Raw genomic sequence first — 117,393 nt, forward strand, 5'->3', positions numbered from 1 at the left:
AAGTTTGAATTACTAGCATGAATTACTAGCATAATTCATGAGGCATGCATCTGAAGCAGTGACAAGCCATGGTTCCTGCAACAGGTAGATGGACCTCGAGAGCAAAGGGGGAAACACTTGTCAGGTGAGTAAACAGGAAAATGTAATTTGTACTTGTCAAGGAATAATCCCAGGAGAGTCAACCACTGATGTATGCAAACTAAAAACAAGAGTATTTAATCTTATTAGGCAGTTTGATTGAACATCTTGTGTCTTTTTCCCTAGCCTAACATAGTAGTCATAAACAGTCTTTACAACATCTGCCTGGTAAGGGTCTTAAGCAAGATCTTGAGTAGCCTCTTCAAATGAACAAGTTATAAGAGATCCTCTTACAACCCAATTTCTAACACTTGACCCCCTAACATGCTGTTATGAGTACTAGAAGAAACTAAAATTGATTAGGTTGGCGGCTCCTGGAAGGAATATCTATCCCTGTACATTTCATTGAAAACTGATGATGTGTGCACATTACTGGCTTAAAACACAGTGAGGTCATTCTTTTTCTCAATTCAGATCAAAACTGGTTTGGGGAAAACTGCATCAAAACACCGTGTTTCCGAAGAAACAGCAGAATTGATATGGATTGCAGCCAACGTTGTGTGCATCACTTCCCAAACCATACCACATGGAAGTACTGTACAGTATCCTACTATGAATCTTCAGTACATTGTTGCAAAGCAGGAGTAGTTGCATGGGTGTAGGCAGGGGGGCAGGAGGGGGCAACTGCCCCCCCTAGAAGCAAAAGGCTGAGGGGCGCAGGCGTGGCAGCCCCAGGCTTCCGCTCCCAGCGCGAAGCTCCAGAGGCGTGCGGGGAGCGTAAGCGGAGGAGCGCTAAGCAGGAGCGGGGAACGTAAGCAGAGGAGGCAGCCACAGGCTCGCGTTCCCCGCGCACCTCTGGAGCTTCGCGCCGGGAGCAGGAGCCTGGGGCCGCCTCCTCGGAGGACCTGGGAGGCACGGAGGAGGCAGCCACAGGCTCACATTCCCCGCGCGCCTCTAGAGCTTTGCGCCGGGAGCGGGAGCCTGGGGCCACCTCCTCGGGGGACCTGGGAGGCGGAGGAGGCAGCCACAAGCTCGCGCTCCCCGCGCGCCTCTGGAGCTTCGCGCCGGGAGCGGGAGCCTGGGGCCTCCTTGGAAGAGCTGGGCGGCGCAGACAATGTAGCGCCGCCCACATTCACATTCCTGTTTCTCTCATTGCAATCTAACGGACATTAATGCCTAGCTAGTAGGATGAAGTTTTCTCCATGAAGGGGTGGGGTGGTACGTGCTGAATTTCTGCCTACATCCAGCCGTTAAAGATAACTCGCTCTGCTTTGCAAACAACATTTTAACCTTACTATTGACTATGAATTGAATCACTACAACAGAGCTGACATATATTGGGATAAATATTATGAGCCATGGCCATTTCTAAAACATTTGTTGGAAGGAAGAGGAGCGTGTGGTGCTCAGGGGCACTGTGATGTGCTGGGTGAGGCTGCAGCCACTTGAAGCAAAGCCCATACCACCCTGAGAAAATGAAGACAGTGGGTGTCTGTAGTCTTACCCAGCACTTTACTGATCAGGGCTGGACTGCGTACTGACAGTTAGTCTAGTAAAATAGCACTCGTTTCCACTTTGCTCAAGGAGTGTCCGATTCCTTATATTCTACCTTGATCACCAAGACCCCCTTATGGGGGATTTCTGGCAGTTCTCCAAGTCCCTGAGATTTGGCGGGCCATCACTAGGGACCAAGGCTTTAGTGTGGCAGACCCTACCTTATGGAACTCCTTATTTGCATTCAGTGGGAACCATTCCTCCTTTTATTCACATGCCTCTTGATGACTTTCTTGCTCAGACAGGCCCTTGTAACATGAATTTCTTTTTAATCCAATCACTATTTGATATTTCAAATAATGTTTTAATGTTGTTTTATGTATCTTTGTTTTTGTTTTAAAATATTGTATAACAGCTTACGTTTTTTAATGAAAGTGCTCTTTATAAATTTGTAAATAAAAATCTTTTTTAAAAAGGCAGGTAGGGATGTTCATTTCTGCTGTTACCACTGCCACTATTTGATAAGCTTATGTGAGCATGAAGTGGCATTAGGACTTGCACTGAGGGTGGGGACTGGAGGTCATCTTGTGCAGGGTGATGGCATTGATCTACACAGTCTGTTGAGAATTGAATTTTCAACTTGCTTCTATTCTTTCTTTTATTTGAAAACTCTACTAAATATATATTCTTTTGTAATATGAACTGAAATAACTGCATTGCAAACTTTTGTTTCATAGATACTTCTAGCAAAAGCGTACTTTGGCAATTCTCCCCTGCTGACCTTCCATAACTTAACTGAGGATATTGATTAGGAGGAGGATCTTGTATCCTTGATTGTAGCTGGCTGGAACTGATAACTACTCCACAGCATGTCAGGTGTTTGTTGTGATCAACTGTCCAATACTGGTAAAATAATGTAGAAAACTGCAGTCACAAGTGACGTACCTTATTTTTGTCACTGTCAGTTGTTTAATTGTTGTAACCTTAGGGTAAAAGGTGGGTAATAATTTACTACCATGTTTTCCCGAAAATAAGACACTTTCTTATATTTATTTTTCCTCAAGAAGACACACTATGGCTTATTTTCAGGGGGATGTCTTATTTTTATTAGGCGTCCAGCCTCGCCTCTTCCTTGGCGCCCTCCAGACATATCATTATGTCTTATTTTCGGGGTATGGCTTATATTGCACAAATGCTTAGAAATCCTGCTACGGCTTATTTGATGGGTATGTCTTATTTTCGGGGAAAGAGGGTATTATTAGTGGTAGTAGAATGTGTTGGTTTAAGAAATGGATTAGTAAACATCCTTCTTAGAGAGGAATGAGTATGTGTGGACAGAATGTTGTATTAGCCTCCAAACTACACTTTCCCACCACAGTGTCTGTTAATGAACAGCTGCTACACATCAGAAAATATTCTGGGACATGTTCTTAGGTGTGGACTCACTTCACATTTCACACGTATCACCATGAAAATACACCCCACCCCCAGAAGTCTGAATGTTCCCCTTCTGTCAGTACACTGCAAGGAAAATTAGTAGTGCATGCATAAGTTATGTTTCATGGAGCTCACTGAGAAGATTCTAAGGACCCCCTTCTGCCTTCAAGTGTCCCTTGGAATGCTGTTTGAAAACTATTGGCAACTCCTACAGCTGTGGGGGAAAAAGATTAACGGTTCTGGTCACTGGGGGACGAGTAAAATACTAGCACTTTGGGTACAAAATTGTGGGCAGCTGAATGTCTGTAATTTGCGTTGATCAACTGATTTGTTTTATTTCTACACCACTAAATGTTATGGTGATATCGTGGTAGATTGGTGTGCGCGTGTGCAAAATCCTACCCAGACCCTGCGATCATCATCTGAGCCCCTTCTTTGTGTGCCTCCTCCACAAGAGGACTGGAGTGTGGCAACGCATGAATTGGCCTTTTCTGCAATGGTTCTCCATTTTTGGAATCCTCTCCCCAGGAAGGCTCACCTACATATACTTTAGGTGCCAGGCGAAAACCTTTTTCTTCCCCCAGGCGTTTGGCTATTCAAACATTCTATGGCCTTTTAAAAATTGTTTGTGGGAGGGATGGGGGTCGTTGTTTTGTGTTTTATTCTGGCTTTTATTATGTAATTTGCGTTTTTATCTTGTATTTTTATGCTGTGAGCCTTCTTTTTATAGATGCTGGAAGCCGCCCAGAGTGGCTGGAGAAACCCAGTCAGATGGGCAGTGTATAATTATTATTATTATTAATCTCTGAGATCCACAGATGAAGGGCGGTATACAAACGTAATAATTAGAAGAGCAGCAAACAGCAACCCGATTTATGTGGTTCGCGAAGCTGACAAGGATCGCGAACTTCTAGGTCCGCCCATCTCGTAAGTGCTACAGGAAGGAGGCCCGCCCTTTGGCGCAAGGGCTTCTGGGGTTTGTAGTCCGCAGGGAGGAGACCCGCCCTTCTGTTTAACGGCTTTCCACACAGTGCATTACCAGCCCGACTCCCGCTCGCCCGCCGCTTGCAGTACCAAACGGCTGTACCTCCTTGCCTCTTTCCTATACTATCCGCTCAGGGGTTACCGGCGCTTTGCTTCTCCCCTCCTCCTCTTCGTTCTCGCGGGTTCGGAAACCTGAGCGAGGAAAAAACAGCCGCGAGCTAAGGAACCTGAAGAGAAGAATCTGAGGGGCGAGAGTAGGCGTGGCCAGCGCGCGCTCCCTCCCCCCTCTCTCTCTCCCGTATGCAAATGAGCGGGCGTGCCGCGTCGGGCGCCCTCCCGCTCGCGCGGGCTCCCTCCCTCCCGTATGCAAATGAGCGGGCGTGAGGTCAGAGGCAGACGGGAAAGGGAAGAGGCAGAATGGCCGCCGCGGCTCCCGCTCCTGGCGCCTCGCAGTGCCGGAGCCCCCGCTGCACGGCGGAGCGCAGGGGAGTCCGCCGCGAACTCGACTCCTGGCGGCACCGGCTCATGCACTGTGTGGGTAAGAAAGGCGGAGGGGAAGGGGCTGAGGGGTGTGTGTGTGGCGTGTGCGGGGCGGGGGGTCGGCCGGCGGAGAGCCACCGCCGCCGCCTCCACCGTGAGGGAAGCGCCGCGAGGGAAGCACGGCCAGCGCCGAGTGCCGGCCACCAACTCCCCCTCAGGGAAGGGCCTGGAGGGGCGGGGTGGGGCGACGAACGCGGGCGACACTTGCCCGCCGATTTAGGCTCCGCCGCCGCCACAGCCGCGCTGAGGAGGGTGGATGAGCGGCGTCTCCTTTTGTCCCGGGTTCCCTCCTCGAGAGGGTCCGTCCCTGTGCGCGCCCGCCCCTTTAAGAGGGGAAGCCGCTCGTGCGTTGACGGTTGGGATTTGAAGTTTCCCCCTCCCTCCCTCGCTCGCTCGCGCTGGCCTGCGCCTGCCTCCCTCCCTCCCTCCCGGGGTTGTCATAACAACGGCAGTTCTCGCTCCTTTCTCCTCCTCCTCCTCCTCTCCCCCATCCCCGGCTATCCTGTGTCCAGGGCGGCTTATAGGGTCGGGTCGGACACCGTTCTTTTCTCTCTCTCCCCGCTCTTCTTCCTTTGGAAAACTTTTCGACAGCTCCGTTGGCTGCAAAGACCACGTATTAGCTGTGGATTTGGTCGTTGAGTGTGTGCATGCGTGCACACGTGTGGGGAGTAAGAGAGATTTTCGTGTAGCATGGGTTGGTGGCGCGACTCTTGATTTCTCGCTCCTTAGGTTTGCTTTTTCCTGCAGACCTTTATCCAGCGGTGTACTCCTGGTGTTGGCCTTATCCCATTTGGGTGGAACTGTTAACCGTAGTAGAACATAAGATGAGCAGATCGTACCCAAGGGGAAGTTGTACAAGCACTATCAAAATATGCAGCTCCCGTTTCTTGCAGGGACATTTCCAAGTAGGTCGTGCCCCATGTTGGAGATGGGGATGGAGGAAGGAAATGGCATTAGATTTTTATACAGTAGTTCCAATAGCAAAGTGACTTGGGTTGTTCCTTCCTCTGCCTAGTGCTCCTACTTGAAGATCTTTAGATATGATTGTTGAACTATCTCTAGATAGCATTTGTGTTCAGAACTGTGTCTTCCAGTCATAGGCTTTCAAGAAGGCATTTTCTCTCTGACAGTGTGGGGCATCTAGGGGGGCATCATTTAAATTTACATGAAGCACATTGTCTTGCAATTATCAGTTGAATCTCTTGAAGTCAGTAGTATGCTGGCTTCTGTTCATTATGTGCCTAAGAATAAAATGAAAGTGGTTTGGAGCAGTGTTAGAAACCCAAGATAAATAAGCTAGGTGCAAAATGGCTCCTTAAACCAAAGTTACAGTCGCCAAAACAATGTCTGGTTGCCATTTTCGTGCAAGATGCTCTAAAGACTTTATTTGTCAAATGATGAACTGACTGATTGATTCTCAGTTAAACATCTGGCTAGTTCAGATGATAACCTTGAGCTAGGTTAAGAGCTTTGAGAGCTTAAGAAAAATCACAGTCCACATATTTGTTGTTGTTTAGTCGTGTCCGACTCTTCGTGACCCCATGGACCATAGCACGCCAGTCCACATATACCGTATATTGGCCTATTTCAACCTCTTATTCTTAATGTCGACTGCTCCTGCTCAGGCTGCCCAGGAAAAGCATTTTGGTTCCAGAAATTCATTCCAATTGTGCAGCTAAAATATAACAGAATTCTATAGGATGTGGTTTTAGTGTGTGAAAACAGTCAAGATCCAATGATCCCCAGGCATCCACCTCCAGATGGCGGAGTTGTCAGGTGCCCTCCTGGCACTCAGGCATCTTCACTTGGTCTCAAGTGGCCGAGAGCCTGGCCCCTGGCTAATTTCAAACACTGGTTTGGAGAGATACTGATGTATGAATTACAGGTGAAACTCGGAAAATTAGAATATCGTCGAAAAGTGCATTTATTTCAGTAACACAACTTAAAAGGTGAAACCAATACAGTATATGAGATAGGTGCATGACATGCAAAGCCAGATATGTCAAGCCTTTATTTGTTGTAATGGTAATTATTTGTCGTTAGGTTGTAATGGTAATTATTTGTCGTTAGGCGGGTTAATTATAAATGGAATGTAATTAATGAAATGTAATAGCGATGTTTCTTTTTGTATTATTGTAACTATTTGTTTTATTACAGTGGAATTTCCAAAAGAAAGCATTTGTTAAAATTAAAATTAAAAATAATAAGTTGCATTACTGAAATAAATGCACTTTTTGACAATATTCTAATTTTCCGAGTTTCACCTGTATGTTTGGAAAGCATTAAGCATTATTTGGGGCCTCTGTCAAATGCTAGCTTTATGCGGTGTTTGAGTTTGGTGTTTTAATTTGTTGGAAGCTGAAGTATCCCAATTAGATGGACGGTGTATAAAATAATAATAATAATAATAATAATAATTAGTGTGGAGTTGCATAAGCAGCTGAGAACTTGCAAATTCTGGCACCTCATTCTCTATACTGCAATGCTGCTTGCAGATCGAAAGCTCTTTCACTAAGATAAGAAAAATGATGGGGAAGCAAAAATAAAGTATGGACATTCATATAATCTAGTTCAGGTGGTGGTTTCATATTCCAGTGTACTATTGAAAGTGGGGGGCTTTAATTGTCTACAGAGCCTACTTAAAAATGGTAGAAGCGCAGTCTTCAAGTTGTGCCCCCCTTCTGTCTAATGTATTGGCAATACAACTTTTATAGTTGGGCATCCACCCGCCCCCTTTATCCCTAGAAATGGCATAGTATTTCTAGTTTAAAAAAATGTGGAGAATTCAGAAGCAGTGCTTATTGTTTGTAGAGAAATTGCTATGTCTTGATTAAGAACAGAAGAGCCTGGTGGATAAGGCCAGTGGCATTCTGTTCTCACAGTAGCTGAATAAATGACTGCGGGAAATCTGAAAGCAGGACCTGAGCACAAAAGTTCTGCCCCCTCCTATGGTTTCCAGCAATGGTATTCAGAAGGATTATTGCCTCTGAGTCCATGGAGAACGATCATAGCCATCATGGCTAGTACCGGTAGCCCTCTCCTCCATGGCTCATGACTCACATGCTGGCTATTTCCCCCTGACAAACGTTTCTCCCTCCTCCATACTTTCATTCAATATTTTTGTAAGTGCAGAATCAATATTTTAGTATTCAGCTACTGTGTTGCTCAACTGCCATATGTATTTGAAAGATAACATGGACAAGATCCTGGTGAATCAATAAAACCATAACATCATCTTTCATGTAGTATTGGGTACCTCGGTTGTAAACTTAATGGAACGAGTAATTATGCACAAAAAACCAAACCCTTGGAGTTGGTCTGCAGAATTTCTGTGACAGCAGGTTATGAGAGCAGAAAACTTGAATTCAGAAAGAAGTAAAGTTCACTGTGTGTCAAATAAATTTGAACAGTTAATGATGTGCACCTGGGGATGTTGTTCTGAAATTTTCTTACTGTTAGAAAACTGGTTCCAGGTAGGGCTGGATGATATCTAGTTTTCAACTTCACGATATATCTCACTAGCTAAATATCACAATATATATCTGCTGTGGTGGAGGGCCTTGCTGGGCTTCCCTGCAGGGGCAGAGCCCCTCCCCCCGTACCTCCCCGCAGTGGTGGAGGGTTTGGCACTCTTCCTTGTGGCGGAAGAGGGTACCGCGGGGCCCTCCTCCACCGTGGTCTGGCGAGGCCCTCTGCCACCACAGATATATATCGTGATATATCAAGATATTGTGATGTTTAGCTGGTGATACATCATGATATTAAAATCCAGTTATCTCCCAGGCCTAGTCTAGTGTGTTTTCTGTATTAAATGTTTTGTTGTGGCTGGTTGCCACCCTCCAAATACCACAAATTGTAAAAAGAACCAAATAAATTCTCTGTGTAAAGTTGTTCACAAGTTTATAAAGATACAGGTTATGGCAAACTACCCCCTCTAATTGCTACCGGTAGAATGAAATTGCAGTCACATCTCTTCTAGACGGCTTTTCTACTTGATTGCTTCTCTGTGTGTGGTTTTTTTTTATAAAAAAAGTTGTCATTTGTGCACATCATTTATCCATCTTTAGCTTGTCCCCCATCTTGTCTTCATGTGCTTTGTAATCATGTAAAAAAGTCCCTAGGCATATCATTGTGGCGACTGAAATCTAGGTTTAGGGTGCCATTTGGCTCCCAGCTTTTATATTTCAATTTCTAACACTGCTCCTCTCAGTCTCCTCTTTTTCACGCTAAACATGCCCAACTCACTCAACTGTTTCTTATCAGCTTGGTTTCCAGACCATTGATCACCTTGGTCTCTCTCCTGTTCACATGTTCCAGCTTCTTTGTATTCTTCTTAAATTGTGGCCCCCAGAACTGAACACAGTACTTCAAGTGTGGTCTGATAAAGGCAGAATAGTGTGGTACTATTACTTACCTTGACTGGGACAGTTGATGAAGCCTAGAATCAGGGTGGATTTAATTTAAATCAATTCAATTTAAACCCCTTGTCAGTAAGACTTGATTTAAATCATTTTTTTTTACAGAAAGACTCATTCTTGCTGGTATAATATTAATATTTACAACCAGATGGTTTTGGAATAATAAATTTTCAGAGTAGTTTTTACAGATAGCAAAAAATACTGATTTGGTTATACTATTAGAAATACATAGAGACATAATTATGAAATTATTGTGAGGTTTAATAAGTTAACTTTATATTTGGATAACTTTTCTGCTGTACTTTATTGGAAGGAGAAAAACAAACATTTCCTTAATAACAATTGAACCAATTTATTTAACTAAAACAATAACTTTATAGCATATGTATCCATGTTTGTTAACTGATGTGGTTAAACAAAAATAAACAAACTTAGACTTAGTTTTAGCACACATGAAAAACTTTGGACTGTAATGTAACCTAAATAGAAAACTATCTTTAGAAAGATTTTTTTCTCTGAAACCTTTTTAAAAATCCAGTTTAAATTTAAAAAATGTTTTTTAAATTTATTTTTAAAAATCATTGATTTTTATCCACTCTGCCTAGAATAACATTAGCTTTTGTTGTTGTTGATTTGTGTTAAGCTTATGGTCTACTAAGGCCCCCTAGATTCTTTTCACATTTAGGTCTGGCAGGCCACATGTCCTTTATCTTACATTTGTGCAGCTGATCATTCCTGCTTAAATGTAGAACCTTAAATTTGTCCCTATTGACATTCCTTTTCTTAGTTCTGGCCCAGTTCTCCAATCTGTTAAGGTTGTCTTGAATCCTGTTTCTGTATTTTGTGGCATTGACTACCCCTCCCAGTTTGGTGTCATTGGAGATTTGATGAGTATCCCCTCAGTTCCTTCATCCAAGTCATTATGGGCCTGGAAGGGAACCCTGTGGCACCCCACTGGTCACTTATTTTTAGGATGATGAGAAACCAGAACAGTGGTACCTCAGGTAAAGAACTTAATTCGTTCTGGAGGTCCATTCTTTACCTGACACTGTTCTTAACCTGAAGCACCGCTTTAGCTAATGGGGCCTCCTGCTGCTGCCGCACGATTTCTATTCTCATCCTGAAGCAAAGTTCTTAACCTGAGGTACTGTTTCTGGGTTAGCAGTGTCTGAAGCGTCTGTAACCCGAGGTACCACTGTAGTGAGAACTCTGGGTTTGGTCAGTCAACCAGCTATGAATCCACAGTTATCTCATCCAGTCCACATCTTGGTTATCTCCCACTTAGACTACTGCAATGCGCTCTACGTGGGGCTACCTTTGAAGGTTACCCGGAACTACACCTAATCCAGAATGTGGCAGCTAGACTGGTGACTGGGAGTGGCTGCCAAGACCACATAACACTGGTCCTGAAAGACCTACATTGATTCCCAGTACGTTTCCGAACACAATTCAGAGTGTTGGTGCTGACTTTTAAAGCCCTAAACAGCCTCGGCCCAGTATGCCTGAAGGAGTGTTTCCTCCCCCATTGTTCAACCCCGACACTGAGATCCAGTTCTGAGGGCCTTCTGGCAGTTCCCTAACTGCGAGAAGTGAAGTTACAGGGAACCAGACAGAGGGCCTTCACAGTAGTGGCGCCCACCCTGTGGAACGCCCTCCCATCAGATGTCAAGGAAATAAGAAACTTCCTGACTTTTAGGAGACATCAGAAGGCAGCCCTTTTTAGGGAAGTTTTTAATGGTTGATTTTTTAAATTGTATTTTAAATATTTTGTTTGAAGCCGCCCAGAGTGGCTGGGGAAACCTATCCAAATGGGCGGGGTATAAGTAAATAAATCATTATTATTATTATCATCATCATACCAGCTTTTCAGCAAGAAAAGCTCTTAGTAATCATAACATCCTTTTCTAAGTGCTCACAGTCCGACTGCTTAATTATAACTTGAAATTGTTAGCCTGGAAGTAAATATTCCACAAATAAAGAATTACGCTCTCTCTTCTTTGCATCACTGCAGGGTTTTTTATTTTTTTAAAAAACTCTAAATTAAATCCTCTCTCCCTCTGATCCGGAGTGTTTTCTCTGTACCCTGTAGTACCCCCCCTTTTTTTTTACTGCATCCCCATCACACACCTCCAGCCTTTAGGCTGAGTGAGACAGCTTCCTCGGGTGGCAGATGCTTGGGGCATGGAACAGACAGAGCTATGTGTGCCAAGCAATCTGCCCTGCATCTCCTAAGCTAGTTTACTGTCCCAGAGTGGTAGAGGATGCTGTCCTATGGCCAGTGTTAAAGAAAATGCCATTATAATTGGCCTCTATACTTAGAGTCTGTAGTAAGAATTGTAGCATTGAAAGGGACCCCGAGGATCAACTAACCCAACTCCCTGCAATGCAGGAATCTCAACAAAAGCATACATACAGAATAATGGGGGGGGTGGTGGTCTTGTCCTTTGCCTTATGCAGCAAAATGTCTTGGGGCCAGCCCTGCTTACTCCTCCTCCTTGTTTCCCAAACTTGGTCTCCAGCCATTTTTGGGTCTCCAACTCTCATCATGCCTAGCTAGCAGAACTAGGGATCAGGGATGATGAGAACTGCAGTCCAAAAACAGCTGGAGACCCAAGTTTGGGAAACACTGACCTGCCAACCTGTGCTTCTGAGATCTGCAAAAGAAGCCTTGATGGTGGTGCCCCCAACAAGATCTGTGTGTAGAGCAGAGGTCAGCAACCTCTGGCCCATGGGCCAGATCCTGCCCACGGGAGGCTGTTTATCCGGCCCATGAGCCGCCCGCTCTGCAAGTCTCCCATGTGCTGTGCTAAACCGGCGTGGTGCAGGGACTCGCCGAGTGGTGCCGGAAATGGCATCTGCGCACGTGCAGATGCCAGAAACCGCGTCTGCGCATGCCCAGATGCCAAGAATTGCTTCTGCACAGGTGCAATTTTTGGCAGAAGCAATTTTTGGCTTCCAGGCATGCGCAGAAGCGATTTTCAGCACCCCGGATATGGGCAGCGCGGTGCTGGATATCGCTTCAGTGCATGTCCGGCCCACAGATGATCGTCCATGGGAATGATCCGGCCCATGGCCGGAAAACGTTGCCAACACCTGGTGTAGAGAGATGACTCAAGAGATTATCTTCTTTGCAGTGGTGTCCCATTTGTAGAACTTTCCCCAGACAGGTAATTCTGTCCTCAACATTATCGGCAATAGAGTAAATATATTTTTGTTTACCCAAGCCACCTGGTCTTCAAGTGACAGTTTGGAATTAAGAAATACCCACAAGCTCCTTTGGGGCAGTGCAACTACTCCCAGAACTTCCTGATTCCCAGACATGCATATATATGCTTTAAAGTTCTCGAAAGTTGCCTGTTTCTTAATGTAAGTAGCTTGTGGAGGTTTTTTGGTCTGGTGGGTGGGGGGGATAGATAGAAGCTGTGTTGTTGAGTTCCACTTATCTTGAGGAAAGTGGATAAAACTTGCTACATTCAGAGGAATGCTCAATTATTCTGATGATTAATACTTCACTTTAACTCTGGCCTTTTAATTTATTTTTCAAGCCATGCAATTTTATCAGAAAGCTGAAAGTGTAATATTAAAAGAAAAGACAAAAATAAAGTAAAAAATAAAATTTGTCAAATTTGGTGTCTTGTAATAATACTCCACTCTTACCAAAATCTGTATTCTGTCTGCTTTTATTGAGCTGTTGTACTCTGCTATAGTATTCTATTTCAAGTAACAGTAATTTTGTTAAAGACTATTCTGTTCTGTTTTGTTTTAAGTGGGAGATAACTGCCAGGTATATCAAACTATTCCTGTAAGGAAAAGAAGTCTTGAGCTATGTTTTGGAATTCATTCACTGGTGTGGTTTGCTGGTAAAGCGCTTGAGGAATGTGAAGATCTAGGAGATTTGGAGTGTTTCGTTCTTTATTTTCCCTTGAAATTGGATATGGAAAATGAGCTTCACATTGCAAAGCCAACATTTTCAGGTATCTGATCTAGGAATGTGCTAGGCTTGCCTTTCATAGGTTTTCTTTTTGGAGGTGGATGGGGATAACCATGAACATTGGTTTGCACATAATGCAAACGAAGTCTCGTCTTGTTTCCTCCCCAACATGTCAACAGCAGGCGCAGGACAAGAGTGAAGCAGAGATTTTTGAGCAGCATACAACAGCACACTGCTAATTCATTTTAAATCATAGTTTATTTTTAACTAATTTAACCAAATACAGTACCTCAGCTTCCATACCCCCCCCCCAATTATATTTGCAGCAAGGCAACATTTTATACCCTTAATATTATCTTTGCTATCTTTCACAGTTTACCTGGCATAAATATCCTTTGTCTATTTGGGGCCTAAATTGATTAATAATACTTAAAAATTGAAATTAATTCTGCAGAAACTGAAGGATCTTTGCAAAACAGTAATTAAACCATTGAGAATGTATTAAAAGTGTGTAGGTAGAAGCTCTTCACTTCTTGATCTTCTCTCCTTTCCAGCTTGCCTGCTCTAAGGTTTTTCTACCTACTTACTCCTCTGCTCCCCTCTCCTTTTCTTACCATTTTTGTTGTGCCTGGATCCTAGGGAAAAGGAAGGCACTTCAACAGACTCCATACCGATCCTGGGTGATATATCGCCCAGGCCTACTCTATGGTCGTTTTTGTTATGTGAATGGTGCCACACACCCCCTGGGTGAGTTACAGAGATCCCCTGACGTTTGGGGACTGCTAGCTTAGAGAATGTGTAGGTCAGAGTGTGCATACACCTTCTCCAAAAGTTGACCTTTAATCTGTTTTCATTATTTCCGGACTATGTATAGGTACCATAATAAACTAGATGAGCTCTGAGTTTTGCTCAAAAATTTTGGGCTGCTGTATGTCTTCTATAAACAAACAAAGACTCTTGCTCTTTTGGTGTTCCTTGGTAATCTAAGCCTCAACCCTTCTGTGTTCTGTCACTCTTCTGAGTGACCATGTCCAGCATCTTCGCTACAGACACACCAGGACCTGTAGACCTACGGTATAAAAGATTAACTAGGTGTTGGCAAAATGAATACTAGCATGTCTGTCAATAAAATACTATATGGAATTGGACAACCAGTCAGATAGAGAAGACAGCATGATGATGTCAAAGATATTCCATGAACTTGGATTTACATATGTTATGTATTGGTGGTTGAGTAGGGAGTCCAGCCCATGAAACCATTAGTGAGAAGATCCTACCAATGCATCTAATGAGTCTAATGTCTTGAGCAGGATTTCAGCTGCTGTTTTTACTTAGGAAACATATTTATGATTCAGTGTTCTCTGAAATACAGTGGTACCTTCGGTTGCGCACGGGATCCATTCCGGAGCTCCGGTCGGATCCCAAGGAATTCGCAACCGGAGCTGCTGCTTCTGCGCATGTGTGCATGGCGAAACCCAGAAAAATACTTCTGGGTTTGCCGCGTTCGCATCCTGAAGGATACGCAACCAGATGTGTGTGTATCCAGAGGTACCACTGTATATTGAATCCAGGCTATATGTGTGAGAGGGGGAGACTACATTCTGCAGCCTAGACACTAAGTTACATTAACTTAAAATCATGTACAGACATCCCCCCGTTTATGGAGTCCAGAGAAAGAGCTATAGAAAAGGGAAATTTTAATAATACTTTAAACTGTTCATGTCATGTTTGACATGCATCCACAAATTTGGCTTGGCTTATTCCAGTTACTCAACCTTTCTGATTTTGGGGCCACACTTCTGTACTTACTGTAGCTCTTTCACCCCTTTCCGTTCCTCCATACCCTGCTTTCTTCTACAGGTGAATGTGTAAATATTTTCATATTTGGAGATGCACATAGGCGCTTGTCTTTGCTGCTGCTGCCCGTTTCATGTATTCCATATCCTGCAATAGCTTCTTACTTTAATGGCTATGCCAGGGCAATCCAACTTTTCGTGCCCAGTAGGTTGCAAGAATATTTTGACACTGAACCTGTGAGTCACACACTGAATTAAATTTCCATATCATGAATTAAAGTGTTCACAATATAATAAAATTATTTAATATACACAATAAGTGTATTTAATTATATAAATATACAATTAATAGATTTAATTATTAAACAGATTTAATACACAAACAGATTTATCCACTTTCGTTAACAGTGCTTGACACTTTTTAAAGGCTACAAGTTGTTTTTCTTGAATGTTGCTAAGGGCCGCCAAAAAAGACTTTGTGAGCCACATGTGGCCCATGGGCTGCAGGTTGGACCACCCTGGGCTATACTCTGCCTCCACTGTCAGAGACAGTGTGCTTCTAAATACAAGTTGCTGGGAACAGCAGGAGGGTAGAGTGTTCTTGTTCTCGGGTCCTGCTTGTGGGACTCCTATCAGTCTGCGTGGCCATTGTGGGAAACAGGATGCTGAACTAGATGGACCACTGGCCTGATCCAGCAGGCTGTTATTATAGTCTTAATAGTAATATGTTTCATAGCTTGAGAATCATTGGCTTGCTATTCCTAAATTGACTTGCTACTGATAGCTCTGCCTCAAGTTTTCTGCACATAAAACTTAAATATTTCCCTGAGCATTGGAGCAAGTAGCTCTTCCTAAGCAGTGGAGGGTTAGGGTTTTGCCACCCTTACCATTCAGATCCGTTTTGAGTGTTGGTTGTGCTTCATCCCTCTTCTGGTCTGATTGCCATTTGCTGTGCTGTCCTGCTGGTAGACATCTTGTGTCATTAGAGTTGATCATACAGAAGAAGAAGAGGAGGAGGAGTTTGGATTTGATATCCCACTTTATCACTACCCGAAGGAGTCTCAAAGTGGCTAACGTTCTCCTTTCCCTTCCTCCCCCACAACACACACTCTGTGAGGTGAGTGAGGCTGAGAGACTTCAGAGAAGTGTGACTAGCCCAAGGTCACCCAGCAGCTGCATGTTGAGGAGCGGGGACGCGAACCTGGTTCCCCAGATTACGAGTCTACCGCTCTTAACCACTACACCACACTGGCTCTGGAAAGCCACTACATCACCACTCTGGCTCTCTACAAAGGCCTGCAGCATTAAAAAAAAGTATTTGAGACACCTGAAAGTAAAAAAATGAGGATGCCTGCCAAATCTCTGCTGGAATAGTGCTCCACAGCATAGGACACTGCAAACAGTACTCCTATGGATGATTTTCATCAATGGAATATTTTCCCCCCATTATCAAATGTGATGGAGTAGGTAGGGGTTTCTTGCTGCAAGAATAGGAGGAGAAAATATTGTTTACCCCCAGCACCACCTTCCAAGTTATTCAAGGGGTTCTGCTATCCAGAACAGACTTTTCATGGTGCATAAAGAGCAGAAAGAATGGATTAAAATCACATCCCACCTGTAGGAACATGCAGTTTGCAGAGGTTCACTCTGAATACAACCCTACAGGTGCAGATTTTAACATGTTTATTATATAAAATTAAGATTGCATTTTAAGATGGAATATCTTAGAGATGCTTCAGATATCAGAAGATTAAAAAAATTCACTATTATTAATCCATGCTACTTATTTTCCAAGTCAAACAGATTAGAACAGGCATCCCCAAACTTTGGCTCTCCAGATGTTTTGACCACTGGTCCTGTTAGCTAGGGATCATGGGAGTTGTAGGCCAAAACATCTGGAGGGCCGGAGTTTGGGGATGCCTGGATTAGAAAATTAATGCCCCTATAATTAACATGTCACAGAACTGACATATAATACTTTTTAGGTTATTTATTGGTTATTCTGCCATACATTATAAGAGTTTTATTATAGTATCGTAATGACCCTGTTCATACATCATGGGTACCCAAGTTTCTATACCATAGTTAGCAGACTGGAATATGCTTATCTGCTTCCTGCTTACCTTTTCTATCTCCTGCCATGGGCCATAGCCAATACTGTAATCTGTGCAAAAATGTACTGATTCAGATTAACGCTACATGTTGAAACAGTAACCATAGCTCAACATTTTTCCATGTGTGTATGAGTCACAGCTTCAGATTTAGATCTTCATGAAATTTATGTCTTGGAAATACATGTGTGGTGTATTTCCAATACATTGGCAAGTTTCTTTCATAATATGCAGAAGATGGAGAAATCTGTAGCAGAGGAGGAGAAATCTGAGGCCGTGTGTGACCTTGCCATTGTTTTACAGCCATAAGAAATCTATGTGGCAGATTCCCAGATTACATTCTTAGACCTGAAGATGGTCTATATTCTTTTAATATTTGAAAGTACTTTTATGACTTGAAGTTTGGGGGAACCAGAAAAGAAAACTCTGTATTTAAACTTTTCTTGAATTTGGTGGTGAGGGCATTTGAGCATCTTAAAACAAGCCTTTACATCTTCTAGTGTTACTCTAGTGCCACCATGAACTCAAAACAAAATCAAAACAAGATAGTGTGCTGAACATTAGGCATAACTAAGTTGATGTACAATGTTACCTTAATTTTCTTCTCCATACTATATAGCATTATTATTTCTGTGATGAGGTATTCTCAGAAATTAAAAGATGTGATGGAGCCACGTTGCTGTTTAGATCACTGAGGCCACAGAATATGACTTTATGGCACAATAAGCTTTAAAAGTTCTTTGGCACTTCCTCTATTAGTATAACTCTTTTTTAAAAAGTCCAAATATCTCTTCCACACCATCTCAAAAATAAAACTGCATTTGAAATCGCCACTCTGTATTCTTTCTTTCTTTCCTTTATATGTCTTCTACATCTTTCATTGGGGAGTAGAAGTTGGCAAATTAAGGTGGAGTGCATGTAAACACTTCATGAACTTATAAAGAATTATTAGAAGTGAGTTGACACAATTGTCAAATATGACCAATTGATTGCTTAGTATTTAATCTTAGTCAAATATTGGTTAAATATTCAAAGAACGAAATAGCAGCATTCCTTTTTTGAAAATTCATTAATGGTAAAATTTGTTAGTAAGAGTGGGAGTGAGGGCAGCAAAGGCATGAGAACTGCTAATCCTGCAACAGTCCAGGGCAGATCTGCTACTGTCTCACTGATAAAGCTGGGGCCATCTTCACACAGGAACATAAGCATTCATCAGTGGCAAAGTTGAGTGCACAGTGTGTTTAACTAGGATCACAGAGACTGGTTTAGAGTTTGACTTGGCCAAGAAGATCATTATGTGATATTATAGGCCCCTGCTTTCCTCCACCAGCCCCTTCTGCCCTCTGGTTTGTTAAAAATCCAGTTCAGCACTGAATGATACGTTTGAAAAATGTGAGAAGGAACAAAAATCAATATTCATTTTGAGACCTGCTGCTTTATTTCAGTGATGAGAAGTCTGTGTCCTTCCAGACATTTTTGGGCTCCTCCCATCATCTGCAGTTAGTGTTAGAAACAGAGATGGAAAAGCTAGGAGCCAAAGGATCCCAGAACCTGGGTTACAGGCGCAAATCCAAAATGACTCGTCGCCATCCCCCCCCCCCCCCATGCAGCAACACTTTCTGTTTTTTATTATTTTTTAAATGCATGAACTAATGCACAATTTACATCAGTGACACTTTGCTACTATCATATTTTTAAGAGCAGCTCTTAATTGGATACCACAAACATAAATGGGGCTCAGCCTCGGCAATCGTTGCCAGCCATAAGTATTTATAAATACTGGTGGGTTTGGGTGTGTATGTGTATGTGTATGGCTGTCTTAGCTAGTGATGTAAAATTCCGGAAATTTTGAAGCTCAGAAAAAAACCGTTTTTTCGGGGGGGGGGGGGCAGGGACGGAAATTTTCGGAAAAGAAAAAAATGCTACATTAGCACTTCTTTTTTCTTTTCCAGATTGAAAGTCATTCTGTTACTTTAGAAACATAAAATATAACTATGGATAATTTTAATGGGCATAAAATTATCACAACTAGCATATTAATAATATAGTGTATCCAAGCAGGAACTGAAATTTAACTTGTCATTCATCATTATTTGCTATGCTACATGCTTACTCCACCTCCCATGTTTTGCTCATGAGACCTTATGTATTTCCTCACACTGATGTGTGTGGTCTGTTAACCATTTTATACTATATGCTTAAATTAGTTTATTTCACTTTTAAAAGACTGTTTTACAGCATTTGATGTTTAAAATATTTTCCTTTCCTTTTTCTTTCATAACACGTCTCTGATTGCCACAACAACACATATACTTTAAGGCCCTTTTTGTTGCTCTATATTTTCTTCCAGTGCTTTGAGGCTTAGTGAAGAGGAACAGAACACGTATGCAAAAACAAAATTGAAACCTTTTCTTTTCTGGTGACAATAGCACCTCCTAAAGGAAGAAATGTATCTTGTTCTTGCATTGGAGAGTTCAGTTTGTAATCTAGGACTTGCTTGTCCTCAAAGAAATTAGAATAATCTGATACCATACATATTTTTAAAAAATGACTTATAAAATATTTCAAGCCCTTATCTTAAAATATTTTATTCATCATGTTAAAATAAAACATTCCATAATCTATTTTTTATTTTTCCATTTTGGGGGGGGGATTTTTCCGGGGGGTTTTCCGGGCCTTCACATCTCTAGTCTTAACTCAATATGTTATGTTGCAGCTTCAGCAAGTACTGCAGTCACAGTTAAATATGTCTATTATATTCTAATAAGTTTATTGGAAGAACAGGCCTAACAGAAAACCCTAACCATTTCTACACAGAAATAGATCCTACCGTACTGAAATAGATCAAGGCAAATAGGATTGGGGTTGCAACCTAATTTATTATTTTTAAGCAGTAACTCTCTGTTCGCAATAAAACATTTTTTTGCAGGACTGCCTGTACAGCTGAGTTTTCAGAATCCTGTTACATGAAAGGTTCTGGGTACCTGAGATGCCACATTTACAATGGCAAACCAAATATGTAAATGTTAATGCATCTTCCAGGCCTACCTTTTAATATCCAGAATTTGAGAATCTCTTAAAACATTAAAAGATTAGTGTTAGCACCATCCCTTCCTCCTCCCTTGAAGACTGTCATGTCCTCTCTCAAGAGTGTTTTGTCCCAGCCAATGTGAGTTCAGTATTATGAGATTCATTACATTAAAAAAAAACAAGGAGGTGTCAGACTTACAAAGTGGGTTTAAATGTGTTAAGTCTTAAAAATGTCATAATATTCATCTTAAATATTATTCCATAGTATTCCTCCTAAACATTGGGGGTTGGGGGAAGAGAGGAGGCCCCAAACTTCTCCAAAGCAGCCTTCCAGCGCCTCATTATGTAAACCAGAAAGGAATGCCCACAAATGGAGGAAATAAACTTGTTGCTAAAATAACAATAAAGCAACCTCCCATTCTTCCTTGATTCCTTTCCCACCCTTGCAAAGCTCATTTTGCTTAAAAGACCATCCATACAAACCCCTTCTCTTTTAAAATAAGGGGGTGGGGGAAGATGATCACCTGGAGGAGAAGGGGAGACAGACCAATTCATGCCTTTCCTATCTGGGAGCAAAGAACAGAGAGCAAACCAAAAAATGTGCGCTTCAATAACAACAAACAGCCTTTGGAATCCTCAGGAGGCTGGGAGCAGCCCACCACAGAATAAAAGTTTGCTTTGTCTCCTGTAAAGTTGGATTCAAAGCTTCCCTCCTACCCACAAGAGATAAGTAATCCATTTAAGCACATGAAATAGCTTCACAGGTTGTTTGTTTACTTATGAAAACAGTTCCACAATGGAGTCTCTTTAGCATAGCAACAAAAGTTGTTAACAGCTGCCCTTGCTCTCCTGCAGTGGAGATTACTGTCATGGGCAAATGAGGTGACTGCAATGCTTAAATTGGTCTCTAGATGGCGATCTTAAGTCGCAAAAAAATGAAAAGTGACCAGTAATTTCGGACTGTGTGCAATTGGCATGGCCAGTGGTCAGGAATGATGGGAGTTGTAGTCTAGCAACATCTGAAGATCCACAAGTTCCCCTGCCTCAAATTCCTTCCATAAACTGGTAACTAAAAATTATCCTGGCCATTGCTGCCACCTGCTACTCAGGTGGAACAGCATCCAGTAATGTCCCCAACTTAAGCTGCATCCACTAATGTCCCCAACTTAAGCAGCAAACCTTCAGAGGATGTGTGACACCATCAAAGACCAGATTTACTGAAACTGGTCATGAATTTATCAATTAAGTTTCTATTAGTTTACCATCATGTAACCCAAAATGCCTCTTTTCTATAGGTAGGTAGCTAGAAGGAAAGGTGAGTAAAACTATGAAAATGTTAAAGATGCTTTCTGTTTTAAAACATTTACTGTATGTACCGTGTTTCTCATATTATAAGATACGTCTTATATTTATTTTTTCCTCAAAAAAACACACTATGGCTTATTTTCAAGGGATGTCTTATTGTTTTCCTCCTCCTCCTGCCGCGGCTGGCATTGCTGCTGCGCCTATCACTATGTCTTATTTTCGGGGTATGGCTTATATTCATTGAATGCTTAAAAATCCTGCTATGGCTTATTTTATGGGTATGTCTTAAAATATGAGAAACGGTATATAATAAAACTGTAAGCAGTTGTGTGCTAAAATACTTGCCCTTTAAATTGTTTTCAGTCTAGGTCTAGTTTCAAACAAAGTTATAGATGTGTTCTCTGTGTGAAGAAACCCTGTATTCTGCAACAAGCAGCATATGAATGGAAATTAGAGCTTTTGAAATTTTGCCTATTTCTTCAATGTTTACTATCTCACATATATCATTCTAGTATGGGAAGGGGAAGTATCTCTGGTGTGGGACGTGTGTTCCTTCTGGGTAGTTTGTGCGCTCAGCTCTTGGCTCCAAGAAGCAAAATAGAGGAATGGTTTTTGACTACTGAATGACATTTATGTTTTCCTTTCCTGGTGTGGTTAATGCTGCCTTCTAGATTGCCTCCATGTTGGGCAAGCTGTACACTTCTTTGATTTGGCTTCCTGTTGTCTTCATAAACCATGCAAATAATGATGGCTGTCCCAAGATGCTAGGTTATCATAAGGGTAGTTTGTAAAGAAAACTACCTTTACAATGTATTATAACCATACATAGTAGCAAAGGTATGTCTAAAGGGGGCCTCTGGATTCCTCCATTCATTAGGCTTTAACATATGCAATATGGGTAATGTTTGGTGATCCAGAACTTATCTGCAGTGTAAATATAATGCTATACACCAGGGTTTCACAAACTTGGATCTCCAGCTGTTTTTGGACTATTTTGGACCCATTATCCCTAGCTAGCAGGAGCAGTTTTCAGGGATAATAATTGTAGTCAAAAAACAGCTGGAGACCCAAACCCAAGTTTGGGGAAACCCTGCTTTGCACATTCTGCACATATAAAATAGGAAGGTAGCTACTGGCCTTACACTTATATTACCAAGCCAGTGACAGTTGGGTTTTAAACTTATATGGCAACAATCACAGAGCTCCTGAGCTGGAGAAGAAGCTATTTTTGTAACAGAGGAACTACCTTATCCAGGGGAAAGTAAAGGGACCCCTGACAGTTAGGTTCAGTCGCGGACGACTCCTGGGTTGCGGCGCTAATCTCGCTTTACTGGCTGAGGGAGCCGGTGTACAGCTTCTGGGTCATGTGGCGAGCATGACTAAACCACTTTTTGGTGAACCTGAGCAGCACATGGAAACGCCGTTTACCTTCCTGCCAGAGCGGTATCTATTTATCTACTTGCACTTTGACATGCTTTCGAACTGCTAGGTTGGCCAGGAGCAGGGACCGAGCAACAGGAGCTCACCCCGTCATGGGGATTCGAACTGCTGACCTTCTGATTGGCAAGCCCTAGGCTCTGTGGTTTAACCCACAGTGCCACCCGCGTCCCTTCCTCATCCAGTTACGTAGCTTCAAATTTCAAGTGTGTGCAATAGAAAGCTTATTGGTATATGATCACATTCTGCTCCTCTAGGGAGCAGCAGTCTCTACTAATCAGTTAATAATCTTCAACGGCCATATTGTGAATGTACCTAACACTAGAGGCCCACAGTTGTTTGTTATACAAAGTAATTAGTATACGCTGTGGAACAAACAAGATGATGTGATCTGATGTTCTCAATGGACAGACATGTCTATACAGGAGCTGGTGTATTTTGGAGTGTTTTATATAAGTAGTGCAGTTCATTTAGCAGTGGCATCATGTTTGCACTAGGTAGCTGCACTTAGCAACTGCTGTATTCAGCACCAGCTTCAGCTTCTGGACCAACAAACTGCTTAATTATTGGACCCAGGACCACCACCACTCTGGCTTCTATCTTGTCTGGATTCAGCTTTTTGGCCCTCATCCAGCCTACCTGCATGCCCACATTTGATTCAGATGCAGCAGAGAAATGGGTGTGATGGGTCAGCTAGATTGGTGGGGTATAATAAATAAAATTATTGATATTATTACTTATGCCACAGTACTCCTAATCCCTGACAGTTTCTTATAGTTGTTTAAATATTTAATAGCATTGGGGACATGTTAATACACTGCAGCTTAACAGGTTAGCACACACCCCCACTGTCCCTTTTGCAATGAAGATCATCTGGGTGACCAAGGCTGATCTAGCCCCAAAGCTAGTCCTGAATTTATATAGGAATGAGTCCAGATAATCTGCTTCCTCCAAGAGTGCTTGGAGGTCAGGTGCCACTATCCTTGCAAGGAACTTCCCCATAAAGGGGTCGTTTGTGACTGGATGGAAATTGTCATAAACCTCTCGGTCCAGGGTATGTTTCTTCAGGAGGAGAAACAACTGCTTCTTCACAAAAGCACTGCTTCTTCGCACAAACATATTGATCTCACATTAGACCCACCTGATGAACCTCCACCCACTCATATGTTCTCTTGAATCATCCATCATGGGCAAGGATCAGGAGGGCATGTCTTCAGCCAGGTTGTGACAAGTACCATGGCCACATCCTTAGGCATCAAAAGCTAAAACTAATACCCCAAAACGAGACCAGCTGGTGCATTGAGCACATCAGCTGGATCTGTCACAGGCATCCAAAGGTTCTGGCATCCCATCACAAGGGTAGATGTTAACAAACCTAAACTGCTTACTCAAAGATGCAGTGGAAAAAGCAGAGTGTGCTTTGACCTTCACTGCCATTTTATGGGCATGTTAATATGGACATATAATTCTGGCATTCCAGTGCTATTTTGTTTTAGAGGTCCTTGTGTGTAGGAGTATAGGGAACTAGATTTGTAGGTCCTATGTTCTTTGATTGTTCTGATTGAATTTGTTACTCATTCATTTATCGAATTTTTATCCTACCATTACACCAAATGGTGCTCATATGTTAGTGTAGTTCCGTGACTGGATCCCCCAACATAATTTTTCAAATATATCCAAAAGAAGATATGGTTCAAGTGGACAAGTTAGGGGATGGGGTAGAAAAAAATAACATTGTTTTGCCTTTGCAATCTCCAGAAACCTTCCTGTCCTGGGTATTTAGTGAGAGGTACTGTATGTCACCGCATAATGTTTGCATTATTGGTGCCGATTTTTTCTTTCAAAAAAGGGGTGTGTGACTTATGCACTGAATTACCGGTATGCGCCGGAGGCAGAGGAAGGGGTCACAGACAAGTGGCAGAGGTTGTTGATCATCTGCTGCTTTCCCTACTTGGCTGGGTCCTGGAGCGTGAGACCAAGGCAAGTGGCAGCAGCATTGCCTTGCCTCCCAGCAAGATTGCCTTAAGCAATCTTGCCTTGTCTCACAGCATTGGAGTCTCACCTCGCCTCTTCCAGCTACCTCTGCTCAAAGCAGGACCCTGCAGCTAAGCTGCTTCCTTGCCTCTCTACTCCGTGTGGCCCGAGCAGTGACAATGGCAGCAGCACAATGGGCCTGGCTTCGCCTTGCCTTGCCTTCTCCAGCTTTATGAACAGCCAGTGAGGACCCGAACTCCCGCCCTCACTGCCTTAAGAGCCACCAGGAGCCCCCATGCCGATCCCCAGCTCGCCTTGGAATTATCTCTGTGACTATTATGCAGGGAATGCTCTGGGGCCAGTTTTAGGGTTGAAAAAGGTGTGTGTGAATTTTACGCTGTGGTGACCAGTATACGGTGAAATTTGCGTTTGGGGTTGACAGTCTCATTTTTAGTTTAATAGAAGATAGGGTGTGGGGTGGATGTATAAAATAAGGACTCCCTCCCTCCCAAAAATTGCCCCTACCATGCATCTGGTAACAGTATTCTAAAACCTCTCTGTTGGATGCAAACTGAGTCCTAAACCGGAGCACTACTGCTAGAGACTGGGAGTATGCCACAATATTAGACGTTTGCTCTATTAATGTTCAGTTCTTTTCAATCTGTGGAAGTTGAGCATCAACTGAGGAAGCAAAAAAGACACAAGTGTGGTGGAAGAAATTGGCCCAATAGCTTAAAGCTGGAGTGGGAGCCTTCAGCAACCCAGATGTTGCAGAATTACAACTCCAGTCAGCCCTAGCAAGCATAGCCAATGACTAAGGATGATGGGAGTTGTAGGTCAACAACATCTGGAGGTCCAAAGGTTCCCCACACCTTAAAGTATCCAAGACAAGGTGGTATGATTGGAGGGTGGGTATGTGCTGTGAGCTTAGAATACCTTTCCTCCCCACACTATATGGAAAGGTTCTAGGATGGGTGAAAGGAAAAAAGAAGAGCATCTTTCCCTTTCAAGGCCACCTGTCAGTCTCCAGTGTATAGCAATAAGGAACTGAGCTGGTTAGTACATGGAAGTATCTAGAAAATGAAGAAGTAAAAGTTTATGGATTCCTGCAAGTTTCTTTTTTCAGTTTGACCAAAGCTGGAGTTAAAGGGCTTGATCAAAATTCATAAGATTTTGTTCTAAGTCTGTGTGTGTATTTTTCTAACTGGTTTTACATTCTTTTACACCAAAACTTGTTCAACAAATGGAACACAGGCAATCAAGGGGTGGGGTTGTACAAGTCGGAATAGGTATGAGTTTCAATGGATGGAATCACAGGGTGCAGGTTTTCCACCTCATTTGCTTCCTGAATGCCCTCCATTACTTTCTCCCAAATAAAATGCATGCTTTCTATTTACCGTAACCCATGGAGGAAAACATTTTATGATTTTAATAAGTAAATGTTTATCACTTTTCTATGTTTTGTCAAATATAATGTAAATAGATTAAATCTAAGATTCATCAGTTGCCACCTTGCCCAAATCAGCTATTAAACTGTGTTCCAAAATACTTAAATCTTAGAGGTGGAATGAGTAACAGCATAGCCTTGGTGTGTCCACAAGTTAACTATCATTTGAGGGAAGAACAAGAAAGGAGGAGGCGGAATTCATTCCACTCTGTATATAAATCGTAGCTGTCATACTAACTTTGATCTTGCAAACTTTGCCAAACATTATCAAATAAATAATAATACAGATGTCCAGTTAACACATAATATTAAACCAAACTGGTTATGAATTCTTAAGAGTATTAAAATGTAAAATATAAATTACACAAAAGAGATATAGTACTGTAGTACAGGGTTGGGTTGTAATTTTACTTCAGAGAAATATAGACAGTTACTCTTTTAATTTTTAAATAAACTTTGAAAATATTGAGGAACTGAACAATAAAGAGATCCTCTTATTAACCAACAATCCATATAATATTTTAATCCTAGCAGTACTATCTATTAGGAAGTGCCCAGTGCTGCCTGGATATTTTTAGAAACCAACAAATATTGTGAATTTTAAATGGATAGTGCAATTTGTGAGTTTGGACCCATCATGCCAAATTTATGTCTAGTTACTCCAAAAGCATGTTTCAGTCCACCATTTTGTTTAAAAATGAATCAAACATCCCAATGGCATCTTGGTGGTGATGAAGGTGCAAGCAAAAGTATGTCAAATAATGGGCAAAGTTTCAGTGACATCCAGACTTCAACAAACAGCACTGTCCCCACCTTAGAAACCCTCTGCCAAGTATGGCAATGTTACCTTCACAGATATCTAAACGTATAGTGAACAAACAAATGGACAGACAAACCTTTCTCCAAAATATATAGTAGATACCCTGGGAACAAAGCTCTGGAAATTTTATTTCTTGATCCTACAAGCCACAACATTGTGTGAAGGGATTTCAGAGATTTGGTGGGATGAGACACACAATTTTAAGGCAGTACAATTCACTGGAGTTCTCACACAAGCCATGATCTCTCACCTGCACACCCTAAATGCCCTATTCTGAGATGAATTAGTGGGTCAGGGAGATTATGTACAAGGTTACCAACAAGGTGGATGGTGCCATTCTACTATCAATAACTCCACTCCCCAAAAAAATACCACTTGGAAGAAGACATTGGAAGGGAAAAAGAAGATACCCACTAGCCAATGAGCACTGAGAATAAACTCCATTTAGTGTCTTGTCCCCAAATGTAATGATTTACTTTTCCCACTGCTACATTTGTGTAAATAACTTTTTGATGTAATTGTAAAATGTTTTAATTTTTCTTTTTGGTAGGTTTTGAAAGTATTTTAGAAGGGCTTTATGGACCAAGGCTACGAAGAGACCTCAGTTTATTTGAAGGTAAAAAAAAAGTTTGAAATGCTTAAAGGCTACTTTTAAATAATGTGACCATTTGAAGCATGTTTTTGAAAAATAAGGAATTTGTGCTGGGGAATTTTAGTGTTTGCTGTCTTTGTTCTCTTCTGTACAAGTGCTTTTCTAGAATACAAGCATTTCTTTTAACCCTGATTTAAGATTAGTTTAACGTCCTTGATTTTAAGGTATGTGTTCCTGATATTTTGTTCACTTTAGAATATTGACACTTGTTAGTTTATTTTTGGGGTGTTACCTTATGAAAGGAATAACAGGAATCAGTGTACTGCTAAGATTATTTTTGAACTAATTAAATATGATAACAGTAATGATTTTGCACCATTATTATCATAACTGAATAACTGAATGAAGTCTCACTTTTCTGAATCCTGTGCAAATATATATTTGTAAAAATATATTTCTTTTAACAAATTGTTGTTTAATAAAAAAAACTTTTTAAAAGAGAGTTGGTGCAGTGGCTAAGGACTAGATTCCAGAGTCAACAAAATCAAGCAGTAAAGCTTTTCCCATGTTTATGGCTTCAACTCTATCAGTAGGGAGTCAACATGTTCTAAATGCTTCTGCCATGAAAAAATATGTTAGCAGGGAAAATAACAAGAGACTTCAAGAAGTCAGGAAGACTACTTTTTGGGTGCCTTGTACATCAGTCTGCTTGTTCTCTGTGTTGGGATTTGTTGGTTTTTCTCTACTGTGATTGGGAACTGCTTGGAAATGAGTTGTCTGGACAGGGCAGAGAGGAATAGAAGTGGCAGGAGCAGGTAGGGCAGGAGCAGGTAGGGCTGGGGCAGAGAGATAGACTTATAGGCATAATGCTGGTAGACATTTGAGGGTTATTTCCCCTTCCCCATCTCATTGTCCTAGCAGCACCCCTTTTGTTTTTAAGCTTCTGCTTCTCGATTCAGGTCCATTAATAGATTTCATTCTTGATTAACATACTAAGCTAGCGTTTATCACAGAAGCCTGGTCAGATGATGCCGAGTTAAAATCCAGCTTTATCCACTGGATTTTTCTGTGTTGCAGTATCTTAAACCTAGAAGATGTGTAGTGGAGTTTCTGTTGTCTGTTGCAATTTCACCATTTAAAAATTCTCTGGCAGTCATTTTGAATGTTCTTAAGGGTCAGTGTTAAGAGACAAAACTGGGCTTCTGGTGGGTGTACCACCCAAGTTGCAGCCCAACAGTCTTCCTGCCTAAGTTAGCTGGATGGTCTCAGTTTCCCATGGTTGTTTTCTGAGGGATGTCATCCATGCTGAGATCTACTTGACATGATAGTGTTTCATGATCTCCATGACAGCTACCAGTAATAAGTCTGTCTGTTAATATCTGTCATCACTCAAGTGTCTGGACACAGTCTTGCTTTCATGTTTTGTGTTGATTGGGATGACAGTGATCTGAGGTAGAGGTAGCAGAGGTACCCTGTTTCTCATATTTTAAGACATACCCATAAAATAAGCCATAGCAGGATTTTTAAGCATTCAAGGAATATAAGCCATACCCCGAAAATAAGACATAGTGATAGGCGCAGCAGCTATGCCGGCCGCGGCAGGAGGAGGAGGAAAAAAATAAGACACCCCTTGAAAATAAGTCATAGTGTGTTTTTTTGAGGAAAAAATAAATATAAGACATGTCTTATAATATGAGAAACACGGTAGCCAACATGAGGGCATCCTGGGGTTTGAGATTGCAACCTTCACCATTCTCAGTTCCCACTGAAATCTGGAATTTAAGTTGTGTCATAGTTACTTGCACTTGGGCTCCATTGAAATAAATAGAAAAAGTCACTAATCTGCTTGGGCTCCAAACTAATACATCTTTTTTGTGCTGTATACATATGCAATCTTCTCATGGTGACAGCTCAGTGTAACAGTATCTCTTCCTAAGAACAGTTATACATGCCTTTGGTAGTAGTCAATTATAAGTTTCTTTAACACTTTATTTTTATAATTTGCTTTTAATTTCCCCCTCTAGACTGTGAACCAGAAGAAGTGGCTGACTGGTCTATGGATGAAAAATGTTCCTTTTGTAATTTACATAAAGACACAGTCAGTGTGAGTATGTGTGCTATAAATTGTTGAAAGAGATGGTTTCTAATATATTTATTAAAACCTTATTTGAATTCAAATTATTTTACAGTATAAAAGATCTGATGAATGCATATTTTTTAAATGGAAAGCCATCTTAATTTTAGTCACTATTTGCAAACTTTTAGAGCCATAATTTATCCATATTTAGAAGTGTTCTTTATACCTTTTAGGATCATACAACAATTATTGGTTCTTTGCAGTCAACAACTACAGAGGAACTATCATCTCAGGGCCAGTCCAACACTGATAAAATTGAGTGCCAAGCAGAGAATTACCTAAATGCACTCTTTCGCAAGAAAGGTAATATTACTTCAATTAATGTCATAATTGATTCTATTTGTCTAGTCATTCTTTTGAATCACTTTCAACACGCAAACCTGCAATTGGATATTGCCATCCCTTTGCAGTTTTCATGTGTTCTGTTTGCCATTGCCAGTCTGTCCCAGTGTAGCTTTATATTCTTGTTTATTTCTTTAAAAAATATTTTAAAAGCTTATCTAATGGTAAGCATTTCTGATGCACATACCTTTTGCTAAAGCTACTTTAAGGGGGAACTGGTTATGGGGTGAGCCTCCCTTTTGGTCGGCATAGTATGCAGGATGGTCCTGTATGCTGGAGCTACTTGTGGAGAGCAAAGGGAGAGTAGTTAGCAGTATTCAGCAGCTGAAACACATACACTTCATAGAATGCATGGATGTAACTGTTTCCATAATTTCTTGCCTTTCTGAGCAAATAAACACTAGGCTTTTCAGTCAAGGACATGGATGACGGTGTACACCTCTGCTTTCCAGGCATTGTTTATTTAGCACATAATATATAACTGCAGTATTTCCATGCACATGATTTCTGCCTGAGAATCCAAGAGTAATGGCAGCTTCTGGAGCATACCAAAATTATGCATCAGATCCTGTAGGGCTAAACAAAAGCCAATCAAGTGTGGGTACCTCATTTACTTTGCAGGAATTTCTAGATCTAATAATCTTCATGTTGTCTTCAATTTTAGTTTGTCAGCCTTCATGTAAGATATACATGACTATATACTCTTGTGCCAATTAGAGCTGGGCAATGTATTGATACATTGTCAAAAATCGGTCTGAAGTTCACATTGTGGTAACACTTTCATAATATTCATCGTGGTGATATATCGCGAATCACAGTGTGTGTGTGTGTGTGTGTGTGTGCGCTATGTAAAAAATTGTGATGTGGGGGAAACGGAGAAGCCAGTTATCATGGTGCCTTCTGCCCCTGTTGCTCTGTACCATAAAATAACAGTTGTAAAAATATATTAAAGGTAAGTAAACATGTATCCATTTTAAACCCCTAAGTCAATGATGGCCAAACCTGGCCCTCCAGCTGTTTTGGGACTACATTTCCCATCATTCCTGACCACTGGACCTGTTAGGTAGGTATGATGGGAGTTGTAGTCCCAAAACAGCTGGAGGGCCAAGTTTGGCCATCACTGCCCTAAGTAGTAGCAGTTTCCAGGACATTACCCTGTTAATCTCCACATAGTTACATCCTTACTTCAGACATTGTGTTATATTGGTATATCACAATGTTGAAAGCCAGACATCATTCAGCCCTAGTGCCAATTAAGTGTTTCCTACTATTACATGTTTCTGCCTATTTTTGTAGTAGCAAACATTGATCCTCAAAATCAGTTTGCAAGTGCGGTAGGGATATTGCTTTATTAATACATTATTTTTGTAAGCTACCTTGAATGGAAAAAATGGTGGGATATAAATACTTTAAAAAAAGTAAATTAGTGTCCTGCTCAGATGATAGCAGTAATTCAGAATGCATGGGCAAAGTACTTTTCTGCTGGGTACTAGGGTAAGGGGTGAAGGGTGTCTATTCGTGGAAACTTCTCGTGCAAGATTCCTGCAATGCAAGGGGTTGAGCTAGCTGACTCTTGGGGTTCATTCCAATTCTATGCAGTTGAGGACTTTCTAGCCCACTTTTCTGTATTTTGAGAGTTGAAGAAGCAGCTGCCTCTTCGGCATCTTAGAGCAAAAACTAGATAAATATTTGACTACAAGTGTGATTCTTTTGTGTATATTTGTATTCTTTCTTTTGGATTTTAGCCCTTGAATTTGTTGAGTAGACAGGACTTATGGAAAATGTTGCATTAACTGCTTTTATTTTAATAAGTGAAATCTGTAGAGCATAGACTGACAACTTTATAAATATTCCATTGGAGTATTAATTCTTGATGCAGAGGGATAAAGCAAATGCAGTAAATGTGTTTATTCTAATTCATATGTTTATTTGCTATTATTTTCCAACAGATCTTCCTCAGAACTGTGATCCTAACATTCCCTTAGTTGCTCAGGAATTAATGAAAAAGATGATCCGTCAATTTGCAATTGAATACATTTCAAAAAGTAGTAAAATGCAAGAAAATAGAAACGGTTCGTCATATGAAACAAGTCTGTTATGTAAAGGTATCCAAATGAACCAAACAGAAAATTCATTTCAGGAAGAACAGGATAGCCCTCTAGACCTCACTGTGAATCGAATACAAGAGCAGAATACTCAGCAAGGTAAATTTCTTTTTTGTTGTTTGTTTGATGTGATTAGAAATGGCATTCATTGAGTTTTATGATAAATATGAAATCTATCTTGAATACAGTTTCACTTATTATTATCTATACAAAATAATTTGTAAAGATAGGTGCCACAACCCACAGATCATACATGATTCTCTTCCACATATGGCTGCACCATATTTAAATGAGCAGATTTTAAACACACCTGTTCACATTGAGTTTTTTAAAATGAATTTAGAATCTCTTGGAATATATCTCTTAAGTAGTTGCTGGCGTAGGGCATTTAAAATGTAACCAGTTTGTACCCAGTTCCTGTGAGAGTCATCCACTTCCTTTGTTTGTCACCAGCACTTCCCTTAGACTCTGAATCCAAGTGGAAGCAAGGAAGAGGGAAGCTAGATTACTGTGCTTATTGTCCCACACACAGCATAAGAAAAGCACTGATTTTCTTCCTTGCTGCAGCTCCTAGATAGAAAGACCCAGTGAGAAAGTCCAGTGAGAGAATCGCAGCCACAGAATCAGGTCCTGTGGCTTCTGCCTTTAAATACCAGTAAAAAGAGAAAACAGATTGATGGGATGGTAGCCAGCCCTAGCTTACTGCCCCTGAAATTGCATGTGCTGGCTACACCTGCAGTGAAAATTGTTGAGGACAATATAATTTGTCACTTGGGTGCTTTCTCATGGATAGCTGCCAGCTACTTAGTGCAGGCAAGTGGCAAATTACAAGACTGAATTGCGTATTTCTGCTAAATGTGCTGTCAGCCACAAATGAAGATTGAAAGTATAGTTAGTTGGGCATAATGATTAACCTTGATGTTCTTTCAGAGTTGTAAGCATTGTTCTCTGTTGTTGTTTTTTTAAATCCCTCTTAAATTGACCATATATCCAAATCAAACCAGGAAGGGACAGCTCACATGAAGTTCATTTGTAATTTAGTTCTAACCAGGACTTCGTAAAAGAAATAAGGAGATAGTTCTTCCAAAGTTAAGTCACTGATTAAAATGAAAGGGAGTTAAGTATTGCTGCTTCTCCATGTAAATTAGTGCAACTTTAAAGTTATTTACTTAAAAATGCAGAACAAAGAGTTAGTAGTAACTGTTTTACTTTTCAAAATGCCATTAAAGAGAATTAATACTGAACAAGTTAGCATCCTTAGGTCTTAATTATCCTTTCGTTGAATGGATTAACATATGGACCTTTGCAGACACAAAATATATTGTTGGTAGTATATAAACGTCTTCTCTTTATTCCATAACCTCTTTAAATAGAAGGAATAAGACTGTTCACAGACATATACTTATTTAGTGAAAATTAATTTATTTTGTTGTATAAATTTGCTATATAGGTATGTGTTTTTTTACTTTCAACTTTGGGGGTGGGGGTTTGTAGCAGGAGTCGTACTTACCTATGTTAATGCATCTTCTCTACAGCTGCTGTTTTCATTTTCAGAAAATGCCCTTTTCTGAAAATGTGGTGTAGTTTTATTCCAAGCAGCATGATGGATGCATCATGGGGTTGGGGGTTGCAGCAGCTGAACGAATGGGCCATGAAGCAGGGGATTTCTCTTTAGCCTAAATTTCAGATATCTTAAATGAGTAGAAGAGGAGTAGGACTGCATTTAGCAATGAAGATGGAGGGAGCAAATCTTAATACCCCCCAGGTGTGTACTGTGGCAAAGAGCTGGCCCTTTTGAGCAGTGAAATGCGTTGTAAGGATGTTATTGACACTTGCATTGTACAATAGAACAAAGTTGTCAAATGGGTGAAAATGCTGACAGGTATAAAATTCATGTATCATATTAGCAATGGCTGTTATAAAAAGTAGTCATTAAAGACACTTATTGAAATAATAGCTTGCAGCTCAACCAGGCAGATGAAGATGATGTCCTATAGGCCTCAGGAGTGGGGATTTGGTCCAGCTAGCAGACTGAATCCTTAATATCCTACCTGGCTCTGGGTCAACTTTGACAGGTGCCCAGAATTTCAAATAGACCTGTTCACCACTTGCTTTGGTCAGACCTTTATATTCCCCCACATTTCCTATCAAATATCCTAAGAGTGCTTATGACTCAAGATGAGTTACAGATACATACTCATTTCTGATATCTGAAATCCCCCATTCCCAACCCATTTGTTCAATCTATACTTTGAAATGGCTGAGTATGTGCAACTATATGCCAATATATTCTCTTTAAAGCTATGTAATTAAGGATATGCCTCCCAGTGCTTCTGTGCTAAACTGCAGCATTTCTCCTAAGTTAAACACAGCATGCACCAGTAGGAAATTATCAGTGTCAGATTTATGTATAAGCTAAACAAGCTATAACTTAGGGCCCCACTCTCTTGGGGCCCCCCCAAAAAATGTAAGTTAAAAAAACTGGATGTACATTTCCAAAATAAAAAACTAATAAAATGGCTTTAGATGCCTCTTAGGTCCATAAATTACCATATACAGTAGCATATATTCAACACAAAACAGCAACAATTTGTTGTTGACAAAGGACAGCTGGACATATAAAGGGTCCCATTACCTTCAGTAGCTTAGGGCCTCATCAAACCTAAATCCGGCCCTGGAAATGATAAGAAAGAGCTTTATACATCATAATTTACTGGTATGTCCAAATACATGAGCCATGTGTAAAGCATGTCTCTCCTTATATAGCATGCAAAATATTCTACCCACTATTGTGCCACTGCCATGTAATTATGAATATGACAATATGAGAAGTAGCTTTCTGTCATCTCATTGTTTAGCTCATTTACTCATCTTAATGGTATATATTCTAATTGCATAATTTATATATATCTGCCATCAGTTGAATGTAAAACATATATGTAGTAGAATGAGATGATAGAATGGGCAGTATCATTTCAGGTTGCTGGTGGGGAATCACATTTTTAAATGTTCCCATGTGTAAAATCTTCCTATAAGTAGACGATAAGCACATTGTGAAACAGACTAGATTAGTACCTTTCTCTCTGGTATGCTAGGTTTTAACTTGCTGGAAATCTTTAAACATGGATAGGTAAAGGTAAAGGGACCTCTGACAGTTAAGTCCATTCGGGAACGACACTGAGGTTGTGGCACTCATCTCACTTTACTGGCCGAGGGAGCTGGCGATTGTCCGCAGACAGCTTCCAGGTCATGTGGTATGGATAGGGGAGCATTAAAAAGGCATTCTTCATCTCCAGTCAGAAGTTGTTGTTGTTTAGTCATGTCTGACTCTTCGTGACCCCATGGACCAGAGCACGCCAGGCACTCCTGTCTTGCACTGCCTCCTGCAGTTTGGTCAGACTCATGTGGGTAGCCTCGAGAACACTGTCCAACCATCTCGTCCTCTGTCGTCCCCTTCTCCTTGTGCCCTCCATCTTTCCCAGCATCAGGGTCTTTTCCAGGGAGTCTTCTCTTAGTACAGTACATTTTACCACTTGTCTCATTCTGCTGCATGTATAGATCAGGCTTATATGTGGAACTTGGAACCCTATTTGGTCACAGTTCTGGGGGCATACATGACCTGCACCATAGGGCACCAACCTTTCTAGATCTGTGCGCACATTTTGAAAACCCGAGAAACTGTCATGGGCACTCATCACACACCACTACAGCACATGCATGCTCCAAGGGCACTCATATTTCTCTCCACTGCCAGTAATTCGGCTTGAAAGAAATGTTTTAGCTTTTTCAAGCTTAATGGGGAGTAATCTTCCTAGAGAGTGCAGTTGGGGATCTACAGGAAGATCATATGCACTGCACCTCAACAAAAACTAGGCTTGAAAACAGCATTCTCTTGGAGCCAAGCCTAATTGTAGCAGGGTAAGGGTGAATCTGAGGAACTGGTGAATCATGTTCACAACCTACAAATTCAGACCTACAAATTGGTAGATCTTATCTACAGCGGCCCGACAATTGTACTTTGATGTTTTGTAGAGTTAGAAATAGCAACAACAAGAAATCTTTATTACAGTCATAGACCAGCATAAGGAGGGACGGGTACAATCATTTAGAGATAGCTTTTTGATGATAAGGAACATTAAAATGAATTTTCTTACTGTAAAGGAAACCTATTACCTACGTAATCCTTATACTGTTTGCTACTACAATAGGGGATGGAGTGCTAGATCTTTCTACAAAGAAAACAAGCTTGGAACAGTCAGCATATGATGGATCTTGTTCTGAAAATTCTGTGTCTGGGTAAGCAAACAAGCATTATTTTTGTTTTGTTAAACATAATAAAGGGATATAAAATTTTAGCTTGAAAACAGATTTCTTTTGTAACTGATTTGTGTAAAATGTTTAGTGACACATGTTTTGCTTTTGCCAAAGAGTTTCACTCATAATTGTGTGTTCATATATAACTCATATGTTTCATTTTGTGTTTTTCACATTTTTCTGTTAAAGAAAAGTTATCAGAACAATCACCAAACTTTACTGAATGCTTACATACATAAAGAAACTAGGCTATGGAAGAAAATTTATTCTTCATGATTTAGAGACAAAGAAAAACATTTACATTTTAATAGTAGAAAGTTTTTTTAAAAAAACAGCTATAATCCTTATTGTTTCCTAATGAAAGAGAGAGCTCTTGATGGCCATTCTTGAAATTTGATACTACACTCATGTCATGCTGCTGAGAGACCCATTTATTATTAGATGTTTAATGTGCTGAAATGTACTATTTACTGAAATAATAGTTAAATAACAGATATTATTATTTTAGCATCCTTCCATCAATAGCAGGCTCTTTTTGCCAATTGTGCTTTTTGCAAACTTTTTTTTTTTAAAAAAAAGACTAACAGTTCAATAGAATTATTCCATGTTGTTTTAAAATTGCTTGTTTTTTCAGATAGTCGTGGAAAAAAAATAGATCATTTTATTAGCAATTAGGATGTAAGATTAGGACTTAATTGCAAAACTGAAAAATTAGTTGGATGTCTTAATATGTTTTCTGTTAGTAGTTGCAACGAAGTTTCTATGAGGGGGTTGACTCTTTTATTACTTGTTTAGCGGTAACGTCACGTTTCTACTAACAAAACTCCTTTTGGATGGGGGCATTCAATGGATGTTAAATTGTGTAAAGTTTTTAAGTGTTACTCTGCAAGCATCTGTCAAAAGGGAATTGCAAGCAGATACGAAAGTTATCAAATACTGAGCTAGGATTTAAAGTTCTTGGAAGGGCTGCTGTAGAGGCTGGGGTATCATTTTTGACACATGGTCCTACCAAAACTGTAGCTTTTGCTATGGTAATCAATAGCTACCACATCTCAAAGACTTAAAAGTATCAGAAGCAGTGATGTTACCTAAGCAAGGAGTATAATAAAGGAGTGGACCCTTCCCTTCCATAGCTGTGTGAGAGTCTCTCATGCATCAGTTCACCATCGTTTCATTCCATCCATCCAGGAGACTCCACAGACACAGAGAGGACTATGTGGAAAGAAGTGCTGAGTTGGCAGATGGTTTGCTCTCAAAAGCGTTGAAAGACATTCAGTCCGGAGCACTGGACATTAATAAAGCAGGCATACTTTATGGCATACCTCAAAAAACTTTACTTCTCCACTTAGAAGCCTTACCAGCAGGAAAGCCTGCACCCTTTAGAAACAAAACTCGAGATTTCAATGACAGTTATTCATACAAAGACAGTAGAGAAACTTGTGCAGTGCTGCAAAAAGTAGCCTTGTGGGCAAAAGCTCAAGCAGAGCGCACAGAAAAAAGTAAACTCAGTCTACTTGAAACCTCAGAATTAAGATTCCCAACAGCTTCCAGTTACCTCCATCAGTTAACTCTACAAAGAATGGTCACTCAGTTTAAAGAAAAAAATGAAAATGTACAATATGAAACTTCAGCTCCAACAGTACAGTTAAAAATTCCTCAGCTAAGAATCAATGCTGTGCCCAAACAACAGCCTGATAGTGCTGGACTTCTGGATGTTATGTACCATGTTTCCAAAACCCCATCAGTCTTAGAAGGATCAGCTCTTCAAAAATTGAAAAATATACTCCCAAAACAGAACAAAATTGAATGTTCTGCATCTGTAACTCAGTCAAGTGTTGATTCATACTTTCTGCACGGGGACCTCTCTCCTTTGTGTCTTAATGCTAAGAATGGAATTGTTGATGGCACCTCTGAATCCACAGAAGATGGTCTAGATCGCAAGGATAACAAACAGCCAAGGAAAAAACGTGGTCGCTACCGACAATATGATCATGAAATAATGGAGGAAGCTATCACAATGGTAATGAGTGGAAAAATGAGTGTTTCCAAAGCACAAGGAATATATGGGGTACCTCACAGCACTTTAGAATACAAAGTTAAAGAAAGATCTGGAACGCTGAAGACTCCGCCGAAAAAGAAACTCCGATTGCAAGACACTGGGTTATTTAACATAACGGATTCAGGGACTGGCACCTGCAAAAATAGCAGCAAGCCTATATAGTTTCATTTGTTAGAAACCTCTGTGTGTGTGTGTGTGTGTGTGTGTGTGTGTGTGTGTGTGTGTGCGGCTGTGTTAAACATACACACATGAGAAACAGAAAAATTCACTTAGACAGAAGACAAATTTTACAGTTCAGAAACCACATACATGCCTTTTTGAAGAATAATTTTATTCAGGGTTTTCACTGTGGACAAAATGATAGAATCGATCACAATTGTGATAGTTTGTATTTAATATAATCCTTGTACAAATAAGTGGAAAAGATTCAGGTTTTATTCAGTAGTCAATAGCATAAAATGTTTGGAATAACATGTATTTGTCATGTGAAGCATTTTTTTTACTGATGAAGAGTGACCCTAGCCATTCAATAATCCATCTTATTAAGGAAATACATGATTAATACTTTGAAGACATTTATGCCTCAGAATTTTTCAGAAGTTGCAAGTAGCTGAAAATAATACAAATCAAGGGAAAATTAGGGGACAGTGCTAGTTTCTTAACTTGGAAACTAATGTGAAGTATTAGCTGAATATAGAATTTTCTATGGAAGAGAAACTACATAAAGGCTAAACATCTGATATAGATAAAGTTTCATTTTAAAAAGCGTGTGTTAGGTATAAAACTTGGTTCTTTTCATTTTATTGTTGGTTTAGCAAGAAATTGGTGTTTACAAAATATATACTTGTGAAAACTGACAATTTAGTGTAGCTATAGAATGATTATTAAATAAGATGGAATACTAAAGGCATAAAATTAACTGTTTTCCTTTAGTGTGGAAAATAAGCTAACTTGTAAGGGTTAAAGATGAAAGTTGGAATGCAGATTAGAGCATGTTCATAATGTGCACAGAATGAGCTTGAGAATGGTTATTTTGGTTTAAGTGTGCTGATTAGTTAGTTGGTGTTATGACTACTTACATTTTATTTAAGGATTGTGTAACACTCCTACTGAAAAACCTCACTGTAACAGTAATGTATTTGCTGCTGCGACATTTCAAAACTTCTTAGTTTATCAAAATGAACATCAGGTTTTCATTTTGGTGGGCCGATACATCATCACTTTGCTAATAACCAAATTTTACAGTTCAGGGTCTTATAGAATTACAGATATGAAACAGTGAAACTGTTTTGAATCTTCAGTAACTAGAGATTATTTGTATATTTACTGTTTGGAAGCCGGGCAGTTCATTTTAAATATATAACTTTTCATAGAATCTCAGAGGACCAGTTACCTTTAGATTACAGGTTTTTTTTAAATGAATTTCAGAGTATTCGTACTGGGCATGATCCTTCCCTGCAAGAAGAATCCCTTTGTGTTCATAGATTTACCATGCTCCACTTGGCTCTCCGCAAGCACCAAGCAGAGCACTAAGGCAGCCTGGGAGATGGGATCCAGTAGAGCCCTGCTCAGTCCAATTTTGCAAGCACCAGAGTTTATGTAACTTGACCAAGTGGGGCTGTGTGAACGTCTGGGACACAAGTACACATCCAGTCCCTGAAAACCACCCACTGTTCTACCTGTGAATTCACATGGGCTCAGGGCGTAAGCAGAGCAACAGGGTTGCTTTTGAGCCTTATGGAAATTCCTTGTGTGTTGGCAATGTGCCCCTTAAGGGAAGGATCATAGCTACTAGATTTTATACTATGTAACCTGGGTATACTGTCAAATCATATCTACATATTAATGGAGACATCCATGGCCTTTTTCATTGAAAAACTAGATTTTTATGGGAAAGCTTACATTTTTCAGACACTGTATCTATTTTGCCATGCATGTGTGACTGAACACATTCTAAGCAACATTTTGTGTAAGGTAATACTTTGAATTATACCATCTGGATTCACATGCAGTCATATTTTAAAAGTATGCTATCCACCTCAGTTGGTAACATTTCATAATAAACTATTGAGAGGGAAATCAGCCCTTTCTTATTGATTTTTTAAGAACTGGAGTGACAATATAAAATAAAGGTAACAAAACTGGTGTCTTAGTTCTGTGCTGAATCTTCTTCAGCTCTGTTGCGTATTAGAAAATCTTTTAAAGGCAAAATTCTGTATTAGAGAAATTAAGAGACCATCAAACATCAGGTGTCAAGGTCATCTTTAATTTTAAAGAACTAAGCCATATTTTTGTCAGGATTAGGATGATTAATTTGTTGTGTCTTTCCCAGTAGAAAACAGGATTACAGGTTTCACTGTCTTTTCTAGAACATTTTACTTGGAGAGCTATTGGGACTTAGTTTACTGCTTAATACAGGAGCCTGGGATCCTGCTTAGGCACCACAGCATCTCCATCCTTCTCGCTACTGTTCCTTGCTCCCCCTGAAAAACGGTTCCTGAGGGTCAAGAGAGCCTCTGGACCACTGTGTTACGTGACATAAGAGGGGGATTCCACTGTGAGGGGATTTCCCACTGATGCACTTCTTAGATCTCAGCCATTTTTTTTAATTTCTCAGACAATATTAGATTTTAGTCAGAGATATATATATCAAAGACATTACAGTACACTTTTAATATCATTTTAAAAGGTGGCCTGACCAAAAAGTGACAGGATTCATAAAATCAGGGATCATTTTGCTATTGACTTTAACAGTGGTAGTTTTATATGTAATATTAATTTTCAGCATTTTAGTACTTGTATTTATTTTTGGTCAGAAATAGTATATTAAAATATTTTTTGATAGTTTGATAATGCTCAACCTGTACGTTTTAAAAAAAGAAACGTGATTATTTCTAATGAATGGTCTAAACCTTTGATTATACAACTGAGGAAAGGCAGGGAAATGCATAGACTCCCCTTATCCACCCCTAATGTGTTCTTTTAAAAAGGTTGTTTAAGTTATAATTTTGAAGTACTTTTAAATTCAGTTACCAGATGCTACTTAGAAATTGACAAGTCTCTGAAAATACATATTTCAGCAGACTTTAAAATGAAGGTGAAAGCAAGCCCTACATGCTTTCTACTTATTTGAATGTTTCTCAAGTATTTTATATTAAAAAAAACAGTGCCTCTGTTTTTAGAACTACTGCTCAGTAAAGTTGTTTAAAACCATTTCTGGTAGCTAATGACTTTTATATTAAATTAAATTGTATATTAACTTTAGTAATACTGTTTTTTTAGTTGTTTACAGTACAAATACCTGTATTTGTGTGTTTTTTTAATTGCAGTATTTCCATTGTTGCAGTAATTTAGTAAAACTCTGTGGCTGCCTTGATTTTTGACAGATTTTGTTAATAACTGATTTCTAGGCAATTAGTTCTATTTATGCATAAATCAATTGCACTATAATTCATGAATTATTTATTACAATATTTTCTAATGAATTCCATGTATTTGTCTTGTGTTGTAAATGTACTGTAATTCTGTTTCCTCTTTGTGTTGTTATATTTCTAAATCTGATTGTATGAATTTGTTGATGTGTTTCTATGTTGTAATTTTTAGTAAAGCACTTCAATGCTTTTGCACATAAATTTACAAAACTGATGTGTCATTGATTTGCTCATTCAGTAAAAAGAAAAATACTTTTATGTTGCCTCATTTGATTTAATCTATGGGCAAGACAACAGTGGTATAACAAGCGCAAAGTTACAATAAGTTACAATTGCACTTTTTACACACTTAGCACAAACATTGACACAGGGCAATATTTTTCATATATGGGCCACTGCCTCTTGCGCAGATTCCATTTATTTAAATGGGATGTGTGCAGGATAACTTCTTGCTGTATTTTCCCCTATGGTTAGGGAAACCGATCAGTTCTGCAAATTTTACTAATTCATTTTCACATTTATAATCAGTTTCAATTTCCAGTATTTCGTAAATACCTGTATGACCAGATTAGGAAATCCATATTATTATAACATGCTCTTTTAAATGCCCATTTAAAGCCAACAAATAGCTTTTAAACGTTTCTGCACTATGTGGTAAAATAAAATGCATAGGACTAGTGGTAAATCTCATTACAATTTTCCCTTTAGTGTCAAAACAAAAGTAAAATACTGTTAACTGTGTAGCCCAGGCATCCCCAAACTTCGGCCCTCCAGATGTTTTGGACTACAGTTTCCATCTTCCCCAACCACTGGTCCTGTTAGCTAGGGATCATGGGAGTTGTAAGCCAAAACATCTGGAGGGCCGCAGTTTGGGGATGCCTGGTGTAGCCTAATCTATGCATGGCACTATATGTGCAGCGAGAAACAGTACTGTATTGGAAATTCAGCAGAGAAGCTAAGCTATTCTATGTATGTGTATGTGTCCTCAAGGTATATGTATGTACTACCTCCTGTTTCCTTTTCTACAATCTTTTTCACTAATGGAATCATACATTTATAGTTTATTTCTCTGCCATTCTTGGTGCCCTAATAACATGAAGCATGTCATTCTTTCACAATTACGGGCTGACATTTATATTTGAAGTGGAAAGGTCTGAGAAATTCATATAAACATTTTTAATGCATACATTTACTTGCAGAGATGATTTACTTTGTAAAAGTGAATAACTGGTATCATGCTAATCTAAACTATTGTGCTCCACTATTCAAGTTTATAGAACACATTCTGAAACTGAATAGTTTTGCAAGATGACATTAGGAAGCATGTCTTGACTTTTCCCATAGCCTTTTCAATAGGAGGTAATCTTGCACATATTGTACTAGTAATTTTGCAAATGGATAGTTTTAAGGGAAGAACTGTAGGGGGGGCGGGTAAACAAGTGTTTCTAAATCTTGTTACCCAGGATAATGGGGATGCAGGAGCAGAGGCAGCAGAAGGGAGGACCAGCAAATGGCCCCTCAATTCTGCCTAACAAATCCCCCCTTATTTTTGCTAAATTAAGCCTGATTGCAGTTTTGGATATGAACCCTCTGTTAGTTCTCCCGTTCAAATGCCCCTACATTAGCGTTGTGATAGAAACATGGTGTTGGGAATTGTGTTTCCTTTGCAATACAGTGGTACCTCGGGTTAAGAACTTAATCCGTTCTCCGTTCTTAACCTGAAACTATTCTTAACCTGAGGTACCACTTTAGCTAATGGGGCCTCCCGCTGCCGCCGCCATGCAATTTCTGTTCTCATCCTGAAGCAAAGTTCTTAACCCGAAGTACTATTTCTGGGTTAGCGGAGTCTGTAACCTGAAGCGTCTGTAACCCAAGGTACCACTGTACTTACTTATGCTGTGAATCCACCCTTAGCACAGCGTTTTGAGGGAAACCTATCTACATTTCCTGAACACAGGTCTTCTGTAACCCAGTGCAAATCTTGGGTTTTTATTATATCAGTTGCTTACTGACCTCTAGAGATTGTCTCCATTCATAGATGAATAGACTATGGCTGCTGAAGGGATTTAAAGTCCATCTAAATCAGTAAAAAGTCAGAGTGCTGTGAGACTTTTATATATGATCAATAACAGGACATCTTACTGTTTCTGTGTCACACTTATTTGATATGAAGTCAATGGTACCAAACCCACTTTGCATCACCAACACTATAATCGATGCACTACAGTTGCACATAAACATACATGAAGTAAATATTTAGCTTATTGGTCCTTATAGGCCACCATTACATAGCCTGACCAGCAGTGGTTTTCCAAAGTCTTTCCCAGCCCTACAGCCTCAGTTATTTTAGCTAAAGACATAAAATACTGTATGCTTCTAGGCATGTTCTCTATCACTGGGCTTTGGGTCTTCCTTTCTTTGGGCCTACTTCACAATTGTTATTCAGAGCTACCTGAGCCATCAAAAGTTGGTAACCTAGGAACACTTGACATGTAAATTTGGAGCTTTTAATCTGGTAACAGGGACTGGAATAGTGTAAATCTAGAGAAATTCTATATTATTTTTAGACAAGAGCAACACTATGCTTTACAACTTCTGAATCAACAGCAAAACTAATGCTACATGTGATCTGATAAGGTATATCTTAATTTTTTTTGCATTCTATAAGGTTAAAGCTATAAACATTAAATTTTCAAAAACAAAAATGGACAGCTAGTGTCATGTTCAGAGTTTGGTGATATGTTTGAATATACATACTTTTCTGAAACAGAATTATATTAATATAAGTTAACTTCTCTTAATCAGTACTTTTAAAAATATTGATAGATGTTAATGATTGAGGTTGCAATTCAGGAATGTTGTTCTTAAATCTGTATTTACTTTTTGCAATGAGCTATTAGCTTTTCAGTTTGAATTAATGATTAGGTAAGTAGTAACAGCTTTGAATATGTAGTTAGAGAAAATATTTAACTGGTTATTTTAGTTGAAGCCCTATTTAGTTCTATATAGATTTACTCTAAACTATAAAAAACTACATTGATTTCCATAGACTTGTCCTATAAATTGAAATATATGTGCACCTGGTTCCTTTTCATTTCATTGACTCAGTTGTACAGTGACTTTAAAAATGGTACCCACTACACACAGTTGTCATGTGGGCACCCATAAGGCCTTTCCCATTTATTTAAAATGAAGGACAACATAGTTCTAAAAGAGCAAGAGTTGACTGCCCTTGAAAGGAATGAGGAAAACCATTCATGTAAAGTTTTGAGTGAACTAAAGCACACAGGGTCCAAATTCATATACGCAGTGCAGATTTTAAAAGAATAGCCAGCATTTTTAGAACAATACCTGCAGTGGCTGGTTAAATATCCAACATTACACAGTATCCACTCAGTTTTGTTTTGTTTTATTTATTTTTATGTTTAGCAGACTGCTGCCTGTTTAGAAAGAGATTGGAAATAGTCTGGCCCAAATAAAGCTCTTTTAAGTAATCCTGATTTCTTAAATTCAAGATATAAAAGGAAATACAGCATTTTTCATTTAACTGGTAACTTAACCTAAATAAGCTTCAAAGGGAATTTAATATCAGTGTTTTACTTCCAGAACACATTTTTTTCAAAGTAAGGGTTGCTTAACAAATAGCTAATTTCCTGTATGGAAATATGACATTCTTGTAGGAAGCTCAATACATCTTGAATATATTAGGGTGGTTCACAGAACAAGATCAAAATATAAAACCAAAAAAATAAACCACAAAATAAAAACAAATATACAGTCATGTCTGATAAATTCAAATGTGTATGTTTTGCTCCATGTACAAGTAGGGAAAACCATCAACCAACTGAGGTTTTTTCCCTGTGCTGTGTGCTTTTGTAGCACAAAATGTACTTTTAGAACTCATGAAATTTGCTATTAAGACATGATATTTGTATTAGATATTTGCCATGTGTGAAGCAGCCCAATGTCCTATTGATTTAAATGTAATTTACTTATAGTTAAAATGTGATTAGGATGACAACCATATCGTGACTATTGTTTAAATTAAAATATTATCTCACTGGAGTAAATGAAGGCTTATTATTTCTATGGTTAGGCTATTTTATGGAAGCTGCAGTTGCATATTTTATATTGGAGAATCTATCTGACTAAAAATAATTTATTAGCCAAGCTTGAGTTTTTTTCACTGTTGTATCACATAATGTTAGCAGGTTCATTAATGTTGTATGTGTTCCATACAATGTATATGCAGAGCCTCAGTGGAAGTGTCACTTTTGAAATAAGAGTTTTGGTACCTTATCAGAATTGTGCCATATTTAACTGCAATTTCCTTTTTGTTTTGATCTGCTTTTCGTTTTCAGTTCAAGTGCAACAGATGATGCAAAATCAGAGGAAACATCTAAATTGGAAAGAGGAAATTCTGCTCTAAGCAAGGTTTTGGAATCGCTATGCTCTTATCATGGGCATCAGATTTTAGCTGTGTTGAAATTTTTAATCCAAGAATCGTGTATTGATTCTGTTGGTAGTTGCCAACTGCCACAAACTATATATTCAGAAGCATCTGAAGACGATGTGCCCATTCCAGTCTGCAGTTGTGATGGCAACCTGCAAACGAAAAGGTGCTGTTTACAAAATCAAAGAACAAATACTTGTTTGCCACCTCTGTCAGTCTATGTGAAAGACTTAGATAGTTTGTCACGCCAGTCTGTGACCGTTGGATATGTTAACACAGTGGTAAACAAAAGGAATCCCGTGCCTTCTAGTCCTCCTAGGTGTTGCCTCAAACAGTTAAAGGAGTGTAAGAGCCACGCAGCAAGAACAGCACTTTGTACGCATCTCATTTCAGCAGGGCAAAAGGTTAACAAAGCTAGCAGAGGCCATAGCCCTTCGCCACCTACATTATCACCTGTGGAAGCTGATGAATATGATTATTTGGAGGAATCGGTTGAAGGATCTCTAAATAGACTTGAAATGAATCGTAATCAGCCTCCTTCCCTGTCGCGAGCTGAAAGAAGTTGTTCTGTGTGTGAACCGGAAAATAAATTATGCATTGCAGAAGTGCCCGGTAACGAGGATAAGTCTTTTCTAAGTGCAAATCAAGAAACTAGCCTTATAAATTCTGATAAGCTTGAAAAAGTTGAAAATGCTGCCGCCTTTCAGGACTTAATGGATCGAATTAATGAGAAATTAAAATCAATCGAAACTACTGATACAACAAATCTTGCAAAATTTTCTAAGAGTGATGGGAGAACAGAATCTGATGTTAAATTACAGAGCTTCATATCCTCTCTTTTACATGATGCTAAGGCAAATGATTACAATTTTATGGAGTTGTTGAGCCAGCACGACAAGGAAGCAGAAAATAAAATTATCCAAACACGATTTCGCAAACGGCAAGAAACCTTATTTGCACTGCATAATTCCCCCGATTCATCACTGTTTAAAAGACAATCGTTGCAAATTAAGAGGGAGCTAGCCAGTTTGGATGAAACCTTCATAAGGAAAAAGGCAAATTCAGAAAGAAATGTGAAAAAAAATTGCAAACTATCACCAAACAAAAATGAAAATCATAGCACATCAAAAGATCATTCTTTACAAATTAATGAAAATAAATACCAGCTATTTTCTCCCATTAAACCAAAGTCTTTGCCAATAGGTGAAGAAGAGACAGTAGAACTACTACTGAATAATTCAGAGACCAATTCTGGTTCAGTGGCATTTTCAGAAAACAATTCTACAACATCCCAAACCAGCTTGGCTAAAATACATGGAAATCGTGAACTACATATGGATCCAGTCTCTGTGAAGGGAGATGATGATAGGATGTTGGACAGGACCAAACATAATGTTATTCCTCCTGTGTGGTGCTCTGTGTATGTGACAAACAATTTTTTATTTCAAAAATCCTTAAACGGGAAAAAACCTAACTGCATGGAAAGAGAAAAAATGCTTAAAGATTTACAGGCCCAAACGTGCAGCAACGAAGATATAAATAAGATTGTACGAAACACAAATCTACATGTTGTTGTAGAGCGTTTGGAAGATACAATAAATATGGCTCAAAAGACTAAAAAGCCATTGTTTAATGGTTATAAAATATCCAGCAAACTGAAAGATACGCACAAGTATGAAGCCAACAATAACGCTAAAAATGGTCTTCTTATTAGCATGAGTGAAAATGGAAGTACAGGACAATATGTACTGTCACAAGCTCATGCACCATGTAGCAATAATAGCAAACAGGAATGCCTGCCAACAAAAGAAGAAAAAGTGTCTGATGAAGGATATAAAAGCCCTTTGAAATCATCAGCATTTAATTCAGATTCATTGACTTACCATAATGAGGACTTGCAATCAAGTTCTGATGTGGGAGATAATTCTCCAGCACTAAATTACTCTAGTCCTATAAAACTTATGTTCCTTTCAGAGATTAATAGTAGCGAAGGAGTGAAATACACACTAACCTCTGTAAATGATTCTGCTAAATTAAACATTGACCTTTATTCTCTTCAGAGGAAAACAAGTGTGCTAGCAGGAAAACAATTGGAAGCTGTGGATCCTGGTAGAACTGTTTCTCTTGAAAACAGTCCTAAAAATGAAGTAAACTCTGTTTTTCCTACAGTTATTGCTCCCGAAACAAACATGGGTGAGCGTAAGCCAGATGAAGACCCTTTAGAACAAAGTGGCAATGGATCCTCTCTGAAAAGGAAACCGGGCCGACCCAAAAAATTAGGTCCTCAAGTTGTGAAGCAGATTAAGCGTCCAATTGGTCGACCGCCAAAGCCTAAGCTAGATGCTGAAAATGCCAATAATATAAGTGATTCCATCAGTGCTAGGAAAAAAAGTGTGAGCTCCAATGCAGAAGTTCTAGAGGACAACAATATTAACAAAAACATTACTGTGACAGTTGTCTTTGGAAGGTCACGAAGGACTAAGAGGTGTGTTTCTGAAGGTAGCCTAAATGTAGTCAGTTTGGTACCAAGTGCTCACAATCATGTTATATGTGAATCTGATCAAGTGAAGCAGAACTCAGAAACGAGGAATAGTTTGCCAAAAAACAGAAGTATGCAAAATTCGGCTACTGAACACAAGACCTCTGGCTATGAGTATGTTAGACCTTTAGAGAGCAGCCCAGTGCTACCATCCCATTGCAGCAATATCGTAAGACCAAAACAGAAGCCTTTAAATATAATTAGAAAACCTGGTAGACCAGCAAAAGTAAAAATATCTGGCATATCAGTGACTGTTAACCAGATTTCATCTCAGGAAAGGATAGTGAATATTAGCAGCTGCCTGCCTCCTTTAGAACAAGAGACTGTGTTAGAAAAACATGCGTCTCCTAAGAAGGTTGATCATCAATGCAATAAGTTGGATGTTTCAAAAAGCTTCCGGAATGATAAAAGTAAGGATTTTTCAGACGAAATTATTACAATAGCCCCAAGTAAACCCGAAATCCCTTTGAGACAATCTCTTAGAGATAGAAGACCATCATTGCCTTTCTTACAGTCCTTAGCATCCTCTAACTCACTGTCTTGTAGACGTGCCTTTCTACACAAATCCTACAAGCTCTGTTTGAAAAATGCTAAGAATCAAAAAATAAAACATTCAAACATGACACCCAAAGATACCTCAGGAAATAAGGGCCCAGAAAAAGCAAAAAAAAGTTCAGAGAATAATAAGTTTAGATTTGTTAATGAAATGTCATCAGATCCCACCATTTCATCAAACTCTTCCCTCAGATGGTGGGATCCTTCCATTTCTAATGATTCCTTGTTAAAAGAACTGAATAATAGATATGAACGGATAACAAATACTTGGTTGCACGTGAGCGGAGAAGAATTTGAAAAATGTCTCTATGAACAAGACTATAGCATTAAAGTATCAAACCCTTTGGACTCCTGCATGTTACAGCTTGAAAGATCTCCTATAAAAATGCTTTTCCAGAAAAAGTGTAATATAGATGAACTGTGCACATGGTTTATGCAAACTACGGAAACACAGTCACTGGCATTAGTGAGAAAGGCGAATGCTCGCAATCCTGTTGAAGTAATTAGTACACGACAATTTAAAATTGGAACAAGACAATGTGATTGTAATACTAGTCCTTTGAGAAAGCACTTTAAAAAATTTGCACTATCCACGCCATCAAAATCAGCAGGAAAGATACAAATCCTACATAAAATTGCCAGGTCTCAAGTCTTAAAGAGGAAACGTAACTTCACTTTAGCTAAATTAAGAAGAACCAGATTTGAGAATTTACAGCATGATCGGTGGAGACAAGTGAAAAAGCTGTATAATCATGGAGCAAGTGACTGGAAATCGAAGAAGAAGCATTTGCGATTCTTCTGCCAAAGCCAGTGTTTTGCTAACACAAATCAGGAGATGAACAACAAAATGAGCGCAAGCCATGAGAATGGTACAGTAGACACTAAATCGCCCGCAATTCTTGTAGACTCTCAGAGAATCACTTCAACTGGAAATGAAATCACAGGTGCATTTTATCAACAGAAAACACAATTGACAGACCTCAGCACAAAGCCTGGCTTGATAAATAATTGTAGACCAAGCACACAATCAGTATATCACAACCAAAACAATATTGGGAAAGCACATGCTTTTGGTGAAGATGACTGGAAAGACAAAACCTTTAAGGATTGTAGAATATTTTTGAAGAAAATCAACCCGGCCGAAGAGCAGCATTCTTTCAATAGCACTGTTGTTTGCACTCCGGAATCTGTAGGTCGTAGTGCCAGTCACGGCTACTTTCAGGGGAAAAGGCACTGTACTTTAAGGTCCCATTCTGCTAAGCAGAGAATGTCTGACAGGTGTGAAAAGGATGCTGAGGAAGCTAAGAATTTCAGCTTGGTTAAAGACCTGCACATTGAACAAGACTGCAAGAAGCCAAGCAAGCGTGTCACTTTTGAAGATGGTCCTGCTGAGGTCCCTAAGAAAACAAGCAAGAGGAGGAGGACACAGTACAAGCTCACCAACCTGAATATAAGAGAAAGGAATACGAGGCAATTATGCAGCACTGGCCAAGTACCAAGTTGTTACTCAAAGTACCAACTAGGTAAGTTTTATTTCATCTCCCCCTCACCCTTATACAAAATCTGTATTAATGTTCCATTAAAACGAGACAAATGAAAATGCTCTCTACAGAAGAGCATTATGATTATTTTTTTTACAAAAGTTAGGAACACAAAAGTGTTTAGCATTGCTTAATGTTTTGCTGTATAAAATTGAATTTCCCATTTGCTTTGATAGTACAATATTTTCAAGCAGGAATTCCCAAACTGGTCTGCAGATTACAAGCTTCGTTGAGGTGGTCCGCATTCTGTCTGTGGATTTGTGGTTGAAGGATGGGAGATGACATATCCATCACCTTAAATATACTGATATATAATTGTGTTAATTGCTTCTTTTATTTCTTAAATTGTATTCTTACTGCCTTGCAATTTGAATCCTGTGGAATATAATAAAAATACAATATATAAAGAATATAAGAAGCATTACCAATGCAATTACTAGCCATACAACATCTGACACACTGCTTTAGAAATGCTACAACAGGCAGGAAAATCATTAAGTGCTCTGCAATTTTCAATTTAAAGCATTTTGAGCAGAGCGTATACTAAATTCTGCTTCCTTTCAATAAAGTTTAAAGCACACAGTCTTTGTGTATATATGTGTGGCAATGAGGCTTCCTTGCACAGATTGGATACTATGGAAAAAGCATCTGTTGGGATAGAATGTATATCCCCTCCCTACTCTGATAGAGCCCAGCATTATGAAAACTAGACTGCTGACCACTTTAGCATGTGCATGTGCATTCTTGGAGAAAGCAGGACACACGCCAAGTACTGCTTGGTACAGTAGTCTAAGGAATCTGAATTCAGACAGAGAACTAACAGTACAGAGCTGGACTCTTTTCATTATAAAGGCATAATTAGAAAAGAAGGTTGGATGTGTAACTAAAAATAACATTTAATATGGGTATATAAGCAACAAAAGAAGATAAAATTTAAATCTGGACTAATTGGGAGGCGGTGGCTAATTTCCAGTTATTCAGAATGACAAATTGTAAATTGCAAGGAGGGGAGACACAACCAAATTATATTTAAAAATGCAGAATTATGCTAAATTGGGGAAGAGGCTAAAATGTTTAATTGCTTAGCTTATGCCCCTTTTCATTTATCTGTATTATTTCCAAGCCTATATTAACGTACTGGGGGATGGGGGTGGAGGGATAACTTGCATATTTTGATTTCTTGAGGACCATCTATCTTGAATGTGTCCTATCCATGCACTTTGAACCACACTGGTGGGGGGGGGGCGTTAGATAAATGAAATGTCTATAGCATGAAGTCATTGTTATAAGATGAGCTGCTCATTTTAATATTAATGTATGTATAAAGAGCTCTCTCATGGCTGCCAGTTTTCTTGGTAGGTTAGAGTTTGCCAGATTGCAACCCCCCCCCCAATCTTGCCTGTTTATTTAAATCCTAAAACAGGACAGCTGGGGGAAATGAAGGAACCAGGAATGAGGCAAACAATATTGTAGCCACATACTCTGCATTTAAAGGGGCCAGCAGGACCTCATGTTGTAATCTGGCAACTTTAGATATATATTCATGTGGTGGGGTGAAAATTCAAATTGCATAGCAAGCACGGATGTGTTAAAATTGGCAGCGGCAACAAAATTCTGCTTACTATAATAGCTGCTTTTTCAGGCATAGCTTTGTGATATCCTTTTAAGAAAAAGAAACTGATAACTTTTTCATAGTCTTTCATTATTTCACTTGAGACTTCTGTTGTGTTGTTTTTGTTCTTTCTCTGTTGTTCATAGTTTTCCATACTTACTAGCATGTAAAGGAAATAAACCATTGCTCGCTGGACAGTGCTGTAACCAGAGGAGACATCATATCAAATCTGCCTCCGTTTGTAATCCAAAGCTCTGATGGTATTAATTTTAGGCACATAATTAGATTCCACATGCCCTCTTCTAATGACCGTAAGAAAATGCCTCACTTTAAGTACATAGTCATGTATTTAGAATATTCATTTTCTCTCCGGTATTATTTTTTAAAAGTATCACCAAATCTGTGAATAATAAAACAAATTCATAACCAAACAACAATTCTGAAACAATTACATATTCCATGAAAACCCCATATTACAATTACCAAGACCAGGAATCATTGAACTTACATCAGAGGCTCAGGGAAATGTGAGTAATTAGATAGGGTTTAACAGCTGGCAGAAGCTTCCCAGAAGCCATATCTCAGTGGGAAGCTTATTCCAAGTTGCCACAAATGAAGGTCTGCAGGCAGTGGCATAGTTAATAGGGCCTCCTCTGAATATCTTAATGAATGGGCAGAATGGGAGAATGACATATATGTACAATGGCATTAATGTGAAACTTCAGTAATACAGGTACGACTTAAAGTATCTGTATTGCAATGCCAAATTTTCATCAACTGTTTCATGCAGTGGTACTTTTAGGAGAGGGAGTGTTTCAGTGCAATTATTTTTCAGGGCACCTGTATTTTTGAACAGTTTATTGGTGCTAAGCAATTAATGTCTGTTTTTTATAAGGAATTAACAATGCAAGCCTCTATATTTTTACTTAAAAGTAATTCCCATTGACCTCAATGAACTCTGAATTGCCATTCCGCTTCATTTGATGACCCCATGTTCTAGTATTATCTCTTTTCTTCATCCCATGTATAAAGAAAGCTATAAAGCCCTTGTTATCCTTTACTCACCTTATGAAAAATAGAAAGGGCCAAATGTAATAACCTTTCCTCATAGAAGTGTTTGTTCCAACCCCCCTGATCATTTTGGGTGCCCTTTTCTGCACATTTTCCAGCTCTACAATATTTTTTTAGAGATGCAGCTATCAGAACTATATCCAGTATTTTGAAGGTGAGTGCACCATTGATTTGTTTAAAGAAATTACATTGTTAGTGTTATTTCTAAACCCTTTTATAATGATCCCTAGCATATAGAATTTACATTTTTCAGGGCTGCTCAACCTTTTCATTCACACCCCCAAGAGCTGTTTCTCCGTTCAGATCTTGTCAATGTGCATCATGTTAAACTTATTTACAATGAATTGCCTTTGCCATATTAATGCCCATTCACTCTGCTTGGATAGATCTTTTTGGAGCTTGAAAATCCCTTCATCTTTACCACCCCAGACAATTTGGTGTTTTCAAGGAAATGTCATCATCTCACCTAACTCTAAATAATTTAGGGTGCAGTATAGCTCCTGGGGGAACCCACCTTCTCTTTCCAATGTGAGAACTGAACATTTATTCCTACTCTATTGCTTCCTGTTCTTTATCCAGCTACTGTTTCATCCGACGACTTGTCCGCTTGTCACATTGGGGTCACAAAGGAGTCTTGGGGGGGAGGAACTATCAAAAGAGTATTCAAAGTCCAAGTTCATAGACTGTATGGTTTTGTCCCTGTCCACATGCTAAATGACATCTTCTTTCCTGGATGTCTTTTAAAAATGTATGTTACATTTGGCCGTTTTCTAGTCTTCAGGTATAGAGCTGTTTTTAGGGACAAGTTGCATAGTTTTGTTAGCAGACCAAAATTAATAACATTTGAGTTCTTGAAAAGACTCCGGAGGGATAATATTTGCACCTGATGAATGGTTAATTTTTAATGGGTCAATAAGATCTAGAACTTCTTCTCATTGCCACTAATTGCCTTATTTTAATTTTATTATTTTTATTAAATTTGTATACCACCCTTCATCTGTAGATGCATATAGATATCAGCCTTAGCTTTTCACACTACCTTTGTGAACATACCAGTTTGAACCTGGTGCAGTGAAGACGTATGCAAAGAATTCAGTTTCTCTGCAGTCTCCTTTTCTTCTTTCGGCATCCCTTTCACTCCCTTGTTATCCAGCAGTCCAACCACCTTTGTGGCTGGTTTCCTAGTTCTGATGTAGTTAACTACATTTTCTTAATGTTTTTAGCAATATGCTGCTCAAATTCTTCTTTTGGCTCTCTTGTTTGCCTGCATTTCTCTTGCCAGTGTTTGTGTTCCTTTTTTGTCTTCCTATGGGCAAGACTTCCATCTTCTGAAGGAAGGCTTCTTTAATAGCTTCCTTGATTCTGCTCATTAACCACACTGACACCCTCAAGGATTTGGTGGTACTGTTTCTGATCTGTGGTATGCCTTCTATTCTTGCAGTTTTGAGCAGTTGTTTTGGAAAGAGTTAACACTTTTGGCGGTGCCATTCAACTTCGTTTTTAACCAATCTCCCCCTTTTACCATTTACCAATCTGCTCCCTAAATCTCTAGCAAATAAAACAAGTCTCAGCCTCTTCCCTGACATCCCCTCTCCTACAAGATATCTGGAGTAGGGCTGGGCGATATATCAATATATCATCTCAACACCGGTTTGAAGTTCACATCCATAGCTGCCAAGTTTTCCCTTTTCTCGCAAGGAAGCCTATTCAGCATAATGGAATTTCCCTTAAAAAAAGGGATAACTTGGCAGCTATGTTCACATCTTGATAATTGTTTCATAATATTTGAGCTGGCAATATATCACGAATCACAGTGTGTGTAAGGGCTAGGCGATACCTGGTTTTCAACATTGTGATAACTCACCAGCTAAACCAGGCATCCCCAAACTTGGCCCTTCAGATGTTTTGGGACTACAGTTCCCATCATCCCTGACCACTGCTCCTGTTAGCTAGGGATAATGGGAGTTGTAGTCCCAAAACATCTGGAGGATCGAGTTTGAGGATGGCTGAGCTAAACACTGCAATGTTATCACCAGCTAAATATTGCAATCTACCACAGTGTCTGAAATAAGGAAGGAACTAAACAGAGGCAAACAGGACAATGTCCTGGCAACTGCTACTACTTAAGGGTCTAAAACAGATAAATGACATTATTATCAATCATTACACACTGAGTGTATCTCTGTTTTAGACCCTTAAGTAGTAGCAGGTGCCAGGACATTCAGCCGGCAGGCCAAAATGAGCTCCTGTTGCTCGATTGCTGGTCCTGCCAACCTAGCAGTTTGAAAGCACGTCAAAGTGCAAGTAGATAAATAGGTAATACTCCAGCGGGAAGGTAAATGCCGTTTCCATGTGCTGCTCTGGTTCGCCAGAAGCGGCTTAGCCATGCTGGCCACATGACCCAGAAGCTGTACACCGGCTTCCTCGGCCAGTAAAGTGAGATGAGCGCCGCAACCCCAGAGTCATCCGCAACTGGACCTAACTGCCAGGGGTCCCTTTACCTTTTACCAAATGGTATTATTCAGGACAATCCAAAGTATGGTGATGAGTCATAGTGAATACAAATAATCTGGGACTGCCAGCAGGCCTGCTGGGAGTCAGAAACAGCAGTGGCAGAAGCAGCTTGCCATGGTCGCAGTACAGGTTGACAGTAGTGGCGACAACCTGCAAGGTCTCACGGCAGCACAATCAGTGGTGGCCTGCGAGTCCTCGTGGCTTCTTCCACCGTTTCCTGCCACCACTGCCATGACGATGCTTCGCAGGCTGATTATTGTGCCCCTGCTGCCAGGCTGCCACTGCTTCTGCCTGACCCCTGATGCTGTTGGTTCTGCCACTGCCAGGCTGCTGCCGTTTGGGCTGCCTCTTAGCCCTCCTGGCAGCCCCAGATTATTTGTATGCACTACCATCATTTATCAGTTCTAGACCCTTAAGTAGTAGCAGTTGCCAGGACATTGCATACCGTATTGGCCAGAATATAAACACACCCGCAAATAAGCCGCACCTTTAAAATTCAAGGCTTATTTGCGGGTACGGCCCCTCTCCTGGCACTACCGTCCTGAACAGGGGGTGGCTGATGCTCGGTTCCGAGCGTGTTGCGCACCGGCCTCCCAACACTACCGCCTCCTGGCAATACCTCCCCAGGCTGGTACCGGGGGAGGCTCGGGAATGGCGGGCGAGCTATTGCACCATGCTCCCAGGCTGCTTCCTTGGGGGGGGGGAGTCATGCTTCTTTGCCAGTGCCCTTCCTTATGGCGGCTTGGAAGAGGCGGTCAGGACGGGTGCAACGGTTGTCCCAAACCCCTGAAGGCCCTCGTGGCCAGCTGTTTCAGCAGTGGTACCGTAAGGTTGCGAATATAAGCCACACTTGTAACTTTTACCAGTTGGAAAATTGTGGCTTATATTTGGGCCAATATGGTAGTTCCTTCCTAGTTTCAGATATCGTGATATATTGCGATGTTTAACTGGTGATATGTCGCGATATTGAAAAGCATTCATCGCCCAGCCCTAATCTGGAGTTTATCTGCTATGAAATATCACACAATTAGGCTAGATGGCAAGGGGCTAGTCTCTAATCCGGTTGCCACCACTAGAGGGGTAAGACAGGGCTGCTTGCTTGCCCCTGCCCTATTTAATTTCTATATTAACTCACTAGTGGCCCATATGACCAATGCTGCTTTCCACCCGCCAAAATTAGCAGGTAGAGCCTTGAATGTCCTCCTGTATGCGGATGACGCCGCCCTTTTAGCTACCTCCCCCATTGGGTTAAGGAGGATGCTTCGAGCTCTTCATGAATACGTGACCCAACACGAGCTCCATCTTAATTATGCCAAGACCAAAATAATGGTCTTTGCTGCTCGACCAAAACCTAATTTGTGGTCAATTAATGGTATTCCCATAGAGCAGGTTAGTTGCTTCAAATACCTGGGTCAGATAGTTCGATCAAACAGGTCCTTCTTGGCACACAGAGAATATATAGCCGCAAATGCTTCTAAAGCAGCTCTGTTGATTAGATCCCTGTACTCCAAGAAACAGGCACAAACAGTGGATGTTGCCCTGCGACTCTTTAAAATGAAAGTTCTCCCACTACTTTTGGTGGGCATTGCCTTGGGTACGCGTAGGGACTTTGTAAGATTGGAATCCATCCAATCACAATTCCTCAGGGCCATTCTCAGGATCCCCCCTTCTGTTGCGGGTGCGATCATGAGATTGGAGACCGGTTGCCAAGCCTTTACGTATGTGGCCCTGAAAGCGAAATTATGGCTATGGCTCAAACTATGTTTCAGACCGATGGGTTTGGCCCCCCTGATTCTGAGGGATAATTTTAAATCTCCATGGGAAAGGGAAGTGGTAGAGGAAGTGCAAAAGTGCGGTCTGTCCTCCCTTTATATTGAGTCCATGACGTTCAGTCGCGCTAAAGCGATGATCGCTCAGAGATTGGGGGATATCGCCAGACAGGAGGACATAGCCCGCGTGAAATCTGGGATGTTTTTAGGGGAGCAGGTGTATCGGTCTGCACCAGCCCGTTACCTGGCGGATATCCACTACGTGGAATACCGCAGACTACTTACTGCGGCTAGACTGAATGTCCTTGATTCGGCGGTTTTGAGGGGAAGATTTGGAGGAGTCCCATATGGTCAGAGAATGTGCCATTGTGCCTTGGGTGAGGTAGAATCCACAGAACACATTCTACTGAGTTGTCCCTTTTATAATGATTTAAGGCAATATCTTATAGACCCGTATTTATCTCAGTTTAGTTCCCGACCAAGAGAACGGCAGGCAGCATATTTGCTAAACAAGCCCACTGGGAAAATAACCTTCTCAGTGGCTAAATTCCTTTTCCTGGCGCTCAAGTGTCGGAAACGTATAATCGAATGTCTTGATGTGGGTTACCTGTAGGAGGTTTAGTAGTGCGGTCATACCCCATTTATGTATCCTGCTGATGCCCTCAGTTTTATATTTTTATGTATCCCGCTGATGTCTTCAGTTTTATATTTTTTATATTTTATGTATCCTCCTGATGCCTTCAGTTTTATATGTTTATCTTTGTATTGTGAAATGTTTTTGTTCTGACTATCGGTCGAATAAAGTATATTGATTGATTGATCACACATTTTATGCCGGCAGACCTGACACCTGCACCTGCCAATTGCCCAAGTAACCAATGCTGCTTTGGGTGTGCACTGGGGTGATGACTTTTTTACAGCCTCATTTCCTTGTATCATAATTTGAGGAGCTTTCATTAAAGATTAGATAAAATCTTACTTTCAAAGAGATTTGATTAAAAAAAACAACTCACGCACAAAATGATGTAAACATTTTTATTTATCTGTTTTTTGACCATTTTTGAAGTCACTGTAAGCAGATATAAAATTGAACCCAAGCTTTAGAGTCACATATATACAACATTATACAGGGTCATCAAACACACAAGGAAGCTTTTTTTAGCTGCAGAGGACAGTGTTTTGCTACCTCTCCTGTAGGTTCTTCTCCCAGCATGCCCGGCAGGGTCTGCTGGCAGAGTTTTGAGGTCCCCAAAAGGGGCTTTTACCTTGCTCAAATGTGACATTTGTGTACCCTATGTTGCTAAGAACACTCCCCATTGTGGAATGTGGTGTTGTGTCCAAATTTGATACGAAATATATATAGAATTGTTAATACAATTTTATGAAATGGTAAAACGGCATAAAAAAAAATTAAAAACGGTTTGTGCCTAACCTTTTTAAATATTTCAATGGAATATACCTCATTTTAGTCATTAATAGGCAAAAGAAGTCATCACCCTATTATGCACTTGCCACCAGCCACCCTTTCCTATTATGTTTAACTGCTTTCTCCCACAGTCCTCTAATGTGAATTAGAGAAGCAGAAGGACTTGCACTTCATTTTGTGATCAGAAGATGATAGGTCAAAATGTTACCCAAATATTAATACGTTGTGCAGATTGGTTGATGAATCAATTCATTTTGGTGGGGGGGGGGGTGTATGTTACTGTCCTGTACCGAAAGCATTGCTATAGTTTGTCGTTCATTTACATTTTTCAAGAAAGAAGTAACACCTAAAAAGTAAACAATAGAGTGACAATGCAAAACACTATAGCTTAGTATTAAAAAATGACCAGCAATTACTGATAAATTGCTGATGAGTACAATATCAGCAAATCTAGTCTTCTGCAAACCTGTTTTATAAGACGTTAAAAATAAAATAGCAATAGATACCTCGAAACGCACTGCTGCTTTACAGTTTGACCTTGAATGTCACCAAAATCAGGGTTTATTATTAATAGGGTTTATGTACAAAATGTCTACAGCAAGTATAGTCAACTAACATGGACACGACCCGCACCCAAATGTGTGCCACCTGAAAGCACTGCTGCCGACACTCTGGGAGAGGAGCTAGGTTTTCCTTCTCACTGCCCCCTTAACATGGTGCCTCTCTGGAGCTGGAGAGCACAAATGCACTATTTTTTCCAGTAACAGGTTTTTCCAAATGCTATTTGCCACGAGGTCGAGGGGGGGTTACCAATATAATGATTAGGGGGGGGGCAATGGTGATTCCCTGCTCCTCCTAATATTTTGTCACATTGTTAATGTAACATGCATTAGAATCCCAGCTCATATGCAAAGTTTTAGATAAGACTTGCAAAAGAAAGCTCTTGCCACACACAGGCATCCCTAACTGGATTATTTGCCTTGTCTGCTGTTTCTCTTTTCATCTCATTCTGGGGTTTTTCCCCTCGTTCTGTTTTTTGTTAGCTGAGGATGTGAATCTGCCCCGGATGCTCTTGCTGAGCTGGGGACAAAAATCCTTTTCGAAAGTTTCAATTCCAGTTATTTTTCTACAGCTGTGGGAAAAGATAAAAGCAATTGGCCTTATTTCAAATTAGCTTTGAGTGTGAAATATTGGAACTTACTTAAGATGAGATACCAAAACAAACACTGGTTTTATGTTAAGATGAAATACTAAAACTACATAATGTCTGTTAACTCTGATACCCTTTTTAGGGGGGGCCAAATAAGCTACCTACAAAATCAGGAGGAAAAGGAACAATCAAGCCAAAGTTACTCAATGGGGCAGTAGAATCAGAGAATTGTAGGGACTGTGAGGGTCATCTAGTCCAATCTCCTGCAGTGCAGGAATCTTTTGCCCAAGATGGGGCTTGAACCCATAACCCTGAGATTAAGAGTCTCGTGCTCTACCAACTGAGCTGCGTTAGTAAATCCATAGGATTTTGAAATGCTTACTTTCAGCGATGCAATGCCCCGAATAGTTGCCTATCTAAACTAGGAGCAGATTTGATGTCTCTTTAACTGGTCACCATACATTGATCTGTGCAGCCAAAGACCTCCAGAATTAAGATCCAGATGTGCATGGGCATGTACAAATGGGAGGGCAGGTGTATCAGAAGCGGAGAAAGAACTTTCTTAATTCTGGTAGTCAGCTCTCTGATTTTGTGGGTTAACTTGCAGGCAATGAAGCCTGATAGAATGTTCAAAAAGGGATGAATGGACGAAGATGTTATTAAGGTGAATTTAGGGGCTTGCACAGCTGATGCTCAGGGAAGAAACTTCTCTATTCATCAGCTGTGAAAGCTGGAAGGGCGGCAGGGCTTTGTTGAGCCGCTAACCTGATACACAGGGAAACTTTCCCGCACATCTGCTAAGCAGCCGCAAAAGGCCTCTGGCTTGCAAGGAGACCCTCCCTGGAGCCCAAAGGGGACATCCTCTTCAGGCTCCATGGAGGGTCTCCTCAGGAGTAGAAGGTGCAGCAGGGCTTTACTGAGGCTCTTCAGCCTTCTAGCTAACAGCTGACCCATGGGAAAGCGGCTACTGTTAGCTGGAAAGCCCCACTGCGCCTCCGACTCGGAAGGAGTCCTCTTTGGGTCCTGGGAAGGGTCTCCCCGTGAGCCAGAGGTTTGTTGAGGCTGTTCAGGTCAGCTGCTCAACAAAGCGCCCTGCTGCCTCTCCAGCTCTCACTTCATTGCGTGTCAGCTGTGCAAACCCCCATGTGTCTGCAGCTCCTACAAGCCGGAGGGACAACGGGAGCCATGACCAGCTCAGCTGAGGTGCAGGGAAGCTTTCAGCAAGCCTCTGGCTTGCAAGGAGGGTTGGTCTCCTCGCGAGCCACTGGGAATCTCCAGGGTGCTCCCCATTCTACATTATTTCACTGATGCACACAGGGGTTCAGAACAACCCCTGTGTAAATGGTTATCTCAAAACAGAGATAAATGGAATACGCTTCCTTGGATGATGTAAATACCTTCAATTGATAATTTATGTAATAATATAATTGATAATTGAGGCAATAATATAAAGTTTTACAACACTATGTATGTGGCTCCCTTGCAAATCACTGACAGACAAATTCTGAATTTGTAAGCTTTGGACAAAGGTTGGGCCTTACGCCCCATTGACTTCAGTGGAAAAGACTGAAGAAGAAGAGTTTGGATTTGATATCCCGCTTTATCACTACCCTAAGGAGTCTCAAAGCGGCTAAAAATCTCCTTTCCCTTCCTCCCCCACAACAAACACTGTGAGGTGAGTGAGGCTGAGAGACTTCAGAGAAGTGTGACTAGCCCAAGGCCACCCAGCAGCTGCATGTGGAGCAGCAGAGATGTGAACCCGGTTCCCCAGATTAGGCGTCTACCACTCTTAACCACTACACCACATGCTTAACTTTTCCATTGAAATTACTAAGGCTGGATTATTTAATTTAGCTGAACTATAAAGAAAAACAGCATTTGACAAAAATTGCAAAGAATAAATATATTTGTCCTGATTAAATGGGTTTGTACCATCAGAAACCTCTGCTAAATTTTGGATATTGTGAACGCACACACCATTCATACAAAAATGTGTGAAGTCCAGGTCTTAATTTTCTCTTTTTTATAGGACCTCTTAAACCTGTCGGACTGCCTTTGCTGGGAGGATTTGCAAGCAGAGCTGTTGAATACTCCATGATCCCATTTCAGTTGCCTCTTCATGGAAGCTCCCAAGTCTAACAGCAAAACCCATGAATCGTCAAGATGAGTCCATCTGTCTTGTAGTCGCTGATAAGCATGCAATACTGTGAATGATTGTAAAAACTGAGCAAGCCATTGCTGTAATAACTAAGCAAAACTGCTTCAAAGATCTAGACACTACCTTTCTGGGGGCTGTTTGGGTTGCTGCCAGGCAAGCATGTGCTACCTGGGGTAAGAGCTTCTTTGCTTCTTTTGATGGTCAGGCATAGTCTTCCCAGAAAGTGCCCTGGGGGGCTGTGCCCATTCGTAAGCTTCTTATGACTGACTTGTGAACATGCATGCCAAAATCTCTTTAAAATGGTTAGCCATTCGGTCATGGTGCCCAGAAGTTGCATGCTGGGCAAACTGGCTTCCTAAGATTCCACCCCCCCCCCAATGCAGAGTAAAATTGCATTGCTGTGTTTTTATGTGACATTTTGTGTGTATCTTAAGATATATGTGCATGGTGTTGTTGTTGTTTTTTCAAAAGACCTTTGGAAACAACCCTGCAGAAAATAGCAACTTCAGAAACCTCTCTCTGATGAAGTTGGGATTGCTGTAATGAGCCCTATTTTTATGTATATTTTTTCTTGGTGTTAAAATTAGCTTCTTCTTTTTTTGTCTGCAGAGCTTCCTTAAAATTGTCCCTTTGGCAGACAACTTGGTTGGCAAGTTGTTTGGTTGGGAAGGGATCTTTACTGGATACTTGGGACTTCTGCACTGTTACCTCACCTGAGACAGACTAAGGGGAATGTAACTGTGGGAAGCTATGGACTTTTAACTAGATGCCTGTGGAGGACTGGGGTTAACTTCTTGTGTCCTTATTTCCCTTAGGGTTGAAAGGGTTTCCCCCAATCTCTGACCCAATCCAGCTCATTAAGCTGGACTCAGGTGAGCATCGTAATAGGTGCACACCTGCATTGGCCTTGCTAGTAGACCCTTGCTTCTCTGCACAGATTCCCCCAGTCCAGGACACTAGTCTACATACTGAGTGCAGAGGGAACTGGGAGTGACTTGAAACGGTTTTGTTCTAGATCAGGACTGATGCTACCCCACGGTGATGACGTTTGTGTAGCTTGAAATGTGTAGGGTCCCTAGATATCATTCCAGTAATAAATCTACCTCTGCACCGAGCTGTCAGTTATTTTCATGTACTTTTGATGGATTTCAAAAGTCTCCAGGTTCATAGCTTTTGGGGGGGGGGGAGTTCTGTAGATTCAATGGGGAGGAAAGATATACTTCCATGGAGGCTAAACATTTCCCTCTCTCGCCCCTTCCCAGAGCCAGACCTGCCAGGCTTTCATCAAACAGAACAGACAATCATGTATATTGTATACAGTACATTGTATATTGTAGTCTGCAGTTCTGCTCTGCCTTCCCAGTCTGAGGTATCTGCATGGAAGCACCAAGAAACAGTGTAGCAAGGAGTTTGTGCACATGTATATTACTTGGATGGTGTTTCTTTAGTATTTGAGCATCACAGTTTATGGTTTAGCTTTGCTTGATAAACTGATTATAAATTGAGATTTTTTTGGGGGGGGGGAGAGGGAAAGTTCAATCCAACATTGTATAATCGCAGTAGGCATTTCTTCTTTAAAAAAATAATCATGTGTTCAGCTACTCATCTTGCAGATTATATTTCAAATAAATGTATAAAGATGCCAGAATATTTTAACATTTTGTAATGATTCAACCTAAGTAGAATTAGGATCGTTAGATTGGGCAAGAGTAACTATAGGGTTAATCCATCCCAGGCTGCTTTTTACAGTATCTGTTTCCGCAGAGTTATGTAAACCTTTGCACTAGAAGGTATAGTTATGCCATCTATAGTGAAAAGGGCACTTATATACCTTTTGAAAGTTGTCAGTCCCATTGTGTCTTTGCCCTGGTATTTCTGCTCAGACGGCCCAAGTTATAAATCTTCAAGTGCGGTAATGTTCACCAATTACATTATTTCCCTCACCAGCCCAATGGGGAGAAGGAAATTTTCCCCAGCAGAAGATGATGGAGGGATTCCATGAGCAGAGTATGCACAGATCCCAGAATGTGCATGGCTGATAAAGGGGACTTCCACTTCCCCAAAGCAGCCATTTGATATAGTAGAATGGTCTGTCCACAAATTATCCTCTTCAGGACTGTGCCATCTTTTTTAGAAGTCAGGTACTGCCTAAGATAGAGGAAAATCTAGTTCAGGCATCCCCAAACTTTGGCCCTCCAGATGTTTTGGACTACAATTCCCATCTTCCCCGACCACTGGTCTTGTTAGCTAGGGATCATGGGAGTTGTAGGCCAAAACATCTGGAGGGCCGCAGTTTGGGGATGCCTGATCTAGTTCATATTTACAGACCAGAATGTGCATGCTTATATATAGGCTCTAGAAGTTTGCAGAGTCAATCATTGGGTGGAATGCAATTAATTTACTCAGTGTAGTCCTATGGAAATGAAAGGACGTGGCTAAGTTAGGTCTCTTAATTTCACTGGATCTTCTCAAGAGTAAAATGGAAGTTGAATAACACCCTATGCATTTGGCCATGCAAGAGCTTGAAGTGGCCTACAAGGATGTGTTAAAAGCACAAAGCTCAGATATAGAGTAATACCTATGTTTGGAGATTAGTAATACAGCTTGCAGTTATGTATTTTTGTAAATAAGCTGATTTGGCCATAAAGGATGCTTACTTTCCATGGGATCTTTAGGTTTGGATTGTCATGAATGTTAATTAGTGCAGGAGATTATGCAGTTACAAACCATGGCTTTCTGGGTCTTGGTGTTGGCAACTACACTCTGAATTATTAATAATAGTAGTAGTTACTACCTATCCTTCATCCTAAAGTTTCAGGGTGGGTTACAACCATTAAAACACAATTCTTATAACAGTTTAAAACTCTTTGCAATCACAGAAATAAGATGGATCCTAAAAATATACATATTGGGTATCAAAAGAGGTGTTTACAGCGTTTGCTAGAGCGGTATGATTTAGATGTGTGGGGATGGAGTTCCACAACTTAGGAGCTGCAATAGAAGATGCCCTCTCCTGGGCTGCTGCCCTCCCCCCCAAGCTTCTGAGGGTAGTGGAATAACCCAAAAGGCCCCCCCTCTGCTGACCTTAACACCTGAGAGGGTCTGTAGAGAAGGAAATGATATTTCAGGTATTTGAGACTTGAGTTGTTTAGGACTTTTAAACACTTTGCACTTTGGATTGGGCCTAGAAATGAACTGGCAACCAGTGCAACAGTTTTAAAACGGGTAATATAAGATCTGAACCGAATCACAGACACTAATCTGGTAGCATTGCATTTAGACCAATTGAAGTTTCCAAGTTGTCTTCAGGGACAGCCCCACAGATTGCAATAATCCAATCTGGAAGTTACCAGAGCATGGAGTACAGTGGCAAAGTCATTTCTATCCAAACAGAACCTTAACTGGCAAACCAGCCCAAACTAGAAAGAGGGGGGGACCCACCCCTAGTCCTTGGCAAATCCCCTGAGCCTCCAGTGCCACCATTCAATTCATGAGTACCTGGTACCCTATCCAAGAGTTTTGAATGTAGGCCACCGTTTTAAAAAAGTTGGATTTTAATGGTCGGAATTAACCGATGGTCCCCTTTGGCCCTTTTCCCAAAGGCAGACATGCAGACTCATTCTTCTAAGACTTGTGCAGTAATATTAGACATCTGGATGATTCCACCAGCCCAGTTCCTATACTGTTTGATCTGAATCTTTTCTCAACATGTACAGACTTTTAGGTGTAGCAGCTAGCATCCTATATAATAATATGCAAGTGTCTCTGCGTCCAAGTTTTCCGTGTGTCCCTGTGTTACTGCGCATGTGCCCCAGGGACACAGGGATTGGACAGAGAGACTGCACGCGCACACTCTCCCCCCATCTGCCTCCTCCAACCGCTGCTCCCGGCCAGACACCGCCTCACTGCAGGGCACGTCAGGGAAGCGAGGGTGGAGGCCGGCGGAGGCCTCCTCCTCACAACCCTCCCTGGCCCGTAAGAGGAGCAGCGGGAGGCTGCGAAGCGGAGGCGGCGAGGTAGGCGTTTGTGTCCCACGTCCTTCCTGTCGGCGGCTGGGGGAGAGGAAGGGAGGAGAAAGCAGCGCTTTCTCCTCCGTTCCTGCCCCCCTGCCGCCGACCGCAAGGACAGGTCCCGCAAGCGCTTCTCCGAACCCCAGGATTCTAGCGCCCGTTATTGAACGGGCTGAAATACACTAGTAGGATTTATAAGAGTTAAAATCTCAGTAATGTCACTGGCTTACTTAAGAATAGTCTTGATCATAACTAGTCGCACTAGTGGTATATAGCTAGTGACTCATCCTGGATCAACAGGGTATACTATAGCTGTCCCTAAATGCAACTCTTGACATTTCTCCATAAAAAAGAAACAGCCACTCATTTATAGGAGAAAATAGTATGTAGTGTAACTATACCTTTCAATATATGTGCAACTTAACATACTAAGTAAAATATATTTTGCTGCTTAATTGCACAGAAAAGCCAGGCTCTTTATAAGGGAATGTCATGACCTAGAAGCATGGTGTTCAGTGGCTAAGAGAATTCCTTCATTCTTCTTTTTGAGCTAAAATTATGCAACTGGCAGTAAATTCATCTGAAATGTGGTAAACCCAGGCACTTCATCCAGTTACCTAACAAAATATTTCTGTATTTTGTGTGGTTTTAGTGAAATATTTAAAATGTTTGCTGGCGGATGTACAGATGCATTTAAAAATATTGTTGAGCATAGCATGTAGAGCCTGCATGAACACACCTTAGTTCCAGTTGAGTTTCAGTTACCCAAGTCTATTGGAAACGTAGCAGTAAGTGTGCAGAGGTACAAAAGTCCTTCCCACATACCCTTTGAAATATTTGCAGAAATCACTTTCAAGCACTGCACTCTCAGATATCAATCCATGCTTCTTAGATTAGCTGCAAAGAAGTCTAATACAGTGGAACCTCGGTTTATAAACCCCTCAGTTTATGAATTTTTGGGTTCGCTTCAGTTTATGAACGCTTCAGTTTATGAAGACTTCCGGAACCAATTACACCCATGGTTCGGGTTAAGTACGCTTCAGGTTGAGTACTCCGCGGACCCGTCTGGAATGGATTAATCCACTTTCCATTACTTTCAATGGGAAAGTTCGCTTCAGTTTATGAACGCTTCAGTTTAAGTACTCCGCGGACCATCTGGAACAGATTAATCCACTTTCCATTACTTTCAATGGGAAAATTCACTTCAGTTTATGAACAGACTTCTGGAACCAATTGTGTTCATAAACCGAGGTACCACTGTAGTTGCCTGCCTCTTCCATCTGCTGCTGCCACCAGAGAATAAGCATGATATAGAAAGTATAATAATTTGAAGTGTACAGGACAGGCTCTACATTAAAAGCAAGCAAATACCCTAATGTATAATAGCAAAACAAAAATGGGGTTGGAACCCAATAACTGCAAAGTGTAAGCAACCTCTCAAATCCCTTACGAAAGGGTTCCCCAACCCTCAGAAGCTTTTGTTTTTTTTGTGGAGGGGAGAAAAGAAATTCTGCAAAAGTCATTCTGCTTGTGGCTCTCAGGATCCAACCAAATGTATTCCAGAATTGTCCTCATCTCCCTGATTACTGAGAGAGGGTTATGCAAGAGCATACATACATCTGTGCCTTACTACAAGCCAGAGAGCCATGTGTTGTGCATTTGCAGCAGACTTGAGAAAGTTGTAGCTTTTCCTATACAGATTCACACCCACGACTGCACTAGATGTCTGCACTAGACATGTATTGCAGTTCCAATACATGCACTGAGAAGCCCAAACAACCTTACCATGGTTATTTTATATACCGTACATGTCTCTAGGTGTACTGAGTAGTAGAATAAGCCCGTAGCTTGGAGAGTATTCCAGCACTAGAAGCAGACAGTTTCTGCCTCTGCAAAGCCCAAGATGTTTCAACATTTCCCATTTTTAGAAGCGTTAATTAAAACTTTGCTCGAAACCACTACACCCTTGTGAAGTTTTCCAGATAGAGAAGTACTACACTGCTAATCACTTTGGAGACTCCTGATTGGGAAATCCAGTTTCACAGTAGTTTGAGGTGGGATCTGTGTATGCTCAAATAGCTCAATCCAATAGGACAGGGCAGCACTTAGAAAGCCAATGAAACCTGATATTCTGGACAGTGCAATAAAAGTCAGGTTGCTGCATCCACTTTAGATGGTAGTTTCAATTTTTAATCTAAATTTAATTCCTGTCCTCCCTCTAACCAGTTTCTACATATGAAAAAACAGAAAACTGGAACATATTTGACACAAGATAAGCACCCAACCTGTGAAAATAATGATGTGCCTTAAATCTACCCATGGAGTAGAAGCTAAGTTTCACAACAGCATCTCTGGTCAGCTGTATAGTTTTTAACCAAAAGCTCAAAGATGAAGAGAACAAGGAGTTTGCAGCTCTTCTTGCACTATTGTTTTGTACATTGCGTGCAATTGTTTTTTCTGCTGAATAAGCATTTTTGATCATGAGATGACATGCTGGGGTTGTGGCTTCATAGTAAACCATGAACATTGTTAGTTGGCTGTGACTCTTTGCATGTAAATACAAAACAACTTCAGTATAGGTCATAAGAATGAGATACTGTCTTTTTTACAGTATGCTGTATTTCTTTCTATTCTTTTGCCGCTAATGATATATTCTCTGGTTTTATTTCATGCACAGATGTTAATATATTTATGTAACGTGATGTGTAAAAGTTATTCATACATTCAGTAGATAGTTTACCTTGGTGCAAAGCTGTATAAAAATGCAAAGGGTTTTAAAAATCTTACAGATTATAATTATTAAAGTGTATGGTATGCTTTCTAAATCATAATTTTCACCTATTCTATGAAATGTCATTTTTAAAAAAATAATAATAATTATAATCTGAAGGGCCATTGATTGTAGAGAAAATAGACTCAGTCATTTCCTAAGCCTTCATTTTATCAACATTTTGCTAAGTGTTCGGTGATGGGGGTGAAAACTTGTAGAAATTACATCAAACTAAGATTAAAATGGTTATAAACTACATTCTGGATTTTCTGTCTTAAAATGGTTACATTGTCTATAGTTTTGTTTTTAAAAATAGATTACTTGATACTTCTAACACACACACACACACACACACACACACACACACACACACACACACACACACGTTGGTCCTGGCACCATGTTTTCAAATATGGAGCATATTATATACTACAGCCAGTTTAAACAATATATCAATATAATAAATCAACTATTCAATATTCACTCTACAACCAAGATTTTAAAGAAACCCACCCCATTTCCAAAATGTTGCTAATAAAATACAGCAGCATTTTACGCCTTCACACAGCTTTAAGTATTATGAGCACTTACTTTTTTCCACCAAAAGGTGACAGGTAGTGGATGAGAATTCTAGCACACAAGGTGTAACCAGCACTAATGGATCATTAGCCATCTCTATAACTACTCCCACCACCAATGGTTTCTTTTTAATAACAACATGAGACACCTGAAGGCAGCCGTGTATAGGGAAGCTTTCTAAGGTTTAATGTCTTACTATGTTTTTATATATGCTGGAAGCCATCCGGAGTGACTGGGGCAACCTAGTCAGATGAGCGGGGCAATAATAATAATCAATAATAATAATTGCCGCAAGGTACAGGGGGCACAACTTGAACTGACCTGTTTCAAATACATCTCAAATATAAAGGCAATAAGTCTGAGATTTTAAGGTTTGAGGCTTCTAGAATTTTATGTCAGTCCGATCTACCAAAATTCTGCATGTTTCTAATCCTGCTTTCACCACCACCTTTGAAGCCAAAATAATCTCACAGCTATCAAACTGGTAAAGATGATTAACATCTAGTAAATGGCCTTTATTTCATCTTTTAAAAGAGTAACTTCAACATTTATACATTTTGCATGGTATAAAAAACATGACCTATAATCCATAAATAGGTTACCACCTGCACCATATGCAGGAAACAGAATGCAGCTTGCAATTAAGCCAGATATGCAACATAACTTCATTAGGTGGTACTATTCTCAAATCATCCACATATCAAGTCAGAAAAAACACTTTTGAAATTAAAGAAGAAAGTATTTGTACTTGCATACCCAAGTCTTACCATTTACTGCATGTGCACACACAAAAAGGATTAAGCAGAAAAAGAGTTACCGAGCAGGTATGCTTTGCTTTTTACATACAATGATTTAAAAGTGGGTTTACAACCAGCTTCCAGCTCACTGGTCTACTTTTCACGTCAATTATTCGTCCAGAAGCTTGGAGAGATTCATTCTGGTTTTTTCAAGTGCTGTTGCTTTTGCTTGGCGTGATGGTCTTGCCAGTGAAACAGATTGTTGATCTTCACTGCAAAGTAACAGGTTTTAGAAATTATTAATACAAAGCCAGCCATTTTAAACTAGAAGCAACACTCAATTATTTGAGCTATTGCGAATTATTGTGTGAAATTCAGCCTTCTTTACCTCTCTGCTCAAGGTCATATGCACCTCTCCTTTATCCGCCCATTCTCACCCCCAGCTGGGGTGAAACTACAGAGATGCCCATATCTTGCATCACCACACAAAAAGCCGCACTCGCCTGTGACCAGCATGAAAGTATCCCAAAGTAAAGCCTAGGCAGGCTGGTACTGGTAGAGGCCATACAGACCCTAGACCAGGGGTCCCCAGACTTACCGGGCTTCGGGCCGGTGCCCGCCACGCCGACCGCGCGGCGGGCCGGAGGGCAGGGGAGTGCGCGCCCATGCGCACACGGTCGTAAAAAAATCACCGAAAATCGCTTGTGCGCATGCGTATGGGCCTCCCCCGACCCGGAAGTGCACCGGAAATGACCTCTTCTGGGTCGGGAGAGGCCCATACGCATGCGCACAAAGGATTTTCGGCGATTTTTTTCCGATTTTGAAGATCGCCGCCGCGCCGTAAGAGCGGGCGGCAGCAGCGGGCGTCGTCGCGGGCCGGATTGGGAGGCCAATTGGGCCGCATCCGGCCCGGGGGCCGTAGTCTGGGGACCCCTGCCCTAGACCAAGGGTAGGCAACCTAAGGCCCGTGGATGCGGATGCGGCCCAATTGCCTTCTCAATCCAGCCTGCGGACGGTCCGGGAATCAGCATGTTTTTACATGAGTAGAATATGTGCTTTTATTTATAATGCACATCTGGGTTATTTGTGGGGCCTGCCTGGTGTTTTTACATGAGTAGAGCATTTGCTTTTATTTAAAATGGATCTCTGGGTTATTTGTGGGGCATAGGAATTCATTCATTCCAATCCCCCCCCCCAAAAATAGTCCGGCCCACCACATGGTCTGAGGGATGGTGGACCAGCCCACGGCTGAAAAAGGTTGCTGACCCCTGCCCTAGAACCTAAATTGTTCAGGACTTCCTAAGTGGGTCTGGTAACATACATGGCTCTTTCAGGAGGAAGGGCAGGATGCAAAACAAATCAGTATATAACAATATAAGCTGCAAGTGTGGATCCTGCAAGATCCTACACAGTTACGTAACAACCTAAGTGTCAATCAGCACTCTTAGCAACAACATTCTCCACTAGCTGCAGCTTTCAGGTTGTCAAGCAGAGCCTTTGCACTACAATCGAGATGGGAAATGACCACAGCATGCAGCCAGGCTCTCCCAGCCCGGGGACAGTTATAGCTGTTGAACCAGCCTCCTTGCCACTGAAACCACTTGCTCCTCAAATGACAAAGGTGGGTCCAGGAGCTCCCTCCAAACCTTAGCCTGATCCTGCAGAGGGAATGGAACACTACCTAGGACAGGCAGACATGGGAACTACTCAGCCACACTGCCTGTCTTGTAAGGATTTAGCTTCAGTTTTTTGTCCCTCCTTCAGTTCATGACCTCCAGACATCAGTTCATTATCCACACAGCTACGTCTGCTTCAGATGGTATGGACCCGTGTTGCAAAATTAACAATCCACAAAAATGCAAACGCAACACGCTGGCTAATAACGGTTAGTGAATATATAATTGGTTATGATGTCATTCAAAATACTGTATACCAATAAGCCACTTCAAAATGATGTATATATCATACAACACATCTCACAAAATATACAAGCAACTACAAGTTGTTATATGTATCAGAGTCAAACAAAGAATCAAACAAAACAATGATAGCCAAGCTGTCTCCAAGGAAGACGTCTCACAAAAGTCTCAAACGAAGAAGGCTCTCTTAAGTCAAATGACAGTATATCTGGAATAGTTCAACTGTTTCGGAATAAAGTCTTAATCAGCTGGAAATGGAATACAAGGCATTTCAAGCAATGAATGAGAACAAAACTGAACAACCTGGATGTAAGTTATATAGCAGAACAAAATTATATATAAAGAGGTACATACTGAATAATTATCAATGAAATATTCATACGTGGAGATCATGCTAGTGGATCAGTGCTCACTGGATAGTGTATCTGCTAATGCTTACAACACAAATGCATAGGACATATAAAGTTGACCACAGGTGTCTCAAATACATACTGTCCTTTTGAGACTTCTGAGAGACGTCTTCCTTTGAGACTTTCAAAGTGGCTTATTCATATATTTTGAATGACATCCTAACCAACTATATATTCACTAACAGTTATTTGCCAGCATGTTGCGTTTGCATTTTTGTCAGATGGTATGGAGACAGCTAGGTATCGTCCACATAATGATGACCCAAAGTCCCAAATGATGGCAGCACCAAATAGCTTCGTATACATGTTTCAAAGCATTGGGGGGAACATTGTAGCCCTGCAGGACGCCACAGCTCAACTGTCACAGGGTCAAGCAGAAGTCACCCAAAGTTGCAGTCCTGTTGTATATATGTAAATCAGCAAATGACTAAACAGATCAATTTAGCTGAATGTCTGCTGGTGGGGAGGTGAGTGAGAATTATAAATGTTTGTCCAATCGAAACAGGAGTTGCAGCATAAACATTCCATGTTTGCACAAAAATTACCTTTCACTTTCGGACTCCACAATTCTGTTATTTCCTCTTCTCAGCAGAGACTTCTCTTCCGTTTTTCTCAGACCTAAAAGACCACAAATTACTTTTTTCTGTGGTGGCAGTGCAAATACACCCGAAAATGTTGAGTTAAAAAAGATCTTTAAATTGACTTTCCCCCAGTGACGGGGTGAGCTCCCGTTGCTTGGTCCCAGCTCCTGCCAACTTAGCAGTTCGAAAGCACGTCAAAGTGCAAGTAGATAAATAGGAACCGCTACAGCGGGAAGGTAAACGGCGTTTTCATGTGCTGCTCTGGTTTGCCAGAAGCGGCTTTGTCATGCTGGCCACATGACCTGGAAGCTATACGCCGGCTCCCTCGGCCAATAATGTGAGATGAGCGCGCAACCCCAGAGTCAGTCACGACTGGACCTAATGGTCAGGGGTCCCTTTACCTTTAAGAAACCAGAAGCATTCCTTCTGGGCATAATTGGAGATGAAACACCAAAAAAGGCTTGCAACCTATTCTTGTACGCAGCAGCAGCAGCAGGAGGAGGAGGAACAGTGTAAGCTAAAAATTGGAATCAAAAAGTGATTCCAGGAAAAGAACAATGGTTGTACAAACTGACAGAATATGCAGAATTAGCGAGCATAACCAGTAAAATAAGAAATCAAAATGAAAAACAGACAATGAGTGAGTGGGGAAACTTTGGAGAATATCTACAAATACAGCATATGACTTTAAATTTAATGTTCAAGTAGGGGTAATCATATGATCAAGAGTTGATAACAATGATATGGAGGGTGGGGAAGAGGATGGATAAATTAATGGATATGCAGTTAAATAAGATGTATCTGAACTACCATGAAAAGCTGGGTAGGGAAGTCTATGTGAATTATTGTACAAGGATGAAAATATTACCTGTAAATATAAAACTGGGGAAAGTCATAAACAAACAAACAAAATATTTCTGCCCACAGCAGCAATAAAATAAAATAAAATAATGTACAGGCAGCAACTGTTTTAGGCAAGTCCGATATATGCATGACCACACAAACGCTCCAAGCCCAGAAATGACCCCAAAACGTCACAAAAAGGGGCACAGCGGAACAGGGCGAGGTAGGCTTACACTTGTAAGCCCTGTGTAAATTGCTTGCTGCCTGTATGATTAAAACAGACAATAGGAATGATTGTATACTCATGAGGGTAGATGGAGGACCCTGTGAGAGACAGGGAAATGTTGGTCTCCCAGGGTAAGAGGCAGGTAGGAGAAAGGAAAGATCCCAGGAGCCACCGTCCTCTGTGGGTTATAAGAGCCAATAATTACTTTTAAGAGAGAACTTTATATTTTACTTATTCGGTTTGTATCTTCTGTAGCTGTTCTTTTACTGTATTATGGGGAAATCTTAATTAAAAATTTTTAAAAAATGTTTCACAAAACAAATACTATTAATATATTTACAGGAGAACATTAAATACCTTTTGTGGCTTTTCTTCTTGAAGATCTTGACTTTGCAGTTGTGCTCACTCTCTCTTCAGTTATTTGAGTGGTTTCTTTATTTTCTACTTAACACAAAGAACATCAAAAGCAGAAATTATTATCCAAGCAGCCCTAAGCGCATCTCTGAGATTTGAAGTCCTTTTCAAAAAAATATATGTTTCAGATCATAGACCCTAAATTTAGCGGGCAAAAATCCGATTGAAAGTTTTACTGCACAAGTCCCCACTAAAATGGTACCCTCTTTGGGGGCTGAATCAGCCTGTGGGTTCTCCATAACTCCATGCCAGCCTAGTGCTCCCAAGCAAGCCTACAAGACAGTGGCCAGTAGGTATCTCTTTTTTTTTCTCCTTCCTTCCTTCCTTCCTTCCTTCCTTCCTTCCTTCCTTCCTTCCTTCCTTCCTTCCTTCCTTCCCTCTTTGTTAAAAAATAATTTCTATTGAAGATTTTCTTTGGTTACAACATCTTTTCTACAGATCAGTTACATTTGATGTGAAACATTAGTGTTGTTTACAGTATAAGGTTGAGGGAGAAGAAAGGGGGGAAAGGGATGGATGGGATGGTAGAACTTCAACATTATTTTAGTTAGTGCATGTGTGGGGTTTTGGTGCCAATGTCACCTGGATAGGTTCTATTTCCATTCATTTATTATTTTTCCTTGGCAATAAGAGAGGTTCGGGGACAGGAGAGTTCTTTGCATATGTGGGGGGAGAGAGAAATTCTTGGGTCAGGTTAGCCATATTGATCCATATGCTTTCGAGAGCAGCTGCCTTGCAAAGGAAACTCAAGGCTGCTAACTTCCAGGAAGATGGCAGGCACCTGCAGCCTCAACCAGAATCTTGCTGCACATTGCCATGTAAAAATGGGGGGGGGGATGTTGGCACTGTTGAGGTTCAAATCCCCACTCATTTGTGATGCTCAATGAGGTTCCACTGTATTCCACCTTGTGTTCATTGAAGGGAAGGGAAGTAAAGATATAAATATAGCAAAATACAAAAATATTTAAAGTATGTACATATAATAAATGCCTGCCCACTCATTTCAGTGGCTCTTGTGCAGAAAAACCTTACTGGATGCTCTCCTTGATGCAGAGGCAATATAGAATCAGACATGAAGTTGAACAGTTTTCTCTCGGGTTAACTTGGTTTATATTGCAATCTTGCATATGTCTACTTAGAAATAGGCCCCAATGATTTACTTCTACATAAGTGGGTACAAGGGACCCAGGTGGCGCTGTGGGTTAAACCACAGAGTCTAAGGCTTGCTGATCAGAAGGTCGGCGGTTCGAATCCCTGCAATGGGGTGAGCTCCCGTTGCTCGGTCCCAGCTCCTGCCAACCTAGCAGTTCAAAAGCATGTCAAAGTGCAAGTAGATAAATAGGGACCGCTCTGGCAGGAAGGTAAACGGCGTTTCTGTGCGCTGCTCTGGTTCGCCCGAAGCAGCTTTGTCATGCTGGCCACATGACACGGAAGCTGTCTGCGGACAAACGCCGGCTCCCTCGGCCTATAGAGCGAGATGAGCGCCGCAACCCCAGAGTCGGACACGACTGGACCTGATGGTCAGGGAGCCCTTTACCTTTACCTAAGTAGGTACAGGGTGGCAGCATTAGACAGCAAACATTCTTTACATTAGACAGCTATTCTAGAGACAAACAAAGAATTAAAACAACACAGAGGTCTTTTTTTGTTGATTATTTTTACATTACCTTCTCCATTCTGGTCAGCGGAATTAGATGTTCTGTCACTATAGTGGTGTTTGTCGGGACGAGCAGTGTCTTGAGTTACTTGAGAAACATCCATTTCATGTGCCGCTTCAGAGATGTCTCCAGTAGTACTTTTCCCCCCATTTATGTTGCTCTTCACTTTTTCTATCATTCGTAAACACATTTTATCTTTCAATTTCTGCAGTGAAGGATAATGGTAAATATTAATAAACCTTAAATGGTGGGAATTAATTATAAGGTAATTGTGCAATGGGCATATATCAATATCACAATACATGCATCTTTTTTTCTCCATCTTAGATGTGAAGCAGTTTAAATTAACTTCAGCTTTAACGCACACACATTAACAAAGAAGTCCAAGTAAATAACTGCCAATAATCAAACGGCAACATGAGAGATATAGGAATGTTGCTGGAAAACACTCATGCCAAGTTTTAAAATCACTCGTTTTAATTCTATGGTTTTTTTTAGAATTGGCAAACTAAAAGCAAATAAAGGCTTATCATCAACAATACTCAAGGCTGAAGGTTAAGGGGTGATATGATAGCCATGTTCAAATATATGAAAGGATGTCATATGGAGGAGGGAGAAAGATTGTTTTCTGCTGCTACAGAGAAGCGGACACGGAGCAATGGATTCAAACTTCAAGAAAGAAGATTCCACCTAAACATTAGGAAGAACTTCCTGACAGTAAGAGCTGTTCAGCAGTGGAATTTGCTACCAAGGAGTGTGGTGGAGTCTCCTTCTTTGGAGGTCTTTAAGCAGAGGCTTGACAGCCATATGTCAAGAATGCTTTGATGGTGTTTCCTGCTTGGCAGGGGGTTGGACTGGATGGCCCTTGTGGTCTCTTCCAACTCTATGATTCTATGAATACGTGTTTTCCAAAATGAAGTTCTCCAGGGTCATTAATTAATTACTTGACTCACAGGAATGCACTCAAGGGGCAACTTTCACCATAGAAACCAAAGTTATCTCACATGGTCATGAAGTTCTTGTTTTAAAGGATCTCCCCTATTCAGTTAACTTCTACTTATGGCAAATGAAGCTAAGGGACTACCATTTAAGCACTATTCCACACACACAATCCAAATAGAATTTAAAAAGTGTTTACCTACCTTAAGGATCTCATCCAATAAAACCAGCAGGTCTTGGGTGAAGTCTTTATTAAGTTCTAAGGAACTCAATGCTTTTACATAGATACGGACATCAGGTGCACTTGGATCCATCAAGATTTCATTGCATATTTTCACTGCCAAATTATCATGAACTGTCAAACCCTGGAAAAGGCAATAAAATGTCGGAATATCTGACTGTATGTTGTTTAAGAATTTTCTTTTTAAAAATAATTTTAATTGAGTTTTTGAAAAAATTATATACGTATAAAACAAAACGATTTCCAACATTAAAATAGTTCTTTCGAACCCTCAGACCTCCTTCCCTTCCTCCATGCGTTCCATCTTTAAGATTAAATTTACTGCATCTTTTACCCTTATCTATTATATGACCATAATCACACACAAAAACCCACATTACAAGTGTCTTTATGGTTTAAGAGTTTTCTGCAGTTACCATATTGGCCCGAATATAAGCCACACCTGAATATAAGCCACACCTTTAAAATTGGGGGGGGGAGGCTGGCGACCCCCCCCTTATTTTCAGCGGCTTGGGAGCAGCAGATGGGACACGCACCATTGCATCGCGCTGCTTCCTGGGGGGAAAGCTTTGCCAGCAGCCTCCCCCTCTTCCCCCTTATTTTTGGCAGCTTGGGAGGAAGCAGCACGGGGCAACAGCGCCCGTCCTGTCCGCAGCTCCCAAGCCGCTGAAAATAAGGGGGAAGGTAGCCAGCACAGCAGCGCGGTTCCCTCCCCGCAAAGCAGCACGACCTCCCCAAAACTGGCTTTGCCTTCCAAGGCCGGAATGCAGAGCACCCTCCCCCATACCCAGGATGCCACCCCGAGGGCCGTTGGGGGGGTGGGACAATGGCGCCCCTCCCGACCACAACTCTCAAGCTGCCAAAAAGAAGGGGGAAGAGGGGAAGGCCGGCGGGGAAAGAATCAAATATTGAAAACTCCTCTCCCACAATCATCTTGTAGCATTAGCATTTACCAGGTATCAGGAGGCACTGCTCAATCTCAGCTTAAGCAAAATAGGATAGGGCCCTGCATACCTGGTAGTTCCGTGAATTCTTAGCGCTTTGATGCAGCCCACTTGGTCTTGTTAGGTCCACAAACAACTCAGAAACATTTGCTGCATCAACTTCAGACAATGGTGAAGATGCAGGAGCATTAAACAATATTTTTAAAGTTGGAAGAAAAGCTTCTCCGAAGCATTCCTGATTTGTCCTGGATTTTTAAAATGGAGTAGATGTTAATATAATGCATTACAAGAAACATTTCGGAAAGTATGTCCAGATTGTGTAACACACATTCAAGGGAACTTCTTTTATTTTGTCTTGTCATTTCTATGTATTAATGGAGGGCCAAGTCATCTATGCCTCCCATACACATTCCCAATACAGGGGAAAATACACCTTTATAATCTTGTAAAACTGGGCTCTTTGTTATCAAAATTCTACTTCTTATAAAAGGCTTCTAGAAATTTGAAATAAACCAAAACTATAGGAAGTTCTTCCAAACTCAAGTGAGGAAGAAATGAAATACTGGGTTCTGCCAAAGCAGATAACCATCAAGAGGTACAGCTAAAAATGTAGAGTGGCCATGCCCAGCACACTAAACCAAGATAAGCTACTCACGGCAGCTAGGCATCTGGAGGACAAGGTTACAAAGAATGAGATGAGACTGCAATCCTATGCACACTTACTTGGGAATAAATCCCACTGACCTCAGTGGACCTTACTTCGGAATAGCAGTGCACTACACTGCTAGGCAACTTTTCTCATTTTCTCATTAAAGCATGAAAACAAACTTTTTTGCTTCTGCTGTCCAATTATGTTAAATTCAAACTGCCTAAAATGTCAAAAAGGAGGGGGAAAGTGGAGTGGTGAGAGTCGTACCTATTTGAGTAAGCAAATAAAGGGAAGAAAACTCCTAGGGCATGTCGGAGACAGGTATCTTCTTCAGTCACCGGATTATACCACAACAAAACAAGTCGAGAAAGCAGCTTCGCACTAATCAATCGCCCAGAGAACATGAGTTTGGCGAAGCCCTCAGCAGATACGGTTCTGAATTCTGAAATCTAGAAAAAGGTTTTATTTAGGGGTGCATTGTTCATTTAGTCTAGAAAGGAAAAAGAGCGAGCTATCATGAGTTTCGTTCCGTAAGATTAATACAACAGCACTTGACAGCCCTCGGTCATCTGAGGAGTGGGATCACTCATACAGTAGATATATCAGCTCTATAAAAAAAACATAAAGAAGAAATAAATCGTGACACCCCAGCACATTTGCAGGGACGCAGGTCTTGCCGATCAGAAGGTTGGTGGTTTAAATCCCTGCGACAGGGTGAGCTCCCGCTGTTTGGTCCCAGCTCCTGCCCACCTAGCAGTTCGAAAGCACGTCAAATGCAAGTAGATAAATAGGTACCGCTCCAGTGGAAAGGTAAACGACATTTCCGTGTGCTGCTCTGGTTCGCCAGAAGGAGCTTAGTCATGCTGGCCACATGACCCGGAAGCTGACTGTAGACAAACGCCAGCTCCCTTGGCCTATAGAACGACATGAGCGGCGCAACCCCAGAGTTGTCCGCGACTGGACCTAACGGTCAGGGGTCCCTTTACCTTTAGCACATTTGCAAAAGTAAAACCTCTCACACGTATTATACAGCCCCTAAAACAGAGTTTTGACCTGCTCCGTCTCCGACCTGGGCCAGTTCACCCCTCCTTGGGCAACCTGGCGCGCCTCGGCTCCCCGGGGCTCGCCATATTGATGCCGAACTTAGTGTGGACACCCGATCGGCATAGCCCACAGCAGCCCCAAACTCCTGAGCTCAAGCGATCCGCCAGACTCAGCCTCCAGGAGTAGCTGGATTACACCTAAAACAGAGTTTAAAGGGGGTGGAGGCAATTGCACTGGACTACCCTTTGTAATGCTTTCTCTCCCCAGAGATGGTGAACACCCAACATGGTGGGTTATGCTGCCCTCCTGTGGCTAAAGATGGGAAAAGCACACTGGTCTTTGTCCATTGGACAGGTGTTTCTCGGAGGTGTTGAAGAGACAGCATAGATAGGTCCACCTGGTTGGCTGCCTTTCTGTTTTTTCTCCTATGTTTGCTGCAATGCCCTTTTTACTAAGTTTCTGTAGTTTGGTTAATTATTTTACTGCTTTTCAAGTACTAATTTCCTTACATGAGTTTAGTCTGATCCATTCAAATGACTGAGGTGATGGAGGCATGGCCAATGGAAAAAGACCAGTCTGCATTTCCCATCTTTAGCCGCAAGATGGCAGCACAACGCAGCACACCATGTGTTCAACACCTCCAAGAAACACCTGTCAAGCAAGAACCAACTGTTCTTTCTGCCCCACTGCAAACGACAATATCTTCCCCAGAGAAGTTCCATTATCATTTACCCTAACTTTCTTCATCTCCACTGACCTAAATTAGTTCACAGAGAAAATATATAAAATCAAATCTTCCCCTGACAATAATTCCAAACTATGAGGTCTTTCCACCTTTTATCTTAGAAGCAAAACTCCTTAATGTACTAATGTTATCTAGGACTGTGAGATCCTCCTCCTGCCTGTCTTGAGCCCAAGAAATAAGAAAAGGTTGTGAATCTAAGTAAAAAAACAACCAACATATAGTTAGAAGCAAAAATGTCTTTTGTAAGTTAGTTTTACATACGTAGCTCTGCTGAAATCAATAAGCTGCAAGAATATAAACGTACCAGTTGTTGCTTTCATATTTAATGACCAACATACTTTTATCCTTTTGTTTAAAAAAATACAATAAAAACCCCATCCTTATTTATCCTCCTAGCATGTATTAATATTTGCTGATTTCACAACCTTACCTCACTGTCTAAAAACCCAGAAAGAAGCTGAAGGAGATTGTGGGTAGTTGCAATTTCTTCTTCTGTTTCCTTGGTCGCCTCATTATCATTCTCTTCAATTTCATTCTCTTCATTTTCACTTTGGGCACATTTTTCTTTTTTTGCTTTGAAAGGTTCTATTCCAAACATCATCAGTTGGTCAAAGACTGCCTTTAAGGCACTTAGTTTTACCGTTATTTCATCAATTTGCAAGACCTGGCATTAGAAAGATGAACAGGACATCTGAATTCATTAATGTGACCAATTTAATCCCTTGCCTTCAGTGTCAGTTTTGCACATGATTGTCTCTTAATCCCCCCTCCCTGAAAATGCTTGTAATCCCAAGTTATAAAAAGATTAAAAAATAAGAAAAGCTGCACAGTCTCAGATAATAATGGAAGGTTGGGGCTTTGTTGTTTTTCATTTGGTTAATAGCTGTACACAACTCCCAAATTTGGAGATACTGCAAGCTCATCTCTAATCTGTTTTTGCGGTCCTTCTACATGAAGTGGTGCCAAGGTTGGAGATCCAATTCCTAACTCCACTTATGTGCACAATCACCGCACAACAGGATATGTGGGAAACTACAGCTCTGCAGCTCTCTTTCTCACTAGGGTATAAAAGTAACAACCAATCAACTCTTAATCATCCAATTGGAAAGATTTCAATATGCAAGAGAACTTGCCTCATCATGACAAAATAAGAGCCCTTGCATTCTTGCACTGAGCCAAAAAAACAAGTCCAAGTTTACTAATATGGGGGTCAATTGTTCATATGCCAGGTTCACCCATTAGCAAATAGCTTCCCATTGCACCTTTCCATGAAAAGATATGCAAATTAAATGAGCCTTTACACCCCGCCACTTTTCAAAGCGATAAAGTTTCTTAATTTAAATGAGATAATGTAGAAAGGTCACAATGTAGAATATTTACCTGCAACAGCAATGCAAGGTGCTGGCTGGCAAATTCTTCGCTCTGCAAACCACAGCCACCCAAACATAAAACTGCCAAATTTCTTACAGCTGGATGGATATTAGTAACTCCTGGAATGATCTAAACAAACAGTAATGCACATTTCAGGTGAAGATTGACATAATCTTCCAAACAGTCATTAAATTGCTTATCTGGGGCAAGTAAGAATCTACTTCAGACAACTAAACAGGAAAAATGAAGGTGATTCTCGTCTACACCTGACTTCCACCTTTTCAGAACTTATCATAGGAATATTCAAGCAGGCAATCTGTCTAGTTAACTCCTCACTCCCATCCCGGAATAGTAATTTTTCCATTTATTTGAAAGCACAGCATAAAGAACAGAACTAATTCTTCATAAGTTTTACATTAAAAATGGAATCACTTCTCTTCCTCCCTGAAATTCTCACTGCTCTATCTTTTCAGTGGTTGGTAGCAGCAAGGAAGACAGGCTGTCAGGCATTCCAAGCTAAGCAGAACTGACCAACATGCGCCTTAAGGATGGAAATTGGCTGTGTACCAAAGCAAATCCAACCTCCCATATCACTAGAAGAGTTTAGATTTGATATCCCGCTTTATCACTACCCCAAGGAGTCTCAAAGCGGCTAAGAATCTCCTTTCCCTTCCTCCCCCACAACAAACACTCTGTGAGGTGAGTGAGGCTGAGAAACTTCAGAGAAGTGTGACTAGCCCAAGGTCGCCCAGCAGCTGCATGTGGAGGAGCGGAGACGCGAACCCGGTTCCCCAGATTACAAGTCTACTGCTCCTAACCACTACACCACACTGGCTCTCAGTAAGTGATGGCTAGCAGGCTTGTTTCCAGACTGCGCCAGGAATGGACAAACTCTCAACATTGCAGGGAGACACAGCTAAAGACTGAGAACGGTGGAGGTTAAAGCATTCTCTTACTTCCTCTCTGGGCATGGGAGGAATGGGCTTTTACCCAGTTTGCCCTGTGGTCTGGCACTCGCATGCTCATGAAATGTGAGTGCAGGCAAAGGCACTGGGTGTAGAAGCATTTTGTCTGCCACAACCCACCAACTCCGTTTCTGGAAGCAGAGGTTATCCTATTTATGGGATTTTTAATTGGCAATGAAAGTAAAGGTGTGTGCTGGAAGATATGCGATTACGAACTGCAGGGCATTCAGCTGCATAGATCTAAGGTTTGAACTGAGATAAGATTTCATTCTGTGCAAGAGACAGTTGGGGAGATGGAAGGCTACGGTTTGTTTCCATATTTATGATTTGGCAACCCTCTCCGGAATGCATTTAAATAAATATTTATAAATGAGGATGGAATAAGTTGGAGTAATATTGAGATTAACAAGCAACAACGGAGATTGCATGTGATTTGAAATGAGGGGTTGGGGGGAAAGCTGGAACTATGCTGGAAATATAGAGCTGTTCTTCCACTTTCCACTTAAAAAAACAGGGAATGGAAGAGAAAAGACAGACGATTCGGAATGTAATCTAAGTTGAAGGATAATTGGCCATAAATCTCAGGTGTAAGGATGAAAAGAAACTGTGGGCTGTGGAAGAAAAAGGGAGGCAGAGGTCTGGACGTTTGAAAATATGTAGCCCACTCTTCCCAGGCTGAGGAAAAAAATAAATGGCAAAGATCTGAGACACAGTTTAATCAGTGAGACAGAGTGGATTCTAGCAGGCTGTTTGTTCTCTGTTTTGAAACATTGATTTAAGGGGTGGAGAGATACAGTTCTGCCCCAAGTAATGATGGGAGACAACAGCTGGAAAAGTGGAAGATACACCATATATGATCAGAAGGAATCTCCATGGACATAACAGTTTTCACAGGCAATGATAACAGTTACAGCTCCTCACTTGAAGTTTTATAAATTTAAATAATATAATAACACAATTAGAAATCATTAATGCAGTTGCCGTATAAAGTAATACTATTTTAACTGTAATGTAAGTGAATAAGATTACAGTTGTTAATTTGTTAACTTGTTAATTTGTTTATTGCTTTTCGTTAATTTGTTTATTGTTTTATTTGATTTGTTTTGCTTTGTTTATCTTGTATTGTTTATAGAATTGAAATAAAGTTTTCTTTTATTTTAAAAAAATAAGATTATAGAATGCAGAATATATCATCAGGAATGCATTAAATCCACTGCGAGGGGAGACACTTTAACCAAAGTGTATTAACTGTGAATTAATTGGTATTTGAATAATTGTATTAACTGATATTGTTATAGTTGGACTATTCTTGGGGAATTATTGGAAAACTAATAAAAAATTATTTGGCACACAAAAGTGATGGTTAGCAATCTATGTTGGGTCTGGAGTAGATGGTTTGATCCTCCAGATTCTATTTTTCTGCAAGGAGATGAGGCGAGACTCTCTGATGCCCAGCCTAACCCTCTGATTTCTGAACTTGGTTGTCCAAATATGGATTTACAAAGTTCAGAAATCGGATATCAATATTCAAGCAGCTCAGAATAAATATTCTCAACTCCCAGGTATGTCTAACTTTTCTTTTGTTGTCACCTACCAAAGATTCAATTATTGCATTCATTGTTGGGCCTAATCCTTTCGACAGGGACAGCTGCTTGAGAAGTTCGTTGCACATCATCAGACATTTCAGTAGTGTTTCAGGATCACTCTTTATTTAAAAAAAGGGAAAAAAGAAAGTGTTACTTGAACACACTGTAGAATGCCACCTCCATATCTCACAAACTGTATCTCCATTTCCATCCCTTTAAGATACTAGGGAGGTCCAAGGTTTTTCTAGTCCTTCATAATTGAGAGTCACTGTGTACAAAGCCTAAATAATCACACGGAAACTAATTTGATGTCAGCATTACAAAACATCAACATTAGAACTATGCTTCTTTATAGTTTGCTTCGTACAAATTTTTAAAACCACACAAATACATTCATACTTATTTTTAAATGATGTAATTGAACCAGAGTAGCTGGTGTAAAGGTCAACACCTTTTCCATGCGTATTTCTTTGCTTGGGGGCTCCTCTGCCTCTTTTAACAGGTCACTTTTAATGCTTTCCAGATCCATTATTTTCTCTTTCAACAGGGATGCCTGGCTGAAATCCTGCAAAGCCACACTTTTCTCCAATGCATCTTTTGCTTCCATAAGTTTCACTTTAATTTCAGCCAGCTGGAAAGAAAACCAGAAATTATAATACAAAAGTAGATTTTATTATTTCTAAAATTGATTTTACAGCCTCGCCTTCAACTTGCCACATCTAACATGAGGGACTAATGCCTAACTTGTGATCCCTTTGGAACTGAAGTTTACTTAATAATCGACAGGCACACCTATCCTTATAGAATCATAGAATGTTAGAGTTGGAAGGGACCCCAAGGATCATCTATAGTCCAACTCCCTGCAATGCAAGAATTTCAGCTAAAGCATCCACGACATATTGCTATCCAACCTCTGCTACAAAATCTCCAAGGAAGGACAGTTCACCACTTCTCATGGGAGTCTGTTCCACTGCCGAACAGCTCTTACTGACAGAAAGTTTTTTCGAATGTTTAGTCGGAATCTCCTTTCTTGTAGGTTGAAGTCATTGCCGAGTCCTACCCACCAGAGCAGGACTCTGAGGGTCATCTAGTCCTGTAATTATATTTACTGTTTTTAATTAGGTTTTTGAAATTTTGGATTATGCGGAATGCTTTATCGGAGTGGATGTAGCAACCGAGTAATTTCGTTGTTCCCGCAAGGGGACAATGACAATAAAGATATCTTATCTTATCTTATCTTATCGTAATGCAAACCCCCTGCAATGCAGGAGTATCAACTAAAGTATCCAAGACAGATGGCCATCCAATCTCTGCTTTAAAAGCTCTAATGAAGGAGAACCCACAACCTCCTGAAGGAGAACATTCCACTGTCGAGCAGCTCTTACTGTCATAAAGTTCTTCCTGATGTTTAGTGGGAATCTCCTTTCTTGGAACTTGAAGCTATTGGTTCAGGTCCTACCCACCTGAGGAGAAAACACGCTTCCTCCCTCTTCCATGTGACAGCCCTTGAGATATTTGAAGGTGGCTATCACTTCTCCTCTTAATTGCTCTCCTCTGTACACAGTCCAGCTTGTCAACACCCTTCTTAAACTGTGGTGCCCAGAACTAGACACAGTATTCTAGGTGTAGTCTGACCAAGGCAGACTAGAGTGATGCTATTACTTCTCTTGATCTGGACACTATACCTCTGTTGATGCAGCCTAGAATAGGGTTAACTTTTTTTTACTGCTGCATCACACTGTTGACTCATGTTCAGCTTGTGGTCCACCAAGTCCCTTAGATCCTTTTCACATGTACTGCTAGTAAGCCAGGTTTCTCCCATCCTATAGTTGTGCATCTGGTTCTTCCTAAGTGCAGAACCTTACATTTGTCTCTATTGAAATTCATTTTGTTAGTTTGTGCACAGTTCTCCAGTCTGTTAAGGTCATTTTGAATTCTGATTCTATCTTCTGCGTCATTAGCTCCCCTTCCCAGTTTGGTGCCATCTGCAAATTTGATGAGCATCCCCTCAATTCCTTCATCCAAGTCATTACTACTACTACTACTAATAATAATAATAATAATTTATACCCCGCCCATCCGGCTGGGTTTCTCCAGCCACTCCAGGAGGAGTCCAACAGAATATTAAATATATGATAAAACATCAAACATTAAAAACTTCCCTAAACAGGGCTGCCTTCAGATGTCTTCTAAAAGTCTGACAGTTGTTTATAAAGACATTTAACAACAACAGCCCCAGGACAGAATCCTGCAGCACCCCACTTGTCACTTTTTTCCAGGATGATGAAAAGCCATTAATGAGTACTCTTCAGGTTCTGTCAGTCAACCAGCTACAAATCCACCTAACAGTTACCTCGTTCAACCTACCATACATTTTACCAGCTTCCTTGCAAGAATATCATGGGGCTTTCTTAAAAGCCTTACTGAAATCAAGATACACTATGTTCACAACATTTCCCTGATCCACCAAGTTTGTAATTCCATAAAAAAAGAAACCAGATTGATCTGGCATGACTTATTTTTGAGAAACCCATGCTAGATCTTAGTAATTGCAGCATCCTTTTCTAAATGCTCATAGACCAACTATTGAATTATCTGTTCTAGGACCTTCCCTGGTATTGATATCAAGCTCACCGGTCAGTAGTTACCTGGATCTTCCATTTCCCCCTTTTTGAAGATGGGAACAATATTTGCCCGCCTCCAGTCTGTAGGGACCTCACCTGTTCTCCAAGAATTTTCAAAGATAATAGACAATGGCTCTGAAATTACATCCGCAAGCTTCTTTAGTACCCTTGGATGCAGCTCATCAGGTCCTGGAGATTTGAATTCATTTAAAGTAGCTAGGTGTTCCCTTAGTACCTCGTTCCCTATCTTGGGCTGCAGCTCCCTCCTTACATCATTTATTTTGTTATCACCAGGTTGGGCATCAACTTTCCTGTTGGGTGAAGATAAAGGCAAAGCAGCTAAGAGCAGTTCCACCTTTTATCTTTCACCCAATAGCATTTCTCCACCTTCCCCTCGCAGAGGACCTACCACTTGCTTGTTCTTCCTCTTACTTCGGACATAGCCAAAGAAACGTTTTTTAATATTTTTAACCTCTTGCAAGCCTGAGCTCATTCTGACTTTTAGGGACTTCAGTTGTAATCATCCTCAGAATAAAAGCTTCTGGGTTCTTAGAAAAAGCTTTCCCAAAGATCTTTTTAGCTCGGTATAAATTGTTACCCAGTATTCCTTAACTACACCACATGTCCACCACATATGGTAGAATGCTCCTTCTGTCTCCTTACACTTCCCACATTTACCTAATTCTGATTTGAACAACTTTGCTAATCTGCTTGGTGTTAAATACCATCTGTGAATCATCTTCATGTAATTTTCCTTCAACGTGTAGCATGCAATGAATTTCAAATCTGTTTTCTGAAGTCTTTCCCATAATACAATGGTACCTCAGGTTAAGTACTTAATTGGTTCTGGAAGTCCGTACTTAACCTGAAGTGTACTTAACCTGAAGCGAAGTTTCCCATTGAAAGTAGTGGAAAGTGGCTTAATCTGTTCCAGACGGGTCTGCGGAGTACTTAAACTGAAAGTACTCAAACCGAGGTATGACTGTAGTTTCTGGGTTACCTTCCAAGGTAGCCCCACATAGAGCACATTGCAGTAGTCCAAGCAAAAGATAACTAAAGCACGCACCAGTCTGGCGAGACAGTCTGTGGGCAGGGAGGGTCTCAGCCTGTGTACCAGATGGAGCTGATGAACAGCTGCCCTGGAAACAGAATTGACCTGAGTCTCCATGGACAGCTGTGAGTCCAAAGACTCCCAGGCCGCGTACCTGGTCCTTCAGGGGCACAGTTACCCCATTCAGGACCAGGGAGGTACACTATAACTGTTGGAGAGTTGTTACCCAGATGTTAAGAGAGCATCATTTGTGATTTCCTGGCTGCTAAATGCATAAACCTTACTTTCAGTCTATGAATAATGTTCTCCTCACTACAGGAACATGACTCTTAACCTCAGGTTTGTTGGTTCAAGCCCCACATTGGACAAAAGATTCCTGCATTGCAGGGACAGGATTAGATGGCCCTCGTGGTCTCTTCCAACTCAGCAATTCTATGATTCTAAGTCACACAACACAGACAATACTGCATTAGTAGCTCTACTGAAATTTGGACTGCCTTGCAACAACTACATAGCTCAAAGCTGTTGAGGGCTTGACCCCTCTCCCTTCCTAGTAATTCTGTTTGTATTAGTAGACGATGGTAAAGCTGGGGGTGGCTGTTAAAATATTCAAGCGGTGCTACAGTTACCTTAAAGTACAAATCTTTAAAAGAAAAATATAATAATAATAATAATAATAATAATAATAATAATAATTTTTATTTATACCCCGCCCTTCCCAGTCAAGACCGGGCTCAGGGCGGCTAACAACAAATAATATCAACACAAATATAAAAGAAACAATTCAGTTAAAACAACAGAATAATACAATGTTAAAATTCAATTTTAAAATTAAAAATCTACGAATAAGATAAAACCATTATAGATAAAACCTTAGGGGAGGGTAACCGTGGGGTCAGACTGCGTCAGTCCGAAGGCCAAACGAAACAGCTCTGTCTTGCAGGCCCTACGAAAAGATGACAAATCCCGCAGGGCCCTAGTCTCCTGGGACAGAGCGTTCCACCAGGTCGGGGCCAGTACTGAGAAGGCCCTGGTCCTGGTCGAGGCCAGCCTAGCCACCTTGTGACTCGGGATCTCCAATATGTTATTATTTGTGGACCGTAATGTCCTCTGTGGGTCATACCGGGAGAGGCGGTCCCGTAGGTACGAGGGTCCTAAGCCGCATAAGGCTTTAAAGGTCAAAACCAGCACCTTGAACCTGATCCTGTACTCCACCGGGAGCCAGTGCAGTTGGTAAAGCACTGGATGAATATGATCCCGCAGCCGGGACCCCGTAAGGAGCCTCACCGCGGCATTCTGCACCCGCTGGAGTTTCTGGGTCAGTTTCAAGGGCAGCCCCGCGTAGAGCGAATTACAATAATCAAGCCTAGAGGTGACCATCGCATGGATCACTGTGGCTAGATCAGGTTGAGAGAGATAGGGGACCAACTGCTTAATGCGGCGGAGATGGAAAAATGCCACCTTGGCTGTGGTTGCAACCTGTGCCTCCATGGAAAGGGAGGCATCCAAGGTTACCCCCAAGCTCTTGACAGAAGGGGCTGACACTAATTGGGCCCCAGCGAAAGATGGAAGTTGGCCCCCCCGCCCCATGTCATCCCGACCCAGCCAGAGGACCTCTGTCTTCGAAGGATTTAGCTTCAGCCGACTCCCACGTAGCCATCCAGCAACAGCTTCCAGGCACTTGGTCAATGTGTCCGGGGCCGAGGCAGGACGGTCATCCATCAACAGATAAATCTGGGTGTCATCAGCATATTGATGACAACCCAGCCCAAAACTCCGGACAATCTGGGCAAGGGGGCGCATGAAGATATTAAAAAGCATTGGGGAAAGGATTGCACCTTGCGGGACTCCACACACCAAGGAGTGCCGCGGTGACAACCCCCTCCCTAGCGCCACCCTCTGTCCCCGACCTGAGATAAAGGAACGCAGCCATTGTTGGACTGTACCCTGAATCCCCACGTCGGCAAGGCGGTGGTCTAAAAGCTCATAATCGACCATGTCGAAGGCGGCTGACAGATCTAGAAGAATCAGCAGCCCCGACCCGCCTTGATCCAGCTGTTTACGGAGGTCATCTGTTAGGGCGACCAGTGCTGTCTCGGTCCCGTGGCCGGGACGAAAGCCGGACTGGAATGGATCTAAAGCCGATGTTTCATCCAGAAACCTACCGAGCTGTTCGGCAACCGCTCTTTCAATTATCTTACCCAAGTATGGAAGATTTGAAACAGGGCGATAATTGGATAGATCTAGCGGATCTGACGATGCTTTCTTTAAGAGCGGACGCACCACTGCTTCCTTCAACTCCTCTGGGAAAGTCCCTGAACTGAGAGACAAGTTGATAATCTCAACCAGGGGGCCCCGTACCTCGTCTGGACACGCTCTAATCAGCCAGGACGGGCAGGGGTCTAGGGAGCAAGTGGTGGGCCTCCCAGCCTGGAGGAATCTGTCTACATCAGCGGGGAGTATGTGGTCGAAATGGTCCAATACTAAACTCGAAGACAGTCGAGGGGCCTCTAGTTCCGCTATTGTATCAAAATTGGCAGAAAGGTCACGGCGAAGTGTCAAGACTTTCTCCGCAAAAAAGCTCGCAAATGCCTCACAGCTATGGGTCGAATTTGTGCTTAAATTTGACTGATCCTCAAGGGTTGTTAGAGACCTGATTGTTCGAAAAAGTTGTGCCGGGCGAGAGCTAGCGGATGCGATGGAAGCTGAGAAGTAAGACTTCTTTGTGGCTTTCACCGCCATCTCGTAGGTTTTCATAAGCGACCTATAAGATGTTCTTGAGGCTCCGTCGCGAGTATGCCGCCATACTCGCTCAAGTGCAATCACCACTTACTTTAAGCTGTTGCTTTCTTATTTCAGTTGCATCTGGGGGCTTGTCTACTGTAATAATTTCATCACGAACCTCTGTAATGATTTCAGCGACCTGGTGATACAAAGAAAGTTAGTACTCAGCTCAAATTTTGCAAATATTTTCTATCCTCCCCCCCAAAAAAAATCCATCCCGCCTTTTCAGTTATTTTTGAAAGGATGCAAAATAGTTTACAGTGCTAGAACATCAATTCATTAAGCCCCTAACCCTCCAAACTTAACACTGAAGTGAAACTTCAGATGGAGGATCATTAACATTCTTAAATGCTGCTGCTTAGCATAACTTTGCTCCCAAACCTGTCTTCTTTCCAGCAATGATAATGTCACCATATAACCAAATAAACAAGCACATGTGAGATTTTAGGGACCATTTCTTTTCCCCTAAAATATATCCTTAACATCACCACCCCCTAAAAAGTTCACATGCCACTAGATAAACACTAAGGATATAGAAGATAATATGCTGCCTTTTTGATATCATGATTAGCGTGAACCACTGTATTAGTTTCTGCATAAAGGCCAAGAGCCTGATGTACCTGGCTCTCACTCCAGCATGAAATGTGGGAGGCAAGGAGATGCTGAGTGCAAAAACACTTCACCTGGCGTGTTGGAAATGTTCGTTTTTTTAAAAAAGACTTCCGGTTTCCCGCAGAACAGCTTTGGACGCACTAGCGGGTTGTTCCCGAAAAGCGCACTCACCTAGGGGTGGAAAGCCCCCCTGGAAGGCTCTGGAGGGTGTCTGTACCTGATAGATCGGCAGCAGCGTTGGGAAGGACCCAGCACCGGACTGGAAAGTACGGTGGAGAGTGTTGTGTATTGAGTCAAAGGATTTTATCTCTGTATTATTATTGTCTGTATTTGCATTAGGATAAAGTAACTGCCTTTTGGTTCCAGAGGGTACAGCTACTATTGGTTCATTTAAGCTGCTGTATTTGGATCCTCTGTCTTATTGGTTCCCTCCAAAAGGCAGCACTGTGATTGCCTGATATTGTTCCCTCCAAAATGTATCCCCTTCTAGCTAGTTCCCTGTCCCTATAAATGTAGCCTTCCTGCCCTCACAGTCAGTCTTGTTCACTTTAATAAAGAGCTGTTACTAGAGAACTGTCTCCAGCATGTTTTGTCAAGAGAGCTGAAATCACAAACCCCACGTCACAACAGAGAGGAGATCGAAAGGCCGTCCCTGACACCTACAGGATCCTCTACTCTGCCCCAACTCCCACTGGAAACAGGTTTGAAAAAAGCACCGTAATATTGTGGTGTATGCTTGATTGCAGTGGCAGGGGGAAGAGGTGTCTACAAGTTTCTATTTACAAATGTGGCTACTGGTCCAAAAAATTCGGTAACCTCTAACTTAGTACAATTTTATAGCCTACTTAGCATGTTTATTAAATCTGTACAATTTTGAACAAATAAAATTGTGACTACAACGAGTTGCAGCCAACTTCCACCTGTGCATCTTGCTTAAAACTCAGTTCTCACAAAACCATTCAGATTTTTTCTCTGAAGCTTTGGAAGCCACAAAAGTTCTTTGAAGTTTCTGTCCCAACTCCTTTTAACCTTTTTATCCTATAGCAAGGCAGGGCAAAATGCTATTTCTTTCCCGGTCTGTAGCAGGGTGTTCCTGTTGTTGTTTGTGGGGGGAATAGTGAAAAGGCTAACCAAGAGGAAGGTAGAAAGAAAGCACAAACACGATACTTCTAGTGTCTCCAAACTAAAACGAAGGTCATAAAAAGGCTTTAGAGAATGTATTTTTCCAGTCTATATCTCTTTAGATTTGAAATTGTTTTCACTGCAAAATTGTTTTATATATGCTTTTGTTAAATCGCTTTGAGGTATCTAATAGGAAGTGATTCATAAATTTAATGAAAAAATGGATCTGAGTGTTGCATGTTTCAGAATTATTCTCTAATATTGCAGAATGAGGAATTACAGTCATTCTAGATGAGAAAATTTTCATGAAGCTTTTTCAGTGTGATTCACATACACACACACACACATTTTTAATGGATTTTCCCCTGGAATATAAAATGACAAAGAGCAATTAGAACTTACAGTCTGGATTCTTCTGTCATCATCTTTGAGAATGTGGAGTAGATTCTCCATAAGTGATGGTACAAGAGATGCTGAAGTAGTGGGAATCATAAGGATTTTTTGTAACACTGTCAGCAGTTTCTTCCTTAAGAAAAATTATAATATTGATGATATAATAATAAAATAATCCCTAAACAATGAGTAGTATCTATTCTCGTTTAAAATCCAGGAACTGGCAATTAACTGCTACTTCAGAAGTGAGGCAGTTTCTTTGAATAAGCTAAGTTGGTGTTTCCAATACATGTAAATGTTTAACTACCTCCCTTTCCCATCCATCACACTTGCAGATCCTGATTATTACAACTGGGATCTCTTCAAAATCTCTTCCACAGTGGAAAGCAAAGCACAACTTTTACTAAAATTTCTGATGGGGAACAAAACATTCAAACATGACCAGAGTCAAGAATGGAAGAGATGGAAATCTAGAACACCAACCAACATAGCAAAAAGAATTTTTTTAAAATATATTTTTATTAAAGATTTATTGGTTTACAAAAGTATGTGCAATGTCTCTCTTTTTTTAAAGTTACACTTTCTACAGATCAGTTTCATTTGTGGAGACGGTAGTGTTACATTAGGAAGAAAAGGGGGAAAGAGGGGGAGGGGAAAATGGTGAGTGGGGTGGGGTCAGGTGGCAATGCTTCAATTCTACTTACAGTGGTACCTCAGCTTACGTACCTGATTTGTTCCGGGGTACGGTACGTACCCCAAAAAGTACGCAACCCAAACTGCGAAAGCGCGCTTCTGTGGATATGCAAACTGCGCAAAACACTTCTGCACATGTGCGCGCGGCGAACCCGGAAGTAAACGCTTCTGGGTTTGCGGAGTTCGTAACCCCAAAAGTACACAACCTGAAGCGTACGTAACCCGAGGTACAACTGTGTTGTATGTGTGGGGTTTTGTGTCAGTGTCACTTGTGTGGGTTCTCTTTACTATTTGCTTGTATTCCTTTGGTGGTGAGAGAGGTTGGGGTTGGCCTAGGGCATGGGTTGGCAAATTAAGGCCCAGGGGCCGGATCCAGTCCAATTGCCTTCTGGATCCGGCCTGTGGACAGTCTGGGAATCGCCACATGGATCTGTTTCTGATTGTTTGCGCTGCACCATTCCCTCACACACACACACACTCTGCGGGGGCGCCTCCTCCCTCCCTCCCGGCTTCTTCCCACCCTGCCTAGAGTAAGGGGACTGAGCTTTGTTGCAACGCTGACACCAGCCCCTGCTGCTCGCAAGACACAGGACCCGCGATCGGCTGAGCGCCCCTCTCGAGCGGCCACCATTTAAAGCAGCTCCTCTCCGGAGCCCTTTCGCACACTACTCATCATCCCTTGTTCTCCCCCCCCCCCAAAAAAATATAGTCCAGCCAGCCCCCAAGGTCTGAGGGACAGTGGACCGGCCCCCTGCTGAAAAAAATTGTCAACCCCTGGCCTAGGGTATAGTTGGTTATTTGTGATTGGCTGTGGTGAACTTTGTTTTCATGTGCAAGTGGGATGTGTGTGTGTGTGTTTGGATCAGGTTAGCCATATTGATTTGAATGCTGTTGGTGGGTTCTTCTTGTTATCTTGTTGGGCTGTGTATGTGATAAAGGGGAACCGAACTGGGGTGAAGGGGTCTTCTTCTATCTGACCCCGTGTTAGTTTCAGTTTGTTGGTTAGTTTTTCTAATAAGGCCGTTTCCCATACTATTTGATACAATTGGTCTGTTTACTCCTGACAGGTCTCTCCAGTGTCTGACTAGATGGGCTATGAGCTCTTCGTGTTGTGAGTGGGCATTATTGTCTTGGAACATAGCAAATTCTTCATCCTGGAACTACAGAGGAACCTGACAGGATCTATGGAGGAAACCTGGCTGGACAGCAAAGGAGTAGGTGCCATCCTATCCAGGCCTGTATAAAGCACTATACAGTTTCATTGCAGTCCCAGGACAAGAAACATATTCTGGTTTCAGTGTGTTGAAGGATGGAAAGAGAAAGAGAAATGTTCAAAACAAGCTATTTAAGTGAATTTGACCATTAAACCAAGTCATTTGGTGCTGTACTGATGAATACTAATGTTGGATCTTTGACATGAAACAAAGTGACTAGAATGCTGAATAAAATGGACAGAGCTACTGAAACATTTCCTAGTCAATTCCAGTTCAACTCTCAAATAAGCACTGCACCACCAGAAAGCAAGTAGGTTACAAGTCAAAGGCCAAGTCAATAGAATAACACACATCAAAAATCTATTTGTTGCTAAACTAAGCCTTACTTACCTCCCTCCTTCTTCAGTTGTATCCATGCAGCCTATCACAAGGATCAGCTGCTGACCTATAAATTCTTTGGTCATCAGTTGCTCAACACAAGCCATATTTTCCTTCTCTTCTTGACTGAGAACTGGCATATTCTGAAGGTAACTTAATTAGAAACAAATGGTTATTCAGTATGATGCAAGCAACATATTGATCTTTATTTGAATTTTAGGTTACTGTACCAGTTAAAGGGCTTACAAATGAAATGTGACTGAGTCTACCTACAGACAAGAATGCTGCCTCGTCTATCTTCACAATACTATGCATTTATCACTGCTTTTATTTTATTCCTTTGCTGGGCCTTACATGAAGAAACACTGGCCGTTAGGTGTCTAGTTGAGCTTCCCAAGAGCATGTCCTAGTTTCCAGTGCTAAAAGATTCTTCTTCACACATACATAGCTACTTCTGCACACTCAACAAGGAGTCCGGCACATAAATTAGTAACAGTAATCTTTATGTTCCAGCAAACCAGTTTAATTGCTGTTTTGTGAACAACATAGAAGTAAGTCCAAATCCAGTAATTGGAGATGAAGAGAAGAATACTGTGACTGTAAAAACCAAAAGCGGTATAAATTAAACTAATGCCAGTGATTTTTTTTCCAGCGGGTACTCAAGGGTTCGCAGTACCAGCACCTCTTTCTTGTTTTAAACTTTGTAGCACTTGCTGTAACAACTTCATGGTGAGTACAGGCACCCCTTTTTCTGGAAAAAAAGCACTAATGCTTTAACTTTCTTGTTTACTTTTATTACTTTACCTTTGCAAATAATCTGCATATATCGCAGGTTCAGGCAGAATGTTATCTAAGAATTCTTCCCCTTCAGATTTCAAGTACTCACAAAGGGTCTTCCAATACAAAGCATTCTCAGCAGTTAGTTTTTCTATTGGAATTACTTTCCTTGAAAACAAATATATAAATGTTACTTTTTCAACCGGGGTGGGGTGGGGGTTGCTTTGTCAATTAAGAAGACATCTGACAAATATACAAGCTGGCATTCACATTTTAAGCCACACACATTAAGAGCTGAAAAGACAGAGCAGCTGTTACAAGAATTATGTTGTAGACAATTTCACTGATTTAAAAATGACTTTAAAATGACTTAAGGATGGTAACCAGCTCATGGTAACCAGCAGGAATGCCTCACTGAAGCAAAATATAATTATGTTCCATGCAAAATGTTATTCCATAGTTAGTTGCTAGACAAATACTAGTAAGCAGAGCACTATCTTTTTCCTAAATTAATGCAATCTCTGTATGTGAAAGTTTGTCCCTAGTGTCACTCTTTAGCATTATTAAGAGACTAACCCCCATTTCTTGGAATTGCATTGCATTCTACTGAACAAATTAAATGGGCTTCCTAAGTATTACTGCTGGGGGGGGAGTGCATATACCCTACCACCTCTCATCTGCTATTTTAATGGACATTTCTCTTCTCATATGTACAACCAATTCTGACTAAACCTTTAGGGGTTGTTGCGGGGGAGCAGGAAAACTCTGCAAACACTCAGATAGCATGCACACTACAAACATCCTCTTTAGTGGTGCTTCCTCACTAGTTAATAGGATGCCATTTAGTAGCTGCTTTTTTGATTTGCCTAAAAGCAGGAAGTTCTGGCTGCTACTTACAGATATTTAGCTATTTATAGGTATTTTTGCAAATATGAGTTCAGTTTACTATTTTCAGAAAGTAGTATGTCATAGAAACGTTCAGAAACAAACATGGTTATTTCACTAGTCCTTGGAATAAAGTTTAGGCAAGTAAAATTAGCAGGGAACATGAAAGTAATGAGGCAGAAACCTTTGACTTACTTTCCCAAGTTCAACTCTCAAGTATAAAGTTGTTTATATATATATAAAAAAAACACATACGTACCTTTCATCAAGGTCTGAGAAGTTTTTAATCAAGTCATTGACTGGTGACAGCGAAAACATGGCATTAAGCGCTGGAATACCCACTTCTGGACAGCTTTCCACATCTAGCCGATGAAGGAGTTCTAACACATTTCCCTCAACCAGCCGTAGCCAGGCCTGAAGAAGTTTCTTCTGCACCACTTCTTTTACAGATTCTATTAAGTAGGGAAATTTAAACTGAGATATAATTTCTCTGAAAAAATATTTTGTAAAAAAAAAAACCTTTACAGAGACTATGAGATCTAGATAGATGATCATACATACATACATTTAGTGATTAAGCTGACTGTTTCTGCCATATCACATTAAAAAGTATCTAAGCTACTTATATATGGCAGTGTTCACATTATCAACTCCTGACTTGATAAGCCATGATTTTGTACACAACACCTTCATTTCTGCTTCGCTTCTCCCTTCACTTGAGCCAAGATTCAAGCTGGGAAGCTACAGTTAACAACAGCTTCCTGTTACATGCAAAGTGAGTTATGGTAAATGGCTTCCAAACAAGCCAGGATTCAGATGCCAACTTTTCCTACTAGCAGGAAGAGAGGAATGAAGGCACTTTGCATGAGTGTGTCTATGTTGACTCATTAAATCAGGATTTCCTTATGAAACCTGTTCTACTATAAACAGCAATGAGGGCTTCCCAGAAAGAATACTTTAGATGCAATGTATTTTAGTATATTCTTCAATTATATTTATACTGTCTCTTCACATCACTGTGAAGTATATTTGTAGATCCTAGCTGTCAGACAAATTTCAACAACAGAGCAACATGCATATACTTGCATAAGGCTATTATCCATTGTTACTGCCTATCTCCTCCTTTACCTTTTTAGAGGGCTTTTCAGCTAATGTGGGAAATAGAGGTATGTCTGTAAAAGCCTGGCAGAAGAGATGGGAGCATGTCACCAACATGAGAGCTACAAATGTTGTCACACATGAGGAGCAGAAGAACCAGATTGCCCACTGTTACAATATAAGCCTTTACAGTACTTGTTTATTCAGAAGTATGTCCCACTGGTTTGCAATTGGACTCATTCTCAATAATGCCTAGGGCTGCAGCCTTCATTTACCATTGTTAACAAGAAGGCTCTCAGGCATGTCACTAGGAATGAAAAAATAAGGAATTGGCACAATGAACAAGTACACGATATAGGCAACTATAACATAAAATAAAAATGTCTTACCTGATCTATCATTAAGCCCTTGCTGCACAAGCTTTACTCGCTGGGCTATTGTCAAAGCTTTCATATGAACCTTTTCTGCCAAAACCTTTTAAAGAGCACACAGACTTTAGGGCTTTACTAATAATAATTTTTGACAAATTGGTGCAAGCAACTTTATGTGCCTATCACAACAGCTACATACTTGGAATCTTGCCATAGTAAGTAATAAAACAGTAAGAAGGGGTTTTAGACACATTTTGTGTCTAAAACACACTTTAAAAGCTCAGAATAAATGAACTAGGGCAGGTGGAATGAGAGATGTACCGTAATTTGGCATTTTAATTCCATCATAAAATGTAATCGATTGATTTGCAATCCAGCAGGCTGAAAATTAAGAGCCACTGTATTTGTTTTGTTTATATATTGTTTTCTTTCTAAAAGGAAACCCATGAAAACTTTCAAATAGTCATTATGCTTTTGTCCCAGAACTAAACTCTTAAGACTTTCAAAGAAACATTCACTCCACTGACATAGAACCTGTTATGGCCACAAGAGCAGGTGGTATGTTTTATCGGCACAAATCCCAGTCCAGCAATGAAAACCCATGTATAAAAAGCATGCTTCAGTGGTTAATATGGATACAAATGCACATCTGCATCATGCTCCTCCAGACCTCTGAACTGGCTGCATCCATTATTTGATGTAGCTGTGCAGCTCATTACTTCTTATGGCAAGATGAATGCTCTAAGAGCTGAGCCACAATATTTAACAGTTAATATAATGCACTTTACTAACATTTACATTAGTTACAGCGGTCAATCTGAAACACTGAACCAGAGCTTGAAACAAAATTCAACCTTATAATCCTCAATAAAAAGCTGTATTAAAATGGACCAAAAACTGTGCCTGGCATATCCCAATGGCCCTCTGCAGTTCAATTCTGCTCATGTTTTCAACAGGCTAGGACAGATTTATAGCATAATAATAATAATAATAATAATAATAATAATAATAATAATAATTTTATTATTAATTGTCATGTACATTCATTGCTTCTGGACCATCTTGATGCAAAACACTTGGCAGCCAGAATACAGTAGATTAATTGGAAAAACTGCTATGATAGAGTTTGAACTGAATTCCTTGGCACAATGATCAGAACCAACAATATTTATAACAGAGGTTTAAAAAACACTGCCAATACACCTATACATAAATTTATACCTGTACCCCAAACGTAATTTTGCTCCCCAGAGAGAATAAAGTTGAGTTCTCCAAATGTTTACATCATACATACAAACAATGTAAGTACAGTGGAACCTCGGTTTATGAACACCTCGGTTTATGAATTTTCGGTTTATGAACGCCGCGGACCCATCTGGAACGGATTAATTCATTTTCCATTACTTTCATTAGGAAAGTTTGCTTCAGTTTATGAACGCTTCAGTTTATGAACAGACTTCCGGAACCAATTACACCCATGCTTCAGTTTATGAACGCTTCAATTTAAGTACTCCGCGGACCCGTCTGGAACGGATTAATCCACTTTCCATTACTTTCAATGGGCGAGTTTGCTTCAGTTTATGAACGCTTACTCCGCGGAAGGTCTGGAACGGATTAATTCACGTTCCATTACTTTCAATGGGAAAGTTCGCTTCAGTTTATGAACGCTTCAGTTTATGAACAGACTTCCGGAACCAATTGTGTTCATAAACCGAGGTACCACTGTAATTGTAGTAAGATACTGGGTTACCTGGTATGCCAATTTCCTAACCGTCTCTTTTACATCCATAGTACGACCTATAATTTTTGGCAGGGTTTCAGCTGAGAGACCAATACATGACAGTACAGTGCGCCTGACCTCCGGATTGGAGTCATTCTCAATTAAATTATTGTAAACTAAACAAAAAGCGGCATTACAGAGAGTATGTTAATGACTAGAAAATGTACATAAATAATAAAGAAAATGTACATGAATAAGGTGGCCAACACACTTTGCAATAAGATTTTCATGATGCTCATGTTAGATGCACAACTTCTACATTTTTGGCAGACATTCAGTTGATGGGCCAATATATGACAATGGTTTTCTACACCAATGCTCGGGGAAATAGGCTGGAATTGACAACAAGCCACGGGCTTCCTAGCACAAGCCCCTGATTATTAAAAGGCAGCACTTGTGAGTCACACTTCACATATTTGCTACAGGAAACATTAAGTTACACTAGTGTAGCAAACATTACACAAACCAAGGCAAACATGATATGGCTTGCAGAATCCAGTAGCCTGCAACCTAAACTACTTGATGCCCTCTTCCTCTTCCCCTCCAGTTCCCCATGCTTCTTAGAAATCCATTCTGGAGGATTTGTGGGCATGTGGAGGGATGGGAAGTAAACGGAAATCCTGCTATACCAGGAGAACCTCATTGCCACAGCATTGGATGTAAACCATTGATCAGAGTATTGACTCAAAAATTGATCGCAGATATCAAATTATTTAGGCATAACACAAGAGTACAAGGTCACCCTTTTGTGGATGACACCTGTGTTAACTTTCCAGTCCCTGGACACCAGTATCAAGTCATAATAAACTGACACAAACAACTGCACTGTTTAATGACTGATTAAAACTCCCCCCCCCCAAAATACTGTTATCACTGCAAAAAAGTAACATTTTATAAGATCATAAATTCAGATCATTTTAAACCACATTATTTCCCCAAAAATGTATTGCTCAAAACTTTTTTTAAACTTTTTTTTAAAAAATAAAGAAAAACCAATTTTAAAAATTAGATTTTGAAACAAATTAGATTTTGAAACAAATGGTTATTCAGTACAATTCAGTTCCATGAAGGGAGAAGGCAAGCAAAACTATGCCATGACAAGCCAGGAAAAGTACATCCAAACCAGGCCAGTTTCCTAAACTGTTCTTGTACCCTATGTTTAATATTCGTATATATCTATTTTCCAATATTATAAAGTATTAACTACTTTAAAGTTGTTTGAATAATTACATTCAAGTCTCTCAGGCAGAATTCAATACTAATGTTAATGTCTTAATTATTATAGCCAGTTTTTAATAACTGAAAAGATAAAAATACATATTTAAATTAAAATAAATATCACTGATAGATTAACAACATACCATTAACCACAGGACACTCACTGTCCTTTGGATCTTGAAGTCTAGACAATGCCAGCACAGCTTGAATTCTCACATTTGGAACTTTATCTTTCACTCTGAGCAACATGGCATTGCTAATTTGATCAAATAGCTCATCTTCAATCTGAGCATTCTCCGGCAGGCCTACCAGAAGTTTATTAATAATTTGGCACACTCGAAATCGTACTGCACTGCTGTTTGCATCGTGAGACTTAAAAAGAAGCAAGGAGTTAATTTTAAGTATTCCTGCATTATTGTTCTTATGTATAAACAATATGAATAGTTTCAGGTATTTACATATAAAAATCTCAAATTCACACAATATGAATGTATTTAAGTACCAAATGTATTCTATGGTATAACAAACTCACCCTTAATTTATTCTTACAATCCTGGCAGTCAGTCTTAATCTTAAATTATTTATTTCTCCATTTAAAGGATCTTTAACCCATGAATGAATGGCACCAGGTTTAAACCAGAACGGCTGTGCAAAATAAACTTGGTGCTTAAGACAGCAATTATGAAGCTGGTCTCCAAATGTGGCTGAATGCAAGACTATAGAACATAAATGCAGACTGTAGGTATAACCAAAACACAGCCATATCCCATAGAAATCAACTGAGCAAACTGGAGCCTCAGAAACATCATCCAAGGTCCCTAGAAATTCTGGCCTTAGGTGAATGTTGGTCAACAGCACAGATTGTTCAGACCAAAGCTAAGCCCACTTATCATTGCTTTATGTCTTTAAGAGCAGGAAAGATAACACAGCCCTTGCATTCAATGTGATTTCTACCCAATATAACTTAAGACTGATACTACATCACCATTAAGAAAATAGCGTAGGAATATACAGCCCATTTATATGCAGATTCATATGGTGTCCATTAGATCATACTATAAAGAGAAGCATTGTGCATCCAATGCTACTTTTTATCATTACATTATTGCTAAGGTACCTCAAGCAGAAACTTGAACAAATAATTCAGAAGAGAATTTTCCACTTGCTCCTCTTCTTCGGTGTCATCTTTTTCTGGTTCATAAAATGAAACAACAAACTTGGCCACAAAATTTATCAATTGTTCTACTGTAGGTTCTCTTTTGTAGACAATCAGGGCAAATTTAAGGTAATGCACAAATTCCTCATGAAAAGAGATTTTGTCCTGCAACTAGAACAAAGTTACACAGTAAGTAATGCAATTTCAGTATCAAAATTGATAATGGTGGAACAGACATTTTAAAAATGGGCAGATCCAATGACATGATAAAATCCTTTTCAATGAGAACTGGTTCTTTGGACAGAGCTTGAAAATTCCAGATTAAGACTTGAAATCTGAAATACTGGTCATAATATATGTTTTGTTGATACAAACTTCTCATGTCACAGTACAGTGGAACCTTGGTTCTCAAATTTAATCCATTTGTCTCCCAAAACCATTTGAAAACCAAGGTGTGGCTTCCGATTGGCTGCAGGAGCTTCCTGCACTCAAGCGGAAGCCATGTCGGACATTTGGCTTCTGAAAAACAGAACACTTACTTCTGGGTTTTCAGCGTTCGAGAGCCAATTTGTTTGTCAACTAAGCTGTTCGAGAACCATGTACTGTGACATGAGAAGACTATTAGTATCAGCAAAAGATATATTATGACAGTATGGGTGATATCTGGTTTTCAATATCACAATATATATTGCCAGCTAAACATTGCAATATCTTGATATACCACAATGCCTGAAATAAGACTGGAGCTTTTAATAATCTGGGGAAATATAACATATTAAGAGCATAGCAATCATTTCCTGCAAAAGAATGACTTAATGTTTCCTATAGTTAATAGTTTCATGGATTCATTGACAAATGTCACCTCTCCTGAACTCAATGTTGTTGTTTAGTCGTTTAGTCGTGTCCGACTCTTCGTGACCCCATGGACCATAGCACGCCAGGCACTCCTGTCTTGCACTGCCTCCCGCAGTTTGGTCAAACTCATGTTTGTAGCTTCGAGAACACTGTCCAACCATCTTGTCCTCTGTCGTCCCCTTCTCCTAGTGCCCTCAATCTTTCCCAACATCAGGGTCTTTTCCAAGGATTCTTCTCTTCTCATGAGGTGGCCAAAGTATTGGAGCCTCAGCTTCACGATCTGTCCTTCCAGGGAGCACTCAGGGCTGATTTCCTTAAGAATGGATAGGTTTGATCTTCTAGCAGTCCATGGGACTCTCAAGAGTCTCCTCCAGCACCATAATTCAAAAGCATCAATTCTTCGGCGATCAGCCTTCTTTATGGTCCAGCTCTCACTTCCATACATCACTACTGGGAAAACCATAGCTTTAACTATACGGACCTTTGTCGGACCTGAACTCAATAGGTGACCATAAGTAGGCCCCTTTCCAACCTTGCTTTCCTCCTCCACTTAGGCAATACAATGATACTATAAGGGTTCTGTACTGACATAACATGAAGCACTTTGAACAATCAGGAAAACTGTTATATGGAAGTGAAGCACTGTGTTTATTGCAAAATATACTGTTGTAAACTGAACATGGTTCACTACAGTGCTACCTCGGGTTACAAACGCTTCGAGTTACAAACACTTCGGGTTACAGACTCCATTAACCCGGAAGTAGTACCTCGGGTTAAGAACTTTATCTCAAGATGAGAACAGAAATCACGCGGCAGCGGCACGGCACGGCAACAGTGGGAAGCTCCATTAGCTAAAGTGGTACCTCAGATTAAGAACTGTTTCAGGTTAAGAACAGACATCCAGAATGAATTTAGTTCGTAACCAGAGGTACCACTGTACTTGCAAATCCATATGGATATTCTGCAGTTGTATTTATTTAGGGAAGGCAGGCAGGTGAAGGTACTTTCACTTGCCTGCTATGCTCAGTTGCCCCAGCTTTCCTGTTACATATTCTCTTTACTTCCCACCCAATATTTTTCTTGAAGCAACCATTGCATGGTTTTGATGTGTAAAGGGTAAGGTTTTCAGTGAGAGCAATGTATTTTATGAATGTGTTAGCCACCCCTGGGGGTTAAAGTCAAAAAGCATGAAAGTAAGAATATTTACCTCATTGTACATGTGCTTCAAAGATGCCACAAGTTTTGCATGATTTTGGTGAGCTTTTTGAGCTTTTTCAAAGGTCTCCTTAATATTGAACTTCTTCCCGTTCATAGCTGCAAAGAAATGGGTCATTTTAAAAACTGGAACCCACTTCATGGAACCCGCTTCACTAGGTGTTGGCATCACCATGGATCAACCATTATGCCTCGTTACCAGAGTTTTCAAGTTTTTCAACTTGCCTAAACACAAGCTTCTACCTGCATTACTTTGCAAAACCTTTTATTCTTAGACTTATATGAAAGCTAATTCTAAATTATTTCATATTTCACCCATATTCTGCCTTTCCACCAAGTCTCCATAGTAGTTAATCAACGACAAAACTTAAGAAAAACCACCTGCAGTTTCCACAGGTGGAATATATTCAAAATCAATGTCACTTTTTTATTTTAGCACATGTCCTCTCATTTCTTTAGGGCACACAGGTGAGCAATATGCAGCCCAATTTCAGAAGCCCTATGCAAGTGATCAGTTCAGGCCTCAGGTAAAAATTACTGGACGTCCCATACCTTGGCAGTATGGGGTAACGGAGGCTGAGAGAAAAAGAGGTACCATGCCAAACAGTGGCTTCTGTACCACCCACGGTCAGCATGCAGCCCTTGGAAAAATGCCCGCCAAGGGGAGCAGAAATGTTATCTACTTTTGCTTCCGAAGATAGTAGTCTTGCAAGAGCCACTAATACTACATATACTGATGCCAAATCTAAAGAACATAAAGAGCAAACTGTCAGTTTCTATCATTTCAGACTACTTGTCAATCTAAACCAATGTCTTCTTTGATGTGTCACACCTGTCCAGGTTTTAGATAAGAGGCTTTCTCATCCATACCTGGGAGTCAGAGTTGCCAGGCACTGAACCTAGAACAGGGGTTCCCAAACTGTGGTTCATGGACCAACAATAGTCCACAAACATCATTCAAGTGGTCCACAGTGTGTCCGTGGATTTGTGGTTGAATACAGGAGAAAGCATCTCAATTGCAATAAATATCCATGTTGATTTTTGACTAATTTATTGAGGTAATTTTAATCTGTATTTTAGTATGGTTTTTCTGTTTTCTTTTTGTAAACTGCTTGATGGCCCAGCTGCATTCCTATCTGGACAAGGATAGCCTAACTTCTAGTAACCTCATCATTTTTGTTTATTAAAATTGAATTGATTTTGAAGCGACAGCATTTCAACCGGTCCTTGGCCGCGTTTGCCATTCACTTTCCCCCCTCGCCTCTGCCCAATTCCTGTAAGCACTTGTGGGAGAAGAAACCACTTAAAAAGCAGCTTAATCCCAAACCCGTGTCCCGAACTGCCTATATCAGGCATCCCTAAACTGCGGCCCTCCAGATGTTTTGGCCTACAACTCCCATGATCCCTAGCTAACAGGACCAGTGGTCGGGGAAGATGGGAATTGTAGTCCAAAACATCTGGAGGGCCGAAGTTTGGGGATGCCTGGCCTATATTATTGTGTATTGAATTTGCAGGCTGCCTTGTCTCGCCCAAGGCGGCTTACAATCTCATTCCTCTCCCACAGGGAATAATAGACTCGGGGCGCCGTTCTCTATCGCAGGAAGCTGTATGTATTTATTTCCTTTCATTCCGTAAAGCTTCATACAAAGATCGGTTGTGGAAACACCTCAAAGCGGTTTGCAAAAGATAAAGCAGCATAGACATAATAATAATCCCAATAAAAACCCCACCCAGAGGGAAAGGGGCGGCGGGGGGCGGCGTCGCCTTCCCAAGCCAGCCCCTCTCCTCACATGCCCTCAAAAGACCCGTGTCACCTGAACTCAACACAGGTCACCAGAAGCCGCTCCGACGGTCCAACTGCCGCGCGCCCCCCTCTTCCCGCCGTCGCCTTCAAAATTTGGACACGCCCACACAGGAGAGGGGCGGGGCAGAGCGCGAGCGAACGCTCTCTCTTTCGCGCGCTCTCTTTCCCCACCCTATTCTCGCGAGAGCCCGGCGTGAAAGGCGCCGCCGTGACAGCCAACCACAAGCTTAATACTTCAAAATCTTTAATCGCATGTCCACGGAAGAAGCGCGGGGTTGGGAAGGCGGAGCTCGCAAACACTCTCTCCCACTCCCCGCTTCAAATCTCGCGAGATCGTGGCGGAAGAGGAGCGAGACGGAGAACGGAACGGAGGAGGAATCCCGGATTGTGACTGGGGGAGGGAAAGGGGGAGGGGCAAAGAAATGACGTCAGCGCTGACGGTCCCTCAGGCTGTTCGGTGTCCCTTTCGCGCCGCAGGGACTGACGCTGCGTATATAAATGTCTTCCAGGGTCCTCTCTTATGAGGAAACGGCGCCAGCACTCCGCCATGAGGAAAAGGAAAAGTTGCTGCGCTTGTGTGCTTTTCAGTTACACGCAGCCTTTTTCTTCAACTTTGGTGGGAGGGGGCGGAATGCTCAGGTTATGTTGGACTACAACTCCCATCATGCCTGGTTAGCAGGATCAGCAGTTGAGTGATCGGTGTGGCGATCATACGCGGGTGGCATAGCTGCCAAGTTATCCCTTTTTTACAGGGATTTTCCCTTATGCTGAATAGGCTTCCTCACGAGAAAAGGGAAAACTTGGCAGCTATGGCGGGTGGCGCTGTGGGTCAAACCAGAGCCTAGGGTCCATGTGGAAATCACACACATATACAAAAAAAATCAGGGAAAATCCAGACATACATGCCAACTCATGTCAGCACTGTCATTTTTACCCCCCCCCCCAGCTCAAAAACTTCAAAAATAAACCAAAAAACCACTTCAAGAGCTCTACAACTTTTGTGTCCGGATTGTCACTGTTTGAAATATAGCTCAACAATGGAATCCTCTATTAGATTTTAACAGGGCTGTAGAATGTGAGTGGGGGGCATTGGCTCTAGACACATTTTCCTGTGGGGTGCTGCTCTGCTCTGCCCTGCCCTGCCCTGCCCAGCCCTGTGCCAGTTTGCAAGGCTGGGATCTTATCTGAATGATTTGCCAGGCGGAACACTGTGGCGGAAACCAGAGCGCACAGAAACGCTGTTTACCTTCCCTCCGCAGTGGTACCCATACTTGCACTGGTGTGCTTTTGAACTGCTAGGTTGGCAGGAGCTGGGATAGAGCAATGGGAGCTCACCCTGTCATGCGGATTCGAGGCACAGTGGTTTAGACCAAAACTGCGGCCCTCCAGATGTTTTGGCCTACAACTCCCATAATCCCTAGCTAACAGGACCAGTAGTCAGGGAAGATGGGAATCGTAGTCCAAAACATCTGGAGGGCTGAAGTTTGGGGATGCCTGTCCTATTCCATTCTCCTCCTCCTCCTCCTCCTCCTCCTCCTCCTCCTCCTCCTCCTCCTCCTCATTCTATTTATACTCTGCCCATCTGACTGGGTTGCCCCAGCCGCTCTGGACAGCTTCCAACATATAAAAACATAATAAAACATTAAACATTTTTTTAAAATTCCTATACTAGGGTTCCCTTCAGATGGATTGAGGACCGCTTGGCTCCATACCCTTCAAGATTTCTCCGATGAAAATAGGGGCATCCTATTCCAGGCATCCCCAAACTGCGGCCCTCCAGATGTTTTGGCCTACAACTCCCATAATCCCTAGCTAACAGGACCAGTGGTCGGGGAAGATGGGAATCGTAGTCCAAAACATCTGGAGGGCCAAAGTTTGGGGATGCCTGCTCTAGGCAGAATAACGTCAGAGAGGAGCAAGGCTGGCACAAGCAACTTCTCAAGATGTCAATGATGTGATGCTGTGGGTGCCAAAAGGCAGGCTACCAGTGTTCAACTAGTGGTTTGACTTGGCTTAGTCATGCTGGCCATATGAAGCGAGATGAGCACCGCAACCCCAAATTCGTCTGCGACTGGACTTAGATGCCAGGGGTCCCTTTACCTTTATGATCGGTGTTGTACTCCAGCAGATCTCTGGCGGCTGAGAAAGAGCAGGCTTCTTCAACCTCAGCCCTCCATGTTTTTTTTTTGCCTACAACTCCCATGATTCCTAGCTAGCAGGACCAGTGGGCAGGGATTATGGGAATTGTAGTCTCAAAACATCTGGAGGGCCGAGGTTGAGAAAGCCTGGTTTAGACGAAAGGCGAGTAGAAGAGGCTGCAGGGCAGGAGTTTTTGAGAAACCTTGGAGGCTTTTCAGCAGAAGTTGAGTGAGTGGATGTTTTCCTTGAGTTTCCTGCAGTGCATGGGGTTGGATTAGATGATTTTCAGGGTGCCTTCCAAAGTCATTGATTCTAAAAACACAGCCATGGAGAAAGAGTGGAGATACTGTAGAGGAGTTTATCTCCCTTCTTGCAACACCAGACCTCATGGGCACCCGATGAAGCTGAAAGTTGGAAGATTTAGGACAGAAAAAAACACTTCTTCACAACAGCATATACCAGTTAATCTATGGAACTCACCCCCGCAGGACGTGGCAATATTGGGCCGCCAACTTGGACAGTTTTAAAAGAGGGCTGGGGGCAGATTCATGGAGGAGAAGAGACTTGTCAAGGATTCCGCAAGTGATTTCAGACATACAGGTCAGAAGGTTAGAACATGGTGCTAATAACACCACGATTGCAGGTTAGATCCCTTTAAGGGGCAGCTGCATGTTCCTCCATTGCAGAGAGTTGTACCGGATGGATCCTCAGGGTCCCTTCCAACTCTTATGATTCTATGAATGGCTATGAGCCACAATGACTTTGCTCTGCCTTCACAGTTTGAGGCAGTGATGTTTTCAAATGTCAGTTGGTGGAGTCCCTGCTTGCTGGTTTCTCACAGTCAGCTATTCAGCCACTGTGAGAACAGCCTGATCCAGCAAGCTCTTCTTATGATTTTACTGTATATAGGAACAGTGCAGTTGATTGCTGATTCAATGATGGGCATTTTATTTACCTCCGTGCATTTAACCTTCCTCTGCCCTTAATCACACACGATTAAGGTGGGATCTTTATCACATTTTCGCCACATGTCTGAAAGACAAGCCCTGTTGAATGTTGAGGATTTGCTTCCAAGTAAACAGGCTGCACTTACAACAACAACAACCACCTCCTCAAGTACTTGCAGTTGAATATTTTTATTTATCTTTATTATTATTATTTAGCATTACCTGACATTTTCAGAAGATAAACTTAAAATAGTTTCGTTTACCAAAAGCAGTTTACGTGCTTCTTCATCAGATGTAGACTTACCAAGCTAAAAGTTGTCCAGTCACAAAAATAATATTTTAAGAATCCTCAGTGAAGTAATTAGTTTCACCTCCTAAAATGACATGCCCTGTGCCTGGAATACCGTATGTGACCGTTTATTACATGTGATAGTGTTGTTGACACCCCCATTCCAAACGGACTAATGCAGGAGAGATACCCAGTTACCAGTTTAGTAACATTTAAGTGCTGCAAAGATCCTAGACATGCTTATAGTGCAATCCTATGCATGTCAAACAAGACATGTCAAATCCAATTTCAGGTATTCTGCGTTGTGTGTGTGTGTGTGTGTGTGTGTGTGTGTGTGTGTGTGTGTGTCCTGTTCCAACTGTAATACAGTATATTAACACTCAGGGAAGATCCTTCTGTCGCCACCTAACTGAAATTCAGAATGAAAGCAAAGCAAGAGAACAAGATGATTGTGCATTAGATGCTGTGCCAGACCATTTTCTTATGTGGAAAAGATTCTATGCTTTGAGGGAATGTATTTTAAACATATTTTAAGAACTAGCCACTAGGGGACAATCAAATTGCAGATTTGCACTGCTCCTGTGGTCAAAACCACTATTATTTGTGTGTTGCAGCACTGAAAGATTTGGCTGTATGCAGAACTGCCTTTAATGCATAAAGAAAAGCACTTAAATCAGACTTGCTTTTCTTTATATATCATAAAAGGGTGGGAAGTATGTGGCATGCCATGCACTTGCTTATTTTTTTGTAACCAGCTGTTGTCAAAACACATGCAGAATGTGATGTTCCGTTGAATTCCACACCATTAATACATGGGGAAGTGTCTACAAATCTTGAAGAATTATACAAAATCCCACTGTTCAGGTAATATATATATATATATATATATATATATATATATATATATATCACACACACACACACACAAGGGTAGCGGGTGGAGCTGTGGTCTAAACCACTGAGCCTCTTGGGCTTGCCAATTGGAAGGTTGGCGGTTCGAATTCTCGAGATGGGGCGAGCTTCCGTCGCTCTGTCCCAGCTTCTGCCAACCTAGCAGTTCGAAAGCAAGTAGATAAATAGGTACTGCTGCGGCAGGAAGGTAAATGGCGTTTCCGTACGCTCTGGTTTCTGTCACGGTGTTCTCTTGCGCCAGAAGCGGTTTAGTCATGCTGGACACATGGCCTGGAAAGCTGTCTGTGGACAAATGCCGGCTCCCTCAGCCTGAAAGCGAGATTAGCGGCGTAACCCCATAGTCGCCTTTGACTGGACCTCTAACCGTTACCGTCCAGTGGTCCTTTACCTTTTGCCTTTAACCTATACATGCACAGGTTGAAGCTAATACCAAAGCTTATACATAGTATAAAGTATCAAACTATTTCGGTCACAGATCAGCACAAGATAAAACATACGGATAAACTGAACACATAAGACTTAAAACAGGTAAGGGATAAAAACTAGTAATTAAAAGGTGATTACATCATACATACTTTAAAAGATAGTACATCAGGAAGGATATCTATTATTAATAAATGCAGATATTTCCATTTTCCTGCTGCTACAATTCACATTCTCTACTAAAATGATGCTTTGGAGAGGACCGAGTAGAATATCGACAGGCAGGAGGAAGATAAACACTATCGCTGCCAGTCCACTCACAATTACATCCTTTCTTAAAATTAGAAGTTTTGTTCCATGTGTTTGCATGTCCCTGTTGGTTGCATATAAACAACTCAAATATGGGTGGTGTTATATAGACAGTGGAACTAACTTCCAAGAAAATATGCTCTCAAGCATTTGATTTCGGTACCCACATAATTTAGAGAAGAGGTTGCCAAACCTTTTTGAACCAGTGGGCACATTTTGAATCTGAGTGCGTGCTGCAAAATAGCTGCTACGAAAGTGGGACATGGTGAAACACACAATGGCTGCCATCAGGGCCTTGTCCTGATTTTTTACTGGAATTTATTTTTATTTGCCTACTATACTGGGATTGATTCCTATTTGAACTCTTCATCACACAAATAAAACCTTGTGTAGATATATTTGAAATCCATTTTTCTTCTGGCCCGAGTTCTTGCAATTTACTGTTTATTTCTGCCATGGGGGCATGGCATAGGTTCACGTAGCCACTGGTGAAGTCACCTAGAGCAGGGGTCCCCAAACTAAGGCCCGGGGGCCAGATGCAGCCCAAACGCCTTCTAAATCCGGCCTGCGGATGGTCCAGGAATCAGCATGTTTTTACATGAGTAGAATGTGTCCTTTTATTTAAAATGCATCTCTGGGTTATTTGTGGGGCATAGGAATTCGTTCATATATATATTTTTCAAAATATAGTCCAGCCCCCCTGCTGAAAAAGTTTGCTGACCCCTGACCTAGAGGTTTGGGCAGGAGTAGCCCAATATATTTTGGCACCTGAGGTGAACTTCAAATGGCACCACCCCCCCACACACACACACCAGGGAAGGAGCTCCTGTGCTCCTCCTGTGGATCCTGCCACCTGAGGTGGTTGCCTCATTTTGCCTCATGGGTGGACTGGCTTCTCCCATGGGGGTGGCCTGCCTGCAGGGAAAAAACCCAGCCACTCTTGACCCCAGTGTTCCCAATTTCCCTGAGGCGCAATGCTGCTACGGCGACATATTAAGCCCATCTGCTGATTTGTGATGTGTAACGAATGTGATATTATTGTTGATTTTATGCGGTTCGCCACTGCAAAGATATGTTGGTAGTACAGGGTGGGTGTGTTTTTGCAAAAAAATTTTTAAAAAACCCCCAAAAATGATTAACATGCCCCCAGGCATCCACAGACCTGGATGGGGGAATGCAGGAAGTTCCCTGTATATACTCTTTGTTTCAATTGATTAGTCAATTCCTTGGCTGCAGCCTTCAAGAAGCATTGATTAGAGTCTCTTCCAAAGATTTACATCCCGTGCCCTGCCTGCTACCCTGTTTCTCATATTTTAAGACATACCCATAAAATAAGCCATAGCAGGATTTTTAAGCATTCAAGGAATATAAGCCATACCCCGAAAATAAGACATAGTGATAGGCGCAGCAGCAATGCCGGCCGCGGCAGGAGGAGGAGGAAAAAAATAAGACATCCCTTGAAAATAAGCCATAGTGTGTTTTTTTGAGGAAAAAATAAATATAAGACATGTCTTATAATATGAGAAACACGGTAGAAAGTAGTGTTTGCTGACCTCTTAATCAGTCAGGTAGATGAAATAGCTGTGGGATCATGGGTAGGCAAACTAAGGCCCAGGGGCCAGATCCGGCCCAATTGCCTTCTAAATCCGGCCCGTGGACGGTCCGGGAATCGGTGTGTTTTTACATGAGTAGAGTGTGTCCTTTTATTTAAAGTGCATCTCTGGGTTATTTGTGTGGCACAGGAATGCGTTCATATTTAGGTAAAGGACCCCTGGACAGTTAAGTCCAGTCAAAGGTGACTGTGGGGTTACGGCGCTCATATTGCTTTCAGGCCAAGGGAGCCGGCGTTTGTCTGCAGACAGCTTTCCGGGTCATGTGGCCAGCGTGACTAAACCGCAGCAGTGCCGATTTTGGCGCCCTAGGCAGCGGCCTAGTTCGCCTAAATGGACGCACCGGCCCTGGGAGTACTTAACCTGAAAGTACTCAACCTGAAGCGTACTTAACCCGAGGTATGACTGTATTATATACTGACCTGGCGCTGAGCACCAGCACTACCAGGCTTGCAGCCTCCATAGCCACCAGTCACTTGCAAATGTGGATCAGTAGAGAGAATGGCCTGCAGCTACCATCCCCCCTTTCTGATCCCTGCCATTCACCATGCTGCAACTTCCCCTCCCAGAAATAACTTGCAATGTGATACCAATACCCCCACACCACGGTCATCCTACACTTACACCACAAATGTCCAGTTATCAGAATATGTAATCTCAGGAACAGCTGAACCAAACTGTCACCACAGTAAACTATTTCCCCCTCCACTCTCCCTCTCATTGAGGGGCTGAGATGCAAACACTCCCCATGCGCTCTGTTAATCTCTTAGGAGTGACCCCTCTGTCAAAAACGCCCTGAATTTTCTTACTTCCTCCCTCTTTCTTATGTCTCCTTTGCCAGTCTCCCTTTCATTATTTCTCCATCCTTCCCATCTTATTTAAATTACTTATGGAACAGTGGTAGCTTTATGCCTGTCCTAATGTTAATCAGCTAATGGGAAGCTTTATGAAATGCGATTTTCTACTCTTTAATCAAACTGGGTTTCCATTACCATTATTGAGCCATAATTCTCAGGAATGTATGTGCCTCTGATACTAAGATATGGCAAACTGCTGCCAACAATTCCCTTGACTCCGGGTATCTGCTATATTTATTCTTTCCACTGCTGCAGATGCACTAAGCAGCAGCAGCAAAAGAAATCGCCTTGGTATTCAAAATAAACTCTGGATCTGGTCGTCACCTGGCTTCCCATTGAAGCCAATTAGGATCCAGTTTGGATTTCACGTAGTTTTGCAAGAATTAATGCATTTTACAGCCCACAGTGAGTATGTAAATCTAGCCAAGTCCTGTACAGAGTGGTGTGGGAGTATCACTACAAGCTACAACCTTACAAGTTTTAAATAATATTTTGGATTGCATTCGCAGAACACTGTCAAATACAGGCAAAACCGAAAAGCAGAACTGTATGGGGCTATGTGCTCTGAAATGAAACCCTGCCTGGTCATTCAAAGTACTGTATGCAGAGGTGCAGTTACTCAGTCAGCACAGGTGTAAATATTTGGAGATTGGTAAATATTTGGAGAAAAGTACATGGTAATGGTTAAAAGAGCTGAGGTGTGAAGCTGTAAACCGAAGCAAACAGGAATAAAGCGGGGAGGGAGAAACTAATTTGGCCAGAGATTCAAAAAAGCAAGGAAGCCCCCAACTGGCAGAGGGATAGTTTATGGATTCAAATGCACTGCCCATCATATTTCACCAAAAAGTCATTCTCAGTCAGGGGCATCAAATAACAGTAAATTAAGACTACAACTCAGTGTGAAAGCAACAAGGGCACCAGACATTAGAGACCAAGATGCCACGCACACTGCTCACTGGCTAAAAGTTACTGTAATTCTGTTTGAAAAGGTGGTTCCTTATTTTATTCAGTTTCTTTTGATTGGAAGGGACTCAGGACATCATCCAGACTGATCCCCTCAAAACTTCTAACAATAGTTTTGGATTTCTTGTTTTAGAAAATAATATAAATGGTTATTATGGTATAACTACATAAAATATTGAAATATTTTTTCGGACTTAGAAACTGGCATTCATTTAGTCACCAGCAGGGAACAGGATGGGGGAAATTCATAGAGTATGGCACAAGTGACTATTATATTATATTACACTAGCTGGCCCTGCACGCGTTGCTGTGCATTAGTCTGTGAAATGGAGGGTAATAGCCCCCCTTCAGATCCTCCTGAGCCTCAGAGTCCCCCTGAGTCGATGCGAGATACTGCGGAGAGGGCAGGTTTCATCCCTGTGTCTCCCCCCACCCTGTTCTGACCCATTACATATCCCTGCCCCCTATTCGCCCCCCATCCCCCCCCAGGCAGGCCCCTACCTCCACTTGGCAATGTTGGGCCTTGTTGCTGGAAAAGGCCTGTTTTTAGTTGGTTTGGTCTTCAACACCTCTGCCGGATGGATGGGTGTGAGTGGTGGATCTCGTGGTGGAGGCGGGGTTTGTGGGTGTGGTGTAGATTTCACAGGAAGGGAGGGGGTGTACTGTGGGAGGAAATCCACTTGAGGGCGCTGTTTTACTTTGTTGAAAAAGAGGTTTGTACCTGCGGAGGTGTGAGATTTGAGGGATTTTTTTTCTAACAACGCTCGGGGAGTGGCCTGGATCATTGTGTCAAAATTTCAGGACGATCGGTCAAGCGGTTACAGAGAAAAGTGGATCTCACACTTTCACACTTTTTACATTTATATATAGATTACATTACAGGGTAGTTCAGTTGGTAGAGCATAAGACTTCATCTCAGGGTTGTGGATTGGAGCAAAAGACTCCTGCATTGCAGGGGGCTGGACTAGATGGCCCTCAGGATCCCTTCCAACGCCACAATTCTATGCTTCTAAATAGGGCTGGGCAATATATCATCCAACACCGGTTTGAAGTTCATATTGTGATAATTGATTCATAATAATTGAGATGGCAATATATCGCGCATCACAATGTGTGTAAGGGCTAGGCGATATCTGGTTTGCAACATCGCGGTAACTCACCAGCTAAACACTGCAATGTTATCACCAGCTAAATATTGCAATCTACCACAATGTCTGAAATAAGGATGGAACTAAACAGAGGCGAACAGGACAATGTCCTGGCAACTGCTACCGGTACTATTTAGGGGTCTAAAACGGATAAATGACAATATCAATCATCACACACTCGGTTTCATCAGCAGGCAAGCCAAAACGCATCTAAACAGGACTTTGGTTTTGGGCTTGGCTACCAAATGGTGGTATTCAGGACAATCCAAAGTTCGGTGGTAAGTCATAGTGAATACAAATAATCTGGGACAGCCAGGCAGAAGCCTGCTAGGACGCAGAAGCAGTAGTCGCTGAAACAGCTTGCCATAACCGCAGTACAGTGGTACCTCGGGTTACAAATGCTTTGGGTTACGCGTTTTCAGGTTACGGACCGCGGGAAACCCGGAAGTACCGGAAAGGGTTACTTCCGGGTTCCGCCGCTTGCGCATGTGCAAGAGTGGCAAATCACGTCACGCGTGTGCGCAGACGCAGCGCTGCAGGTTACGAACGCTGGGGCAGCAGTAGT

General features: G+C 41.1%; 2 protein-coding genes across 6 annotated transcripts; one reads left to right on the plus strand and one right to left on the minus strand.

The window, feature by feature from the left end:
* The first annotated feature begins 4,325 nt into the window (after positions 1–4,325).
* Positions 4,326–69,064, plus strand: LCORL (ligand dependent nuclear receptor corepressor like). 4 transcript variants are annotated; one of them, XM_035111647.2, is made up of 8 exons: positions 4,331–4,531; positions 27,353–27,418; positions 29,419–29,498; positions 29,705–29,834; positions 31,823–32,077; positions 36,187–36,274; positions 46,144–50,852; positions 62,442–69,064. In XM_035111647.2, exons 1-8 carry the CDS (start codon positions 4,411–4,413, stop codon positions 62,549–62,551), a joined length of 5,559 nt encoding a protein of 1,852 aa, XP_034967538.2. In that variant the 5' UTR covers positions 4,331–4,410; the 3' UTR covers positions 62,552–69,064. The 4 variants fall into 4 exon arrangements, with proteins under 4 accessions (XP_034967540.2, XP_034967538.2, XP_034967541.2 ...); XM_035111648.2 differs by having other exon boundaries at positions 4,387–4,527; XM_035111649.2 differs by lacking the exons at positions 46,144–50,852; positions 62,442–69,064 and adding an exon at positions 37,481–46,137 and having other exon boundaries at positions 4,326–4,531.
* Positions 69,065–70,414: 1,350 nt separating this feature from the next.
* NCAPG (non-SMC condensin I complex subunit G) lies at positions 70,415–105,669 on the minus strand. Of its 2 annotated transcripts, none has more exons than XM_060278972.1 (21): positions 105,420–105,669; positions 103,319–103,528; positions 102,345–102,573; positions 100,954–101,099; positions 99,222–99,306; positions 97,994–98,186; positions 96,877–97,017; positions 96,085–96,225; positions 93,797–93,920; positions 91,710–91,799; positions 85,653–85,832; positions 85,210–85,320; positions 82,660–82,779; positions 81,710–81,943; positions 79,758–79,939; positions 78,912–79,086; positions 77,860–78,021; positions 76,727–76,922; positions 75,003–75,086; positions 73,541–73,613; positions 70,415–70,938 (listed from the first exon to the last, which is right to left on the minus strand). In XM_060278972.1, exons 1-21 carry the CDS (start codon positions 105,600–105,602, stop codon positions 70,836–70,838), a joined length of 3,162 nt encoding a protein of 1,053 aa, XP_060134955.1. In that variant the 5' UTR covers positions 105,603–105,669; the 3' UTR covers positions 70,415–70,835. The 2 variants fall into 2 exon arrangements, with proteins under 2 accessions (XP_060134955.1, XP_060134954.1); XM_060278971.1 differs by having other exon boundaries at positions 75,003–75,089.
* Between the last annotated feature and the right edge of the window lie 11,724 nt (positions 105,670–117,393).

The sequence above is a fragment of the Zootoca vivipara genome, chromosome 9 (assembly GCF_963506605.1).
Source record: "Zootoca vivipara chromosome 9, rZooViv1.1, whole genome shotgun sequence".
NCBI lineage: Eukaryota > Metazoa > Chordata > Lepidosauria > Squamata > Lacertidae > Zootoca > Zootoca vivipara.

Coding starts and splice junctions, on each gene's coding strand:
- NCAPG (XM_060278971.1), bottom strand. CDS start 105,602: ATGGTGATGCCAACACCTAGTGAAGCGGGTTCCATGAAGTGGGTTCCA. Junction 101,100..102,344: donor TGAGTGTCCTGTGGTTAATG/GTATGTTGTTAA, acceptor CTTTTTGTTTAG/TTTACAATAATTTAATTGAG. Junction 96,226..96,876: donor TATGCAGATTATTTGCAAAG/GTAAAGTAATAA, acceptor TTTCTAATTAAG/TTACCTTCAGAATATGCCAG.
- LCORL (XM_035111647.2), top strand. CDS start 4,411: ATGGCCGCCGCGGCTCCCGCTCCTGGCGCCTCGCAGTGCCGGAGCCCC. Junction 4,532..27,352: donor CCGGCTCATGCACTGTGTGG/GTAAGAAAGGCG, acceptor TCTTTTTGGTAG/GTTTTGAAAGTATTTTAGAA. Junction 32,078..36,186: donor AGAGCAGAATACTCAGCAAG/GTAAATTTCTTT, acceptor CTACTACAATAG/GGGATGGAGTGCTAGATCTT.